General features: G+C 44.7%; 1 protein-coding gene across 1 annotated transcript; it reads right to left on the reverse strand.

Annotated features, from left to right (window-relative positions):
* Positions 1–49,054: 49,054 nt before the first annotated feature.
* On the reverse strand, positions 49,055–114,539 carry TCAIM (T cell activation inhibitor, mitochondrial). The gene is made up of 11 exons (XM_082259107.1): positions 114,431–114,539; positions 97,559–97,632; positions 93,793–93,928; positions 91,197–91,350; positions 88,801–89,051; positions 76,555–76,673; positions 74,001–74,098; positions 73,312–73,403; positions 53,717–53,949; positions 51,513–51,644; positions 49,055–49,615 (listed from the first exon to the last, which is right to left on the reverse strand). The coding sequence occupies exons 2-11, from the start codon at positions 97,585–97,587 to the stop codon at positions 49,384–49,386; spliced, it is 1,476 nt and encodes a 491-aa protein (XP_082115233.1). The 5' UTR covers positions 97,588–97,632; positions 114,431–114,539; the 3' UTR covers positions 49,055–49,383.
* Between the last annotated feature and the right edge of the window lie 20,700 nt (positions 114,540–135,239).

Consider the following 135,239-nt stretch of genomic DNA (forward strand, 5'->3'; position numbering starts at 1 on the left):
TGGTCAGGTTTCCTCCACTATCCAATGTTCCTCCCCATTGGATCAGTGGGGACACTCCCTCAGACCATGTGAATCACACACTGACCACATTGAGCAGACCTAACTCACAGATCCTGCTCTCTGTTAAGCAGAGTGCAATATAGAATTTACCTGCTGCTTCTCTGATAGGTAAAAGAAAAGGAATTGGCAGCACTCCAGGTTGAGTCAAAATCCAGATTTATTGACTGGACATCCAAATATGACAATCGTGACAAGGTAGACGTGTTTCAGACACTGACTGTGTGCTTAATCATTACCGTAATTACCGTATCGTAATGAATAAGCACACAGTCAGTGTGTGAAACGCGTCTACCTTGTCACGATTGTCATATTTGGATGTCCAGTCAATAAATCTGGATTTTGACTCAACCTGGAGTGCTGCCAATTCCTTTTCTTTTATCAAGTTTTCACGGAGGCGAGCCGGGGCATGCACCTGTGTGAGTCATCAGGCAATTACACCACCTTGAGCAGCGAGTCCTTGTCTGTTCTCTGATAGGTAGACAGAGCCAAAAACTATACTCACTCTCTAGCACCTACCTAGGGGGGTGCTATACATACATACATTTTAATATGTCAAGGGAATTTCAGAAGTTGTGTTTCATGTTTTGAAATCTACAGCTTTTATCACATATTACCTTGTGATCCTGCTATGAAGGTCCATGTTCAGGCAGTTTTTGTTTTAGGGTGACAACGTTCTGCCTCTGTCTCCCAGGTATGCCATTGTGTTATCACCCTGTTACATAGGTATCTAACAGACTACAAATGGCTATTTCAACAAATTATGCAGGTGTAGCACCCTCCTAGGTAGGTGATAGTGAGAAAGTATAGTTTTTAGCTCTGTCTGCTTATCAGAAGGGCTGCAAGTAAATCTATATTGTTCTCTGCCTACCAGAGAGCAGGATCTGTTAGTGAAGTCTGCTCATTGTGCTCAGGATGCAACTCATTCTGTCTGGAGAGTGTTTCACACTGGCCCAAAAGGGGGGGCATATTGGACAGTGGACGGAAACCAGACGAATGGGTGCACAGCCTTTTGAAACAGCCCTGGTGATTTGGCAGAGGAAAAGTGCCTTGGTGCATGCTGGGATACTGTATAAAAGCCAGGAGCACATGTGCTCAAGGTCTTTCATCTGCATAGCGGAGTCCCGGAGGGAGGGAGGCGGCTGCCTCCTCCTCTGTAGAGGTGTCATGTGGCCTCAGGGGGGTCATCCTGAGGGCCTGAAGAGTAGAAGTGAGGAACTGAACCCAGAGGTCCAGAGAAGCTGACTGAGAGGGGAGACACTGGAGGATCTGTCTCTGCGGTACAGTGAGTACAGTGGGGCCTGACCTGAGAAGGGCCACCCCTGCTCCTAGGATATTCAGGGGACGGGTGTCATTTGAAAGGGGATGCTATTGAGAGTGTCCTGAAGATAAGTTATCATCTACCAAGTCATCTTGTTAGGAAATAAAGAGCAAGAGACTTAACCCTTTCTACACTTGTGGCAGTGTGGATTAAGCAGCCTAGCTGTTTCCAATTAGCCTAGAAGACCTGAAGATAGAAGTCCTCAACTAATGTGAATAGTTCTACTGGAGTATCCCACTATTCCCTTCTCCTATCCCAGTTCCAAATAAACACCAAAAAACACACACCCCTAGATTGTTTATTTGTGTGACGAGCCATTAGGAGCAAGGAGGGATCCACGGACAACATTTCAGGGTAACCGTGTGCTGGTAATCAGAGGAGCATTGCTACACAGGCATGGTCCACATTTTTTCTTGCTGAAGTGCATGTAGAAAGGAAGTGGCTGCTTAGAGGCTGCAAGAGATGAGCAGTAGTGAAAAGCAGCAAAGCATGTAGAAAGGTAAAAAAAACAAGTTTTTTTTTTTTAATTTTTGTTAGTGATGGCAATTGTTTATGATAAACAGTGAGGTTGATTTCCAAAAACTTGAGAGTGCAAAATCTGGCGCAGCTCTGCATAGAAACAAATTAGCTTCCAGTTTTTTTTGTCAAAGCTCAATGTAGAACTATAGGCAAAACTTTTTTTTTTTTTTTCATTTTGGATAGAGTAAGGGAGTGGTTATAACCTCTGTCATGTTTTTTCCCCCCACCATCTGTGTCCCATTGCAGAGAGTTCTCTTCACTTCCTGTCCCAAGCCAAACAGTAAGTGACAGGAAATCCCTGCAAACTAAAGAGGAGCTCCACTCCACTCCTCTTGTTTGCTTCCCCCCCCCCACATTTGGCATCTTTCAAGGGAAAAGGGGGAGCGGGTACTTGTTTTTGAGGTGGCAAAGTCACTAGGTGCAGAGCGCTTTGCGCATTCACAGTAGGGAACCAGCTGTGAAGCACTTTGGGCAGTAGCACCCGAGAGACGATTAAAAAAGTATTTGTAGCTGCTGACTTTTACTTCTTTGATGGGCTGGAGCTCCGCTTTAGGGGAATTCCTTGGGGCCCCCAGGTCACTAGTGTTCCCATTGGAAGATTTCCCCCCTATTACTTTTCTGGGGACAACCCAAAAATGTGAGATTTTCTTTTAGGCCCCTTTCACACAGGCGGACCGCTCAGATCCGCCTGTCCGTTTTTTTGGCGGATCTGAACGGTCCCCCCATGCATCCCTATGGGGCATCGGATGTCAGTGGAGACATGTCCGCTGACATCCGATCCGTCAAATCTGGACGATTGGAAACCCTATTTTCCATCCGTCCAGCGGATCGGATCGAATGGGATCGGATGGGAACGGACCGACGGTCCGTTCCCATCCGATTCCCCCATAGAGATGTATGGGGAGCTGACAGCTGTGTCTCCGCACACAGTGCGGAGAACAGCTGTCATCCTCCTGCTCAGCGGGGGGATCGGCGGATCGATCCCCCGCTGAGATAAACGGACGGATAGTGTGAAAGAGCCCTTACTTTCAATGATAATATTAAACAGGATAATAGTAAACAGGACAATTAGAGAGGGGAAATTTCCTAACAGGGGGCACAGACAGCAATAAAAGCTAACAAGCTTTCTAATGCCTCTGCACTCTATCCAAAACTAAAAAAAAAAAAAAAAAAAAAGGTTCCTTTAGTTATACATTAATTGAACAAGCTGAAGTTAGAAGCTGATTGACTACCATGCACAGCTACACTAGATTTTGCACTCTCCAGTTTTAGTAAATGAACCCCAGTGCTTTAGCACACCAAATTTTATTGAGTTATGGTAACATCTACTTTAAAGCAGAAAAACCATCCACAAATTAGATACAAATTAGTAGTCCATTAGAAGATTAATTAGCATAACCAGCTTCTGCTGTATCCTTGACTTTCAAATCCAGGGGCCAAAACCAGATAAAAGAGCCCAAGATAATTTTATTTGTTGGTAAAAAAAAGTCATAAAATAAGCCAACATGTTTCGGGGGGGGGGGGGGGGCAGCACCAGTCCCCTTGATCAGAGCTCATCAAGGATAAAACTTGGATGGACTTCACAGATCTATATTAGAACAAGTATTGAACTGTCCACATAGATTGTAAGCTCTTCTGAGCAGGGCCCTCTTAATCCTCTTGTATCTTATTGTATTGTAACTGTATTGTCTCCCTCTAACATTGTAAAGCGCTGCGTAAACTGCTGGCGCTATAGAAATCCTGAATAATAATAATAATAATAACTTGAAAGCTGTTGCTGAGCAGCATTGGAGCTCCAGTTGTTGGGTGCTCATCGAGCGAAGTCTTGCGAGAGCTATTGAGCCTGTTTAAAGTTTTCCCTCATCTATCTGTACTAGCGAGTTTAAGGTTGAGTTCCCACTGAATTCAGAGTGACTCCCCACAGGGGGTCTGGTAAATCCGCGTGCACCGTTTCAAGTCCAAGTTAGGTTCGAATTGTTGACGGAATTTGGACCTGAAACGGACCAGAAGACGCACAGGACTTTTCACCAAGCCGTTCTGCAGCCAACACAGAGATGTGTGAACCAGCTCCATTGAGAGCCGGGCACAGTCTCCTGTCATGTGAATTGGATGCGGGGAACCCCGCATCCAATTCTCAATAGTGTGAACCACGCCTAAATGTTTCCAGCGCCTCTTTGACTATGTTGTTCTGAAATATCAAAGCAGCACAAGGGGGGACCGCATGGATCACCCGAGTAAGGAGTTGTATAAGGAGGACCAACCACGGTATACTAATATAGAAAAACTTTATTGAAAAACAAGCCAGAATTGGCAAAATGTATGGCCAGGGTGGCCATAAGAGCCGGTTCACACTACTCCGACTTGTCAGGTGACTGCAATGGAACCGTTCTAATCGGAGCGACTCAAGTCACTCCGACTTAGAAAAAGGCTCCTGCACTATTTTTCGGCGAAGTCGGAGCGACTTGCATTGACTTCTATTATGAGAAGTCGTTTGCAAGCCGCGATGAAGTCGCGCTGCATTGGCGACTTCAAAGTCGCCCAAAGTCGGGGTGACTTTGAGTCGGACTAGTGTGAACCGGCTCTTACCCCCCAAACACCCAAAATATTAAAAACAGTGATGACAATGTTGTTCTGAAATACCACTATGGCGTGCAGAGCTTATTATACACCATACAATCTGATAATACAATTTTCTTCAGATGTACCAAAACTATGTGATAAAAGGAACAATCTAAACAATCCATTCATGTGTATCCAATCAGGCAGGCCCTTCCACTACATAGTTGATGATAGATCTAAAGGAGATTGTATAATTAGATGGCCAGTATTAGTTATAAATAGCTTACTTGGAAAAATGTTATCAGAATCATATTCAATGTAGAAGACTGGGCTTTAGATAAAGCAGCCCTTTGTATGGTCAGAGGAAACATTAGCCAACAGCCAAGCTTTTTATTAATTAACATTGCTAAGAATTCCGTTTTCCGAATGATAATGTCCATAGAAAGCTCTTGGGGATGGATATTCACTAAAGGTTAATTGTAGGCTGTGAACAATTAATGTACACAAATGAATTACCCCCTGTGATTTTCCTGCCTACAGACAGGGAACAGGCAGTAGCAGCCTCTCAGTGTTGGCTTGTGGAGTGGTGTGCATTGCATGCTATACAGTCATTATAAAATTAAACTAATCTGTATCATTCCAATTTATTATATTAGTGGAAGAAACTCTGACATGAGACACAGCACAAGCCTTATACAGACAGACTGCATTCATGTTATCTAATCAATTCTTTAAAAAAAAAAATAATACGTTCATTAATTTTATACTTTTGTAACCTGTAAATCATTTTATCATTGGATTAAAAAAAAAATGTTATTATTAAATGGATTTAACCACTTTATGACCGCTTCACGTAGATTTACTGTGGCACTCTGCCGCTTACAGGCAAAGCGACGTAGATCTACTTCGCTCGCCCACGAGCCTGTAGGGGGCGAGTGCGCGCCGCCGGCGGCACGCTCCCTCCCCCGCTCATTCCCTAGGGAGCCAGCGCGTGTGACCAGCGGCTCCGATGGCCGCCGGCCACTCGAAATCTCCCGCATGAGAGGGAGAAAGACAGGAGGCTGATGTAAACACAGCCGTCTGTCATTCTCCCTGAAGTAAGCACAGAAGCTATGCGATCCTGCTATATAGGATTGCATGTCTCTGTGGTTCCTTCACTAGCCATGCCCCCTGACAGTTAGAATCACGCCCCTAGGGACACACTTAACCCCTTGATCACCAATAAAGTTAACCCCATTCCTTGCCAGTGTCATTTTTACAGTAACAGTGCATATGTATAGCACTGATTACTGTAGTAATATCACTGGTACCCCCAAAAGTGTCAAAAATGTCAGTCAGGGGTCTGATCTGTCCGCAGCAATGTCACAGTACCGCAAAAAAAATCGCAGATCGCCACCATTACTAGTTAAAAAAAACAATAAAAATGACATAAATCTTTCCCGTAGTTAGTAAACGCAATAACTTTTGCGGAAACCAATAAAAATACACTTATTGTGATTTTCTTTACCAAAAATATGCAGCAGAAAACAAATTGGCCTAAAATGGTAAAAAATTTTGATTTTTACATTTTTTTTGGAGAATTTCATATAAAAATAAATGAAAAAAATGGATTTTTGTAAGATCTTACCGTAAAATCCTTTTCTCTTAAGCTCATTGACAGACGTAGTCCTCCTTGATTAATATCAACTCGGGTTATACTGCCCTCTACAGGAGTAGGACTAGGCAGAAAAGAAAAACGTTCTGGCCACACCTTAGGGGCAGTCCCAGAGGGTATATCCTCCCTCTCTCTGCTACAGGAAGTCAGTTATGTCACAAAGCAGTGTTTAGAGAATTTAACCCAACCCAACTCAAAAACAGAGGGGCGGGTACTACGTCTGTCAATGAGCTTAAGAGAAAAGGATTTTACGGTAAGATCTTACAAAAATCCATTTTTCTCTGTCGCTCATTGACAGACGTAGTCCTCCTTGATTAATATCAACTCGGGACGTCCCAAAGCAGTGCCACAAATGAGGGGTGGGAAAATGGAAATCAAAATCCAATCTAGAAGGCCCAACCGGTGCCAACTAGAAGTTTTAAAGGCTCATCAAACAAAAGATGAGACTCAACTGAAATTCCAACAGAAAAAAACCCTTGAGGTAGACCACCGGTCTCCTCAAATTGCGGCCTGCAAAGCCTTGCGGCCAAATGAGGCATCCGCCGATGCCATCACATCAACTTTATAAAATTTTGTAAAGGCATGCACCAACGACCAGGTAGCCGCCTTGCACACCTGGACCACTGACGCCTGATGGCGGTAGGCCCAGGAAGTACTGAGCGCTCGAGTGGAGTGCGCCTTAACAGGGAACGGAGGATTCCGACCCTTAATAGAATAAGCCTGTACCACCGTCTGCCTAATCCATTTGGAGATAGTCGCGGCAGATGCAGGCAACCCCTTTCTGGGGCCATCCGTGATCACAAAAAGTGAATCCGTCTTACGGAACGATTCCGTAGTCTTTAGGTATACCCTGATTGCCCGCACCACATCCAAGGAATGCAACGCACATTCCCGAGGATGACTGGGCTTAGGACACAAGGAAGGTAGCACAAGATCTTCATTCAGATGAAAGTCTGAAACCACCTTAGGAAGAAAGGATGGCTTCGGATGAAGAACTACCTTATCCCTATGAATCACCAGATATGGGGAATGACACAATAATGCAGCCAGTTCTGACACCCTGCGTGCAGAAGTGATAGCCACCAAGAAGGCCACCTTCTGGGATAATGTAAGCAAGGGAATCTCCCTAATATTTTCAAAGGGAGGTTTCTGCAGAACCGACAACACTAAATTAAGATCCCAGGGCGGTAAGGGCGCGCGCACTGGCGGAGCCAAGTGCCGCACCCCCTGGATGAAATTCCGCACCAAGGAATGAGTAGCCAGAGGCTTCTGAAAGAAGATTGCTAACGCTGAAACCTGACCCTTGATAGTGCTCAAGGATAGTTTCTGCTCAACCCCCTTTTGCAGAAAAGCCAAGATTCGGGTCACCGAATAGTTACGTGGGGGAAATCCCAAAGATTCACACCACGCGATATAAGTCTTCCATGTGCGATAATAGACTTTGCTGGAAGTCGCTTTCCTTGCTTTAATTAGAGTAGGAATAACTGAAGCTGACAATCCCCTGTCCTTCAGTACCTGGGTCTCAATGGCCAGGCCGTTAAAGCCAGCGACTGTAAAGCACGATGGAAGATCGGTCCTTGAGACCGCAGATCCTCCCTGAGAGGAGGTCTCCAAGGAGCGTCCGCGACTAGTCTGCCCAAGTCGGCGTCCCCGGCTTGACGAGGCCAGCCCGGAATTACCAGGATTACTGGAGTTCCCTCCACCTCTATCCTGCGGAGAAATCTCAGCAGCAACTTGAGAGGGGGGAAGACATACAGTAGCTGATACTGCCCCTACGGGGCGCTCAGCGCGCCTGCTGCGTCCGCTAGAGGATCGCGGGCGCGAGCTACCAACCTCCGCGCCTTCCTGTTGAACCGACATGCCAACAGATCCACCTCCGGGATGCCCTATTGAAGACACAGCTGGTGAAATCCTTGGTGATCGAACTAAGTTACCACCATGGCATAGTCTGACTGGATCCGAACCGGGCTGCCCTAGAGCTGCTTGGTCCAGGCAATCAGACCAAGTCTGATCGCTCTCAGTTCCCACACATTTATCAGAAACTTGATTCCTATCGGAAGTGATAACTTTTCCTGGCTGAGCTTTAGAGACCGGAGTCACCGGACCAGAGACTCCCTGGTCCGCTCGCTCAACCGGATCCGATTCCTGGAGGGAACTGGGAATGATCTTTGGAAAAAGTAAAGAAAACATTCTACTCAAGGAACGGAAACTACCGCTCCCTGTAGCATATGAATGTTGGAAGGGAAGAATTGCACCGGTAGAAGTGATCGACACTCGATCTTGTATCCCGATCGTATGATCTCCTGAACCCCTTAGTCCGGGATTCAGGAAAGTCCTGGATCTGAACACCGGTGAAGACGTCCCCCCACCCCTGAGCTGGGTGGGGGGCGCACCTTCAGGCTGTATTAGTTTTATCTTCAGGTTTGGCTGAGTCGGCCTTTTGTTTACCCGACCAGCGCCCTTTGAAACCTCCTGAAGGGGCTTTGCCCTTCACGCTCGCCCCAGCGGAGCGAACGAACCTTTTATGAGCGGAAAAGGAAGGTCCTCGCCTGTTACGAGGTCCTTTAGCTTTAGCAGTCTGCGGCAAAAAAGTGCTCTTGCCCCCAGTGACATCCTTTATGATCTCATCTAGGGTGGCCCCAAATAGGCGATCCCCCTGAGAAAGGGAGATTAGCCAAAGCTTTCTTTGAACCTTGATCCACCGACCAACACTTTAACCACAGCACACATCTGAGGACTACAGCTGACATCGATGCATGCCCTAACAAGGGAGTGGCATCCAGGGCTGCGTCACAGACGAACTGTAGTCCTCGTATAATTTGCTCCATCAAATCAGACGCTGCCGGGGGGATACTTCTCCCCTTTAAGTCATGGCGTAGCAATTTTGCCCATTCTGTCAATGTTTGTGAAACTAAACCAATGGCAACCACTGGTCTAAAGGTTGACCCTATCAGGGAAAAAACAGTGCGGGATTCCGCTTCCATTTTTCGATCCACCGGATCCTTAAAGGACGGAGCGTCCTCCAATGGGATAACAGTGGCTTTATTTAGTCTGAAAATCGGTGGATCCACCACTGGTGGTACCGACCATTTTTTAATGAGGGATTCCTAAAACGGATAGCGTCTAGCAATGCGTTTGGAAATAGTAAGGATTCGTTTCGGATGATCCCATTCCTCTTTAATTTTATTACCAAAACATTTGGGTAAGGGAAAAACCTTCGCCGTCTTGGTAGGCTTACTAGTACCAAAAGGAATTTCCATCTCGGTTACTTCTGCCGGTGTAACCTCAAGTCTTAAGGTTTCCCGGACAGACACAACTAGTGCGTCCACCAACGCTTCTTCTTGTGCTATGGCGGAGGTAGAAACATCCTCCTCACTATCTGAGGAGACATTACCTGAGACAACAGCCCCAGCAGGGGGACCTGCAGCTGCAATGACCATCTCAGAATCTGAATCTGAAGTATCAGATGAAATAGGGGTAGGCGGGGGTCGCTTTCTTGACCCCCGTTCCTAACAGGCCATCTCCACCCGGGATACCAAAGACTCCAAAACTTCTGATAATGCATCAATACTCTGTGAGGAACTGGAGGGTCCTGCAGCCCCCTCAAGGGGATCAGGTGGGGATACATGTGTGGCAGGGTCCATGATTATACAAGACACTTGCCAAGAAATAAAAAAAAATGCAATTTTAAAACAAAAGGAAACTTTTTTTTTTTTCTTTTAGTCCCCCAGCGCAGCAGCGCCCCTCAGTGTTACCTGCTTTTGGACCCCACAGAGAGAGAGAGAGAGAGAGAGACCCCAAGGCTCACCACCTGATGCTCAGAAGTTTCTATTCAACCTGCTTCCAGCACTGTCTGTTACAGACAGGAAGTCTTTGGCTTGCTTTCCTGGGTAAAGGAGGCGGCTCCGCCCCTTTACACGCCTTCCGGCGCCTCCCAATTACTCCACGAGGTGTTTGGTCACCTCAAACATGGCCGCCCCCATGCTGGAGACACGAGGCTACGCCAATATGGCGGCCCCGTGCGATCTGTGGAAAAATGGCGGCGGCCTGTGGAGGATAGCGGCGGCTTGTGCAAGGTAGCAGCGGCCTGCGTGAGGTGTGCGCTCGGCCTGTGCGGCCTGCGAGAGGTAGTCCACGGCCTGTGCGGCCTGCGGGAGGCTGTGCGGCCTGCGCCGGCTTATTGAAGGATGGCGACCTGCGGATGTTGTATCCAGGCATAGGCATCGGCCTGTATAGTGTCAGGTAGGATACTATCACCTCTATACCTCAACATTAATGCCTTTTAGCAGTCTGCCACTGACTACAGTCACCCTTACAGTGTCATATAGTGACTATAGATAGTCAGCTCCCAAACCAAGCTTTTAAGAGGGGGATTAATGACACCTGTTAGGATCACGTCCATCCATCCCAGAGAGGGGCCCGCGTCCACCAACAAACCCGGCAGGGGGAGAGGGGGAACATTTTACTCACCATACCGGAACCAGGCGGGCGCCAACTCCTGACAGAACCCCTCTCCACCGGAGTGGGGGGGCTGTCGACCAATCTGGACGCCGTGACTCTGCTGGTCATCCAGGAGAGACGTTTAACTCGCAGGGTCAGTCCCCGTCCAGTGGGACTATGTCGCGGCCGACCCAGCGCGGAGCTATGGCCTACACGCGCTCGCAGGCTGAACTGGGGTGACCACTGGATCTCAACATCCAGCCCGTCGCCCAGTTTCAGCGTACTTGCTTGAAGATCTCACAGGAACACTGGAGAAGAAAAGCTGCCTAAAAAAGTATTTCTAAAAAATCTTGCCAGGACCAGAGATCCCAGCAAGGAACTTAGGTCCTTACTCCTAACTAGACAGAAAAAAACTGACTTCCTGTAGCAGAGAGAGGGAGGATATACCCTCTGGGACTGCCCCTAAGGTGTGGCCAGAACGTTTTTCTTTTCTGCCTAGTCCTACTCCTGTAGAGGGCAGTATAACCCGAGTTGATATTAATCAAGGAGGACTACGTCTGTCAATGAGCGACAGAGAAATATTGTTATTTTTTCAAAATTGTCGCTTTATTTTTGTTTATAGCGCAAAAAATAAAAATCGCACAGGTGATCAAATACCACCAAAAGAAAGCTCTGTTTGTGGGGGAAAAAAGGACGTCAAGTTCATTTGAGTGCAGCATCGCACGACCGTGCAATTATCCATTAAAGTCATGCAGTGCCGAATCGCAAAATAGGGCCTGGTCTTTGAGCAGCCAAATCCTCCGGGGCTTAAGTGGTTAAAAAAAGAGGACCTGTTCACTTAACATAACATGAAAATATTTTTCATTGTTGATTACATTCCTCCAAAACAATTTTGCTGAAAGGTTGAAATATTTGTACTTTTATTGATCACACTTTTTATTTTCTCTTAATTGATCAGCAACATAAAAACGATTAATAAAGACAAATTTTAAAATATCTACAAAGCAATTTCAAGTCTATTAGTTTCAATTCACAAAACTAACACACCAGGATTAGTTAAAGAAAAAAAAATGACAGTTATTTTTAGCAGAGTCAAATGATATGAGAAATTTATAGTCACATGGCTAAAATAAAGTTACTTATCCTTGTGTTAAATCTTTGTGTATTGAGCCTATGGGCTGTCTTTATTCACAACAGATACATTATGAGGATATGCTACAGGCATGAAATGCTAAAACGTTTCTAAACTCAAAAACAAAAATGTACAGTAATACTATTATAAAGGATTTATATAGTGCCAACAGATTGCGCAGTGTTTTATAATGTTAAGGGCAAATTTTATAGTTACAATACAATTTTTCGGTTTATCCATCATTCGATGAGGTGGTGCGTTAGTTTTCTTTTTTATTTTATTTTTTATTTTATTTTGACCTGGTGATCCAGCTAGTAAGTCTGGTATTTTTTAACTTCTTTTTACAGACTAAGTTGTCCACCAAAAGTGGCAGTTGGGAAAAACATTTCACACTGACAGGAGTGCTTACAATGTTCAGCTTTCATTCATTTATATTAAACCTTAATCACAAAAGAAAAAAAAAAAGACTGTTGCTGTAATTGCTTAAAAAGTGTTATGAAGAATTAAGTTTCAATTTGTTAGTCAAGTCCATTTAACCACTTTACCACTGGAGGATTTTCCTGCTGTACGTCCAGGCCACTTTTTGTGATTCGGCACTGTGCGACTTTAACTGACAATTGCGCGGTCATGCAACGCCGTACCCAAACAAAATTTACGTCCTTTTTTTCCCCACAAACAGAGCTTTTATTTGGTGGTATTTGATCACCTCTGCGCTTTTCATTTTTTGCAATATTAATAAAAAAATTGTCAATTTTGAAAAAATAACAATATTTTTCTACTTTGACAGTTAAAAAATATCCAATATATTAAATTTTTTTCATATATTTAGGCCAAAATGTATTTAGCTAAATGTCTTTGACAAAAAAATTCTCAATGAGCATATTTTTAACCGCTTTAAGACGAAGAAGAAGAAGATTTTACCCCATTCCTGACCAGGCCATATTTTGCGATTCGGCACTGCGTTACTTTAACAGACAATTACGCGGTCGTGCGATGCTGTACCCAAATTAAATGTATGTCCTTTTTTGCCCCACAAATAGAGCTTTCTTTTGGTGGTATTTTTTCACCTGTGCGACTTTTTGCGCTATATACAAAAAAAGAGTGACAATTTTGAAAAAATAACAATATTTTTCACATTTTTTTTATATGAAATTCCCCCCCCCAAAAAATCTAAAAATCAAAATCTTTTAACATTTTATGCCAATTTGTTTTCTGCTACATATTTTTGGTAAAAAAAAATCGCAATAAGCGTATTTTGATTGGTTTGTGCAAAAGTTATCGCAGCTACTAACTACGGGAAATTTATGTCATTTTTATTGTTTTTTTTTTAACTAGTAATGGCGACGATCTGCGTTTTTTTTTTTGCGGGACTGCGACATTGCGACGGACAGATCGGACCCTTGACTGACATTTTTGGGGGTACCAGTGACATTACTATAGTAATCAGTGCTATAAATATGCACTGTTACTGTAAAAATGACACTGGCAAGGAAGGGGTTAACTGTTATAGGTGATCAAGGGGCTAATGTATGCCTGGTGCTTACGGACGTGTGTGGGGGGAGGTGACTGAGTGACACAGGGACAGATCGCAGGTTCAGCAATGCTGAATCCTGCAATCTGTCCCTGCTTGTCACTTAGGAGATCCGCCAGCTTTGTTTACACAAGCGGGCGAATTTCCACACTCGATTCCCGACGATCGGGGAAGAGCGGCGGTGATGACCGCCGCTCTTCCCCTGGCCTGACTCCCGCTGTGACTGAATACAGCGGGGGTGTGCGCGCCGCCCACAAGGGGAGGGGTCCAGCGACGTAGGTCTAAGGTCGCTGGACGATAACGAACCACTTTGCCGCAGTACCAGCTCAGTGAGCGGTCGGCAAGAGGTTAAATCTGCTAGTGCACCTAAAGGCGTGTACACACGTTAAGAAAATCTGTAGGGAAAATTCGTCCGACGACCGATCTGCCGATTTTCAGATTGTTAGTATGGTGCTTTCGACAGCCGACTCCGACTTTTCGTCTGAAAAAATCTTGATGTGCAGGCTATATAATTTTTATCGTCCGTCAACACAACGTCCGATTTTCGTCTCATTAGTACAGATTTCAATGGGGAAAAATCTTAAGAGCAAGACTAGGCATGCTCAGAGACGAAAGAACACATACAAAGCAATCCAACACATGACATCACTTCGGAAGTAGAATTCTGTCATACGGGAAAATTCGTATGAAAATAACCTCCTCACTTTCCACATCAGACTAGCATGCCACAAAAAACGGACGACAGATCTTTCGATAATCTGATCGTGTGTACGGGGCTTAATACTACCTTCCCCCCAGATTGATGATGCTGCTGTCCAAAGGAGTCTCCTTTGCTCCTCCATGCAGAATGGAGCCACCCTAAACAGGAAACGTGTTACTGACCAAATCACCCGGTAAAAATCAAGGGAAAAAAAAGCCTAAAAAAGAAAACAAATTCAGTGACCAAATGTAAGAATTAGTAAGTTGGAATATATTACATTTTTGTTTTTGGGTTTAATAGCACTTTAAGTTCATGCTGTTGGTCTAGCACAGGTGTTAGTGACGGAAAGCATTTGCTTATCCTGTTAAAATTAGCAACTTCTTTTTTCGGGAACAGCGGTTATTAAAAATCAGCCTCTAAATTTTCTTTACTAATGAATAGTTGGACATCTGCATATAATGTAGCTCAGCAGTGCCATCATCTGGTCATTTTGTGTAAATAGAGCTAAATAACGGCCAGATCTGGATCATTAGTTTTTGTTGCTGCTGCTTCAGCTCTGGTATTTTATTTGATTAGGATTGCTCTCAGTACCAGTAAAGCAAGTACTGATTTCTCAATACTTCAATTTTTTGGGTTATGTTTGCAACAGCGAGTAGGTTAGGGGCTATTATAATTAGGCTTAAGGTCAAAAGGTTTTCTTTAAGGGATAATGTTAGAGAGAGGAATAGGGTTGGGAAGTGCTACTAAACCCACAACAGCAAATCAGTCTGTACATGCAATAAAGCAGGCTTGTTCTACTCAATCTGGGTTAATCCCCTGCATTGTGTAAAAAAGGCTGTTTGATCCTCCCCTTCTTACACTGTCCCCAATCTAGCTCCTGATAGAACAGAGCCGCGGGGGCACTCTCTAGCAATACACACCAAACTGAGCATGTGCATTTTTTTCCCCTGGGAGAGTGCATGTGATCAGTGCAGGGCCAATCAGCGCTGTTCAGACAGAGGGTCAGGGGTCCTGCAGCCTCATAGGACAGTCAGGGGAGAATTAAAACTCCTCCTGCAAGCTTTAACCAGTGCTCTGCTGGACACTGATAGAAGTCACAAGACTGCTTTATACTGCTCATGAGAAAAGGTATTTAGCAGTTTATATTTACCAAATCAGGGCTTGTTTTCAGCGGGAAAGTAGGGGAACACAGTTCCGCCACCTCCAGCACTGACTATATGCAATGGGAAGGGGTGCTGGGGTGTGCTGCAGGTTGTATTGATGCTTACTACTGGGGGATCTATTCTAGCTGTAGGGGGTCTATTTTTGCATGGAGGTTTATTGTTGCTGAGGTGGTCTATTGTTGTTAGTGGGGGACCTATTGTTGCTGGGGATGGGTCTTATATTCCTGGGGGGGGGGTCAGTTGTTGCAGGGAGAGATCTACTGTTGAGGGAGGGGTCTACTGTTGCTGGCTCCCGGATAGTTTATTAAACCTGGGTGTGGGGATATCTGTTGCTACTGCCCGGAGTCTATTGTTGCTGGGGGGGGGGGGGATTTTGTGGTGGGTGGTCCATTGTTAGGCAGATCTGTTGTAGCTGGTGAGGGGGGGGGGTCTATAGATACTGGCTGCAGGGGATCTATTTTACTGCTTTTTATGTTATAATTACCAATTTCCATAAAAATTACTTAACACCACAAAATAACACTTGGTTCTTTATTGCCTAAAAGGGCAGTAATGGGAGGTGGGTAGGGGATGGAGCCATGGAATGGTGCTTGGAGATGGCTAAGGGGTGGAGAAAGGGGTGACTTGGAAAGGGAGAGTTCCTGCACCTATTCTCTGGGGGGAAAAAAGCCCTGACCAAAATAATTGCATTTGCATGTTCTGTGTACTGTGGGAGACCAGATATAGTGAATGCAGGGTCCAGGGTTTAGTAACACTTTAATCAATACACTTTTTAAGAAGTTTTTTTTTTTTTTTTTTTTTTAAAGAGTGATGAGGGGTTGGAACTCCAGATAGGATTTTATCTCTGTGCCTCAGGTGGAGAGATTCACCTTCATTTGTCCTGATGACCATTCTTGCCAGTATTGATAGGGATGGGAAAATCAAAAATTTTGAGTTGTTACCAGTACATGAATAGATGAGAAATCTCCAGATTAAAGTGGACCTTCACCCTAGAAAAAGAAATTAAAAGTCAGCAGCTACAAATACTAGTTCACACCCACATTCTGTACCGGTTTCCTGCACTGCATTCTAATTACACTGCCCTTGCGATCTGCAGTGGGTGTCAGTGCAAAGTTAACGACACCCCAAGCGCAGGTTGCAAACGCAGTGCATTTGCCCAAGCCGGATTGCACATGGTGCAAAAGTACCATGTAATGAGGTTGCAGTGTATTTCAAAAAGTAGTGCATGCACTACTTTTGGTGTGGTGAAGTATATTTCAGCCTATTCAAAATCAATTGGGTTAACTTTGTACTGCACAGAATTGCATGTGAATCACACAGGAACCGCATAGCGTTCCTGTGCGGTTCACGTGCAGTTCCTAGTGAGACGAGGCCCTCAATGAAAGTACACCTGTCTGTCCATGGATCCAGCGCTGTCCTCCCCTGGGCCTGTTTTTTGCCAGTCTTTTGGTCCCAAGTGCCACCGTGTTTACTGCGGAAAGGCGGCTGTGACTTTGCAGCCTTCTGGGACCTGTTATGTGTCCGCTTTAAGTAATTAAAGTAGGTATGAACACAATTACTCAACTTTCATATAATCTTTAATATTATAATGTACAGTGAATCCGGAAAGTATTCACAGCGCTTCACTTTTTCTACATTTTCTACAATTTTTCTACATGTCCAGTCTACCACTGCAGCAGACAGACTTGTACACAAGAGTGGTTATCATCAGTCCATTGACATTTCCTCCAACTTTCTAACTGGAAGCCCATACCTTGGCAGAGACCTTGAGCTGAAGGATTGCACTGAACTGCACTGATTGCTGGTGCAAATATAAAAATAAATGTACATTTATGTCTGCAAATACTGTATATGTGCATTTATTACTTTTTTTTGCAAAAGGTGGACTTAACCTTTAAGAAGCAGACTGGAGTCTAATTCAGTTTATATTCTTGAATCTGGAGAGGGCTCCAAAGGAGGAGTAATAGGGCCAATAGTAATAGGCACTAGCCTATCCACTATCTACAAGTGACAGTGCATCTGAGCCAACCCAGTGGCTCTCCATAGCTCTCCCTGACCTTGCAGAGAGAAAGAATACATGGCCTTACATTGTTCATGCCACAGAGGTGTAACTAGGGTCTCCAGCGCCCTTGGCGAGGAGCTGTATCGGCGCCCCCCCCCCCCCCGAGAAAGAGAGAGCGTTTGACAGAGAGAGACAGAGGGGGAGGGTTTGACAGAGAGATGGGGTGACAGAGAGAGATGGGGTGACAGAGAGAGATGGGGTGACAGAGAGAGAGAGGGGGGGGTGACAGGGAGAGAGAGAAAGAGAGAGAGAGAGGGGGGTGACAGGGAGAGAGAGAAAGAGAGAGAGGGGGTGACAGGGAGAGAGAGAGAGGGGGGGGTGACGGGGGGAGAGAGAGAGGGGGGGTGACAGGGAGAGAGAGAGGTGACAGGGAGAGAGAGAGAGAGAGAGAGAGAGAGAGAGAGAGGGGGTGACAGGGAGAGAGGGGGGGACACAGAGAGAGAGGGGTGACAGGGAGAGAGAGGGGGTGCCACAGAGAGAGAGGGGTGACAGGGAGAGAGAGGGGGGGCACAGAGAGAGATAGGGGTGACAAGGAGAGAGAGGGGGTGGCACAGAGAGAGAGGGGTGACAGGGAGAGAAAGGGTGTGACACAGAGAGAGAAAGGGGTGACAGGGAGAGAAAGGGTGTGACACAGAGAGAGAGAGGGGTTACAGGGAGAGAGGGGTGACAGGGAGAGAGGGGGGGTGACACAGAGAGAGAGGGGTGACAGGGAGAGAGAGGGGGTGGCACAGAGAGAGAGGGGTGACCGGGAGAGAGAGGGGTGACAGGGAGAGAGAGGGGGGTGACACAGAGAGAGAGGGGTGACAGGGAGAGACAGAGGGGTGACAGAGAGAGGGGTGACAGGGAGAGAGAGGGGGTGGCACAGAGAGAGAGGGGTAAAAGGGAGAGAGAGGGTGTGGCACAGAGAAGGAGAGGGGTGACAGGGAGAGAGAGGGGGTGACACAGAGTGAGAGGGGGGTGACAGGGAGAGACAGAGGGGTGACAGAGAGAGAGAGGGGGTGACACAGAGAGAGAGAGGGGGTGGCACAGAGAGAGGGGGATGGCACACAGAGAGAGAGGGGTAAAAGGGAGAGAGAGGGTGTGGCACAGAGAGAGAGGGGTGACAGGGAGAGAGAGGGGGGTGGCACAGAGAGAGAGGGGTGACAGGGAGAGAGAAGGGGTGGTACAGAGAGAGAGGGGTGACAGGGAGAGAGAGAGGGGTGACAGGGAGAGAGAGAGGGGTGACACAGAGAGAGAGGGGTGACAGGGAGTGAGAGGGGGATGACACAGAGAGAGGGGGGTGACACAGAGAGAGAGAGGGGGTGACACAGAGTGAGGGGTGACAGGGAGAGAGAGGGGGTGACAGAGAGAGAGAGGGGTGACAGAGAGAGAGAGAGGGGTAACAGGGAGAGAGAGGGGGGTGGCAAAGAGAGAGAGGGGTGACAGAAAGAGAGGGGGGTGGCACAGAGAGAGAGGGGTGACAGAGAGAGAGAGGGGGTGGCACAGAGAGAGAGGGGTGACAGGGAGAGAGAGGGGGGTGAAACAGAGAGAGAGGGGTGACACAGAGAGAGAGGGGTGACAGGGAGAGAGAAGGGGGTGAAACAGAGAGAGAGGGGTGACAGGGAGTGAGAGGGGGACACGCAGCAGCTCTCTGTACCTGAGAGGCCAGCCAGGCCTTCCGTGACTGCAGAGTGCATTCAACCACTGCTGAACTGCCTAGAGCTGACTAGAGGAGCCGACTGATGGTCATGTGGGCGGAGCCCTGTGACGAGGGGAGCTGCCCATCCACGGAGCTTCGACACTGACTGACGCCTCCTGGCCCTTGACACAGGCAGAGAGCTGCTGCTTCCGGGATTACCGGGGGTAATTCACTGCGTCTGCTACACTACGCTTCCAGTGTTTTTGCGCCCCCCCTTGGCCTGTGCCCCTGGCGGGCGCCGTTCTGGCCAACCCCACGGTACGCCCCTGTCATGCCATTGAGTGATGCTCTCCTTTGAACTCCTTTGAACTGCAGTGGCTCAAAGGAGAGCAGTTGCAGCCTCAGCTCTAACAAGTTTCTTGATCTCTGCAACTTCCCTCTGAAGGGGGAGGGTGCAGTGTCTACACATGAGGCGCTGGCATTATTTGCCCTTCCTCCAGCTCATCAGCTAGTATGCTCTCCCGCCCTACTGCCCTCCCGCTTATCAGACAATAAGCCCCACAATTCTATTCTGGCTCTTCCTTCTTTTCGGTGTGTGGGCAGAGTAGAAACCGATGTCCTGCTCTAAATCTTGCCACAACAGGTGAGCAGAATAGCTGAGGGGTGAACTGGTGGGTGGGGGGGTTGAGAGCAATTGTGAAAGTTTAACTTTAGCATAAAAATAAATTCTTCTGTTGATGAGGTGTAGAGGGAGCTGTAGGCCAGGTACAGAAGTGAGCTGTGGGCAGGGTACAGAGGGAAGCTGCGGGCAGGGTACAGAGGGAAGTTGCGGGCAGGGTACATGGGAGAGCTGCGGGCAGGGTACATGGGAGAGCTGCGGGCAGGGGTAAATTGTGGGCAGGGGTATAGGGTAAATTGTGGGCAGGGGTACAGGGGTGAACTGCGGGCAGGGGTACAGGGGTGAACTGTGTACAGGGGTGAGCTGTGGGCAGGGTAAAGGGGTGAACTGTTGGCAGCGGTACAGAGGTGAGCTTTGGCGAAGGGTACAGAGTTGAGCTGTGGGCAAGGTACAGAGGTAAGTTTTGGAGAAGGGTACAGAGTTGAGCTATGGGCAAGGTACAGAGGTAAGGTTTGGAGAAGGGTAAAGAATTGAGCTGTGGGCAAGGTACAGAGGTAAGGTTTGGAGAAGGGTACAGGGGTGAGCTGTGGGCAAGGTACAGAGGTAAGGTTTGGAGAAGGGTACAGGGGTGAGCTGTGGGCAAGGTACAGAGGTAAGGTTTGGAGAAGGGTACAGGGGTGAGCTGTGGGCAAGGTACAGAGGTAAGGTTTGGAGAAGGGTACAGAGTTGAGCTGTGGGCAAGGTACAGAGGTAAGGTTTGGAGAAGGGTACAGGGGTGAGCTGTGGGCAAGGTACAGAGGTAAGGTTTGGAGAAGGGTACAGGGGTGAGCTGTGGGCAAGGTACAGAGGTAAGGTTTGGAGAAGGGTACAGAGTTGAGCTGTGGGCAAGGTACAGAGGTAAGGTTTGGAGAAGGGTACAGGGGTGAGTTGTGGACAAGGTTCATAAAGAAGCTGAATTGATTTTAAATTAGTTTCTGTTACCAGGGGAGCACTGTGGTGTACTACAGGTGGTTTTCTTGCCAGTTCCTGGACCCCGACAGCTTCTGCCATCTTTTCCTGCAACATTGGTATCTCCAGCAGCAGCCATCGCTTCGCCCCGGCCTGTTGCCAAGGCGGGAAGACAGACATCTCTTGCATAGACTTTACATCAGCTCCAGCATCCTGCTTCCCATTGCATCCCCCTCTCTCATTATTTTTGAGTGTAATATTTTACTGGTTTTCATTAATAAATCTTTTTCATGGTACTGCACTGTGAGATGTGTGCTCCTTTTTTTCTTTTGTCTTGTTCCACATAGATTGCAGAGCTCCCCCATGCAGCCTATCAGAAGCAGCACTCCCAATTTTCAGTTTCCAGGGGACTGTTTTTTTTTTTTTTTATTATTATGTACTCCACACTCTGATTTTATTATTTTTTGTTTTTGTAACTAACCGCACACTTTATTTTTGGAGGGTACACTTCTTCCCAGACTCCTTTATCCACTTTGGTCTATGACCAATTTTTGATTTTTATATGCTATTTTTTTTTTTTGTGCATGACAATCTATTCACACTGTGTTTTTAAAAACCCATTTTCCTCCCAGTGAAACACATGGTTAATCGATTGTAATCAACACACACCTTCTTTGGGAGAGCGCAGTTCAATCCTCAGTCATCCCCCGTGGTTTCTTTCATCTGCTTTTTTACAGGGGTGAACTGTGGGCAAGGTACAGGAATTAGCTTTTGCGCTATAAACAAAAAAAGAGCGACAATTTTGAAAAAATAACAATATTTTTCACATTTTTTTATATGAAATTCCCCCCCAAAAAATGTAAAAATCAATTTTTTTTTAACATTTTGGCCCAATTTGTTTTCTGCTACATATTTTTGGTAAAAAAAATCGCAATAAGCGTATTTTGATTGGTTTGCGCAAAAGTTATTGCGTTTACTAACTACGGGAAAGATTTATGTCATTTTTATTGTTTTTTTTAACTAGTAATGGCGGCGATCAGCGATTTTTTTTTTTGCGGGACTGCTAAATTGCAGCGGACAGATCGGACCCTTGACTGACATTTTTGACACTTTTGGGAGTACCAGTGACATTACTACAGTAATCAGTTCTATAAATATGCACTGTTACTGTCAAAATGGCACTGGCAGGGAAGGGGTTAACTTTATTGGTGATCAGTTGGTTAAATGTATCCCTAGGGGCATTTTTCTAACTGTGGGGGGGCATGGCTAGTGATGTAACCACAGAGACATACGATCCTACATAGCAGGATCGTATTGTGACGAGACCCTTGCTCGCTCTGTCCGCTCTCCCGACACTCCTCTGTTTCTAGTAAGTCAGCTTGCAGATCACAACGTCTGATGGTTCGGTCAACCAAGGATCCCGGATCCGAACTACAGCTATGTGCCGTCCGGAATCCATTAGAACAAACACCAAGCAAGCTGTATGTAAGTTCAAACAGGAAGAACATTTATTGGAAGAACACAGCACACTTTTATACAGAATTTGGAACATCCTGCCCCCAACAACCGCTTTCCTATTGGTCAATTGTAAAGTACCTGCAGTTCCCATTCAGGTCCTCTCCAGACATGCAAATGAGGGCTCAAAAAAGAGTCAGTAGTGATTGGTCAGATAGCTTGACCAGGAAATGCAAATGAGGACTTGAAAATGAGTCAGTAGTGATTGGTCAGATAGCTTGACCAGGAAATGCAAATGAGGACTTGAAAATGAGTCAACAGGGATTGGTCAGATAGCTTTGACCAATGCAAGGAGACAGAAGCCCCAGGGGGCAATCAATGTACACAATAGTCAGACACAGAAAAATGGTTCCCTAACAAGCCCTCAATACACATTACTCAGTGTCAATATCTCCCTTAGCAGACAACAGGTGAGGTCATTAGCACACCTTAGACAGTCCGTCTCCTCAGAACTTCCTGGGATGACCATATTTAGGAATGCACTTCCTGCTCAGAGACCTCATGAGAAAGGGAACAATTGACCTTGCTGACAAATATGAAGCAATTCAACCTATCACCCATCTGTCCTTAAATTCCAGTGATGGTGAACACCATCACACGTATAGTCTCTGCACTCACATCAGGGAGAATGACAGACGGCTTTGTTTACATCAGCCGTCTGCCTTTCTCCCTCTCCTGAGCGGGATCGCGAGTGGCCAGTGGACATCGGAGCCGCCGGTCACACGCGCGGTGATGCCCGTGAACGAGCGGGGCTGGGAGCTCGCCCCTACAGGCTCCTGGGCAAGCGACGTAGATCTACGTCGGTTTGCCCAGGAGAGGCTGACTGCCGCAGTAAATATACTGACTGCGGTCGGCAAGTGGCTAGGCACCTTCTCGGCTGATAGGCTGCTTTCATACGGAGTAGTATTTAAAGCACTTTTGCATTAAAAAAAAGCTAAAAAAGACACTGCATCCCTTTAAATTCTATTTATGTCTTCGCATTGGTTCTTTGCACTTCCGTTTGCGGTGTTAAAAATCCTGCTTGCTGCATTTTAGTCTACCTGTGTTGAATTTCTGCTGCGTTTTTTGAGTCACATGACCTATGAGAAAGGCACAATAAGCACGGTAAAATCTCCTGTTTTTTCTATTAGCAAAACACAGATAACCCTATTTTTGGCTGATAATTTTTCGGCGGGCATTAAATGAGTGCATCCCTAATCTGTACTCTTCACACTTATGGATTTCTGCACTAATTGGTCTTAAAATGGGATCTGATCATCATCTAAGTCACAACAATAGACAATCACAGTCTGCATAAACTAATAACATACAAAGAATGAAATGTTGCCATGTTTTTATTGAACACACCATGTAAACATTCACAGTGCAGGTGGAAAAAGTATGTGAACCCTTGGATTTAATAACTGCTTGAACCTCCTTTGGCAGCAATAACTTCAACCAAGCGTTTCCTGTAGTTGCAGATCCGACGTGCACAGCGGTCAGGAGTAATTCTTGACCATTCCTCTTTACAGAACTGTTTCAGTTCAGCAATATTCTTGGGCTGTCTGGTGTGAATCGCTTTCTTGAGGTCATGCCACAGCATCTCAATCGGGTTTAGGTCAGGACTCTGACTGGGCCACTTCAGAAGGCGTATTCTCTTCTGTTTAAGCCATTCTGTTGTTGATTTACTTCTATGCTTTGGGTCATTGTCCTGTTGCAACACCCATCTTCTGTTGAGCTTCAGCTGGTAGACAGATGGCCTTAAGTTCACCTGCAAAATGTCTTGATAAACTTGGGAATTCATTTTTTCTTCGATGATAGCAATCCGTGCAGGCCCTGACGCAGCAAAGCAGCCCCAAACCATGATGCCCCCACCACCATACTTCAAAGTTGGGATGAGGTTTTGATGTTGGTGTGCTGTGCCTCTTTTTCGCCACACATAGTGTTGTGTGTTTCTTCCAAACAACTCAACTTTGGTTTCATCTGTGCACAGAATATTTTGCCAGTACTGCTGTGGAACATCCAGGTGCTCTTGTGCAAACGTGCAGCAATGTTTGGTTTGGACAGCAGTGGCTTCCTCTGTGGTATCATGCCATGAAATCCATTCTTGTTTAGCGTTTTACATATTGTAGATTTGCTAACAGGGATTTTAGCATTTGCCAGTGACTTTTGTATGTCTTTAGCTGACACTCTAGGATTCTTCTTCACCTCATTGAGCAGTCTGCGCTGTGCTCTTGCAGTCATCTTTACAGGACGGCCACTCCTAGGAAGAGTAGCAGCAGTGCTGAACTTTCTCCACTTATAGACAATTTTGTCTTACCGTGGACTGATGAACAGCAAGGCTTTTGGAGATACTTTTATAACCCTTTCCAGCTTTATGCAAGTCAACAATTCTTAATCGTAGGTTTTCTGAGAGCTCTTTTGTGTGAGGTATCATTCACATCAGGCAATGCTTCTTGTGAAAAGCAAACCCAGAACTGGTGTGTTTTTTATAGGGCAGGGCCGCTGTAACCAACACCTCCAATCTCATCTCATTGATTGGACTCCAGTTGGCTGACATCTCACTCCATTTAGCTCTTGGAGATGTCATTAGTCTAGGGGTTCACATACTTTTTCCACCTGCACTGTGAATGTTTACATGGTGTGTTCAATAAAAACATGGCAACATTTCATTCTTTGTGTGTTATTAGTTTAAGCAGACTGATTGTCTAATGTTGTGACTTAGATGATGATCAGATCCCATTTTATGACCAATTTGTGCAGAAATCCATATCATTCCAAAGGGTTCACATACTTTTTCTTGCAGTTGTATTTAGAGTTTGTTCTCACGTGGGTAATACTCTGTGTTTATGCCTCAATTATTCAGTATTTTTAAAGCCTCATAACTACCCTTCAACACCTGCCATGAATATTACAATGGGCACCACACAGTGATGTTCACACAGGAGTGGTAGCGTTGTGTAGTGTTGTGTTAAAAATTAAGCAGCATGTCACTTTCATTCTTGTCAGCCGCCTCTATTAATTTCAATAGTAATGCTCTATAACTGCACCTAGAGCATTTATGGCGAGTTAGTAAAGCATTTATAAAGTGTTAACTGAGTAATGGGGGAGAGCCAGTGATGGTTCCTGTATCCCAGAGTGCACAGGGAAATATTAGAGAACTAGGACAGAGCAATTCCAGCCACTAAAGCCCCGTACACACGTACCGATCGTCCGCCGAACGATCGGCCATCTTTTGTCCAGGGCTGTCGTGTCTGTTGAAAACTGCAAACAAATTTTGTCGGCCAACAACAGCCGACTGCAGAAGTGATGTCATGTGATGGTTAACTTGCCCAGTCTTGCAAATCTGCTGATTGTCGGCCGAATTCTGTACTGACTGGCGAACAATCAGCCGTTCTGGTGTTGGCCAACAAAAATTTTAATGTCTACACAACAGATTCTTTTCGGCCGAAAGTGCGCTGTCGGAAGCATCATACTAACAAGCCTACAATCGGCGGATCGGTCGTCGGCCGAATATTTACGGCCGACAATCGGTACGTGTGTACGGGGCTTTACTCTTTGCTGTGTGCAGGGAAAAGCATCAAGCCAGCCAGAAACACTGTCGGTGCCAGACAGGATCCGAGGCATTGAGCATTCTTACCAGTGGCAAAGCTTTTTGTGTGGGTAAACATGAGCTAGACCAAGCCAAGTGTCACATAGAATAAAATATATAAATATATCTTGCAGAAAATTCACAAAAAATGTCTGCTATCACCCCACAATCTAATCACACATCAAAGTAGATAATTTCCTCTACTTTCATGGGCATTTATCAAGCATTCTTGTAGCTTTTCCGGTGCTTCATACACAAAACGAAAACATGTCATAAACATCATAAATGCTATAGGTGCGTTAGTGAGCATGACTCCATTCTTCATAATCAACATCCATATGAACGAGCCCTTAGTTAGGTTGAAAAAAAGACATAAATCCATCAAGTTCAACCAATAGAAAAAAAATAAAATAAATAGAAAACCTCCATATACATAATCCTCTACTCACAGTTGATCCAGAGGAAGGCAAAAATAAACCTTAATAATTATACACTATCAGGTCATTCACAGCCTTGCTATTTCCTGAACCTTTTCCCTCCAGAACAATGTTTTAAAATATGCTGCATACCGTACATTGACACACGTTGCATTGCTTTTTTATTTTTGCATGAAAATCTTTATTATGTTCACCAATGTATCACATAAAAATCGTACAGGCATACAAAAAAACATAAATCTAAAATCTTTCATTGCGTATTTTTAAATGCTTTGTTTAAATTAGGGGGGATCTCTGGGGGAATCAAGGACGGAGAAAGATCTGGGGGTCCTAGTGGAAGACAGACTAAGCAATAGCATGCAATATCAAGCTGCAGCTGCCAAGGCCGGCAGAATATAACATGCATAAAGAAGGGGATATATTCCAGAGATAAAACTATAATCCTGCCACTTTATAAAACCATGGTCTGGCCACATCTGGAGTATTCAGAAGGGACGTGCTGGAACTGGAGAGAGTCCAAACAAGGGCAACAAAACTAATTAGGGGATTGGAAGACCGAGGAGTCATAAGACGCGCTTAACTTATTCTCCCTGGAGAAAAGACGCCTGAGAGGGGACATGATAGCGATTTACAAATACCTCAATAGCGATCCCAGCAGTGGCGGCTGGTGAATTTTTTTTGGGGGGGGCGCAAACATAAAAAATCTAATAGGCATTGCTTTGCGGCAAAAAACGCAGCAAAACATTGCATGACTTTGAGGTAACAAAAGTGTGAAAGGGGCCTTCAGTAATCAAAGTATAGTGTGCCCCCATCAATGCAGAGTTACTACAGCGTGCCCCCATCAATGCAGAGTTACTATAGCATGCCCCCATTCAATGCAGAGTTACTACAGCGTGCCCCCATCAATGCAGAGTTACTAAGGCGTGCCCCCATTCAATGCAGAGTTACTAAGGCGTGCCCCCATTCAATGCAGAGTTACTACAGCGTGCCCCATTCACTGCAGTGACCAGCATGCCCCCCATCAATGCAGTGACCAGCGTGCCGAGCCCCCTTCAATGCAGTGACCAGCGTGCCGTGCCCCCTTCAATGCAGTGACCAGCGTGCCGTGCCCCCATCAATGCAGTGACCAGCGTGCCGTGCCCCCTTCAATGCAGTGACCAGCGTGCCGCGCCCCCTTCAATGCAATGACCAGCGTGCCGTGCCCCCATCAATGCAGTGACCAGCGTGCCGAGCCCCCTTCAATGCAGTGACCAGCGTGCCGTGCCCCCTTCAATGCAGTGACCAGCGTGCCGTGCATCAATGCAGAGAGACTTACCTATAGCGGTGGCTTCTCCTCAGTCCCCTGGCGTCTCCTCGAGTCCTCCCGCCTCCTCCTCGGCCAATGGCATGCATTCGCCTTTCGGCCAATCAGAAGCGGGTCTCTGACCCGCTTCCTGATTGGCCAGGAGGAGGATCCGTGTGACAATAGCGAATTTTCATTTGCTATTGTCACACAATGGGTGGGCTTGGGGCGCACTGCTCTGCGCCCCGGGTCCACCCTCTTCTGAAACCTATTAGAGCCTCTGGCTCTAATCAGGTTACTAAAAAAAAAAAAAAAACTGATTGAACTCCTTGCTTTTGGCACCCCGCATGCAGATTAGGGGACCGAACGCATGGATGGGGGGGGCGGCGCCCCTGCGCCCCAACACACCGGCCGCCACTGGATCCCAGCATTGGAAATAAACTATTTAGTCTAAGAGAGTGTAGGAGGACACATGGCCACACTATGAGATTAGAGGAGAAGCGGTTTAACCACTTTGCGTCTGCTCGCGGTAATACTACTGCGGCAGAGTGGTTCGTTATCGTCTGACGACGTAGTATTAACGTTGTCAGACACTCCCCCTTCTGGGCGGCGCTTGCGCGCCGCCGGAGGCTCTTGCGCGCCGCCGGAGGCTCGCTCCCGCCGTTTTCATTCACAGCGGGAGTCGGGCCAGGGGAGGAGCAGCGGCGATCGCCACTGCTCTGCCCCGATCGCCGGGGATCTAGTGTGGAGATCCGCCCGCCTGTGTAAACACAAGCGGACGGATCTCCATAGTGACAGGGAGTGACAGATCGGACTGTTCAGCATAGCTGGACATCCGATCTGTCCATGACTCACTCAGTCACCTCCCCCCACACACGTCAGTAAGCACCAGGCATACATTAACCCCTCCCTCTCCAATAAAATTAACCCCTTCCCTGCCAGTGTCATTTTTACAGTAACAGTGCATATATATAGCACTGATTACTGCAGTAATGTCACTGGTACCCCCAAAAGTGTCAAAAATGTCAGTCAAGGGTCCGATCTGTCCGCCGCAATGTCGCAGTCCCACAAAAAAAATCGCAGATCGCCGCCATTACGCGTTAAAAAAAAAAAACACCAAAAATGACAGAAATCTTTCCCTTTGTTAGTAAACGCAATAACTTTTGCGCAAACCAATCAAAATACGCTTATTGCGATTTTTTTTACCAAACATAGGTAGCAGAAAACAAATTGGCCAAAAATTTTTTAAAAAATTGGTTTTTACATCTTTTTTGGGGGGAATTTCATATAAAAAAATGTTAAAAATATTGTTATTTTTTCAAAATAAACGCTCTTTTTTTGTTTATAGCGCAAAAAGTAAAAATCGCACAGGTGATCAAATACCAAAAGAAAACTCTGTTTGTGGGAAAAAAAGGACGTAAATTTTGTTTGGGTACGGCGTCGCACGACCGCGCAATTGTCAGTTGAAGTCGCACAGCGCCGAATCGCAAAAAGTGGCCTGGACAGCAAAATCCTCCGGTGGTAAAGTGGTTAACCTTAACCACTTCCATACAGAGCAGTTACACCCCCTTCCTGCCCAGACCAATTTTCAGCTTTCGGCGCTCTCACACTTTGAATGATAATTTCTCAGTCATGCAACGCTGTACCCAATCAAATTTTTTATCATTTTTTCACACAAATAGAGCTTTTTTTTGGTAGTATTTAATCACCACTGGGTTTTTTTATTTTTTGCGATATAAGTGAAAAAAGAGCGAAAATTTTGAAAAAAACACATTTTGTTTTAGTTTCTATTATACAATTTTGCAAATAAGTAATTTTTTTTCATAAATTTGGGCCAAAATTTATACTTCTACATATCTTTGGTAAAAAATAACCCAAATTAGTGGATATTATTTAGTCTGTGTGAAAGTTATAGAGTCTACAAGCTATGGTGCCAATCATTGAAAATTGATCACACCTGATGTACCGACGGCCTATCTAATTTCTTGAGGCCCTGCAATGTCAGGACAGTACAAATACCCCCCAAATTACCCCTTTTTGGAAAGTAGATATTCCAGGGTATTTAGTAAGAGGCATGGTGAGTTTTTTGAAGTTGTAATTCTTGGGAAAATGAAGAAGTTTGTTTTTTTTTTTTTACACAAAATTGTCATAATTACAAGCTATTTCTCACAAACAGTATATGCATACTTGCAATTACACTCCAAAATACATTCTGCTACTCCTCCTGAGTATGGCAATACCACATGTGTGAGACTTTTACACAGCCTGGCCACATACAGAGGCCCAACATGCAGGGAGCACCGTCAGGTGTTCTAGGAGCATAAATTACACATATAATTTCCTAACGACCTATCACATTTTTGAAGGCCCTGGAGCACCAGGACAATGGAATTACCGACAAAATGACCCCATTTTGAAAAGCAAACACCCCAATGTATATTCTATGAGGCATAATGAGTCTTTTGAACATGTCATTTTTTTTCCACAAGTTTTTGGAAAATGTGGAAAGAAAATGAAAACGCATTTTTTTTTTTTACACAAAGTTGTCAATTTATAGGATATTTCTAACACATGGCATGTACATAGCAAAAATGACACCCCAAAATACATTCTACTATATAGAGTATAGCGATACCACATATGTGGGACTTTAGGCCCATACACACGTACCGATTGTCGGCCGAAAATGTTCGTTTGCCGAACGATCGGCCGATTTTCGGCTTGTTAGTATGATGCTTCCGACAGCGCACTTTCGGGCCGAAAAGAATCTGTCGTGCAAGCATTAAAATTTTTGTTGGCCAACACCAGAACGGCCGATTGTTCGCCAGTCAGTACAGAATTCGGCCGACAGACAGCAGATTTGCAAGACTGGGCATGCTCAGAAAATAAAAAACACACGGAAAGTTAACCATCACATGACATCACTTCTGCAGTCGGCTGTTGTTGGCCGACAAAATTCGTGTGCAGTCTTTTGCAGTTTTCAACAGACAAGACAGCCCTCGGACAAAAGATGGCCAATCGTTCGACCGACGATCGGTACGTGTGTACGGGGCTTTAGTCACAGCATAGCCACATACAGAGGCCCAACATGCAAGGAGCACCGTCAGGTGTTCTAGGAGCATAAATTACACATATAATTTTATTACAACCTATCACACTTTTGAAGGCCCTGGAACCCCAGGACAATGGAAACCCCTACAAAATGACCCCATTTTGGAAAGCAAACACCCCAACACATAATCTAGGAGGCATGGGCTGCAGATAGGTACTCAGGGACTCCGATGGGCTGCAGACAGGTACGCTGATCGGCTTCAGAAAGGTACTCGGGTACTCTGATGATCTTCAGAGAGGTACTCGGGTATTCTGATGGACTAGAGACAGGTACTCTGGTAATCTGAAGGGGTGCAGATAGGTACTCGGGCACTCTAGGCTGGAGACAGGTACTGGGGTACTCCGTTGACAGGTACTCGGGTACTCTGATGACAGGTACTCAAAGTACCTGTCATCAGAGTACCCGAGTACCTGTCTCCAGCCCATCAGAATACCCGAGTACCTGTCACCAGCCCATTACAGTACCCGAGTACCTGTCATCAGAGTACCCAAGTACCTGTCATCAGGGTATCCCTGATGGGCTGGTGACAGGTACTCGGGTTCTCTGATGACAGGTACTCGGGTACTTTGAGTACTTGTCATCGGAGTACCCGAGTACTTTTCATCAGAGTACCCGAGTACCTGCCACCAGCCCATCAGAGTACCCGAGTACCTGTCATCAGAGTACCTGATGGGCTGGTGACAGGTACTCGGGTACTCTGATGGGCTAGTGACAGGTACTTTGATGAGCTGGTGACAGGTACTTTGATGGGCTGGTGACATGTACTTTGATGGGCTAGTGACAGGTCCTCTTTATTGGGGGGGCAATCATTTTGTTTTGGGGTGCACTGTAATCGGTAAATAGCTGTTACCACAATCTCCTCCTCACACAGGATCAGTGTGTGAGGAGGACGACACAGTGACAGCTAGTTACCGTGTTCTCTGTTGACATTCTGTGACCGGCTGTGATTGACAGCTGGTTACGTGGTAAAAAGACAATTTCATTGGCTCTTTACCTAGATCGGGGATGGGCTCTGTCCGAGGGACAAGCCTCGTCCCTGATCGCCACGCTGCGCCCCCCGGGGGAGCGTATTGAGGAGAGAACGAGCGGCTCGCGCTGGAGCTGCTCATGTGATTGGCTGTGATTGACACAGCCGATCACGTGGTAAACAGCCAATTTCATTGGCTGTTTACCTTGATCAGGGATGAGCTCAGTCCGAGGGATGAGCCTCATGCCTGATCGCCGAGCTGCGCGCCCCCAGGGGCGCGCAATAGCGGCGACAGCGGGCTGCCGTCATATGACGTCGGCCCGGATCGACAAAGACTTCCTGCCGTCGTTATTTTACAATGACGCGGTATGGAAGTGGTTAAGCTACGTAGGGGGTTTTTCACTGTCAGGGCGGTAAGAATGTGGCACTCTCTTCCACAATTGGTGGTATCAGCGGGGAGTATCAATACTTTTAAAAGACTCTTGGACGTGCATCTCAAAGAACACAATATTCAGGGATATGGGAAATAAATATCGTCACTGACACACACATACCTACACAGGTTGAACTTGATGGACTGTTGTCTTTGTTCAACCTTAACTACTATGTAACTATATGTAACTATGAATTGTCTTAAATGGCAGACAACAAGTAAACGTGCCCAAATTGCAGCATGGAGGACTTCTTTCTGACACACTTTAAAATGCACGACAACTCATCTGTTGGAAACAATCCCCAAGGTAGCACAGGACATATCACAGCCATTCTTCTAATTTTATCAGCCACAGCTCCTGTCATGTAATACTACAATCGCTTCTTCACTGCCATCTCCAGAGATACCTTAGCCTAGGGCTGGAAGTGTGAATTTGCTTGTCAGCAAGAGATTCAACTCCTTGTTCACAACCTCCTTGTTGCTGTTTTAACATATTGTAAATTAAACTGTTGTTAACCAGGCATTCAATCTCCTACAAACAAGTGATTACAATCTGGTTCAGATGTCTTATCATTAGTTCCGTTTCAGCAGCTTGGCAAAATGTGTGAGGCTCCAGAAGATTTACTCCCTTCATAAACAGGCCATTTTTTCCTATACGGCATTGCATTACTTTAACTGACAATTGCACGGTCATACGACACTGTACGTAAATAAAATGTCATTTTTTTCCCACAAATAGAGCTTTCTTTTGGTGGTATTTGATTTCCTCTGCAGTTTTTTCTTTTTTTACGCTATAAACATAAAAACACCGACAAGTTTTGAAAACAAAAAGCAAGATTTTTTACTTTCTGCTATAAAACATATCCAATAAAAAAAAAAAAATGTCTTCATAAATTTAGGCCAATATGTATTCTGCTACATATTTTTGGAAAAAAAAATTCCAAAAAGCTTATATTGATTGATTTGCGCAAAAGTTATAGCAACTACAAACTATGGGATATATTTATGGAATTTTCATTTATTTATTACTAATAAAGTAATCGGTGCTAAAAATAAAAATTTATAAGAGGTTGCGGGGATGGCACTGCTCTTCTAGAGTGTGTATGGGTGTGTGTTTCCTTTGTTGCTGCAAAGGTGTCCAGTGTGTCTCCTCACCGATATTTACACCAGTAACAAAAAAATGGCCCCTGCCCCCATCGATACCTGGTCTTCATTTTTTTACATTACGGTTTAGCCACCCCAGTTTGGCCTTAGCTTTTCTAAATGTATTTCCCATAGGAATGCACTGTGAGATGCTTTTGATTAATATGTTCCTAAAGCATTCCCATTTTTCCACTGTGGTCAGTGTTCCTAGGGGTTGGTCCCAGTTTATTTTCTCAATCATTGAGCACAGTTTAGAAAGGTTTGCCTTTCTGAAATTTAGGGTTCTTATGTTCCCCTCTTGCCTTGCTATCTTGTGATTTATGCTAAATGTGACCATCCTGTGATTGCTAGAACCCAAGTTGTCCCGGACTCCTACATCTGAGATTAGCTCTGGGTCATCAGTAATTAATAGATCTAGCACTGCATTCTTTAGTAGGAGAATCCACCAATTGAGACATGTAGTTGTCCTGAAGACAGGCCTTCAGTGAGTGTGCAGTCCCCTCTTCCCAGTCAATGTCGGGATAATTGAAGTCCCCCAATATGATGACTGGCCCCAGCTTTGCCGCATTACTCAACAGTGATAGAAATTCCAGCTCTACCTCCTCTCTTTGGTTGGGTGGCCTATAACATAGCCCCCACTATTACTTTCCCCTTTACTTCTTCCCTATGGAGTTCTACCCACGCGGATTCTACCTCCGTACTCATCACTTCCGTAATGTCACTCCTCTCTACCACCCTTACATTATTTTTGACATAGAGACATACCCCTTTCCCTCTTTTTCCTTCCCTGTCCTTCCGATACACAGAATAACCTTGGATATTGGCCTGCCTGTCATGTGAGGGGTCGAACCAAGGTTCTGTTATTCCCACAACGTCTATGTCTTCCTCATGTACTAACAGTTCCAACTCATCCATTTTATTGGCTAGGCTCCTGGCATTTGCGTATATACCTCTTAGTTTTGTAGAAGTGGATAGAGAATTGTACTTAAGTTTAATCCTGTTTGGTCTAAGGTTTGTCGGCAAAGATCCCCCAGTGGTTGTCGCTACAATTATACTGTCGCTGCTGACCCCAATAAGATCTTCTGTCCTTTGCTCCCTACTAACCGACTCTACCTTTGGGCCCTTCCCCCCCAACACCTAGTTTAAAAGCCCCTCCAACTTTGTGGCCATCTTTCTCCCCAATAGAGCTGTACCATCCCCATTGAGGTGCAGCCCGTACTAAAGAGACGGTAGCCGACTGAGAAGTCAGCCCAGTTCTCCAGGAACCCGAACCCCTCCTTCCAACACCAGTACCTCAGCCACTTGTTCAGTTCCCTAAGCGCCTTCTGCCTCTCTGGTGTGGCTCGAGGTACAGACAGTATTTGAGAGAAAACCACCTTGGAGGTCCTATTCCTCAATCTATTCCCTAAGTCCCTGAAATCATTTTCTAGGATCTTCCACCTTCCTCTCACTTGGTCATTGGTGCCTACATGCACCATGACCGCTAGTCCTCCCCAGCCCCGCCCAATAATCTGTCCACCTGATCCGCGATGTGCCGAACTGGAGTGCCTCGTAAACAACATACTGTTCGGCTACAACAATCATTTTGACAGATTGCCCTCTCTGTCCTCTTGATTGAGTCCCCTACTACCACTACCTATCTAACCTTTCCTGAGTCTCGGCCCCCTTCCTTCCTGGAGCCGCCGCTCCCCTGGCAGCTGGGGGAGGGCGCCTGCTCCAGCACTGCCACCCCTGAGCTGATATCCCCATCATCATGCAACTTGGCATATTTGTTGGGGTGTACCAACTCAGGACTGGCCTCCCTAGCGCTCTTCCCTCTTCCCCTCCTGTCATATAACTGCCTACCTCTGCTGCCTGCGTATCCATGTCTCCACCCTCCTCTATGCTGGCCCCTGCCAGCACCTGCTGGGTAATGTCCAAGCTCCTTTCCAGGTTGTTGATACTACGCAGTATTGCCACCTTGTTTTCTAGATTCAGGATCTGAGCTTCCAGAGAAACAAGTCGCTCACATCTTGCACAGCAGTATTCGCCCCCAATTGGTTCATCAAGGAACGCATATATGCAGCAAGAAGTGCACTGAGTGGCATCCCCAATCCTGTCGGACATTATTACCCTCTATTCTATGGGGATAATTAGGATAATGACCTGCTATTCGTTACCTACACTACCTCAATCTCCCCTGGTACTAAACCTAGGGTACTCCTGGTCGCTAAGGTACTCCTGATTGCTAAGGTACTCACCAGTTACAATGTCACAAGGCATTCCCGGTCGCTAGGTCCTCCCGGTCACTAGGGTTGCACCCGGTCGAAAGGGTTACTCCCCGTCGCTAGGGTGCTCACCAATTGCTAGGTACTCCTGAGTCGCTAAGGTACTCCCAGGAGGACTGGGGTACCTTCAGGCCCACCTGCCCCTTATCTATCCATTAGAATACATTTGCTTCCACTGTGGAGACACTCATAAATTTAGAAGGGTTTTAGACAGTGGCAGCCGGTGTGTTGATGGCGCAGGGGCGCCGCCCCCTATCCATGCTTCCGGCCCCCTAATCTGCATACAGTTCAATGGGGCTTGTTTTTTTTTTTTTTTTGCATCACCTGATTAAAGCCAAAGGCTCTAATAGTGCAATGCAAAGGGTGGACCCGGGGTGCAGAGCAGTGCGCCCCGACTCCACCCATTGTGTGACAATAGCGAATGAAAATTCGCTATTGTCACACGGATTCTCCTCCCGGCCAATCAGGGAGCGGGTCTAATACCCGATTCCTGATTGGCCGCAAGGCAAACCCCATGCTATTGGCCGAGGAGGATGCGGGAGCGGGAGGACCCGAGGAGACGCGCCAGGGGACTGAGAAGCTGCGCTGCCGCTGCTGATGATCCAGGTAAGTGCACTGGTATGAAGGGGGCATGCATGCTGGTCTCTGCATTGAAGGGGGCATGCACGCTGGTCACTGCATTGAAGGGGGCACGCACGCTGGTCTCTGCATTGAAGGGGGCACGCACGCTGGTCACTGCATTGAAGGGGGCACGCACGCTGGTCGCTGCATTGAAGGGGGCACGCACGCTGGTCCCTGCATTGAAGGGGGCACGCACGCTGGTCTCTGCATTGAAGGGGGCACGCACGCTGGTCACTGCATTGAAGGGGGCACGCACGCTGGTCACTGCATTGAAGGGGCACGTACGCTGGTCAGTGCATTGAAGGGGGCATGTACGTTGGTCACTGCATTGAAGGGGGCATGTACGCTGGTCACTGCATTGAAGGGGGCATGTACGCTGGTCACTGCATTGAAGGGGGCACGCACGCTGGTCTCTGCATTGAAGGGGGCACGTACGCTGGTCACTGCATTGAAGGGGGCACGTGCGCTGGTCACTGCATTGAAGGGGGCACGTGCGCTGGTCACTGAATTGAAGGGGGCACGTACGCCGGTCACTGCATTGAAGGTGGCATGTACGCTGTTCTCTGCATTGAAGGGGGCATGCACGCTGGTCTCTCTGCATTGAAAGGGGGCACGCTGGTCTCTCTGCATTGAAAGGGGGCACGCTGGTCTCTCTGCATTGAAAGGGGGCACGCTGGTCACTCTGCATTGAAAGGGGGCACGCTGGTCACTCTGCATTGAAAGGGGGAATGCTGGTCTCTCTGCATTGAAAGGTGGCACACTATACCTTAATTACTGAAGGTCCCTTTCACACTTTTGCGACCTCAAAGTCACGCAATTTTTTACAGCGTTTTTTGCCGCAAAGCAATGCCTATTACATTTTTCTGTTTGCGCCCCCCCAAAAAAATTTTGAGCACCAGTCGCCACTGGTTTTAGACTGCAAGTAATACAGGGTGCTGTGAAGGGGCCTTGCAGCTGAAGCATGCGTTTACAATTGTGTGGTAACTAAACCCCTGTTTTTAACGCATACTGTTGGACAGGTTAATTCGGTTGGTAAGCAGACTGGTTGGTGAGTTGAGCTGGGAATTATCTCTGGTTTTGTCTTTCATGCGTTTGCCCTTCCATGTGCTTCTTGCTGTAAAGGCCAGGTAAATATGGGGGCAGGGGCCATTTTTTTTGTTCCTAGCGTTGACTATTTACATTGTTACTGGTGTAAATATTGGTGAGGGGACACACTGGACACCTTAGCTGCCATTGTGCTATGTGCTGGGTGTCCATGGTGCCCCTGCACCTTTAAGGAGGACTGGGCTACCTCCAGGCCTAACTGCCCCTTCTCTATCCTTTAGACTTCATGTGCTTCCACTGTGAAGAATCTCATGAATTTAGAAGGGTTAAGACTGCAAGTAATACAGGATGCTGTGAAGGACCTTTAGCTTACGCATGCATTTGCAAATGTGTGCTAGCTAAACCCGTTTTTAGCGCATTCTTTTTTTTTTTTTTTTTACTGCGTTTTTAATGCATACTGTTTTTAACAGGTTAATTCAGTTGGTGAGCAGACTGGTTGGTGAACTGGGCTGGGAATTTTCTCTGGTTTTGTCTTTCATGCGTTTGCCCTTTCATGTGCTCCTTGCTGTGAAGGCCAGTTATAGATGGGGGCAGGGGCCATTTCTTTGTTACTAGTGTTGATAAAGAGAGGCCTGTTCTGGACTCTAGCAACTGAATGCAGCAACAGGCCTGAAGGCAATGGCAGCATTGTATGGGTTAAGAACCCTCTCACCTGGTCTCATAGCGCATCAGGGGGAAAAAATGACCTTCCGTTTGGAGGGGGACCCCCTTTGTCAGTCCTCTTACTGCTGTGTAGATGGCGATAAGCGGGTCCATAACATACAAAAAATCCTGGCGCTGTGTTTCAGCATTCTCAGCATTTTTTAGCCTTCCAATAAATTCATCATTTTATTCAAGAACATTGACTTTGAGCTTATTGTCACAGCGTCAGGGAGCGCCAATACACCCATTTATCTGTTGTAACAATAACGGGGTCCACCTACCTGCAGGTTCTGCTAACCTGCCTCCCCGGGATTATTAGCTCTCTCTCTGGTGGCTCTGCAACCTTCCAGCTCAACCCGATTTGGCCTGGGCCCGCATGGATATTCTTTTCTCTCTCTTATGTCTGGCCTCCAACACAATTTCTCCCATCTACCCCTGTGTTCCTGGGCTTTCCTTTTTAAAATCTAATCTGGATGAAAGAATCCTGTTTAAAGCATACAAGTCTCAGCATCCCCAGCATTCCTGTATGGGTTGTGTGATAACTAAGTTGCAGGAAGACTTCCATCTTGTGGCCAAATACAGTTCTGCATAACAGTAACATTGCACAGTGTTAGAAAAAATTACTTATGCAGCACCCTCCTTGTTTAGGTGCTAGCAGTCAGGCAAATTTAGCTTTTTGACTCCGTTAGAAGTGGAGACATAATTGTGTTTTGACAACTTTGAGTTCTGCAGCTACAGACTTGCCTGTCTCCCTCTGGCTTTCCAGAATCCTCTGGAAATATAGTGCACAGAAGAGGGCAGAGTCTGAGATCACTCTGGATACAGCCTCAACCAATTCCTGGTTGGGAAAATAGCCAGTAGCGGGCTGAGAGTGGTATAGAAGGGTGAAAGCAGAAAGTAGCAGGGTCGTTTGCTTGCAGTAGAGTGACCCAGCCTGGAAATGCTGTTAAAGCTTACAAGCAGCTTTCACAAGTCCTAGAAGATTCTAGCTCACGAAGGAGTTGAAGGATCGCCCCTAAAGTTGCAGGAACATCAAAGGCAACACCTAGAGGGGGATCTTCCTGGGATACTTTATGCCAGCGTCAACTGATGCTGAAAGAAGGACTTTAGACTGCCTGGATCACAGTGAGTATCCCGCAGAGAAATCCTGAGAGCGAGAGACTGTTATCTGTACACCCCTTCTTGGTAGAGGGACCGTTGCAGTCCTGCTGCCAGGTCTGCGTCTTGGAGGAAGCCTCCCTGTGCTAAAAGCTGTTTCTACCTTTTGTACAGAAAACGGTTTTACTTTGTTTAACTGCTTCAGATAGTGTTCTCATTTAAGTTATTTAGTTCTGGGCATCCCAAAGCTTTTCCCAATCCCAGTTCTACAAAACAATTAAAACAAACAAAAAAAAATACAGTATCTGCCAGATTACTGTCTGAGGACTGAGTAAATTTTATGCAACTGGCTGAAAATACCCAGTGCCTGGCTGCTTGCTCCATTAAGGGATCAGAACCTGGGTTATCATCTGGAACATACAACGGATGCCTGTGCTACATGTGGGGGTTCATCAGTGGGATCCCTGGATGCAAGTGGACGTTACTACTAACAGTGTGAAGAAATCGCAGCCAGTTACATGTGCACATTTTGTGAACTGACCCATAGCAACTGGTGAGAGTGACTGGTAAGTGCTCTCACCAGTGTAAAAAGTGTTAAAAGTGACAAAATGCTTGAAAGACCATGGCTGTTGTCACTACACTGCAGAATTGTGCTGCCCAGTGAGCAGAGGGTTACCCTGCAGAACAGGAAAGGTGCAAGATATGCCGGTGGTGACCAGAGGAATGGGAGTAGCGGTGCAGTTACGAAACAAATGCAAGGAGGCAAATAGGGTGGTTGGGGAATGCTGGCACCCCTTTGGAGGAGATCTAAGCTACAGCTAGGTAAGCTGCCAGTGTGGGAGAGCTTCCTTGCGGCCATGCAGGAGTTAACATGTGGCATAGGAAAAATGGCGCCAAGGGAAACGGCTCAGAGGGTGGGAGTGCCACTCAACTGTTGTTCAATGAGAGGAGGTGGGCAGAGCAGATTCTGAGATTTGTCCAGTCGGAGGGAGGCCCACATGGTGGGCGCAGCAAGATGGTGGAGCATATCTGTGGGCTGCCAGAGAGCTCCTTCTATCCAGGTTCCAGTGTGGAAAGGCTAAACCAGACAGGTGAAGAAGGTGAGAGCATCACTGTGACAGGTGTGCAGTTTGTGCACCGGGACAGCTTAACGCCGGGCACTCTCTGGCGGGCCAAACTCCTGTGTACCGCTATGAGTAAAGTACTGCTCCAGGAAAAATCACCTCCCTTTCTGCTCAGCTGCCTCTGAATATAGATCGGTTGTCGGCCCTGTTTGCAACAGGAGTACACAGAAGAAATGGGGCTGGATGAACGCACTCTGACACCATCACCTTTATTCTTTTTAGTGAAAACAACTAATCATACAGCAAACGGTGGTGAAACAACAGAACACAAAGAATGCGTTTCACACCTGGACTGGTGCCTAATCACTTCTGGAGTGGAAGGTTTTACCCCCTTAATGACCAGGCCATTTTTGGCGATACGGCACTGCATTATTTTAACTGACAAATGCATGGTCGTGCAATGCTGTACCCACATAAAATTGATGTCCTTTTTTTCCCACAAAAAGAGCTTTCTTTTGGCGGTATTTGATCACCTATGCGATTTCTATTTTTTGCCATATAAACAAAAAAAAAACGACTCTGCTTGCTGATCCACATCGAATGCTTGACAGTTTCCTGTGCAATTCCCTGAACGATCCTGCCTTAAATCTTCTTTGTTTTAAACCTTGAACTATTCACTCCTCTCATAAACTTATTGATTTAAGCCATGTCTCTGCATTTCCTGTTTGCCAGATTATTGTGCCCTTTCCAGCCATTATCTCACTTCTGTCTCTCCTGCTGCCATCTGTATCTTTGCTACCATTAGTTACTGACCTTTGGCTTGTACCTCCACTACACTTCTGCTTAATCCCAATCTGCAACCATTGACAGGCGGCCTTCATGTTGCCTGGATCACAGTGTGTAGGCCACAGAAAAATCCTGAGAGACTATTGCCTGTATAACATGTTTCTTACCTACTGCCAGGGCTGCGCCTTAGGAGGAAGCCCCCCCTTGCTACTTTTTGTACAGAAAACGGTTTTACTTTGATTAACCACTTTAAGATAGTGTCCCAATTCCTTATTTAGTTCTGGGCATCCCAAAGCTTTTCCAAATCCCTTTCCCAGTTCTACAAAACAAATAAAACAACTAAAAAGACACTATCTGCCTGATTACTTTTGAGAAGTGAGTGAGATTGTATGCATCTGGTTGAAATTACCCTGTGCTTGGCTGTTTGCTCCATTAAGGAATTGGAGCCTGGGTTATCAGCAGGACCATACAAAGGAGGTCTGCACTGCACTTAAACATTTTGAATTCATTAATGGTAAACATGGTACAAGGTTTTACTACTGCATGTGCATTAGAATATGCAAATGTGATAGTACAGTCCCTGTTTGCCAAAAATAAAGTCCCAGGTATGAGCAGTGAATGTAACATTCTCCCATTATAAATAGGATGAATGTTACAGTAAGCAAGTTTCCTAATTGAAGAACAACTGCTGGCATAGGTTATATACCCTACAAACATGTTGGTGAAGGTGCCTTAAGAAAACAGTGATTGTTATTAGTATACACTAATAACTAATAACACAACTGATTCAAAAAGCAAAAAAGGAATGGCGAAAGAAAGAGAAGGGTGTGTAAATGTCTTGGAGCCAAGGCGAGCTATATCGTGATAGGCTTTCCTATAATTTTGTTTTGTTGCTGTCAAGACATGTGTCATACATTTCAGTTGATGTTTTTAGAGGCCATCCGAGTCTGTTGCCTTTTAGAAATCTAAATGAAAATACTCAACACATGTATAAAGAAACATTTCTCGGTCAAATATTACATTTTTATTTTATATACACACTTTAGTAATAGTATAGTAATAATATACATATTTAAGCAAAATACATTTTAATAAATTAAAAAAAAATAATGTAGCAAAACATCCATATTCATCATTTTAGTTTAAGTCTAAAAAGTATTTTTGTGATCACCCCCCTACTTTACAGGGCAGACCCGGCAGTGATATATCTTATCCTGGCAAGATTGCTGCCCATCAATTAATTATATCCTCTAGAAGCCTCTGATCAAATCTCCTTTTTATGGAATGATCTGTAGGCATGTTTAGGGAGTCTTTTGAGCAAGCTCATAAGACCTAAATTGGAGGGGCCAAAAGCCCTCACAAGGGAAGTGAAGGTGATCATTCTGGAGGAATTTGACTGGTCCCAACAAAAAGAAGCACCGTTGAGAATTGTTCAGGAGTGCTTTGTTGCTGACCCTAAAAGTAGCCTTTCAGATACAAGAGTACAAAACATTTCATATATAACTGGGGGTCAGTTTTGCAATACACTTTCTTGTTGGCCTTAGGTTTAATTTAAATACTTACAACTAGAAATTTCACATTCATTAAGGAGTCCCACAATTTCCTTCGGCTCAAGCAGGCCATCCAAAAGGTAAATACATACTTTTCAGGAGAGAAACCACCCATGACAGCAGGTATACAAATTCTTTATTTCCTTACATTTAGTATACATACATACATATATATACACACACACACATACAAACACACACACACACACACATTTATGCTACTCCAAAAGTAGCCAATACCAAATACACCTCCAGACCTAGTTTGTGTGGTCTTCAGGACTCCATGAATACATAGACTTCATGTGGCCCCTATGTTTTGAATAAGCGTGTTTTTGAAAGTGTGGTAATATTTTTATTGTTCCATAGTATGGTAACCACAATACTGCAAAAATGTTAATGTGTCTTAAAGAAACTTTTTTTTATATATGGCTAAGTGTTGGTTGTGCTTTCCCACAAAGAGTAGCACTTTTGTCTTGATCTCAGGCCATTACTGAAAATTATAACTCCAACTTTAGATCAATAAACAGGAAGTCTGCCTTATCAAAAAAAATGAAGACTTATTTTATTGGTAAGACGTAATTCCCCAAACGAATAGAACTGTACATTAATCTGTTGGCTAAGCCTAAGTAGTCTGGTGGAAACAACTGTAATGGTACATAAAGCCTCAAAGGACTAGAAACTGACTATAAGCGCTGAAAGGCACCATTTCAGTTTGTACTAACAAGTTAACCACCTTTCAGGGATGGAGGTCAGAATAAACACCCATCTCAAACAACTCTTCTGAAGAGCTAATAACTTGTGCTCAAACCTATACGGTACATAGCTGGCCTGTGCATTTGACCCAATATACAAAATAACCCCTCTTATTTTTAACTTGTGAGCAGTAGTCTTATCAAGGTTTTTTTTAACCATTTTCTATAGATATTTTTTTTACAGACAAGTTGATCATAATTGATTTACCAGACTCAGGCCAAATTGTTTTGCTGTGTACACCTGACAACTGAGGAGGTAGATTTTACAAAATTTTTAAGGAAAATTACAGTTTATACTATGTTTGAAAAGACCAAAAAGGTACCAAAGCTACCACTTTGTAAAAGACTGTATAAGTTGTTAAGCTAAAGAAGCTGTAGAGATTTTTTACATACAAGGAACCCCATTGTTTGTTATGGACATTGCCTTGCCCCATCTCGACACTCATTACAGAAATCCAAGTTATAAAACCACAAAAGTTACTTCTTTACTTCTTCTTGATTAACCACTTAAGCCCCGGAGGATTTGGCTGCTAAAGGACCAGGGGTTTTTTGCGATTTTTTACTGCGTGACTTTAACGGACAATTGCACGGTCGTGCGACGCTGTACCTAAACGAATTTGACGTCCTTTTTTTCCCACAAACAGAGCTTTCTTTTGGTGGTATTTGATCACCTGTGCGATTTTTTGATCACGCGCTATAAACAAAAAAAGAGCGTAAATTTTGCAAAAATAACAATATTTTTCACATTTTTTTATATGAAATTCCCCAAAAAAAAAAAAAGTAAAAATCAAAATTTTTTAACATTTTTCGGCCAATTTGTTTTATGCTACCTATGTTTGGTAAAAAAAATCGCAAAAAGCGTATTTTGATTGGTTTGCGCAAAAGTTATCGCGTTTACTAACAAAGGGAAAGATTTTTGTCATTTTTGGTGGTTTTTTTTAACGCGTAATGGCGGCGATCTGCGATTTTTTTTTCGGTACTGCGACATTGCGGCGGACAGATCGGACCCTTGACTGACATTTTTGACACTTTTGGGGTTACCAGTGACATTACTGCAGTAATCAGTGCTATACATATGCACTGTTACTGCAAAAATGACACTGGCAGGGAAGGGGTTAACTTTATTGGACAGGGAGGGGTTAAGTGTGTCCTAAGGGCGTGATTCTAACTGTGTAGGGACATTCCTATTGGTGTAAAAGCAAAGATCAACCGTTCTACATAGTAGAACGGACAGATCTTCACTTTTACACAGGGAGAACTGACAGGCAGCTTGTTTACACAAGCTGCTCTGTCTTTCTCCCTTCACAGGAGCGATCGCAGTGTGACTGGCGGACATCGAGTCCGCCGGTCACACGCACTGACTTGCCTGTGAACGAGCCGCGGCGGGCGCGCGCCTCGGCGGGCGCGCGCCCGCCCGCGATAGGCTCGCAAGTCAGTGACAGGCGAGTGACGTACCGATACGTCACTCTGCCTGGCCGGGGCTGACCGCCGCAGTATATAGTCGTGCGGCGGTCGGCAACCGGTTAATAAAATGTTTGTGAGAGACCATGAACCTGTAATTAGCAGCCATTGTAAGTGCTGCTTACAGTTTCTCTCTCCTTTCCACATTGGCGCATTGGTTTCTGCAATTGGCCTAACTCTTCTGAGCAGGCTGAAGAGATGTAGGCCCTGAATAGAGATATCACAGTCTGGGTATAAAAAATGGCAGGAGTGTGTGAACCACAAGAGAACTGCCCAATATTTTAGAAAGTGAAACCGTGCAAATTATATATATATATATAATTAGCAGTTGAAAAGAAAGCATAATCGTAGATAAAAGAAAAAAATCCTTTTCATCTGTAGTTCTGTTGGTGGGACAATGTGGAGGTAGTGGATTAAAAATTATGGACTTCTTTTAAAAAATTAACTTTTATTTTAGTAGGAGTGTTTTTTTAAAAATATATAGCCTCAAAAATAATGTCTACATACAAGACAAAGTACAATACACTGACCTCTATATACCTTGCCACACATGGAATTCAGTGGTCAAATGTAACTCCTATAGACCAATTCTGCAGGAACAAAAGATATACTCAAGACTCAATTGGGTCTGACACTAAACTGACGAAATTACAGCTCGGATTTAGGATAAATACTTAAATAAACAATCAAACAAAACACATCAATGGAAAATGTGATATTCTACTAATGAAACAGGATAGGCATTATGTATTTGAGGGAAGAAGACGTGTCCTTTAAAACACATGGATCAAACCATAGGCTCTCCATGTAAATACGCCCTCACATGGTTCAACAAAGCTGTGCTACAATTATTGGTACAGATTTCAAACATGTTCACACTTACAAATTGAGCTCCCTATAACATTATGGCAAAAAGGTACACCAACATTCAAAAAACATATATATAAATACCAACAATGAGCATTTTTACATCGTTTCTTGAGCATTTAAACAACCTCAGATGTTAGGAGGAGTTTACATTGGATTTTTATTTATTTTTAAAAATGTATTTAGGACTGCCCTGGACCACTCTGGTCACACATCTCCAATAATTTATGGAGGACCAGAAGCCATGTTTTCAAATTTTACCTGCAGGTAAGATACTGTAGGTCTTCTCCAATACACTATTAATGTATCATGTCTGAGGGTTTATGGGGTAAGGGAGGTCCATAATACTATAAAGAGACTGAATAATAAAAAAAAAAAAAAAAATGGACATTTAAAAATCAAACCATTTTGATGATGATTAGACACATTTAGAGATGTGTGTAGAAGTAAGCTTCTCCTTTGGATTTGGTGCTCTTCTACGTAAAGTGCTCTTCTGACCTTACCATTATTAAATAGATTAATCTATGTTTTGTGCAAAAATACATTTAAATCCAAATCCACAACAGTTTTTTTTAAGTATTCCAGTAACACTGATTACAGTTAAAAAAAACAACAAACGCCAAATACAATTCCCTAGAGATATTTTAACACTGGCTTAGAATAAAGTGTTCTTATAATATATATCATAGATTTGTTAGATGCTGTAATATCTGTGTAATTTCCAAGAGTTAAATCATAGTGCTCCACTGGAGTCAATGGGGTTTATTTATTAAAATTTCTGCACAGAAACCAATCAGCTTCTAACCTCAGCTTGTTCAAATAAGCTTTGACAATAAAACCTAGAAGCCGATTGGTTTCTATACATTAGTGAGACTAATACTGGCCATACAGTAGATGAGAAAATCGGTCAAAATTCAGTCATTTGGACAGTTCTTTCGTTTTTCGGCCAGTTAATGGGCACGAATCGGTAATCGGTGGTGACGTTTTTGAGCCGGAAAAAATGAAGGACAAGTTTGGAAATATTATGCCTAACGACCGATAAATTGAAAGGTTAATGTGTTTCTCGTCCAAACTGTTTGCACTAGGCATATGTGAAAAAACAAACAATAAATGGATTCATTTATGTCCATTGAATGATTTATTGGTCATTACATAATGGCACGATCGTCTGCTCTCACGGCTGAGTGTTAGTTTTTCGAAAATGAGGTCGAACAATTTTACAGATAGTGTATGGCCAGCATTATTTTGCACTCTCCAGCTTTAGTAAATAAACCCCACTGTCTTTAAAACGAAAGGTCTGATTTAGAAGAAAAACAGTGCATGACAGCGAAACATGAGACATTTAAAAAAGGTATGCTTTGTTGTGACACACAGGGGTTACTTTACTAAAGGCAAAAAGGCTGTCCACTTTGCATAGAAAAACCAATCACATGCAAGAAAAAAAACAAAAATAAAAAAAAAAAAGCAACAATTTTGCTTGCACATTGAATTATTAAAGTTAGCAAAGCTTCATCTCATTCACTAAACTCTGGAAAAAAAATCCTTTGCAAAGTGTCTAAACAGTCTATTGGCCCTTAGCAAATCAACCCCACCCTGTGCCTAAATATTTCTACCCCTGCATTTACGGCTCTTTGATACACCTAGCATTGATTGGAAGACATGTTACAGTTTAACAGTCCCTGAAAAAAAACATTGAATGACACATTTCCACTACAAAGGGAATACTTCAATCATGATTCATACTGGTATACTGGTGTGTCTAATTTCTGTATTAAAGCATATCTCAACCCTAAAACAAAAAATGTATATACTGCAGTTTACCAGTTCTTAGATTTGGGGGTGCATAAGTTTTCCATTTTCAGGCATTTTGTTTTCTTTTTTTGAACCCTGTAATCCTGCCAATGACACACTCCCTATCCTTGGGTGATTCACTCCTCCACTTTATTCATAGAGGGAGCCATGGTTGTCACCCATGCTGGACTTGTCTGCCTTTACTAAACAACCAGCCACTATGTAAAAGAAAGAAAAACTGTTTACAGATGAAAGAACATTCATTATGGTTTCAGTTCATCTCACATGAAGCGACAAGGACACTGTATTTCTAGCAAGATCAACAGTTCTTTTCCCTGTACTAGCTGAAAATGTTGTTGACCTGAAAAATCAAAACTAAAGGAGCCACCATATCGAAGGACTGATGATCCACATTAGACTACATATGGTTCTTCAAGTTAGTTATACTTAGCTATCCCTACAGACACGTACAAGTAATGTCTTCAAGCCACAGCAGGACAAAAGTAACATTGCCATAGCTACTCTGTTCCCTTTTTAACAAAAAAGCAGAGGAAAACCAGGGAACAGAGATGTACATGTAGGTTAGGTCAACAGGGCACTGACCGCTATTAATGCCTGGGAAACAATGGTGTTCTACCTTGACATGTTGTCTTTAAATTTATTTATTTATTTTTTTGTACAAAAAGTCATTTGTCTGGGATCCATTGTTTCATCTAAATTAGTGTATGCGTGATTCATTGGTAAAACAAAAGTGGAATGGCAAACAGTCATGTACACAACAAAACATAAAGCCCTGTACACACGTACCGATCGTCGGCCGAACGATAGGCCGTCTTTTGTCCAGGGCTGTCGTGTCTGTTGAAAACTGCAAAAGGCTGCACACGAATTTTGTCGGCCAACAACAGCCGACTGCAGAAGTGATGTCATGTGATGGTTAACTTTCCTTGTCTTTTTTCTTTTCTGAGCATGCCCAGTCTTGCAAATCTGCTGTCTGTCGGCCGAAATCTGTACTGACTGACGCACAATCGGCCGTTCTGTTGTCGGCGTACAAAAATTTTAATGCCTGCACGACAGATTCTGTTCGGGCCGAAAATGCGCTGTCGGCTGTCGGAAGCATCATACTAACAAGCCTACAATCGGCCGATCGGTCGGCGGCCGAATATTTGCGGCTGACAATCGGTACGTGTGTACGGGGCTTAAGGCTCTATTCACACCTGAGCATATCGTTTTCGGGCGTTTTTTCAGGTGTTTTTTGCAGGTGTTTGGAGGCAGACATTGACATCTAACAAAAATGCTTGTAATCTGCCAAAAAAGAAGCTCATGTACTTTTGTGAGCTTCAGGCGACAAAACGCTCATATGTGAACAGTGGCCATTGAAATGAATGGGATTTTGCTTGTTGGGAGTTTGAGACTTCAGAGATGAGCGTTTAGGAGCTCAGGTGTGAACAGGGCCAAAGACTTAAGCTAGACATACATGGATCCAAATTCAGCAGGTTTAGCAGGGACTGGCTGAATTTCCATCCATGCATGGGCTAGCTGGTTGCACACAAGTTGATCTATCTGTTGGTATTTTCCAGAATGGAAAGCTGGCACCACTGATCATTGTAATCTGCCAGCGGAGAAGGCTTCTCCCATCCACATTGAATGTGTGAATGGGGAAATTATTTTTTTTTTTTCGTTCAACCAGCTGGTTGAAAAAAAAAAAGAAAAAAAATGTCAAAATAGATCATGAACGGACAGTCTAAAGCCTAGTACATACGGGCCGAATGTCGGGTGGCATCGGCCTGTGTGTATTGCAGCCAGTCCGACAGAAGCCATTTGGAGCGAGGACCGGAATGTTCTGGTGGGGTTCATCACAATAGAACAGCGGTGGAGATCACTGTACGAACATTACAAATGTAGTACAGCGGCTAAGACCTGAGCAGTACGGGTTGAACGAAAAAAAAGAAAAAAAAAAGAAATAGTAGTGCGTATGAGGTTTTACCCAAGAGGAATACGCTTTAAAAACAGTGTGGCTCAATACATCAGCTACTTCTGTATTACTGGCTCTTTGACAAATATAGCATAGGATAGATCAAAAACAGTGTTGCTTATTTGGTTTCCCATAGCTTTCTGCAGCCAATTTGTTCATTCCCTCATGCAAAGAAATCCTATTATCAAATTAGGTCATAGTCATCCAAATCTTTGCTAAATCACTTGAACTGTGATTGATACAGTAAGGAGCAGGAATCCCCCCCTTTCTGAATGTGGAACATTCAGGGTCACAAACAAAAACAACCCAATCTGCTTAGCCTGTTATTTCTTCACCCAAACCATTAATTCCTAAATAAACTTCCACAGTACTGCCCAGCATTGTCTCCGTTATCATAGATAACAATTAGAATTCCAAAAGATCAGGGCTAACATTCTCTATGTTTTGTACATTAAGGTTGTAATGCAGCAATTCTCACTAATACAGTATTTGCAGTCCAGTAACACTTACTGGACGTCTGTACTGCTCTATTGCAGAAATGCATAGAAAATATATGTAGTTGGGTCTTGATAATAAAGATCTATATGTATGTATGTGTGATTGCTGTTGTTACTAAGGTAATGTACTATGATTTGCTTTTCCAGTTCCAGGGTATACACAAGTCTCCATCTTGCAGAATGGAGTAGTAATGAGAGACACAGAGGTGCATGCCATCCAGACTAGGCATTGGTTCCTCAATCAGTCGTCGACAACAGTCAATCATTTGTTTGCTGGATACACTGGGCTCCTTATACAGTCGGCTCAGAGATGCTCTGTACTTGCAAGCTTTGGTCAGCTCCCGTTCTACAATTTTTAACCTACATAAAAAAAAAAAAATATTTTTATTTCAGACACCTAGATCACATTATGGAAGAGTGGAAAAACAAACATTGATCTAGATTACACAAGGAAGCACATTTTCACCTGGAATATAAATCAGCAAATACAAGGCAATCAAGACAAATATCGAAATTAAATTAAATAAGGTCATGTGTTATTTTAAACTCTATTTTTGTCTGTGTTGTCCATAGCAGCCTTTTTCAACCAGGGTGCCTCCTGGGTTCTTCAGGGGTGCCTTGGTAAAATGCCTAAAAGTTGCAATGAATAGAAACAGGTTTTTACATTGCAGCATTACAATCCTGGGCACAATGCGGGTCAAGCCACTGGCATCCCGACAACCAATGACATCACTGGTTGATAAGGAGAATGACAGGTGCTTGCATAGAATCCTTGTTTACTCCTCCTCTTCCCCTATCCATCATCACCGGGCTCACATTAGCAAGTAGAAGAAGAGAAACTAAGGGGGAAAAGAAACGCTAGAATTCTAGTCAGTACCAGTTTGCAATAGTGGAGGAATAAATCACTTCTGACGTTGGATGAACCCATGTGTATGGATATTGCTGCTATATGTAAAACTATTAGTTTCGTTTTTTTTTTTACATTTTAGAATGGGGTGCCTGGAGATTGTGCAAAATTTTAAAGGGTGCCGCAACGGAGAAACACTGATCTATAGCAACATATCAGATTCCCCTGTACTATATACAGTAAGCTATTAATATCTAGGTTTTGTTTTCTAGCATAGTTTATGAGATTAACCACTTCCCGTTGGCGCACTGCCTATTTACGTCGGCAGTGTGGCTCTCCCAGGCAAAATCACGTTAATTAACGTCATCTGCCTGGGAGGCCACAAGGGGGAGAGTGCGCACCACCAGAGGCGCGCTCCCGCCCCCGATCGTCAGCAGGGAAGCCTGTGCGGGTGTCAGGTGGCTCCGATTGCCGCCTGACACCGGCGATCTCTCCTTGCTGACAGAGAAGGACGGACGGCTGATGAAAAAAAACAGCCATGTGTCCTTCTCCCTGGGATGATCACAGAGAACATGTGAGCCTGCTATATAGGATCGCATGTCTCTATGATCATTTCACAAGCCCAAACCCCCCACAGTTAGAATCACTCCCCTAGGCTTACATTTAACCCCTTGATCACCAATAGTATTAACCCCTTCCCTGCCAATGGCATTATTACAGTAACCGTGCATATTTTTAGCACTGATTACTGTAGTAATGTCACTGGTCCCCCCAAAAGTGTCAAAAATGTCAGTTAGAGGTACAATTTGTCCGCCGCAATGTCGCAGTCCCGAAAAAAAAAATCGCAGATCGCCGCCATTACCAGTTAAAAAAAAAAAAACAATGAAAATTAAATAAATCTTTCTCGTAGTTCGTAAACGCAATAACTTTTGCGCAGACCAATCAAAATACGCTTATTGCGATTTTTTTTACCAAAAATATGTAGCAGAAAACAAATTGGTCTAAAATGTTAAAAATTTTGATTTTTTAATTTTTTTTGAGAATGTTATATAGCAGAATGTGAAAAAATATTGTTTTTTTTTTTTTTTTTAAATTGTCGCTCTTTTTTTGTTTATAGCGCAAAAAATAAAAATTTCACAGGTGATCAAATACCACCAAAAGAAAGCTCTATTTCTGGGAAAAAAAGGATGTCAATTTAGTTTAGGTACAGTGTCGCACAACCGCGCAATTGTCCGTTAAATGTAACGCAGTGCCGAACCGCAAAATAGGGCCTGGTCATTAAGCAGGAAATCTTCCAGTCTTAAAGTGGTTTACCTTAGTAATATATTGTAATTAACTCTTTAGTTGTAAAAACTCTCAGTTGCTAAGACAAATACATCTAAGCTATCAATCTTCATAGGGAACACTTACTCCTCTTTCCTTTTCAAGTTGTCTCTGGCTTTCTGTGCATGCGTCAGAAGAAACCATTGCAGGGATGTAGGATCACATACAGATGGAATGCTGAAGTGTCCCATCTCATGTAACCGTGGCACAAAACGATCGCTGTAATTTGGGAAAATAATGCTGTATATTAGCAGCATACATCAAAGACAGAAAGAAAAAATATATGGAGGACAGATTGGAGTGCAGAATTGCTCCAGTCACTGGTCTGACAGTATTCACAAAGCTTTATGCAAACTTTGGCAGCTCCCATGAAGCTTTAAAAGCAATGTTGTTTAAAGTGACAGCATGCATTCCGAGGAAAGAGCTGAAGAGGGCATTAAAGTCTTCATGAAAGCTGTTCAGAGCAGGCTGAGAGCTTTGCAAATGCTTTGTAAAAGCATATTGTACACACTGCTGAAGCCCAAGTGAACAAGCACTAGCAGTAACCGCTTTTAATTGAAACAGATAAAACTGCACCTGCTAATATATACATTCCCATACCCACCATTAGAGGGTGCTCAATCTCCCAGTTTCTAGGTTTACATTTCTACAGTGAGCTAGCAGCAGTATATTTAATAAGTCACAAAGGTCTGAAAATTAGACCTAATAGCGAGCAATCACACAAATGCTACCTACAACCACATCCATATTTTTCATGGTCACCAAACACTGAATGGATGAGAAGTGGGTCAAACCAACCAAAAACATCTATGGTAGGAGCCACCGTAGAATACATGAGAGGAACGGCTATAGGCAATACTAAGAATTCTTCCTTTTTTCAGTTGGATGATGCAATATATCACCTTGTTTTGCCACCTGCTGAAAAGGGAATTTTTAACCCTTTGCACAGGACCTGCAGGAGTGAAACTGACTGTGTTGTCACAACAGCAGAGTATCTTCTGGTGGTCCTCACTAAGTATGTGGCTCAAAAATATTATTAAAAGTACCTAGCACAAGGTTGTCATTTCTACAGTCACTGCGGTCAATGAGCATTGTGCACAACAACTTCAGCAATGTTTTGAAATTTACCTATCCTTTTCCTTCCATTGTGACTGCATAGCTAGGCAGTTACATTCACAAGAAAGGATTGACTTTGGACCACTTGCTGACCTCCCCCTGATCAGCAACCAAAAAAAAAAAAAAAATAAAAACAGTATAAGAATGCACTGGGACCTGCTGGTGACCACATTGCTGAGCTGGTAGGCTCTGTGGGCCAGGCGTCCAGAAAGGGAGAGAAATGTGACATGGTAGTAGGCAGTAACTCCCTGTTCACACCGGAACCACCGAACCTGGAAGAGACGCCAAGGGAACATGACAGCTCCCACAGCGCTGTCCGGGAGACTGTCGGGGCTTCGTTTTTAAGGCAAGTATTTCATAATGAGCTAGTATGCAATGCATACTAGCTCATTATGCCTTTGTCCTGCAGGTTTTTTTTTTGTTGTGAGGATACAACCGCTTTAAGACTTTGTAAAAATAGTATAATTTACTTGGAAGACAGTTACGGACTTATGTATTGGTAATGCTGGGATTTGTGGCATTTGGGTGGCCATCTTCTTTAGTAAGTGACCCAGAAAAACTTAAAGTGACAACCTAAACTATATCCCGGGGCACAATCATAATAGTATAATTTATTTGGGGGTCAGTTACTCTCTTCTGGACTACGAGTTCTGGGATATACATCTGGGAATTTAAATTACTCATAGAAATCAAATTGATTACACTATATATCTGCAAGATGGTCGTTAAACAATCAAAGTATAAATTTTGTCACTTGTCAAATTGTGACATCAGAAATAAAGACAATGATGTTGGATTAGCACTGTAGTTGATTTGGGGTAAAAAAAAAAAAAAAAAAAACAACATCCGAAAGTTGGTCAGTTTGAGAGTCCCAGTCTGCCCCTACACTGGAGCTTATATGAGAAAAAAAACAATAGTTTCCTCTACATAATTGTGTAAGATTAACATCTGTGTAAGGTGCATGTTCTTATTCTTATATAAAAGGATTCATCCTGGACCACTTTGCATTTAACACTATCATTTTATAATGTGACAGGTTTTATTGCCCAAGGTAGTGTTCTGTTATTCCTGTTTTATACATGGAATGCCCAGATGGTGCTTCAATATGTTCTTGGGAGAGTCAACCCCCTGTCATGGCATCTGTATGCGCACCTAAGAAAGTGAAAAACACTTACTTTTCCAAAATCATCTGCAGGCCTCGTAGACTGCGAGGATGGATAGGGACTCTTCTTTTCAGCAGCTTGTTACAGAAGGCATCTAGGGCTGAGCAATATTCCTCCATGGATAGCAGTGGTTGTATCTCTTCAATGTGCACAAGTTCTATACCTCCTAATAGATGGCTGACTCGGTCCTGTAGCTGCAATACCTTTCTTTGAAGAAGGTAGTAGCTGGGTATACTTTCAAAGAGCTTATTGATAAAAGGGAGAAAAAAATGCAACAGGTTACTTTTTGCGCAAAGTACAAATCAGAGAGAATAGGCAACAAGTGTGCAAAAAGGTTTTCAAAAACACCAAAAATGTGTTAATTCCATTTTTACCTTGACGACTATGTAGAACTTACGGTGTCTGAAAATGGATGGCATTAACATGAACACTGATACACAGGCTGGATTCAAATGGATGGGCTGCCAATGCACCAAGTAGTCCAAACAAAAATGTAAATGCATATCATTTTACAGCACAGCGCACTACAATGTAATGCACTACTGTGTGTTGTACTGTTGTTTCTTTACTGCATTAGGGTGCTATTGAAAATTAATAACTGACAACAGTGTGAATGGACCCTGACAGTTGATGGTTCCAACTTTTAAACAAACTGGGACCTGTAGCCAATAAGCCCTGATTAAAAGGTATATATATCTCCCGCGCTGTCCTGGCTGTGGCTATGTGGTGAGTGTATTACCATATTTTCCAGCGTATAAGACGACTGGGCGTATAAGACGACCCCCCTAATTTTCAAGTTAAAACATAGGTTTTGGGCTATACTTGCCGTATAAGACTACCACCCTTCCTAAGCAAGGCAACACCATTGAAAAACATCAGATTTCTCATAGATCTCCAAGGTACCCCAAGTACTGTAATACATGTAATCTCTCATAATATCTCCAAGGTACCCTAAGTATAAGTATTACCAGTAGATGTAATCTCAAGACGCTAACTGTGTGGGAATCCTGTACCGGTATACCGTATGTACCGTAGCTTCGGCTACATACAGCATACCGCGCTGAACCAATCACACTGAGCGATGTATTCTATTATTGAATGCAAAGCCTGCTCGGATTGGCAGAGTACTTATACTTAGGTTACCTTGGAGATATTATACTCGGCATATAAGACGACCCCCCATTTTTGGGGGATTTTTTTGAGGTTCAAAAGTAGTCTTATACGCCAGAAAATACAGTACTTATTTATTGTCCATCACTTATTTTCTAGCACTTTAGATTAATATTTTATCATTATTATACCTTTTAAATATTTTTGATATGAACTTGTTTATGTCATTTGGTATCACACTGTATCATTAAGAGGCAGCGCAGCACTACAACACTGACCATCAATGAGCCCTGATGTCGCTTTAAAAATGGCACTGGTACAAATAGCAGCTATCCCAGTGCCATTTTAAAATGTCACCTGGGACTCAAGTGGTTAAAGAAACGTATGCATTTCAAAATGGACTGTAGATACAGGAAAGCAAATATAGGATTTTTGACTTACTGGTAAAATCCATTTCTTGGAGTACAGTACAGGATACAAGCATAGTTATGGACTGGGTTATATGCAGCTACCTTCAAGCAGAATTAAATTCTTCTAATCAACAATAACCATTTTTATTCCTTATGCTGCTAGCATCAATAGACAGGAATGTGTATTATATTTACTGGTTTTAAACTTTTTTTTTTTTTTTTCTTCATTTACTTCCTGGTGTCTGGCGTAGGCCAAAATTACGTCATACATTCCATGAGTCTTCAATAGCATTTTTTTTTCATCTGGGAAGAGGGGCTTTCTGAGCTAAGCACATCCTCCTCCCTGCATGCCTAAACTAAGGGCATGTGGATTCAATGAAGAAAATGCTACATGAATCATCTGCCCTTATTCAAGATGGCAGTGGCTAGAAATGCTAAGGGGGTATATTTCAAAATGATCCCTCAACAAAGCAAAGCATGGAGACATGGATGAATGGAGGAGTTTGTTTTAAATATTACCCTGTTTTCTCTGTCAAGATCGATGGCACCATCAACCCATTTCCCGCATGCCAAAGGTTCTAGGTGTAATCCTGGACTCTGAACTATCCTTTCCGCCCCACACCTAATCACTGTCCAAATCTTGCCGCCTCAACATATGCAACATCTCCAAGATACGCCCTTTCTAACCAATGACACCACAAAGCTTCCAATTCACTCCCTGGTCATCTCTCACCTTGATTACCTTTACATACCTTCAGTCCATCATGAAAAATGCTGCCAGGCTCATCCATCTTACAAACTGTTCAGTGTCTGTGTACCGTTGTGGTATAGTGGGAAACGCCGCAGCTGCGCCCTTATCCCCTGCAGTGGATGTAGCTGACAGCCTGACAGTCTCGCATTAGGATCAGCGAAGCGCTCCGTCCGTCCTTGCCCCTCCCCTACGCGTGACGACACAAGGGACCACGTGTCTTCCTCATTGAGATCCCCCTGAGTAGCCCAGCACATAGCAATCCTCTTTCTTTTATATAGCACTACTAGCACATTTTTTAGGATTATAAAAAGCACAAACACTTTACCTCTAAGTGACGGATTTTTTAAGCAAACTAAGCTGGGATCCGTAGCAAGAGGGCTGCACGTATTTATTTATACACCATATCACCGTTTTTTATTCATATAAATAGATTTTTATCTTGCGCAAAACTAATTTTATATTTATATAAATTATTAATTGCACTTTTTATGAGAAGTGAAGTGTCTGCGGCATTTTAAAGATCTATAGCAGAGAGGTTGCTCGCAGGAATCTTTGTCTTTTTTGTTCAGTGTCTGCTACTCCTCTCTGTGAATTTCCCCCCACTGGCTTTCGCTCACCCAACAAATTAAATTAAAAATACTAACAATTTACAAAGCCATCCACAACTCGGCTCCCAGCTACATCATTACCTAGTCTCAAAATACCAACCTAATCGCTCTCTTCATTCCTCCCAAGACCTACTACTCTCTAGCTCCCTTGTCACTTCCTCCCATGCTTGCCTCCAGGACTTTCCCCGAGCCTCTTCCATCACATGGAACTCCCTACCCTAATATGTCTGACTTTCTCCTACTCGGTTTGATTTTACACGATCCCTGAAAACCCCTCTCTTTAGATAAGCCTATTCTGCCCCCCACCCAACAACTGTACTTTTAATTTTCTCCGTTAGCTCATTCCCCACAGCTATTACCTTTTGCATCACTTGACCTTCCTTCCTAGATTGTAAGCTCCAAGAGCAGGACCCTCTGATTCCTCCTGTATTAAATTGTATTGTAAAGCTCTACGCAAACTGTTGGCGCTATATAAATCCTGTTTAATAACAATTTTATAACATGATATTAAAAAATAATTAGTGTTTTCAGTTTGTGGTGCTCAGATACAGTTGCGTTCCACTTTCAGGTAATTGTCAAATCAGAGTACCTACTCCCAGCTATCCTCGTTTTACGTTTTTGCTTTTGTCCTTAGGTAATGAATGTCTCTGAGGGAGATTACTGGTTTCTTCTTGAAGTATCAGAGTGGTTTCTTTCTTCCAGGACCAACTGTGCACCAGCCACACAGACTAATGTCACAGTTTCCAGATCGGTACCCTAGGCACGTCATTGGGACCATACCTGGACTCAGCCGGATATGGGATGCAGGGCTGGCGTGTAAAGCCAATTACAGCCGTATAAACTTCTTGCTCTGCAGAGGACCTGTGATTACCAACCTCTTATTTGAAAGGTCTCACTAGTATACAGTTACAGAGTATCCTATGGAGATCTTGGCTAGGTCACGGATGACCTATTTCCACCCATAACTGAAATACTGAAAACTGCGTTCTTTGTGTTTGTGTATTACTCTGATAAGTCTTGAAAGAGTTATTTTGCCAGGGTTTGGCCTCTAAATCCAAGTTTTTTTTTTGATAAAAAAAAAAAAAAAAAAAGAAGGATTATAAGAAAAGTTACTTTTACATGTTACAGCATGTACATCATAATTAAAGCAATGGTCTGTACTACTACATTTAGTATATTACGTGCAAAACAACATCTGATCATCAAGGATGTACAGTATATGCAGACCTACGCTAGGCCTGGGACATCTAGCGAGGGTTGCCATAGAGAGTAGATTTTTTAGATACATTTCGGTGTTGGTATGTTAACCATTCATGAATAAGCAAAGTGTTTACTTGTTTTACCCATTGTTTTCTGGTTGGAACTTGAGGGGAAATCCAATATCGAGTAATTCGTTTACGAGCAACATAAAGTAAACGCAATACCCCCACAAGAGCATTTGGAGTTAAAGTTTCTACTTCCAGAGCTCTCAAAAGACAAATAATGGGGTCTCTATAAAGCTAGAAATACCTGCGATATGGTACTTATCTCTGTCCAGTAGCGAATGATCTTGGGACATCTCCATATTAAATGAAGGAGTTCCCCATGTTCCATACGCATTTTGGACAAACGGAGTATCTCTACACCCCCCACTTACGCAACTGGATTGGCATTCTAGAAGCCCTGTGCAGTAAAAAAAAAAAGATGTGAAAGCTTCTGCGATGGTGAAACAGACTAGAGGTGCAGGTGACAGGCATAATTCCCAGGTGTCTCCATCAATGTCACTCACATCTTTTTCCCAGCCCCCGCTGCAAGGTAATGCAGATGCTTGCTGTATGGAATGAAGTATAATTAAGTAGACCCTTGAAATCATACCCCTCTTGTGAGTTGTCAATAAAGCATCACTCACAATGGGATGTACTGTCAACTTGAGACTAGATAAGCAAGATTGAGAGTTAAGAGCATGTCTCAGCTGCAAGTATCTATAGAATTGGCTCTTAGGAAGAGCAAATTCCATTTGTAGATCCATAAAGGATTTGAGTATATCACCTATATACAACTGAGACATATACCCGATCCTTCTCCCATGTCCCAAACCCTTCCAACTTAAGTAACTCTTTATACATAGTTACATAGTAGCTGAGGTTGAATAAGGATGATAGTCCATCCAGTTCAACCTGTGTGGACGTAAAAAAAAAAAAAAAAAAAAAAAACCCTGCGTAGCCTGAGGTTAAATCACTTCTCCTCTAATCGCATTGTATGGCCTCGTGTCCTCTTGCATTCGTTGCGACTGAAAAGCTTTTTTTCTATGCTGAGATCACCATTGAGGTATTTGTAAATCGCTATCATGTCCCCTCTCAGGCGTCTCTTTTCCAGGGAGAATAAATCAAGCGCTTGTAAGCGCTCTTCATAATTAAGGTCCTCCAATCCCCTAATTAGTTTAGTTGCCCTTCTCTGGACTCTCTCCAGCTCCAACACATCCCTTCTGAGGACTGGCGACCAGAACTGGACAGAATACTCCAGATGTGGTCAAACCAGTGTTTTATAAAGTGGTAGGATTATAGTTTTATTAATTTCTGGAATACATCCCCTTCATGCTAATATTCGGCCAGCTTGCCAGCTGCAACTTGACATTGCATGCTAGTGCTTAGTCTATCTTCTACTAAGACTCCCAGATCTTTCTCCATTTTTGATTCTCCCAGAGGTTCCCCCCCTAAAGCATATTGTGCGTTTATGTTTTTAGTTCCCAAGTGGAATACCTTACACTTCTTCACATTAAACCTCATTTGCCATGTAGTTGGCCACTCTGTTATTTTGTTCAGGTCATTCTGTAAGAGTTCAGCCTCATGATGTTAAGTTATTGCCCTACTTAATTTTGTGTAATCAGCAAAAACTGAGATTGAGCTAGTGATCCCTTCCTCAATGTTATTTATGAATTAATTGAACAAAATCGGCCCCAGGAGTGAGCCTTGGGGGACCCCACTTACCACCCCAGACCAGGGGTACGCGTTATTACCACCCTTTGGACACGCCTCTTTAACCAGTTTCGTATCCAAGAGCAAACCTTGTGGTCGATGCCTGCAGACCTTAGTTTGTAAATTAAGCGTTTGTGGGGAACTGTATCAAATGCCTTAGCAAAATCCAGGTACACCATATCCACAGGTCTCCCCCCTATCTAGCTCACATCTCACCTCCTTGTAGAATGTTAACAGATTGGTTTGACAAGAACGCCCTTTTGTAAACCCGTGCTGATTACTGCTGATGTTGTGGTTCTCTTTAGCAAATTCTTGGATATAGTCCCTTATCATCCCTTCCAGAAGTTTACATACTATTGACGTCAGGCTGACCGGCCTATCATTTCCCAGGATATGCCTCTGCCCTTTTTTGAATATTGGTAGCACGTTAGCTTTCCTCTAGTCACCTGGTACAGTTCCTGTCAAAATACTATCTGCAAAGATCAGGAACAGTGGTCAAGATATAACCTTACTTAGTTCTTTGAGTACTCTCGGATGCACACCATCCAGGCCTGGTGATTTATGTGTGTTAATTTTATCCAGCCTTTCCCTGATTTTACCCTCTGTTAGCCATAGAGTCCAGTGATGTCCGGCTAACCATACAGTCATGGTCAGTATACCCCTCCTTTTCCTGTGTAAAGACTGAGGTGAAGAAAGCATTAAGCACGGTTGCCTTCTCTGTGTCCTCTGTAACCATCCTCCCATCATTGTTAATTATGTGTGCAACATGCTCTGACCTAGTTTTTTTGCTGTTGATATATTTAAAGAATTTCTAAGGGTTCTTTTTACTTTCCTCTGCTATTTGTCTCTCGAAGTTGATTTTAGCCATTTTGATTTAGTATTTACATTTCTTATTTGATTCCTTGTATTGCTGGAAAGCCGATCATGTGCCCTCCGATTTATATTTTTCGAAGACCATTTTTTTTCCCCCTAATAAGTTTTGTTACCTTACGGTTTAGCCAGCCCGGTTTGGCTTTAGCTCTTCTAAATTTATTTTCCATAGGAATGCACCGTGCAATGCTTTTGTTTATTATGTTCCTAAAGCATTCCCTTTTTTCCTCCGTGGTCAGTGTTCCTAGGATTTGGTCCCAGTTTATTTTCTCTATCATTGAGCACAGTTTGGGTAATTTTGCCCTTCTGAAGTTTAGGGTTCTTATGTTCCCCTCTTGCCTTGCTATATTGTGATTTACGCTAAATGTGATCATCCTGTGATCGCTAGAACCCAAGTTGTTCCGGACTCCTACATCTGAGATTAGATCTGGGTCATTTGTAATTAATAGATCCAGCAATGCATTCTTTCTAGTAGGAGAATCCACCAACTGAGACATGTAGTTGTCCTTTAAGGTTTTCATGAAGAGACGGGCCTTTAGTGAGTGTGCAGTCCCCTCTTCCCAGTCAATGTCTTGATAATTGCAGTCCCCTAATATGATGACTGGTCTCAGCTTCCCGCATTACCCAACAGTGATAGAAATTCCAGCTCTACCTGCTCCCTTTGGTTGGGTTTATATTGAGAGTTACGCCAGATCGGAGTATTGGAAAGGAAGCCTTGGATGCCCAGGTGTTGATTAAACATACAGTATGTCCACAAAGATTTAAGGAGCGTGACAGTCGGTGCATTGTTATAGGGATGAACACCCGAAGCAGATTGCAAGGATAGGGCAATTTTAACGTGATGCGGAAAATGCGTTTCACACACTGTATAAGCATGAAGCCAGGTTACTTCTCTTTGTTTTTTTCTGTCCTGCTCTGAAACATCCAAAGGAAATTTCTCCCCACCAGTTGGGACATGATTCATGGTTTAAAGGTTTACCCTGTTTCTATAGCTTTTTTTTGGCAATCTTGCCTCTTATTCTTCTGCAGGTTCTCACAGGGGGTGTTCCTGCTTCTCATTTCACTGGTGTCAGGTGAATTAAGCAACTTATTGTTCAGACCTATTCACTGAGGATTAGGGTACTTCCCTTTCTTTTTAAGGCACTCTCCACCACCTCTGTAGGTGCCTCTTGGGCTTTTCAGCATCAGACATCTGTTTTACAAAATTGCTAGGCTGCCACTTGGTCCTCTGTTCACACATTTGCAAGCTTGCCAGGTGGATGCTCAGGGCTATACTGATTCTTCAGTTGCAAGGTGCTACTGGCTGTGGTTAGAGCTAGGGTTCTTCAACTTTGGTTGTGGGGGCCTGTTTTTCTTTTTGAGTTGCCCACTCTTCAATTTGTATAGCTTTCAGACTTCCCTGTTGCTGATGACTCTGCCTATGTCTTGTACAGTATGAGAAAGAAAAATGGGATTTTGACTTACCGTAAAAATACCAAAAATGTTGCGCAAAAATATATAGTGAGCAGTATATATGATCTTAAAACAATACATAACCTTCAATACGTAAAAAGTATATATAATAATAAATAATATCCTAATATAAGCATAGCAGGTCCATCAAAACAGTCTCAATATAAATAAATACTATAAAGTGCCCAATGTGAAGAAATGCTCATGTGTAGAAATATCCACTCATGCAATGTCGACAGAAATGTCGGTATGGTAATTGACCTCTATGAAAGTGCCAAAAGTGCTACATAAATAAATGTGGAAAAATCAGAGTCTCTAATAGAAAACATATGTGAAGTCCATATCGTGCAAAATAATCCTATTGAACCAGTGCGAACTTGAGTGGGAATAGCTTCTTCCAAAAAGTGCCGCTAGTGCTAAGTAGTGCTGATGAAAAGGTCACATAAAGTGACCAGTGCTTCCAAGGTGACCAAGTGCCAGAGTATCACAGCAAACTGTGTACCCCCTTGTGAGTGGGCGCTCACCTTAAGATATGAGACTATGCGATTAAGCTATAGTCAGATTGCGTTTTAGTAGGGTCTGGTCGGTACACCCAGGAAGGATCCTTTCCCATAAAGCAGCTCTTACATAAGTCATCAGATGTATGCCATACAAGAAAGAAAACTCAAGATAGTGCTGACATCCTTTTAAAACTAATGAATTTATTAAGGGAATAATATGCACTCACATTTAAAAAGGTGCTTGAGTGCACCAATCTGTAGCCGTTTTAAAACAGTTTCCCCTTCGGGGATCAATCGTGGTGGTGTGGTGAGAAGACGCCGCTCTAATCACTCAGCCAGCAGCCGACAGCCTCACTGAATGTAGTGTAGTGTTCCGTCCGTCCTTGCCCCTCCCCTACGCGTGACGACACAAGGGACCACGTGTCTTCATCAGGGGGATGAAGGCGCCAACAGATCCACCTCGGGGGTGCCACACTGCAGACACAGCTGATGAAATACCTCTGGATGAAGGGACCACTCCTCGTGGTCCAACGCATGCCGACAGAGGCAATCTGGGTGCCAATCCCCCCCCCCAGGAATGTGTATGGCGGAGAAGGCTGGAACGAACTGTTCTGCCCACCTTAGAATGCTGGATACCTCCAGAGCCACCAGGACACTTCTTGTGCCCAATTGGTGATTGACATAAGCAATGGCCGTAGCATTGTCCGATTACGTTTGCACTGGACAACCATGAAAACAATCCGTCCAATGATCCAGACATAGTCTCCAGTGTCCAGATCCCCTAAGCAGAATGCTTGCCGAGGATGCCTCCCCAGCTGGACAGGCTAGCATCCATGGTGACCACTTTCCAATACAAGGGGAAGGAAGGAATTTCCCAGCCGAAGCGCAGAGAACGAAGCCACCAAATCAGGGACTCCTTTGTGCCCCGATTCAGCCAGATCTGATTGTCCAGAGACTGCAGAGTCTTGTCCCATTTGGTCAGAATTTTCCTTTGCAGGGACCTCATAAGGAACTGTGCAAACAGAACCGCCTTGAAGACACCATCAGGCCCAGCACCCGCATGCAAGTCCGGAGGGATTACCATTTGTTGGACAGCAGCAGGCGAATTGCAGCCTGCAATTTCTGGAGTTTGTCCAGAGGGAGGAGCACTCTGGCTAAGGCCGAGTCCAGAGTCAGGCCCAGATAGTACAGCTTTGTAGACCGAACTAGAGCAGACTTCTGAAAATTCAGAATCTAGCCGAACTCCTGCAGTGTTCGTATTGTGATCTCCATGTTCTCCACCAGAGCAGAGGGAGACTCTGCTCGCAGAAAGAGATCATCCAAGTAGCCCAACGTCCCCATTGGCGTAGTAAAGCTAGCACCGGGGCTAACACTTTTGTGAAGACCAGAGGAGCAGATGCCGAGACCAAGGGGAATGCCACAAACTGATAATGCTCCTCTCCCACAGCAAAGCCGAGAAAACGCTGGTGACTGGCACATATTGGAATGTGAAGGTAGGCATTCTTAATATCAATAGAGGCGAGGAAATCCGTGACGCAGGGATGCCAAAACCATTAGAATGGACTCCATTCTGAACTTCTGTACCCGCACAAAGCAGTTTATCACCTTGAGGTCCAAGATTGGACGTACTTTGCCTTCCTTCCTGGGAACAGGTTTGAGTAAAAACCCTAAAATCGTTCTGAGGTCGGAACAGGGACAATCACTCCTTGAAGGAACAGGTCTTGTACTACCCAAACAGGCCCTGTAAGCGGTCTGGGGACAAGCGCAAGTTGAAGGGAAAAAACCTTGCCGGGGACAAGGTCGAACCTCGATCTTGTAGCCAGAACAAATGACATGGTGGACCCACTTGTCTTACACCCGGAAAGTCCACGGGTCTGGACACCAGCAAAGACGTCCCCCCACCCCCGATACGGGTGAGGGCACACCTTCATGCAGAAGCAGCCTTCTACCCGGGTCTGGAGAAGCCCGATCTTGGCTTTCCAGACTAGGTTCGTTTGAATCCACCAGAAGAGGCCCTGAAAGGGTTTGAGCCCTTGTCAGTCGACCCTGAGCAATGAAAAAAACTTCTTATGAGCTGAGAAGGAAGACCCACGTCTATGACGAGGTTCCTTGCCCTTAGTAGCCCGCGGAAGAAAAGTACTTTTCCCCCTGTGAGATCTTTAATGATGTCATCCAGGGTAGCTCCAAACAGGCCATCTCCTTGAAAAGGAAGATCAGTCAAGGCCTTTTTTGAAGTCTGATCCGCAGACCAGCACTTGAGCCAAATAACACGATGAAGGACCACTGCCAAAACAGAGAGGCGAGCCATCAGGGTAGCCACATCCAATAAGGCATCACCAATAAACTGCAGCCCCTGGACCAGCTGGTCTGCCAGCTCTGCAAAGGCAGGGTGAGCTATTCCCCCTCTAGGTCACGGTGTAGGAGCTTAGCCCACTCGGTCAGAGTTTGCGACACTAGGCAATGGTGAGTACCGGCCTCATTGCCAAACCAGCCAAAGTGAAAGGGTCCTGAAAGGAAGGGGGCGGCTGCCTCTCCTCTGTATATGCTGCCAAGTGGCCTCAGGTGGTCAACCTGAGGGACTGAGAGTCAGAGAGGAGCTGAACTCAGATGTCCTGCAGAGCTGACTGGAAGGGAGACACTGGAAAAGATCTGATTCTGCCTACAGTGAGTACAGATCTGTGTTGTGGGGCCTGTCCTGGGAGGGCCACCCCTTCTGCTAGAAGATTCAGTGGATAGGTGTCAGTCAAGGGGATACTAGAGAGTGTCCTGAAGATAATGTAGTTGCATCAAGTATATTGCTATAGAGAGCAAGAGGACTTAATTCTTCCATACAAGTGGCAGTATGATCAAAGCAGTGTGTCTGCTTCCACAAATAACCTGGTGAGGCCAAGGGAGAGTTGTCCTTATCTACTGTGAATAGCTCAAGTTGGAGTATCCCACTATTCCCTTCTCCCATCCAAGTTCTACAATAAATATAAAACCAAATCCCCTGGACTTTTTAATGAGTAATGAGCAACCGGGAGTAAGGATGGATGTGTGAAGAATCCCCTAGTGACTGTCTGCAGGTAATCAGAGGGAGACCCAAGAAGTCATCAAACAGCAAGCCCTACGGGGACAGTGCTACATATCTAGGACATATTTATCATTGCACTTGCCATAGTTCTTTGCTTCTAAAACTTGACCCCAACCACTGTGTGCATGTTTTAGTAGTGCAGTGCTTTTTTTGAGGAGCAAAAGGAAGAATGTATAAATCAACCTTTAGTACATCTAGCACTTGGTCTGGCTCATTCATCCTGTTTTGCATTGCTTTGCTGTGTAGCAGAGTTGATACGTTTCCTCTCTATATGTTAAAAACCATCTGAATAAACCAACAAAAACAAAGACATCGATTTATTTGATAAATATCCTCATGGACAAAACAGATTATTTTACCTAGACCCTAGGGAATTGAAAACATATTGAGCATTCTTTGAAGAGAAGCACAGACAGAACATTATTACTAAAGTCTCCTGTATGCCATAAAACTAAACCTTTTTCAACAATATGGTTATAAATCAAACACTAAAACATTTCAGCAGCACATTGCAAGCATCCGGCATCTAGCATGCTAGCTTTTCTTGCTCTAGAGCTACTTAATGCAGTTTCTCTTTCATCCTGGTCAGGAAGGCCAGGTCATTAGGATTATTTGGTGACTAAATCAGAACACACAGAAGAAATGCAGCATCAAATCAAGGATAGTAAAGGCTGGGTAGGCAAGCAATAAAGGACATTGTGTAAATTAAAGACTTAGAATTTTTTATATGCTTTTGTATGTCTTTATTAACGGAGTACCCAAGGATCACAAGACCTTCATTACCAAATATAGATGCTATAGAGTTCATTGTATCCCAAAGAGTGACTACACTAGACTCAGAGGGCCAAAAGCATTACAATCTATACAGAATACACAGTACGTACCAGTGGCGGCTGGTGCTCTATGGGCCGGGGGGAGGCAGACCGACCTCATCATACCCCCCCCAGGCCGCACACCATACCCCCCCCCTCCGGACCACAGCGAGACAGGACAGGACAACCCGCTCACTCACCCTGCCTGGATATCTGCAGCAGCAGGCGGTGGCGGCTTCGGCTTCTTCCCCCTGTCTTCTGAGTTTCCTCCTCCATGCTTCTCTTTTTTGGCCAATCGGTAAACGGGTCTCAAGACCCGCTTCCTGATTGGTCAGGAGGAGGATCCGTGTGACAATAGCGAATTTTCATTCGCTATTGTCACACAACTGGGTGCGCTCACTGCGCCCCGAGCCCACCCTTTTTTTTAGCCTGTGAGAGCCTCTGGCTCTAGTCACATGGTTAGAAAAAAAAAAAAGGCCCATTGAACTCCATGCGTCCAGCGCCCAGCATGTAGATTAGGGGGCCAGACGCATGAAAAGGGGGGCGGCACCCCTGCGCCCCATATGCGCCAGCCGCCACTGGTACGTACACTTCCCTTTCCTTCACATCCATTTTTTATTCTCCTAGTTGCTTTTTGAGTTTATGGCAGGCTTATGTTTGAAAAGCAGCTTAAATTCAACACCAGGGCCTTTTGGCTTTTGGAAGGTGGTCCACACATTACCCTAAGATTACAAGTGATGCAACACATTTGAGCATCTGTATACAAGAATAGTGTATGTTTTCCGCAAGGAGGATAAAAAAGGTTTGTTCATGTAAGGATGTTTTAAAGGGGTTCTAAAGGTAAATGGTTTCACCTAAAACATTCTCTGCATTAGGGTAAAAAAAAAAAACCTTCTGTTGTTGGAATTGCCTCCAGCCCCCCATTTTACTTACTTGAGTCCAATCTCAATTTAGTGTTGTGCCCTAGAGCTGTGGCTTTCTCTGCTCTCTCTCTTCCCTCAAAGGACAGAGAGGCAGCAGCAGGAACCATTGACTTCCTCTGCTGTCGAGCATCGGTACGGGACCCCAGAAGGGGAGGATTGGGGCTGCTCTGCGCAAAACCATTGCACAGAGTAAGAATGTATGACTTTTTTTCTAAAAGAAAAAAAAAAATGGAATTTTTGTAAAATCTTACCATAAAATTCCTTTCTCTGAGTCCTCCGACAGTCGCCGCCCCCTTCCAAGTCCTCACCAATGGGTATTGACCTTTGCTCCGTAGGAGTAGCTAGGCAACAAGAATTGTTAATACAAAAGCTTTTAGCATAGACACACCCCTAGGGGCTATCCCCTCAGTCAATACCTCCCTGCACCAGCATTCCCAACTCAGTTTGGTAGCATAGCAGTAAGAGTACACAAAAACCCCAAAAGAGGGGCGGGAGGCGGCAACTGTGGGAGGACTCAGAGAAAGGAATTTTACGGTAAGATTTTACAAAAATTCCGTTTTCTCTTACGTCCTCCGACAGTCGCCACCCCCTTCCAAGTCCTCACCAATGGGATGTCCCAAAGCAGTGTAGACATGAGGGGTGGGAGACGCAACCGTAGAAAGGCAACGCAGTACCCACATCAGAGAAAGGAACCTTACCACAGTAAGAGAACCAACTGGGCAACAGGAAAGCGTGCTCAACAGGAGCAACAACCCAGGAAAACAAGTAACCCAGGGGTAAAACACCCCAATAACCAAGGGCCCACAAAAACAAGGGTCCCTAAGAAACTGCGGCACTGAGAACTTTACGGCCAAAGGAGGCATCAGCCGATGCCTGAACATCCACCTTATAGAACTTTGAGAAGGTGTGAACGGACGACCAAGTCGCCGCCTTACACACCTGGGCCACAGAAGCCTGATGACGGTAAGCCCAAGACGTACTCAAAGACCTGGTAGAGTGCCCTTCACAGGGAAGGGAGGAACCTTCCCCTTCAAGGCATAGGCTTGTTCAATGATTTGTCTGATCCATTTGGCGATGGTCGCAGCCGACGCCGCCATGTCGGAAAAAAAGATGGGTTAGGCCGCAGGACCACCTTATCCTTGTGGACCACCAGGTAGGGAGAGTTGCAGGACAAAGCCGCCAGCTCCGACACCCTGCGAGCCGAAGTGATCGCCACCAAGAAGGCAACCTTCTTGGACAACAGAGACAACGAGATCTCCCTGATCTTTTCAAAGGGAGCCTGTTGCAACACGGACAGAACCAAGTTCAAGTCCCATGGAGGTAAAGGTTCCCTCCTAGGAGGGGCCAAATGTCGCACCCCCTGAACAAAGGTGCTGACCAATGAATTAGACGCCACAGGGCGTCGAAAGAGAACGGCCAGCGCAGAAGTCTGACCCTTAATCGTGGCCAACGCCAAACGCTGGTCCACTCCCGTTTGAAGGAAAGCCAACACTCTCGACACCGAGTATGAGTGAGGGGGAATACCCCCTGGACTCACACCAGGCAAAATACACCTTCCAAGTACGGTAGTAAATCCTCCCCGAAGAGGCTTTTCTAGCCTTGATCAAAGTGGGAATGACCTCAGGGGAGAGACCCCTATCCTTCAGGACCTGGCTTTCAACAGCCAGGCCGTTAAAGCCAGCGACTGTAAAGCAGGATGGAATATCGGCCCTTGAGACAGGAGGTCTTCTCGAAGTGGCAGACGCCACGGAGCGTCGACTGCCAGATTTAAGAGGTCTGCGTACCAAGACCGGCGAGGCCAGTCCGGCGCCACCAGAATCACCGTGTGCGGTTCCGAGGCTAACCTGCGAAGAAGCCTGGACAGCAGTTGAATCGGTGGAAAGGCATACATCAGATGATACTGATGCCAGGGCGCCACTAACGCGTCTGAGGCGTCTGCCCGAGGATCGCACGTCCTTGCCACGAACCTTTCCACCTTGTTGTTCAGACGAGACACGAACAGGTCCACATCCGGGGAACCCCACTTCGCGCACAACATCTGGAAGACATCCGGGTGAAGGGACCATTCTCCCTGGTCCAGGGTCTGGCGACTCAGATAATCCGCCTGCCAGTTATCCACCCCCGGAATGTGAACTGCCGATATCGCCGGGACATGCGTCTCGGCCCAAGACAGAATGTCGGCTACTTCCCGAGTCGCTCGGGCACTCCTGGTGCCCCCTTGGTGGTTGATGTAGGCCACCGCGGTGGCATTGTCCGTCTGAACCCGAACTGGACGGCCCCGAAGCCGGCCCGTCCATCTCAGAAGGCAAAGCTTTATCGCACTCAATTCCAGAATGTTGATTGGAAGGGAGGACTCCTCCTCCGACCAAGTTCCCTGGGCAGACAGAACGCCCAGAACACCACCCCAACCCGACAGGCTGGCATCCGTGGTGAGCACCGTCCACGATAATGGGGACTGGAGCCACCACAGAAGATCCCTCCTGGTGTCGCGGCTCAGGAGATCCGCAGATCCAGGGATTGCGGCCGCCCGTCCCACTCGGCCAGAATCTCCGCTTGGAGACTCCGCGTGTGAAACTGGGCAAAGGGGATCGCCTAGAAAGACGAGACCATTAAACCTAGACATCTCATGCATGTCCAGAGAGACGAGTGCCGGTTGTCCCTGAGGGACCCGACCAAGAGTTCGAAGCTTGTCCTCCGGCAGGAAGACCTTCGCTTGGACAGAGTCCAGAATCATTCCCAGGTAGGGAAGACGAACCAAAGGACACAGAGTTGACTTTGGAATGTTTATAGTCCAACCGAACTCCTGCAGTGTCCGCATCGTGGCGGATAGGTCGGTCACCAGGCTCTGACTGGCGTTTGACCTTATCAGGATATCGTGCAGATACCCCAAGACAGCAATGCCCTGTGCTCGCAACAGGGCCAGAACCGGCGCCAGCACTTTGGTAAAAACCCACGGAGCAGAAGCGAGAACGAAAGGCAACGCCACGAATTGGTAGTGATCCTCCGCAATGGCGAATCGAAGGTACCTCTGGTGACCCTCGAAAATGGGGATGTGTAGGTACGCATCCTTCAGATCGATGGAGGCCATGAATTCCCCCGGACTCAGGGCAGCCACCACTGATCGCAGAGATTCCATGCGGAACTTGCGTACCCGCACAAAGCGGTTCAGAGCTTTCAGGTCCAGAATCGGACGCATTTTGCCCTCCTTTCTGGGCACAGTGAACAGATTGGAGTAAAACCCCCAAAATCTTTCCCGATGAGGCACCAGAACCACCACCCCCTGGGCCCGCAGGTCCCGCACCGCCAGGTGCAGATCCTGCAAGCGCTCCGGAGACAGCTGAAGATTTGAGGGAAAAAATCTGCCCGCCGGCCGAGAGAGAAATTCGATCTTGTAACCAGATCGAACGATTTCCTGAACCCATCTGTCCCAAATGCGGGTCAGCCAAGGTTGTAGGAAACCGCGCAGACGTCCCCCCACCCCAGAAACGGGTGAGGGCGCCCCTTCAGGCGGAAGTGGTATGGGAAGTGGAACCGGACTGGCCGGACTTCTGCTTCCCCGCCCACGGCTTCTTCTGGGAGCCTTGGCCTTTGAAGGGCTTGCCCTTGGATTGTGACCGAAAGGCACGAAAGGACCCCTGAGAGGGCCTAGACGAGGAATTCCGTTTACCACGGAAGGACTTATGCTTGTGGGACTGGGGCAGGAGAGTACTCTTGCCCCCCGTAACCCCTTTTATCAGGGTATCCAAAGCCTCGCCAAAAAGGCGAGACCCCGAGTAGGGAAAATCCGCCGGCATTTTGCGAGAAGATTGGTCGACCGACCAATTCTTCAGCCAAATCAGACGACGATTCAGTATCGCCACGCTGGACAGGCGCGCAGCCAAGGGAGCTAAATTCAAGTCCGCATCGCACAAGTACATGATACCCTGATGGATCTGGTCCACCATAGCCAACGTGGTAGGTGAAGCTGAATCAGCCACCAAGGTGCGCCTGAGCATCTTAGTCCAATCAGCAACAGCCTGTGCCACCATAATGGAAGCAAAAATAGGCTTCAGCATAGAACCAGCCACCATATAGGCATGACGGGCAAGAGACTCCATTCTCCTGTCCGTAGGGTCCCGGAAAACCGGGGTATCCTCAGAAGGCACCGCAGTAGCTTTGTTCAAAACGCCCACCGCGTGATCCACCGGAGGCGCCACACACCAACGCTCGTCGGTGGCAGGCGCAAACGGATAAAGCAGTTTAAACTTATTTGGCACAGTAAAGGGCTTCTTTAAATTGCGCCACTGTTCATTAACCGTATGGTGAAATTCAGCAGGGCAGGGAAAAACCTGCGCTGATTTGCGAGTCCTCTGTGTTCCAAAAGAAGACACCCTAGCAGGAGGAGTAGGCTCATCCTCCAGGTGCAAGGTATCCTTTATGGAAGCAATCAGCTCATTCATGAGTGCAAGCTCTTCAGGCGAGCCAGGGGGAGAAACATCAACCCCCTCCACTTCTGCCTCCCCCTCGGACCCCACAAGGTCCAGAGATGAGCGGGACCCCGAGAAGGGTACGCCAGCCACAGCAGCCACATCGCCCTCTGAATCAGAGGAAATGGATAACCTGGCCCTTTTTGCGGATCGTTCAGCCATCAGCATCTGCACCTGAGACACTAAGGAAGCCACTACAGTGGTCAGATCGGCCCCCTCGGGGGTGCAGCAGCCCCCTGGTCCCCCACCAGGGTGGGGGGAAACTTGCTATCCTGAGAATCCATGCCCCAGTACAGAAAAGTAATAAAGGTACTGGCCCTTTAATACCACGGCGAGCGCAGCCCACCGCACACTGCTGTATGCACTGACCCCGCAGGGATAGACAATACAGAGCAAGGAATGACAGGACAAGAAGGTAAAAACCTGGAGAAAGCACACCAGACTGCTGCCACCGATCGCTGTTCCCAGAGAAGAGGAAGTGATGCAATGCTGGCAGACTGATATAGCCTATTGAAGGCTCTGGCAAAATGGCCGCTCGGCCGGGGGAGAAGGCTACAATAAAATGGCGCCGCCATGTGCATGGATGAGCACCGCCCGCCAAAATGGCGGCGAATGGCGCCAAAACACGGCGCTGCATAGGGACAGGGCCGGTCACAGTAGTTAGGCAAAGAAAAAAATGGCGGATCGCCGCAGCGACCGCCGCACACACACATGTCTGCACACAAAAACTGCACCCAGAGCATAATAAACAGCAGAGCAGGATGGCCCCCCCTCGCAGCCCACAGGCAGTGCAGCCACACAGGGATCTGACAGGGAGCCCGCAGTTACACAGACATGAAGGGTACTACACAGCCACAGACTTACACCCATACAGAAGGTCCCCACACAGAAGGTGCTTACCGTACCAGATGGCGTGGGGAACCGTCTCCAGCGACAAACCGCTATCAAGGCAGACAGGGAGTGCCGCAGCCAGGACGCTTGTGGACCGCAGTCATGGCGTCCAGTGAGGTAGCCACCTCACAGGCAGCATCCCTGCAGCGAACAGGGATGGGTCGTTCAATGTGCCAGGGTAAAACCTAAGCTGAACGCTCGATGGCAGGCTGGGGATCCATCTGGCTCTCAGCCCTGGGATCCAGGGCGGCCAGTCCGAGACCCAGCTCCGCATGACGATTCTTCATCAGAAGATCCCTAAACTAAGGCTGACAAAATAATAGCTAGCCAGGAAAAGAGAAAAATACTTGAAATAAAATCAAATAAAGGGTAGAAGGCTGAGACTGAGCCCCAGCACAGGAAAGCCAGCTACCCCTAAGCTAGGCAAGATCAAACTGAGTTGGGAATGCTGGTGCAGGGAGGTATTGACTGAGGGGACAGCCCCTAGGGGTGTGTCTATGCTAAAAGCTTTTGTATTAACAATTCTTGTTGCCTAGCTACTCCTACGGAGCAAAGGTCAATAACCATTGGTGAGGACTTGGAAGGGGGCGGCGACTGTCGGAGGACGTAAGAGAAATTGTTTTTTAAAGAAAAAAAATGTGTTTTTTAATTTCGCTTTAACCTTCATTGTTTTCTCCAATAATTGTTGCATGCATTTATGAGACAATTGTTTACAGAAGAGTTTCACAAGGAATAATCCATTACTTGTTCATGGGCAGGTGCTGAATACAGACGGATTGTTGCTTACCCTGGTCCAGTGGTGATGAACATCTGTGGTCCCTAGCATTACATGTCCTGCTGCACTCATGCCTGTTCGATCTGTGAATATCACTACGCGTCCTAAGCAGAAAAATATGATCATGCAATACCTACAGCAAGACAATTTAAAAAAGTCACAAACATTATTTTGCAAGATGAAGAGGCACACAACTGAAAAAACACAAGCTAATGGTGCATATTCAATGGATGCTTGCCTACCAGTTTGGTCTGAATTAATTTGCCTGTAATGTTCCATTAAGTCTCCAAGTGATCAATTAGTAGCTTACATAAAGAACAATTAGGAATGAATATCCTGTGATAAGTTGACTATATCTATTATTGCACTGTACGTGTCGACCACAGGATTCCTGTGGAAATACAAATATGTCAGCGATCAAACTGCTAAAATGTGAGACAAATGACCTTATTGTGAGGAAAGCTTATTGCTATACTCAATTTCTGGGAAAGAAATCAGGAAAATGCAGTCATACGAAAAGGTATACATGTTCTACCCATGCCAATTTCCTGTTTATCTCCTACGAAAAGCAGCATACACGTATTATATTCCCCACACTTCTCTCAAAAAACAATAACCAGATTAGAGGTCAAACAAAGCTGCAAGAGAATGTAAAGCTTTAGCGATAGCACAGCAAGATGTGTTGTAGATGGAATATTTACCCTTTGCCATCTTTAAAGACTCACTGCTTTGTTGAGTTAGTCGGCTTAGACTATGAAGTTGTCCACAACGGTGAGCAATAGTCCAACTTCTCTGCCACCTGTGAAGGGGAGAAACACAATTTATATCCACATAATCAACTTCTATTAATACCAAATAAAAAATAAATAAAAAAAGATTATTTTAAAGAATAAATAATTGCAAAACTAAACCTCAAAATATAATAAAATATAATTTGATATTCAACAGACATTTATAAACATAATATACATAAGATCTTATTAGCAGTAGCAAGATTTGGCCTCTGAGCTCTGTTTGTACGCATTCCCCTGTCTTGTGGCGATTAGCAGCAGTTTGCAGTTAAGCGTACACTATCTACACATGCACAAATTCTAATGTACCAAAGCACTTTGAGATTGAAAACTTTTTTGAATCCAAGCTTCCTGAGTTCAAGGCATTGATTTGTCCTAAGTTCTGGCGTAATATTGTAAGATGTAATACCTATGCAAACTTTTTTTTTTTTATTCTTTTTTAATAAAAAATAAATAAAATAAAATTATCTTACAAAAACATTTTAGTCACATTCAGAAAAACAGAGGTCTTCATGAACATTACAAATATTTGATGTGAACATTAATTTCCTTGACCTCAATATAGAGGTCAGGGATGGCACTATTGTAACAAGCACCTTTTTTAAGACCACTGACCGCAATGGCTTTATTGAACAAGGGAGTTATCATCCCTCTTGGCTGAGCTCTGTTCCCAAGAGCCAGTTTTTGCGGTTGAGTCGTAATTGTTCTGAGAGAAGTGATTATTTCAGACAAGCATTGATGCTTAAAAATAGGTTTGTTGATAAGGGGTATAATGAGGCGCTATTGGACTCCATCATTTGAGAGGTGGGGGAACGGGATAGATCAGCTCTGCTGGGTGAAAGATCTAGGACCCCTGCGGACCCGACTGCTTTAGTTTCTCTTTTTTGACTACTTACTCCAAGCAATTTTGGGATGTGAAGCGCATTTTTAACAAGCATTGGGGAGTTCTCAGGAATGACGGGGTGTTGGGCCCCCGAATACCTGAGACTCCTCCAGTGGTGTTTAGGGGAGTCCAACCTTTACGCTTACAGATCGCCCCGAATGTCTTGGGATAAGCCCAACCGGGTGTCTTTTTTTCACACCCTCACTGTTTTTTTTACTTGTAGGAAATGTGTGGTCTGTCAAGTAGATGCTTTGGTTGGTAGGAGATTTTGTGAGGTTCGATCCACCACCACCTCTAAGGAATACGCAATAAAACCTTTTATCAGCTGTTCTTCTACCAATGTGGTATACCTCCTTCAATGTCCATGCGGCCTTCAATATATAGGCCGCACTATTAGGACTTTGACTGTGAGAGTTAATGAGCACCTTGGTAACATCAGAAGAGGTTTCCCCAATCATAGTGTGTCCAAGCATTATGCTAGGTGTCATAATAAGAACCCTGCAGGCACCAAAATTTGGGCCATTGACAGATTCCTGCCCAACTGGAGAGGGAGTCATGTCTGGCGGGAAACCTCCAAATTGGAAACCCGCTGGATTTTTGACCTGAAGACCTACTCTCCGTGGGGTATGAACATAGAGTGGGATGTTAACTGTCACATTAATAACAGTTGATTTGATGTTGTGGCTTTGGTTTCATATATCCCATTTTATGTCTGCGTTCTGCTAAATATTATTTATATGCTCTATTTTTGCACTATTGAGGCCCTGTCCCACTGATGTAGTGGCCTTATTATTAACCAATTGTCCATATTCGGCCCCCTTCTTTTTTTTTCCTTTCTTTCTTTTTTGAGTCAGGCCGTGTGCAGAATTTATGCAGATTAATGTATTTTATTTTATATGTTTTATGTCACAATTTTGTCCTGTGCGTTTTCAAAGATCTTTGAAAACGCCCAATAGGTGGGTGAAACGCGTTGACGCACTTCCGGTATGGCTCTGACGCATCGTCATTTCCGGTTACACTTCCTGGATCAGCCGTGGAACGCACGCGAACAGCGGCATCCACAAGATTCTGTCACATATACACTGCTTGTTTCTCATGCGCGTTTGCGAGTATGTTTTCTCCACTTGGAGCATTCTAATAAATTGTTTTAAAACGTACTTCACCATATGCGCCCCTTTTTTTCAATTTGGGGTTTGTGGAGATGACTAGGACCAGTTCCATACAAGAAAATACCTGGTACCATACGGCATCCTACAGAAGAACTCCTTGTGCAATATCTCATTCATCTCAGGCGTTCTATATCTGCAGTTCTGGTGAGTGGGGAACCAAGAGGGGTCACCGTCACCTGGAGAACCTTATATATTATAATTTCTGCACTGGAGCACTTTTGGATTTTACTGTTAACTTCAATGAAAGGACTTTATTTATGAAAATGATTCACACCACTTGCATATATTTATAGCACTATTTGCACATTATTACTATTAATGTTTTAAGTTTTTATATATGCTAGCGCTGTTTTAATTTTGATTCTACTATTACATAAATATTGTCAACAATTCTTGGTGCACAAAATCTTACCTGACATCAGACAGCTGAAGATGGTCAGACAACTCTTTCTTTAAACGTTCTAGTTCTTCCCTTAGAGGAATACTGTCTTGCAGCTTCTTTAGGGCTACTTTTTGGTTACTTTCTAACCATGGACTAAGGAAAAAAAAAATTAACTTGAGAGCCAGTAAAACTGAAAAAAAAATTAACTTGAGTTAATAAATTCATGAAGAACATTAGGAACAAACTATAAATGAAACTGCTAACTGTGCTAGCTTAACCACTTCCCGCCCGCCCTATAGGCGATTGACAGCGGGAAGGTGGTTGCATTATCCTGACCGGACGTCATATGACTCTGCGCATCCCCCCCCCCCCCCCAGGGACACACCGTATCTCTGATCTTGGTAAAGAGCCTCTTACCATGTGACCAGCTGTGTCCATTTACAGCTGGTCACATAGTACACAGGAAGAGCCTTGGTTTTCCTTGGTTTGTGTAGAGAGCCGATCTGCGGCTCTCCTGACAGGGGGGGGTCTGCACTGGTAATCAGATCATTGATTACCAGTGCAGACCCTTGAGGGAGGGTGCCACTAGAACCACCAGGGATGCCCACCCGTGACCCCAGAGATGCCCACCCATGACCCCAGGGATGCCCACCAGGGATGGCAATCAGGGCTCATGGAGCCTGTCAGTACCCTCCCCATCAGTGCTGCCCGCCAGTGCCCTCCCCATCAGTGCTGCCCACCAGTGCCTATCATTGCTATCTATCAGTGCCATCCACCAGTGCCCATTATTGCCCATCAGTGCCGATCAGTGCCGCCTACCAGTGCTACCTATCGGTGCCACATATCAGTGCCACCCCATCAGTGCCTCCTCATCAGTGCCTGTCAGTGCAGCCTCATCAGTGCAGGAAAAATCTTATCTATTTACAAAATTGTATAACAAACAAAAAAACTTTTTTTTTTTTTTTCAAACTTTGTCATTTTTAATTTGTTTAGCAAAAAAGAAAAAATCTTGCGGTGATCAAATACCACCAAAAGAAAGCTCTATTTGTGGGGAAAAAATTGCATAAATTTGGTTTAGGTACAGTGTTGCATGACCGTGCAATTGTCATTCAAAATGCAACAGCGCTAAAAGCTGAAAATTGGCCTGGGCAGGAATGGGGTGAAAGTGCCCTGTATTGAAGTGGTTAAAATAAGCAGACACAATAGAGTAAAATAGGTCGAGCTTTAAACAGAGAAATTCTACACTGTAGGAAGAACCTACACATGTATTATTACTACAACAGGGAAAAAGGGGAGAAATGATTGCTTACAAACAATACGTCACTAAATGTTTTCATTTGAAGGCAACCGTTTTAAAGAAGAAATTCCATAACAGAATTACAGCTGCATCTCATAAAATTAGAATATCATCAAAAAGTTAATTTGAAGTGAAGTGAAACTCATATTTTATATAGATGTGTTACACACAGAGTGATATATTTCAAGCATTTCTTTCTTTTAATATTGATGACTATAGCTCACAGCTAGTGAAATATCTAAGATTCAGTATCTCAAAAAATTTGAATAATAAATAAGACCAATATAAATGTAGTGCTACCCCTTGATGGTTGCTGGTTAAAAGGGTGTTCTTCAGCACTACTGTGACCCTGTGAACCGTCCAGCCCACCTGACACTCTAGGTTCAGACATAGTGTATACACCTTTACGGAACACTCCGACACAATATAAATGAGATTTAAAGTTTACTCAATGAATAAGCAAGTGAAATTAGGTCAGTCAGCTAAACCCAGCATAAACTATCAGGGTTCAGCAAGACTGGCACAGAAAACAGCAGATAAATAAAATATTATATCAGGGAACAGTATTCAACACAATATTCTATATTCTTTAAGTATTTAGATATTCTCTACTGTAGTAAAGCAATACTCAAGTTAAAGAAGAACTCTGAAAAATTCTATACCATTAGTATTCTAATTAAAGATTTGGCAATATAACTAGAACATGTCCCCTTTAAGAGCAACTATGCAACAATGTCCCTCCCCTTAACAAGGCCTTGCTATGTTCTTCACCGGCAGTTGGTGCTCACACAAGACAAATTCCATTGTAGTTTAATATAGCAAGGTGGTAAATTGTAATCCTAAGGGGTCTGATATCTGCTTCAATGTTTGTATTCAATTTAAAGGTGGAATGTATACTTGCAGTCTGGATCAGAGAAAGGCACCCTCTCACCAACTCTGATGTCAGTCTGTGAGGGCCCTGTGGAACAGGCGATGTGGTCTCCCACATTCCGGCGTCTGGAAAACTTGCTGCGCTCTGCTGCCACAGGATATTGCGCCGACCTCCACTTCTCTCTCAGCGTTACTGCAAAGACATCCGCGGTGTAGTGACAGACATCCACTCCGCCGAGGCTGAGTTCTGTAAGCGGGTCAGGGCTTGTGCAGTAGGCCGCAATCTGCTTTCTCACACACACTCAGCAGGCTGATGTGCACGCTATGGATCCCCAGAGCAAGAGAATTCAAATCTGTGTAGCAGATAGTTTTATAACTCCTCCCATGATTCTCCACTCTCCCTTTGCTTCCTGGGAAGGTAGTTTCCTGAGCAATCCAAGCTCTTGATCAGTACTCTGCAAAAGACTACAGCTCCCACAATGCCAATCTCCCAGCTCCTGCAAAAGGACTATCCCATCGGAGTCCAGCATTAAATGGGAAACAGGAACGATTCCAACCAACAAAACATAAGTCTGTACACAAACATGGTAGTCCGGGCCCCGCTACATAAAGGATTTTTAATACAGAAATGTTGGCTTACTGAAAACTATGTCGATATACTGTATAGTATGCACTCAATACTTGGTCGGGGCTCCTTTTGCATGAATTATTGCATCAGTGCGACGTGGCGTGAGACGATCAGCCTGTGGCACTGCTAAGGTATTATGGAAGACCAGGTTGCTTTGATAGTGGCTTTCTGCATTTTTGGTTCTGAAGTCTCATCTTCCTTTTCACAATACCCCAAAGATTCTCTACGGGATTTAGGTCAGGTGAGTTTGCTTGCCAATCAAGCACAGTTATACCATGATCAATAAACCAGGTACTGGTACTTTTTTCCTGCTGGAAAATGAAATCCGCATCACCAGAAAGCTGGTCAGCAGAGGGAAGCATGAAGTGTTTTAGAATTTCCTGGTAGAGGGCTGCGCTGACTTTGGACTTGATAAAACACAGTGGACCAACAACAGCAGATGGCATGGCTCCCCAAATCATCACGGACTGTGTAAAATTTTGCATTTCATTTGGAAATCAAGGTCCCAGAGTCTGGAGGAAGAATGGAGAGGCACAGAATCCAAGTTGCATGAGGTCGAGTGTGAAGTTTCCACAGTCAGTGATGATTTGGGAAGCCATGTCATCTGCTGGTGTTGGTCCACTGTGTTTTTTCAAGTCCAAAGTGCAGTCCTCTAGCAGGAAATTCTAGAGCACTCCATGCTTCCCTCTGCTGACCAGCTTTATTGAGATGCTGAGTCAGTTTCCAGCAGGACTTTGCACCTGCCCACACTGCCAAAAGAACCAATACCTGGTTTAATGATCATGGGATCACTGTGCTTAATTGGCCAGCAAATTCACCTGACCTAAACCAGTAGAGATTTTTTGGGGTATTGTCAACAGGAAGATGAGAGACACCAGACTTAACAATGCAGACGAGCTGTAGGCTGCTATCAAAGTAACCTAGGCTTCTATAACACCTCAGCAGCGGTTGAACGCAGTATTTGCAGATGCTAGGACATCCACCTTGAAAAACTTGTAGAATGTATGCACAGACGACCATGTCGCCGCCTTGCACACCTGAACCACTGACTCCTGATGACAGAAGGCCCAGGAGGCACTGAGCGCCCTTGTAGAATGCGCCCTAACAGGGAAAGCAAGGAACGACTGACAGGGATGTAGCACCACTTAGTCCCTGTGAACCCCCAGGTAAGGTTACCGACAGGACAAAGCACATCCTGCGTGCAGAAGTAATAGCCACCAAAAAAGCTACCTTCTGTGACAGTGTAAGCAGAGGAAGATCACAAATATTTTCAAAAGGCGGTCTTTGAAGAAGAGACAGAACCAAATTGAGATCCCACGGAGGTACCAGAGACCTTACTGGAGGAGCTACGTGGCGAACCCCCCTTAACGAAAATGTGAACCAAAGAATTTGTAGCCAAAGTCCGTAGCAGGAAAGGGGAACATCTTAGTCAGCTTGGCTGGCCTACAGGTGCCAAATTGCACCGGCAGAACCGACGCAGCTTCAGCTGTGTCCTAAAATGTAAAGTTTCCCGCACTGACACAATCAGTGCCTCCACAAGCGCCCTTTAATGTGTGGCTGTAGAGGAAGAGGAACCATCCTCACTGTTGGAGCACTCAGGGTGCGTGGACGCAGACCCGTTGGGTTGACTCACATCCAAATCCATCTCAGGAGGCAGAGGATACAGATGAGGGCGGTGGGCGCTTCTTGCTAGACCACTTTTGAAAAGCCATATCAACCTTTGATACAAGTGACTGTAGGACCGCCGTCATGGCCGCTATGGGCAGACTGAGACCCAAAGGGTCCCGAAGCTTCTGAGAGTGGGTCAGGTGGCGATACCTGCTCCAGGGACTCCATGGTTAAATCAGAGGCCGCCCTTTATATGCAAAGAAAACATTTTTTATTTATTTTTTTTACAAAAAAAAAAACACACTGCTACTGCTGTGGAACTGCAAGACCCAGGGCTTCCATGAGGGAAGGAAGGGCACAAAAGGGGCCTACCAACCCAAGGAAGGGCCCGCGTCCACCCCAATATTTCCCCAGAGGAGAGGGGACACTACTCACCACACCTGGGAAACCGAGTGGGCACCCCTCCTGACAGTCCACCGCGCCATCTTGGAATGTGGTTGCTGCGGGCCAGAGATACGCTGCGACTCTGGCCCTGACCACTTTCACGACCAGGGCTATGCATCCTCACGATGTCTTTTACTCGCCAGCCAGCCCGTCTAGTGGGGCTATGTCGTGGCTAACCTAGCACGGAGGTAATAGTTGCGTGCAGCTCGATGGCCAGACTGGGAAGGCCGTAAGGATCTAGGATATCCAGTGCGTCGCCCAGTCCAGCAGTTGATTGTAGTTCTCACAGGAACAGAAAATATTAAAGGAAGAAAAAAATTACATTTAAAAAGGGAAAAATGCCAGGACCGTAGATCCCAGCAGGGAGCCAGGTCCTTACTCCTGACTAGGCAGAAAAAACTGAAGTCCTATAGCAGGAAGCGGGAAGTATACCCCCTAGGATGGCCCTAGGGGCGTAGTAAAGTTTTATTTCCACCTTTCCTTCTCCTATGGAGAGCAGAATAACCCAGAGTCAAAGAAGATATGGAGCTGTGTCCCTCAATGAACGAAAGAGAAAGATAACGGAATTTTTGTAAAATCTTACCGTAAAATTCCTTTCTCTGAGTCCTCCGACAGTCGCCGCCCCTTCATAATCTCCACCAATGGGTAATTGAGGGGTGGGAAAAAAACACAGCCGCGCATAAAGCAACGCAGTACCCACATCAGAGAAAGGAACCTTACCAAAGTAAGAGAACCAACCTGGCAACAGGAAAACGTGCTCAACAGGAGCAACAACCCAGGAAGAACAAGTAACCCAGGGTTAAAAACACCCCAACAGCCAAGGGCCCAAACAAGGGACCCTAAGGCACTGCCGCACTAAGAACATTACGGCCAAAGGAAGCATCTGCCGATGCCTGAACATCCACTTTGTAAAATTTGGAGAAGGTGTGAACGGACGACCAAGTCGCCGCCTTACACACCTGGTACTCAGAGATCTGGTAGAGTGCGCCTTCACAGGGAAAGGAGGAACCTTCCCCCTCAAAGCATAGGCTTGCACAATTGTCTGTCTGATCCATTTGGCGATGGTAGCAGCTGACGCCGCCATGCCCTTCCGAGGTCCCTCTGGAAGGACGAATAGGGAATCCGACTTGCGAAAGGACTTAGTCGATGACAGGTAAACACTGATCGCCCGAACAACATTCAAGGCATGCAAAGCCACCTCCTTCGGAAGCTTAGGCTTCGCGCAAAGCGAAGGCAAGACAATGTCCTCATTCAGGTGAAATTCCGAGATCCTCTTCGGAAGAAAGGAAGGGTTAGGTCGCAAGACCACCTTATCCAAGTGAATCACCAAGTAGGGAGAGCTGCAGGACAAAGCCGCCAGCTCCGACACCCTACGAGCCGAAGTTATAGCCACCAAAAAGGCAACCTTTTTGGACAACAGAGACAACGAGATCTCCCTGATCTTTTCAAAAGGAGCCTGTTGCAACACGGACAGAACAAGGTTCAAATCCCATGGAGGCAAAGGCTCCCTCCTAGGAGGGGCCAAGTGTCGCACCCCCTGAACAAAAGTGCGAATCAACGAATTAGACGCCACTGGGCGCTGAAAAAGAACGGCCAGCGCAGAAATCTGACCCTTAATCGTGGCCAGCGCCAAACGCTGGTCCACTCCAGTTTGGAGGAAAGCCAACACTCTCGACACCGAGTATGAGTGCGGAGAAAACCCCCTGGACTCACACCAAGCGAAGTACGCTTTCCAAGTACGGTAGTATATCTTACCGGAAGAAGCTTTTCTAGCCTTAATCAAAGTAGGGACGACCTCAGGGGAGAGACCCCTATCCCTCAGGACCTGGCTCTCAACAGCCATGCCGTCAAAGCCAGCGACTGTAAAGCAGGATTGAATATCGGTCCCTGCGACAGAAGATCTTCCCGAAGCGGCAGACGCCACGGATCGTCGACTGCCAGATTTAGGAGGTCTGCGTACCAAGACCGGCGAGGCCAGTCCGGTGCCACCAGAATCACCGTATGCGGTTCCATGGTTAACCTGCGAAGGAACCTGGACAACAGTTGAATCGGAGGGAAGGCATACATCAGGCGATACTGATGCCAGGGCCCCACCAACGCGTCCGGGGCGTCCGCCCGCGGATCGCGCGTCCTTGCCACGAACCTTTCCACCTTGTAGTTCAGACGAGACGTTAACAGGTCCACATCCGGAAGACCACCACTTCGCGCACAACTTCTGGAAGACATCCGGGTGAAGGGACCACTCCCTGGTCCAGGGTCTGGCGACTCAGATAGTCCGCCTGCCAGTTATCCACCCCCGGAATGTGCACAGCCGTTATCGCTGGGACGTGCGTCTCGGCCCACGACAGAATGACGTTTACTTCCCGAGCCGCACGGGCACTCCTGGTGCCCCCTTGATGGTTGATGTAGGCCACCGCTGTGGCATTGTCCGTCTGAACCCGAACCGGACGGCCCTGAAGCCGTTCCGACCAATGCAGAAGGCAAAGTTTTATCGCTCGCAATTCCAGAACGTTGATCGGAAGGGAGGATTCCTCCTCCGACCAAGTTCCCTGGGCGGACAGAACGCCCAGAACACCACCCCAGCCCGACAGGCTCCCATCCGTGGTGATCACCGTCCACGACAAAGAACGAAAAGACTTGCCCCCCGACACCGCCGGGGACTGGAGCCACCACAAAAGACCCCTTCGGGTGTGGCGGCTCAACGAAATCCGCAGATCCAGAGATTGCGGACGCCCGTCCCACTTGGCCAGGATCTCCGCCTGAAGACCCCGCGTGTGAAACTGGGCGAAGGGAATCGCCTCGAAAGCCGAGACCATCAATCCCAGACACCTCATATATGTCCGGAGGGACGAGCACTGAGTGTCCCTGAGGGACCTGACCTCGTCCTGAAGTGTCCAGAGCTTGTCTTCCGGCAGGAAGACCTTCGCTTGAACAGAGTCCAGGATCATCCCCAGGTAGGGAAGACGAACCGACGGACAACGTTGATTTTGGAAAATTTATCGTCCAACCGAACTCCTGCAGAGTCTGCATCGTGGTGGACAGGTCGTTCACCAGGCCCTGACTGGTCGCAGACCGAAGCAAGATATCGTCCAGATACCCCAAGACAGAGATGTCCTGGGCTCTCAAAGCCAGGACCGGCGCAAGCACCTTGGTGAAAACCCGCGGAGCCGAAGCGAGACCGAAGGGTAACGTCACGAATTGGTAATGATCCTCCGCAATGGCGAATTGAAGGTACCTCTGGTGACCCTCGAAAATGGGGATGTGAAGGTACGCATCCTTCAAGTCGATGGAGGCCATGAATTCCCCCGGAACCAAGGCAGCCACCACCGAGCGCAGGGAATCCATGCGGAACTTGCGAACCCGCACAAAGCGGTTCAGAGCTTTCAAGTCCAGAATTGGACGTACCTTGCCCTCCTTTCTGGGCACAGTGAACAGATCGGAGTAGAACCCCCGAAATCTGTCCCGATGAGGCACCAGAACCACCACTCCCTGGGCCCGCAGGTCCCGCACCGCCAGGTGCAGATTCTGCAAACGCTCCGGAGACAGCTGAAGATTTGAGGGGAAAAATCTGCTTGCCGGCCGAGAGAGAAACTCGATCTTGTATCCAGATCGAACGATTTCCTGAACCCACCTGTCCCGAATGCGGGCCAGCCAGGGTTGAAGAAAACCGAGCAAACGTCCCCCCACCCCAGAACCGGGTGAGGGCGCCCCTTCAGGCCGAATTGGTATGGGCAGCGGACCCGGACTTCTGCTTACCTGCCCACGGCTTCTTCTGGGAGCCTTGGCCCTTGAAGGACTTGCCCTTGTATTGTGACCGAAAGGACCCCTGAGAGGGTCTAAACGAGGTATTCTTCTTACCGCGAACCGACTTATTCTTGTGAGTGTGGGGTAAGGGAGTGCTCTTACCCCCGGAAATTCCCTTTATCAGAGTATCCAAAGACTCGCCAAAAAGGCGAGATCCCGCGAAGGGAAGATTAGCTAGAGTCTTGCGAGAGGATTGGTCAACCGACCAACATTTCAGCCATATCAGGCGACGGTTCAACACCGCTACACTGGAGAGGCGTGCAGCCAAAAGGGACCAAATCCAAGTCTGCATCGCACAAATACATGACACCCTGATGAATTTGATCTACCATAGCCAATGTTGTCGGCGGAGCAGAGTCAGCCACCAGGGTGCGCCCGAGCACCTGCGTCCAATCCGCAATAGCTTGGGCTGCCAAATGGAAGCAAAAATAGGCTTCAGCATAGAACCAGCAACCGTATAAGCATGATGGGCCAGAGACTCCAATCTCCTCCGTAGGGTCCTGGAACACCGGGGTATCCTCAGCAGGAATCGCAGTAGATTTATTCAAAACTGCCACCGCGTGATCCACCTGAGGCGGCACACACCAACGCTCATCAGTGGTGGGTGTAAATGGATAACGCAGCTTGAACTTATTTGGCACAGTAAAGGGCTTCTTTAAATTGCGCCATTGCTCATCAACAGCGCTCTGAAATTCCGCAGGGCAGGGAAAAGCCTGCGCTGTTTTGCGTTTTCTTTGCGTCCCATAAGAGGACATCAAAGCAGGAGGACTTGGTTCATCCTGCAGACACAGTGTTTCCTTGATAGAAGTAATCAACTCATCCATGAGTGCAAGCTCTTCAGGCGAGCCAGGGGGAGAAGTATCAACTCCTTCTACCTCAGCCTCCCCCTCAGACCCCACAAGGTCCAGAGATGAACGAGACCCTGAGAAGGGCACTCCAGCCATAGCAGCCCCATCGCCCTCTGAATCAGAGGAAATAGATAACCTGGGCCGTTTTGCGGATCGATCAGCCATTAGCATCTGCACCTGAGAAGCCAAATTCACTACAACAGCAGCCAGATCAGCCCCTTCGGGGGATGCAGCAACCCCTTGGCCCCCCACCAGGGTGGGAGGAAACTTGCAATCCTGAGAATCCATGCCCCAGTATCAACTGAAATAAAGGACTGCCCCTTTAAGACCGCGGCGAGCGCAGCCCACCGCACACTACTGGATGTACCGACCCCCGCAGGGATAAGGAGCACTGAGCAAGAAAATACAGGATAAGGAAGGTAAAAACCTGGAGAGACCACACAGCTGCTGCCACCGATCGCTGTTCCAGTGAAAAAGGAAGTGATGCAATGACTGACCGCCCTATATAGCCTATGAAGGCTTCACAAACATGGCCACTCGGCTGAGGGAATTTAGGCAATAAGAAAATGGCGCCGACATGTGCTTGTATGAGCGATCGCCGCCAAAACACCGCGCTGTACCACACAGGGCCGGTCACCACAGTTTGCCGAAAAAAATGGCGGGCCGCATCAGCGGTCGCCGCACAGCATGTCTGAGCCCAGTCTGCCCCATACATTCACACAGCAGAGCGGGAGAGCCCCCCCCCCCCCCCCCCGCAGCCCACAGAAAGGCAGCTATCACAGGAATCTGACAGGGAGCTCAGCACTTACACAGACATGCGGGTCACACAGTCACAGACTGACACCCAAACAGACAGGTCCCCACAAAAAAAACACTTACCATTCTGGATGGCGTGGGGAGCCTTCTCTAGCGACCAAACCGCTGTACTGAGGACAGGGAGTGTCGCAGCCAGGACGCAGTGGACTGCGGTGCGAAACCGCAAATGGCGTCTGGTGAGGTAGCCACCTCACAGGCAGCATCCCTGCAGCGAACAGGGATGGGTCGTTCAATATGCCAGGGAAACCTGAGCTGAACGCTCGATGGCAGGCTGGGGAAACCCCTGGCTCTCAGCCCTGGGATCCAGGGTGGCCAGTCCGAGACCCAGCTCCGCATGATCATCTTCATCCGAAGAAAACTAAACTAATGCTGAGAAAAAAACAGCTAAGTAAAAGAAAGAGAAAAATACTTGAAATAAAATCAAAAAGAGGATAGAAGGCTGAGACTGAAAGCCCCAGCACAGGAACAGCCAGCTACTCCTAAGCTAGGCAATTGAAAACTGAGTTGAGAATGCTGGAAGCAGGGAGGTATTGACTGAGGGGACCGCCCCCTAGGGGTGTGATATGCTAAAAGCTTTGATATTAACAAATCTTGTTGCCTAGCTACTCCTACGGAGTAAAGGTCAATTACCCATTGGTGAAGATTATGAAGGGGCGGCGACTGTCGGAGGACGTAAGAGAAAATTATTATTTTTTTTTTTTGTGGTTACCCTTAAATCACAGCACCACTTGAGAAAATAAAAAGGTAAAAAACATTCTTTATAAAAAGGTGAGGGGGATTTTTTGAAAAGTACAGCAAAAAAACTAAGAAATGATTCTTTATCTATAAAGTCCTAACACAGGTTGAACAATCTCTGAAGGGTGAATTTGCATGTAAAACATGAAAACAATTCAGGTTGTGTCAAGTCATTTTCTAACCACGGCTAATCGACATATCAGATATAATCAACTAATTTTGTGCCATACACGTTTTGGTAAAGTGCTGCAAAAAGTAAATCTAGTATCAGATACATTTGTTCATAAGAACGGAATGCATGTATGTCGTAATGAAGTCAATGCAACCAATGTATATGTGTAACATTAGCAGGTATTTTTTACCTCTGGCAAAGAGAACACTACTCCTTCTGACAATGTCTAATGCGGCTTTTCCCTCCAGTTGGACAATACCACTTAGACAGGATTATGGGTCAGTTCTTTCTTTATGAATTGAGATTCTGGCTTAGAGATGAAACAGAATAAAAATATTCTGGTTTATGTGCAGTTCTTGACTGCTATAGCCTTTCACCTTGTGGCGGGATATAAAACGTTGCCGTTTGATTATCAGAGTAGGGAAGACTAAAGTAGTATTTCCTCCTGCCTGCAGCAGGCCAATGAAATCTCCTAAAGCTAGTCATAGAGTAAACAAAATTCATCTGGTTCAGGAGGGACTGGCTGAATTTCAATCAATGTGTAGCTGTTCCTGGTCAACAGAAGTCGATTGATAGGTCAACTTCTGTTGAATGGGAAGGTTGGCATATGGTTGTCAACTAGTGGCTGCAGCCTCTGATCGGTGTATTCTGACAGCAGAGAGCCTGCTGTCAGAATACAACGTCCTAGCAATGGGGGAATTCCTCCATCCATCTCACTTGTGTGGATAAAGGAATCTTAATTTTTTTTTTTTGTCCTGCCTGCTGGCTGAACAAAAAAAAAAACAAAATCATGTATGGCCAGCCTAAGTCTAAGTAAGGTTACTTGATTGGAGCTCAAGGACTGATTGTTACAGATAAAAGAGTACAGCTTTATTATAATTATATTGCTATATAGTGTGACAGGTCAGTAGTTTATTCATGCTGAAAGGTCAATTAATAATGGTAAGTGAATCGTTAGCAACACAAGGTACAAAAAAACTTGTCCCCTTTGATAAATAAAGGGAAACAGCTCCAAGAGGCAAAGAAACATTACTAATAATGCTTTGAGTGTTACTTGCATAATAGTGATTTCCGTTTTCTGTGCTTGTTCCAGGTCTTCCTCTGGGTCCTTGAATCCAGTGAAGGCATAATAGCTCTTGTTCCACTTGATGGATCTGTAAAATGTGGTTGCTCCTTTCCTTGGAGATGCTGTACCTTCAACCGAACACTGGACATGGTCTGTGGACAAGCTGCAGGAATTGAGAATACCCAACACCGTGCTGAGCAAGTCTCTGCTATCTAAAGTGAAGCTGACTGTTCGGAATCCTGACAAAACCAACAAAAAGAAAATGCTGAGTTTTTTATTCATACAAGAACATTTATACTAAGGATGCAAACATGAACCTAATGAGAATTATGCTGGTGTGTTCTCATCCTACAAATACTTACCATTGATATCTATATTTTTGTACAGAACATTTGCAGTAACATACTCAAAGCATAATTCCTTCTGATTGTGTTTAAAAAAAAAAAAAAATGAAAATTTGCAGTTAGGTCACTGTTTAAGTCTGTAAAATTTGAGGAACGCAAATGTGGAGTGTTGTCCACTGCACACCAACATTGTACTTCAACTTCTGTCAATTTGTAGAATATATGTATATACATACATACATACATACATACATACATACAGTACTGTGCAAAGATTTTAGGCAGGTGTGAAAAATGCTGTAAATTAAGAATGTTTTCAGAAATAGAAGTGGGAAAAGTTTATTTTTATCCATTAACACCTTCCCAACCACCCGCCGGCCGCAGTTAAACTGCGGCAGGGCGGCCCTCCTGCACGAACTGACGTAGGTATACGTCGGTTGTGCGCCTGCAGCTAGGGGGCGAGCTTGCGCAGACGGCGTCGTGCTCCTGCCCCCACTCGGCAGCGAGGGTGCCAATGCACGGGGCAGGCGGCTCTGACTGCCGCCTAACACCCTGCTGAGAGAGAAGAACGGTCAGCTGTTGTAAACACAGCTGACTGTTCTTCTCTCTGCAATGATCACAGAGCCCCTGTGATCCTGCTATATAGTAAAACAGGTCTCTGTCTTCATTTCACAAGCCACACCCCCCCAGGTACCCATTTAACCCCTTGATCACTTACTGTGTTAACCCCTTCCCTACCAGTGTCATTATTACAGTAACAGTGCATATTTTTTAGCATTGATTACCGTAGTAACCTCACTGGTCCCCCTAAAAAAGTGTCAAAAATGTCAGTCTGGGGTTCGATCTGTCAGCCGCAATCCCGCAGAAAAAAAAAAAAAATCACAGATCGCTGCCATTACTAGTAAAAAAAATAAATAAATAAATAAAAATTACATAAATCTTTCCCATAGTTAGTAGACACGATAACTTTTGCGCAAACCAATCAATATATGCTTATTGCGATTTTTTTTACCAAAATTATGTAGCAGAAAACAAATGGGCCTACAATGTTAAAAAATTTTGATTTTTAAATTTTTTGGGGGGGAATGTTAAATAGTAGAATTTGAAAAAAAAGTCAGTCAATGTCATTAGGTACTATCTTCAGCGTAAAGTCCTGGAAGTGATGGTTTGGCCCACACAGAGCCCTGATCTCAACATAGAGTCGGTCTGGGATTACATGAAGAGACAGAAGGATTTGAGAGAGCCTACATCCACAGAAGATCACACAGAAGATCAGTAGTAAGTTCTTTAAGATAAAAAAGGGGGGTGTGATCACCATTGTTTCAAGCACCTCCTCAAGAATAATTTGGTACTAGCATTTTTAGACACAGAGGCCAGCAATGGCAGCCTACATCATTACAAGATTCCATTGATGATTTGCGACAGGGAATACTTTACTCTTACCAAAAATGAAAAATTACATAGATGGACAGAAATCGACAAGGGCAGACTGACGGATACACCTGGATGAATGGTTACATCAGGCCCTGCCTGCCTGCCTAAGAAGGTTATGCCCATGTTAGAAACATCCACGCATTTTCAGGCTAACTATCAACTAAAAATGGTGGTGTTATCAGCAGAAAGGGTAAGCATACCATGAAAGTGGGCAGAGCCTAATCTGATGGTTTGACAGTTGTCAATCTGTGCTTAGACAGTATAAGCAGAACATTCCAACATCAGATAACATTTACAGGAAGTGCGACATGCACTTATGAATGGGGGGAGTATTATTATGATTTTAGTTACCGTATATATTTATTTATTGCATTTTTAGATAGCTTTTTTATGTATTGTTATGAACAACATACTGTATGGTTTTCTGTGAACTACTGTTCAATGGCAGGAAGAATCCTGGTGTCAGCACCAAAATCTAAATTGATGGCTCAGGCAAAATGTTGTTTGAAAAATACATCATTGCATTTGGGTGAACACATACTAAGCTATATTTTAACTGGTGCAGCTTAAGCGTTTGTTACAGACATAAATATGAGATGAATTTACCTGGTATTTTGGAGGATTCTTGGTCATTCTCAGAAGTCTGCTCAGTTTCTCGAACATAAAATGTGAGCTGGGCTGGCTTGTGTGACTGATGTCCAGGCTTCTGAAGATTCTCCAGGTATCCATTTAACCTTTTTAGGGAGTTTTCATTGACCTCCTTGAAAAAATAAAGACAATGATTAAAAAACCTCTTTAATATTTACACTTATATCTATCCTTACTACAATGTTATTTTGTCTCACTCATGCGATGCCCCTATGCCTAATATCTTGTGTTCATTGTTTTAAAGTTCACAGTTTCTGGCAGAATTTCACTTTTCATATTCATAATGGATAGAAGCGTTTTCCAATGCCATTCTGGCTCAGCCATCCCAATGTTCTTTTCTTTAGCTTACCTTCTCCACAGGAGGTTTAAAATCTAGTCAGTTTATTTGTACTTTTAAAATGATTTTCAGATTCCATCACTTCCTGTAGATCATTTCTCAGCATTCATATTCTGTGGGTCATTTCCCAGAAGCCTTCACTTCCTTGTTGCCTCACAAGAGAGGGCGTGATAGGCTGTGTTCACCACTCTGGACCACATCTCTCTCATTACAATACCACCTTACACCCACTTTCCATACAATATGGATTTTATAATCTCCTTTAGATCTCCCATCAGCTACGTAGTACAAGGGCCTGTCTGATTTGATACAAATTTAATGGATTGGTTAGGTGTGTGCTCCTATTCCATAGTTCTGGTAAATCTAAAGGAAAATGTACAGAGATTGTGCAAATAGATTGTAAAGTGTATGGCCATCTTTATACAAGTACAAAACAAGGGAGTGGACAGAGACACTTTGTCAGGCCTCGTTCACATATCCACGTAGTGAAAACTTACATTCCCGCATGCGTCACACATAGGCATGGCTGCTGATATAAATCACAGGGCCCCGTACAGCCTACTTGACAGGGCCCCCCTTCTCTGAAAATATCAAATTATATTTTTGCTAAAATGCAATGGGCGTGATGCTATGCTTTTCAGCTATGGAAGAAATTATACTCCACCGAACCAGACCCATTCAAGTGAATAGTGGCACGTAGGGCAATATCTGCCCCCCCCCCCCCGTACAGTGTGCGATCTGTACTGACCCACTAACTCTGTATCCAATCACTACTCTGCACTACATCAGGGGTGTCCCTTTGGCTGAATGCAGCCCCAGGGAGTTTAGAATGCAGCCTAAGCCTGTCTGGAGGGACCCTGGGGAAACAAAGCAAATGCACGTGTGGAGAGATTCCAGGGATGATGAGCAAACATAATTGATGGGTGAAGTGTCAGCTGGTAAACTCCTTCCTGTGTCTTACTGGTTTCTCTGTCCCAATATACATGCCAGCAAGTGATGAAACTTTCTAATAAATATAAGAGCAAAGGTAAGGCATTGTTCTCAAAATCAAAGAAAGCTTGTATTTTTCTGCAACCAAGGTACATATGGTATATGGTACATAGGTAACCTAGATTTTAGAGGAAAAACAAAAAAGGTGAACTTAGCCTTTAAGGGTTTTACTTTATAAGGGCTCATTCAGAAGAGTTATTAATGGCACTAGTCCGATACAAAAGGCGTGGAGTCTCCAGTTTGCATGCTTAGACACCACATCTTATCTTAGCGCTAAACCAAACCAATCAATATAGAAGATTTTCTAGGTGTGAGCATGTTATTATTCTAATTGATGAACAAGATATGTAGAGAGATAAATATATATCTATATATGTATATATCTATCTCTCTAGCTATCTATCTATATACATTTTTTTATCTCTATCTATATATGCCATTAACAATCTTTCTGGTGGTGCTAAACACTCTGTGATGCACATCGGAAGGGTTATCTACTGCAGACTTCCATATTCCACAGTTTAATCATTTTAATGTGTAGAATTACACTTACTAATATGAATGTATATAATTCTAGATTATGATTTCCATTTTTTGTCTGAAGAAACAAAATGTATCTGTGAAATATGTAATAGCTTTAGCCACCATCTGTCTGCAAGGGATGTTAGTGTAGTCTGCTGTAGATATTCATCCCATTCACAAACCCTGCTTTAATCAACAGCACACTTGCTCCCTGAGAATCAAGCCCCTTGTTAGATTAGAAGTCACATATCTATTAGATTTGTATTGGTGAGCAGAAATCACATGCAGTGCACTTGTGTTAGGCTGAATATGAAAAACACAGAGCAAACAGGAGCCATTGCATTGTCCTATCTGGTAAGGTTTATTGGGTAAGGGCATTTGTAGTGAATATCTACAGATGCAACAGCTTGTTAATTGTCACATACACATAGGACACAGGTCACATCAATGAGCATCTGATAACACAGAGCTTCTTCTGGTATATTCAAATAACCTGTTTGGTCTATGCCCCATATGCATAACAGCTTAGGTTTACCAAGGAAGCAAAGATAGGTGGCACAGCTGCACTAACAAGCAGCCAAGTCAAACAATTAAACCATGTGGTATGATGCACCTGCAGATACACATCCAATAGCTTGTGTTTAAGAGTCCTTAATCTTGGTACAATATGCAAAGTGTGGGGAGAGTCGATGTCCGTGTACTTACTCTTTCTCTTGGATGCTGACCAAAGAAATCAGGATGCACAGCAAAATAGAAAGGTCTTAGAGCATTGACTGCATCTGCACCTGAGAGGTTCCTGGTTTGGAGTAGATTTGTAAAAAGCACCTTACCCCAACACAGCCTGAAAGAAAGCGACAGGCATCAAACACACAAGTATATTGACAGTGTTAAGATTCATAGCTACTGTCAGATTTTGGATCTAAAACCAACAGACATAACCATTATCATAAAATAACCATACCAGAACTTAATATCATTACCCAAAAATAATGGAGATGAGATCTTGGTTACCTGAGATGTAAATAGTTTATATACATCCCTACCCCAGAGGGATGGGATTGCAGTGGCCATGAAATTAATTAAGATCAGCCAATTATTTAACCAGCCCAGATTTTGTTTTTTGAAAAATAGTTTGATTTGGTTTTGATAAACAATTATTATCTTTTCAAAAAGGACAACTGTGCTTATAAATGCAGGATGTTTAGAACAAATACACCTTTTTGGAGGATACAGTTAAGAAGTATTGTGTCACATGGTTGCGCTACATAGATGATGTTTCGCGATTTGGCTGGGCGATGTTGGAACCCTTCATCTTTTTGATGAGGGATTAAATAGTTTCAGTGAGGATATACAGTTTAAGTCCAAGTTCAGGTCCAGGGCTGCATTCCTGGACACAGTGATTTACATTGAAGGAGGGCAGGTTGAATCCAATCTCTATGTGAAACCCACTGACAGGAATCAGCTACTGTTTGACAGCTTTCATTCTCCGCATTATGTCCATCATTAGAAGTCAGTTGTGCAGAGTGATGAGGACTGCGAGTAATAAATTACAATGTGCTAAGTAGTTGGATGACATGTGTAAAAAAATTCAGAGATCGGTATTATCCAGAAAAAATTATATAACAGGAATTAAAGAGAATTGGTCAGTGTAATGATTGGGGAGTATCAAGCAAAGACAGACAGAGGAAACATTTATCCTTCCCTACAGTGTTAATTTTGGCAACAAATTTCAATTTAGTTTTAGTCTTAGTCTTAGGACTAAAATGGCATTTTAGTTTTAGTCCCATTTTAGTCTTCTGCAAGTGTTTTAGTCGTATTTAGTCGACTAAAACTCCAGTACATTTTAGTCGACTAAAACATCTGACATTTTAGTCGACTAAAACGTCCTACATTTTAGTCGACTAAAACTCATTTTAGTCATCTAAATGGTCATGGTCAGGTCAGAGAGGAGGCCTGTAATGCTGCTGCCTGCAGTCAGTGCAGTGAATGCACACAGTGCTGCTCAGAGTGCTGGATGGGGGTCTCAGGTTTAAGGGTGGTCTCTGGTCTGACTCTGAACTGAAGTTGTTGAACAGGATGGGCCGGGCGGGCCTCAGCGGCCTATATGCACGCACACAGTCCTGGATAGATGGCGGAATCGGATGCCAGTGGTGATTGGTGAGTGGTCTGAGGGGACTCAGGGAGGCAATAATAGCTGGCCTGGCTGTTAACTCACAGTGGGTGCTCTGCTCTGGATGTGGTGGTGGCCGGGTGCCAGTGCCGTGTGATGAGTCGGGCCTGGCGCGTCTGGCTGTAGTGCTGCGGCTGCAGTGCTCTGGTGAGGTCAGGTGACTGGTCTCGAGTCGACTCTCTTGTAGACGTCAGACGTCCCGAGGCACGCCACGCCAGATGCAACACAGGCGGAGCTCCGTGAAAACCAGAAGTTGGGTAAATGTCCCTGCCTCACATTCTCGTTTAGTTTTCGTTCGTTAACGAAAACGGATTTGATTTTCGTCATAGTTGTCGTCATTTGACGAAAATGTGCTATACTTTGCGTCTCGTGTTCGTCAGTTGAAAAATGCCAGTGACGAAAGCGGTGACGAAAACGTTTTCGTTGACGAAATTAACACTGCTGTAAACTCCATTGGCTTTAATGTCATTGCACATATTACCTGAATATATTACCAACATTAAATATTAGGGAAAAATATAAGAAAAGCCTTTTTCTTAATTGTTTAGTTTTCAGCAGCTTAGTAGATGCCCCCTTACTTATGCGTATCCGGTGGTGCAATACATGTTTAAACTTTATTGTGCTATTATTACATGCTCTGGATGGAATTGTGTTGCCGATATAGAAATGGCCAGCAGAGGAGTGTTAATTTTGATGTCAATTTTTTATTTAGTTTTAGTTATAGTCCTATAGTTGTATTTTAGTCTTAAGTCTAAAATGCCATTTTAGTTTTAGTCGTATTTTAGTCATCTGAATTGTTTTAGTTTTAGTCGTATTTTAGTCGACTAAAATTGTGTTAATTTAGTCGACGAAAACGTTTTAGTCGACAAAATTAACACTGCTTCCCTATGCAGTATCATATGGGTACAGTGAGGAGATCTTTTGAAACATACATTGGCTCTTGCTGCAGTGATCTTATCCAAAGATTGGGGACTTTCAAGTAGTGCCCTTTAAAAACTTACCATAGAAATTAAAAACGTTACCTGACAGGCTAGTGCATATGGATTTTCAGGGTCACAAGAGTGAGGTAAAGAGAACCTTTTTAGGTAGCAGAAAAAATGGGTGCTTTTCATGTCTCAACGGCAACAAAGTCGTTTAATGAAAACAGGAGAATTTTTTATACACCCAATTCATTTGGATACACATTTCCTTAGTTGCTTCATTTGTAATTATTGATGTTTGGTTTATATAATTAGTCAAATGGGATACACCTGTCAAGTCGTTTTTCTTGTATCTATTTCACTGGTTTTTAATCAAGAGTGGTTCACACTGGCTTGAGGAAGAGCATAGTATTGCTTGAAACTGTACAGATGTGTGAACTTTTTTGTATATATTCACATGGATGTTTGAAGTAAATGATGCATTATGTGAATATCTTATTCCATCCCTTTTTGGTACAATATTGGCGGAATAATAGGAGCCCGCCATTTATGAGATTATCCATTTGGATATTTCAAGATTTAGAATTCTACAGGAGTGAAATTTCATTTATAACTTTTTACCATAACCATTACCCTAACCAGAACATACCCATTACCATAGCCAGAACATACCATTACCATAACATACCTAGACCATAACCATTACCATAAACATAACATAACCATTACCACAGCCATAACCATTATTTTCTCTACTGCTGCCAAGTAGTAATGCAACCAGGTCTTGTCCCTCCCCAGCTTGTGATTGAGCAGTGAAGGAAAAGGTGCAGACTGATGAGGCAATATTTCTATCACTCTACTTTTTCCTCCTGTCAGCATGTTACTTGTTAGCACATGGGCACTGCAGCACATCTGATTGGCTCCTATTGCTGATTTTCTGTCTCTCAGTCTGAGTTCTACAATACAGACGACTGCAAGAGGCGTACACCAAGTCAAACTGGGGTTCTTCCACAAGCTGCTTTTAAAAATACAATACATTTTTTTTTAATTAACCTACAGCTGCAGAAATTAGTGTTATTTTATCTGCCTGGAGTTTAGCTTTTAGCAACAGTGACATGGATCCATTGAAAAGCAGCAGGAGATGGGAAACACTCCTTTTTATTTCCCAGGCCAAGAATTTCTATTTTTTCTTGAGAATTCCCTCTAAAATGAAGCGACAAGATAATGTAATCGTATATTTAGAGAAAACCATTCTCTCACTGTATTCTGAACACTGTTTATTTCTTTAGTCACCTTCAGGTCAGCAATGTGTCACTCTATGTGATTTTCAAGACAGGTCTGTATGAAATATGAATGATTGAGGTCAGCTTTGAGTTCTTACCTCTTTGTGGCTTTGCAACCACCAAACATGTCAGTTTCACAGTGTAACTCAGCATGCAGAAATCAAAGAAGAACCTTAAACAAAAGAAAACAGAAAATGTGAGCAAGCATTTGAAGACGCAGGAGCTTTTTGTACACAGTAGCTCTATACATTTCGCTGCAGTGGGTGGCAATTCTTAAACACAGCTGAAACTATTGCAGAAAGCCTAGCATAAAATAACTTTCCTGGGGATAAAGGATAACTGCACATAGAATATCTCCTTACTCAGGCTGAATTTTTAGCATGGCAACCTGAAAAACCAAATATATACTATATTACCAAAAGTATTGGGACCCCTGCCTTTACATGCACATGAATTTTAATGGCATCCCAGTCTTAGTCTGTAGGGTTCAATATTGAATTGGCCCATGCTTTGCAGCTATAACTGCTTCAACTCTTCTGGGAAGACTGTCCACAAGGTTTAGAAGTGTCTCTACGGGAATGACTATTCTTCTAGAAACGCATTAGTGAGGTCAGGCACTGATGTTGAGGAGAAGGCCTGGCTCGCAGTCTGCACTCTACTTCATCCCAAAGGTGTTCTATCGGGTTAAGGTCAGGACTCCGCGCAGGCTATTCAAGTTCCTCCACCCCAAACTTGCTTATCATCCATGTCTTTATGGACCTTGCTTTGTGCACTGGTCCAAATCATTTGATGGAGGGGGAATTATGGTGTGGGGTTCTTTTTTTAGGGGTTGGGCTTAGACCCTTAGTTCCAGTTAAGGGAACTCTTAAGGCGTCAGCATACCAAGACATTTTGGACAATTTTATGCTTCTAACCTTGTGGGAACAGTTTGGGGATGGCCCCTTCCTGTTCCAACATGACTGCACATCAATGCACAAAGCAAGGTCCATAAAGACATGGATGAGCGAGTTTGGGGAGGAGGAACTTGACTGACCTGCACACAGTCCTGACCCCAACCTGACAGAATACCTTTGGGATGAATTAGAGCAGAGGCTGCGAGCCAGGCCTGCTCATCCACATTAGTGCCTGACCTCACAAATGCGCTTCTGGAAGATTGGTCAAACATTTCCATAGACACACTCCTAAACATTGTGGACAGCCTTCCCAGAAGAGTTGAAGCGGTTATAGCTGCAAAGGGTGGGCCAACTAAATACTGAACCCTACGGACTAAGACTGGGATTCCATTAAAGTTCATGTGCATGTAAAGGATGCCGGGTCCCACATCATGTGCTGTGGTTAAAGTGTTTGTTACCCAACATTTTATTTTTTTGATATGTGTCTATGGTACCATGGAGTTGTATGAAAAAATGATCCTGTTCTCTTTGTATTGCTTCCTTTGTGTGAAATCCCTGGTGAACCTGCCATTCCCTCTGCTTTCCTATTAAAATGGTTGTAAACTCCCCTGCCTAACTTTATGCCATATAAAGCATTCTAAAATCACTTACATGTAGGTGGCTTTAACCATTTCCATACTGCTGGATGTCATATGACGTTCTGGGCTTTGAGTGGAGATATCTGAATGCCTGCAGCTGCAGGCATCATTCAGATATCATTTTTTTTAGCCGTCTTGCCGAGATCTCCAATGACATTATTTCTGGTGAGTGTACACCAGGAATAATAATTGGAGATTTTGACCCCTTGGTGTTTTCACACAACACCGGCAGCCTTTACACTCCGGTAGATGCTATAATTTGTGGAGATTGTTATTCCGCATGCTAGTTGTCGCCGCCTTGGAGGCGTCCATGTTTTTGGATACTAGCGGGTGGACAAACAATCTCCACTAATTATAGCATCTACCTCGACTGCTAGTGTGAACGAGCCCTAAGAAATTTTAAACAATTTTGGGTTGTGATAGGTCACTAGAACACACTTTTTACATACAGAGTCTAAGACACATATTCTCTGTTACTATGCAGATGGTGCCCCTTTACCCTCTTCAATTATATTTACTGCCACCTGCTGTATTAACTTCTGTCCTTATATATCCATATTAAACTTTACTGCAGAAGTCTGAACACCAGAAAAATACAATACAGCATTTTAATTTAATAAAAACTACTAATCTAAAACACGGAACACCTATTGGTGGGTGGAATGGGGAAAGATTGGGGAGAGCTATGGCAGAGGATAGGAAGCTTCCCATTTTACAAAAAAAAATTGGAAATGGTACTATTTGTACCAAAAAAAACAAACAAAATATGCAAAATGTATGACTGGAGTAATGGCACTGCTGGAACAGTTAAAGGGCAAAAATGTATAAATCTATTGCAAGACAATTTTCTAGTATAGTTTATTGAGGCCCCGACTAGAATTGATGCTCTGTTGTATCTGGTAATCTCAAACCATGCAGAGCTTATTACTAATGTTCATATAAAATAGCATTTGGGTAACAGTGACCATAATATGATTTAATTTAATGTTAGCTGTAAGCAACAAACGCATACAGGAAATATAAAAACACTTAACTTAAAGAGAGCAAATTTTCTAAGTATGAGGGCTGCTCTCCAGGATTTAGACTGGGAGGGAATATTGGCATAGATGAACACAGAACAGAAATGGGAATTCTTCAAAAAGACTGTATGCAAACTCACTGCAAAGTATATTCCCATGGGCAATAAGTTTAAAAAGGCTAAAAAAAAAAAAAAAAAAAAAAAAAAAAAAAAAAAAAAACTTTGTGGCTCACGACAGACTGCAAAAGATAGTAGGACAAACCCCAAAAAATTCTTCAAATATATTAATAGTAAAAGGTCAGGTCTGAGCATGTAGGCCCTTAAAATAATCTGGAGTGAGTGACTGGGGACAAAGAGGAGGCACATTTTTTAAATACTTTCTTCAGCTCTGTGTACACAAAGGGGCATGGGGGGTCATCATGGGCATAATGAGGATGGTATTGACACAAAATGATCCACAATGGCTCAAAAGTGAAATGGTTCAGAAATATTGATCAAAATAAAGGTGGATAAAGCACATGGACCAGATGGCATCCACCCACGGATCCTAAAATAATTTAGCTCTGTCATTTCAAAGCCTTTGTTTCTAATTTTTAGGGACTCGTTAAGGACTGGAATAGTACCACTGGATTGGCGTAGGGCCGATGCGGTGCCTATATTTAAAAAGGGATCAAAGTCTTTGCCAAGTAACTATAGACCTGTTAGTTTAACTTCTATAGTCGAGAAGATACTGGAGAGTTTAAAAAAACATCACATAGAGGGATTCTTGCTGGGAAAAAAATATTTTAAGCAACAGACACAGCATGGATTAATGAAAGACAGAAGTTGTCAAACAAACCTGATTTCTTTTTATGAGGTGGTAAGTAAAACCTTGGACAGAGGGTCGGCTGTGGACGTAGTATACTTGGATTTTGCAAAAGCGTTTGACACAGTTCCCCACACACGGCTAATGTGTGTAAGGTAAAGTCTACAGGCTTGGAAAGATCAGTTTGTAAATGGATAGGAAACTGGCTAAAAGATAAAATTTAGAGGAGTAATGGTTAATGATGCTTGCTCTGAATGGTCTAAGGTTATCAGTGGTGAACCTCAAGGTTCAGTGTTGGAACCCTTACTTTTTAATATCTTTATAAATGATATATGGTCTGAGATTAAAAGTATCATTTCACTATTTGCAGAGGACACTTTGCAGTGGAATTACTTCCTTTCAGGAGGTCTCCGACTTACAAGCTGACCTCAATGCACAGTTTCATTGGGCAATTATGTGGCAAATGAGGTTTAATGTTGATAAATGTAAAGTTATGCACTTGGGGGCTAAGAATATGCATGCATCATACATACTAGGGGGAGTAGAACTGGGGGAATCCATAGCGGAGAAGGATCTGGGTGTTCTGGTAGATCATAAGCCTAATAATAGCATGCAATGCCAAGCTGCTGTTTCCAAAGCAAGCAAAGTCCTTTCTTGTATTAACAGAGGCATAGACTCCAGAGAGATATTATTTTGCCTCTGTACAAATCATTAGTAAGACCTCATCTGGAATATGCAGTTTGGTTTTGGGCACCAGTTCTCAAAAAAGATATCGGGGAACTGGAGAAAGTGCAGAGAAGGGCAACAAGACTAATAAGAGGCATGGAAGAGCTCAACTATGAGGAAAGATTAGAGGAACTGAATTTATTCTCTCTTGAGAAGAGGAGATGAAGGGGGGGATATGATCAACAAGTATAAATACATAATGGGTCCATATAGTGAACTTGGTTTTGAGTTATTCAATTTAAAGGTCATCACAGAGGACAAGGGGGCACTCTTTACATCTAGATGAAAAGAGATTTCGTTTTCAAAAACTGAAAGGTTTCTTCACAGTAAGAGCAGTGAAAATGTGGAATAGACTCCCTCCAGAGGTGGTTCTGGCCAGCTTACTTGATTGCGTTAAAAAAAAACTTGGATTCTTTCTAGGTGTAAATAATATAACTGGGTACTAATATTTATAGGTAAAGTTGATCCAGTGAATATCCGATTGCCTCTTGGGGGGGGGGGGGGGGGGATCAGGAAGGAATTTTTCCCCTGCTGTAGCAAATTGGATCATGCTTCGCTGGGGTTTATCGCCTCTGGATCAACTGCAGGTATAGACTTTTGTATATGGGATTGTTTGGTTGTGTTTTCTTTTCTGTTTTTTTGGTTTTTAATGGTTAAGCCAGATGGACTTGTGCCTTTTTTCAACCTAACTATATAACTATGGAACAAGGAAACCACCAATAAAATGGGATTTTTGACCTACTGTAAAATCCATTTCTCTGATGTTCATTGACGGACACAGCTCCTGATCTTCTTAACCATTGGTTTATACTGCCCCCTACAGGAGTAGGACACTAGGCAGAAAAAAAGTCTGGCCTTTGGGCAGTCTCAGGGGGTATAATCCCTCTCTCTGCTATAGGTACTCAGTTTTGTTAAAAGTAGTGTCAGAAGAATTACAACTCCACAGAGGGGTGGGTGCTGTGTCCATCAAAGAACATCAGAGAAATGGATTTTAGGGTAAGTAAAAAATCAAATTTTCTCCTTTTGTTCACTGACAGACACAGCTCCTGATCTTCTTAACCATTGGGACATCCCAAAGCAGTGTTAAACATGAGGGGTGGAAACAGCGAAAAAGAAACTCCCAAGGCTAACTATAGCTAACCAGTTAAACAGGCGCTCAACCAAAACAACTGGAGCTCACCTGAATACACCTTTAAAGAGGACCAGGTCCTCAAAACAGCAGCCTGCAAGAACCTTGAGGCCAAAGGAAGCATCCACAGATGCCAACACATCCACTTTATAGAACTTTGAAAGTGTGGACCGACGACCAGGTGGCCATCTTGCAAACCTGCGCCACTGATGTCTGACAACGGAAGGCCCAGGAGGCACTGAGCGCCCGAGTAGAACGCACCTTGACAGGGAAAGGAGGAACCTGACCCTTGATGGGATAGACCTGAACTACCGTCTGTCTGATCCATCTGCAAAATGGTCGCAGAGGAAGCGGACTACCCTTTCCGAAGCCCATTCGTGAGCACAAATAGCGAGTCTGACTTCCAAAAAGACTCAGTAGCTGCCAGGTACATCCTAATTGCCCGGACCACATCCAAGGCATGCAAAGCAATTTCTTTTGGATGTTTTGACCAGGGACACAACACAATGTCTTCATTCAGATGAAAATCAGAGACAACCATAGGAAGGAACGATGGACAAAGGCAAAGAACCAACTTATCTCTGTGAACCACCAAGTAAGGTGAACTACAGGACAACGCCGCCAATTCCGACAACCTGCACACAGAGGTGAAAGCCACCAAAAAGGCCACCTTCTAGGACAGCGTAAGAAGTGGAAATCTCCTGAAGATTCTCAAAAGGAGGCTTCTGGAACACAGAGCATCAAATTGAGGTCCCAAGGCGGAAACTGGAGGGGTCAAGTGCCTAACTCCCTGAAGAAAAGTACATACCAGGGAGTATGTGGCCAAGGGCCATTGAAAGAAGACCGCTAAGGCTGACACCTGACCCTTGATAGTACTCAAGGCCAGTTTCTGCTCAACCCCCCCGGTTGAAGGAAGGTCAAGATCAGAGCCACCGAAAAAGAGCGAGGATGAACCCCAAGAGACTCACACCACGCGAAGTATGTCTTCCACGTACAATGGCAGATCTTCCTAGAAGTAGATTTCCTAGCTTTTAACAGCATTGGAATCACAGACTCGGACAAAACCTCTATCCATCAGCACCTGGCGTTCAACAGCCAAGCCATCAAAGCTAGCGACTGTAAAGTGGACAGAAGATTGGTCCATGGGACAGCAGATCCTCCCTGAGAGGAAGCTTCCAAGGAACATTGGCGACCAGCCACACCAGATCGGCATACCAAGCCCGGCGAGGTCAATCCGGGGCCACTAAGATGACCGGAATCCCTTCTGCCTCGATCCTGTGAAGAAGTCTTGGCAGAAGCTTGTGAGGAGGGAAGGCATAAATCCGACGATACTGACCCCACGGGGTCACCAGCGCATGTGTGACTGAGATCACAACAGAAGATCCCGTGACTGAGCCACAAACCTCTGCACCTTTCCGTTGAGCCAAGATGCCAACAGATCCACCTTGGGGATGCCCCATCTGAGACAACTGATGAAACCTCTCCGGATGAAGGGACCACTCCCTTTGGTCCAACGCCTGCTGACTGAGGTAATCCGCCTGCCAAATTTCCACCCCTGGAATGTGTACAGCGGACAGGGCTGGAACGAACCATTCTGCCCACCTTAGAAAGCCGGCTACCTCCAGAGCCGCTAGGACACGATTGAATATGCACTGGACATCCCTGAAAACGATCCGTCCAATGTTCCAGGCACAGTCTGATCGCTCGGAGTTCTAAGACATTGATCGGTAGTCTGGACTCTTCCAGTGTCCAGATCCCCTGAGCAGAATTTTTGCCGAGGACGCCTTCCCAGTTGGACAGGCTGGCATTCTTGGTGACCACCACCCAATACAAGGGGAGGAAGGATTGGCCCAGCCGAAACGCCAGAGAACGAAGCCACCATATCAGGGACTCTTTCGTTCTCTAGCTCAGCCAGATCTGATTGTCCAGACACTGCGGATTCTTGTTCCATTTGGCCAGAATCTCCCTTGCAAGGACCTTGTATGGAACTGTGCCAATGGAACCACCTCAAAGGTAGACACCATCAGGCCCAGCACCCGCATGCAAGTCGAGAGGGATAACCATCTGCTGAATAGCAGGAGACAAATTGCAGTTTGCAGTTTCTGGAGTTTGTCCAGAGGAAGAAGCAGACTTCTGAAAATTTAGAATCCAGCCGATCTCGCTCAGAGTTCGTACGGTGATCTTCAGGTCTTCCACCAGAGCAGTAGTAGACTCCGCTCGCAGAAGCAGGTCGTCCAAGTAGCCCAGTACCGCGATACCCCATTGGCGTAACAATCCTAGCACTGGGGCCAACACTTTCGTGAAGACCCGAGGAGCAGAGGCTAGACCAAGGGGTAAAGCCTCAAACTAATAATGCTCCTCTTCCACAGCAAAGCGGAGGAAGCGCTGCTGACCGACAATGGACTCTATTCTGAACTTCTTCACCTGCACAAAGCAGTTTAATGCCTTGAGGTCCAGAATTGGACGCACATTGCCTTTCTTCCTGGGAACTGTTAACAGGTTTGAGTAAAAACCCCTGAAAACGTTCCGAAGTCGGAACCGAGACAATGACCCTTTGAAGTAAAAGGTCTTGCACTGCCCCAAAAAGAGCCTGTAAGCGAACCGGGGACAGTGGTACGTTGGAAGGAAGAACCTTACCGGAGGGTAAGAACAAAAGTCGATCTTGTAGCTGGACCGTATGTCCTCGTGGACCCCACTTGCTTTGTATCAGGGAGGTCCACGGGTCCGGCAACCACAGAAGACATCCCCCCAACCCATATACGGGTGAGGGCACACCTTCCTGCTGAAGGGGCCTTGTCTGCGGGTCTGGAGAAGCCCACGCTTGACTTGCTGCTTGGATCCACCAGAGGTCAGTCGACCCTGAAAAACAAAAAAACTACGAGGGTCCTTGCCCTTAGTAGCCTGCGGAAGAAAGGTACTCTCCCCCCCATGAGACCTTTAATGATGTCATAATCCGAGTCACTAGGGGAGCTGCATCCAAAGAGGCATCACAGAAAAAACTGCAGCCCCTGGACTAGCTGGCCTGTCAGCTCAGCAAAGGCAGGGAGGAGCTACTCCCCCTTGAGGTCGCGGCGCAAAAGCTTAGCCCATTCTGTCAGAGTCTGCGACACCAGGGCAATGGTGAATATTGGCCTCAGTGCTGAACCTGCCCAGGTGTATTAATTGTGGGCCACAGCCTCTGCCTTACTGTCAGCCGGGCCCTTAAGGCAGGGGACTCCTCAACCGGAATCATGGTTGCCTTGTTTAATCTGGAAACCGGAGGGTCCATCCCCGGTGGAACAGTCCACTTCTTAAGAAGGGACTTCTCATAGGGGTATCGCCTAGCAACTCGCTTAGGGACCCCAAGGGGACGCTTTGGTCGTCCCCACTCTTTAGTGATAATTCTGTCAAAATAAGAGGGGAAAGGGAAGGATGGCTTGCGAGTGTAAAAGGGAACCTGCGCCTCAGTCGCAGCCGCGTCCTCCAACTTTAAGTTTCAAGTACAGGTACTACCAGTGCGTCCACCAGGGCCTTTTCGTGCGCAGTTGCATAAGTGGAGGATTTCTCCTCACTATCGGAGGATTCAGGGCGCGTGGTCGCAGACCCAGCCGGGTGACCCACGTCCGCGGGGGCTGAATCAGATTCAGGATCTGATGAGATATGAGGCAGGGGTAGGCGAGGGGTGCTTTATGCCATCCCTTCGCCCAAAAGCCACCTCCACCCGGGACACAAAAGGACTCCAGGACCGCCGTCAGTGCATCGATGGATGGATGGATGGGACCCGGAGGGCCCCGCATTCCCAGTGAGTGGGATCAGGTGGGGAGATGTGCTCCAAAGACTCAATGAGTCACCAGGTGGATCCCACGAAAAAAGTGTAAAACACTGATAAGGGACAACCCCAATTGCTCTGGCAGCACCACCCGGTCGCCAGTCACAGAGCACCTTTTTCTGCAGGAAACGCAGGTATGGCAGCGCAATTAAATGAACAGCCTGCCGTGGCCCGCAGAAACGCACAGATGTGAACCTAGGGTCAAGTGTATCTAATGCACAGCCACATGTTGTGGATACAAGAATTGTGGCTTATGCGTGGTGTAAAAAAAAAAAAAAAAAAAAAAGCAACGGCTTGCATCATGGTGAAAATTAAAGTGATTGTAAACTATCGCCTTATAAAACAATCCCATTAGTTTAAAAAATGGAAACGAAAGGCAAAACATTTGTGTAGAGATATAAAAAACAAAATAAATTTTTCCCTTTTTAGAAGTGATCACATTCCCTGTTTTCAGCTGCATAAGAGCCGGGGGAGGAGAAACAGCAGAACACTGATCTTCCCAGTGAAAGGTTGTGGAGGGGCGGGTTTGGTCAAGTCTAAAAATTGGAGGAGAGCAGCAAAGCTAGAGAACTGACCACGATGTGTTCTCCTGCTTAGTGTGGTCAGTTTTTAATTGGGAAGCAAAGGGACTGGCAGGAACACCAGGGATGTCACATAAATTACACAATACTTTTTCATACAAGTACATGATACAGCAGGCACATATCAGGAGTATTAAATGTTAGGGTTACAAATGCCTAAAAAAACCCCAAACAGAACTGGTTCTAAATAAAGCTATAACCACAGTTTAACCCCCTCCCCCAACTAACTTCTGATTATGCCCTTGGCTCAGACAGACTGGAAAAAGTAATCATAGCTGCTTTGCACAAGAGATTCGGATAGACATAATGTAACCTAATAATGTAATGGAGTGAATAGGAAACCACAACATTTCCACACAGTATTACAGGAACACTCAGTTAGAAATCTTTTATTTATCAGTTATATGTGTGAGAATTTAAAGTAGAACTATAGGCAAAACCTTTATTTTTTTTTTGTTTCATTTTGGATATAGTAAGGGAGGGTTATAACCCCTGTAAGGCTGATTTTCACCATCTGTGTCCCATTTGGGAGATTTCCCTTCACTTTGGGGTTTACTAACGCTAGAGAAGGAAAAATTAGTCACAATTCTGCAGAGAAACCAATCAGCTTCTAACCTCAGCTTGTTTAATTAAGCTTTATCAATAAACCTGGAAGCTGATTGGTTTCTCAGCAGAATTTTGACTACATTTTACCCCTTTGTGTCCCACAGCCAAAACAGGAAGTGAGATAAAATTCCTTTAACCACTTAAGTCCCGGAGGATTTTCCTGCTCAAAGACCAGGGCCTATTTTGCGATTCGGCACTGCGTGACTTTAACGGACAATTGCGCGGTCGTGCAACGCTGTACCCAAATAAAATAGACGTCCTTTTTTCCCCACAAACAGAGCTTTCTTTTGGTGGCATTTGATCACCTGTGCGATTTTTATTTTTTGCGCTATAAACAAAAAAAAAAAAAAAAATCAAAAAAAAAAATCGCAATAAGTGTATTTTGATTGGTTTGCGCAAAAGTTATTGCGTTTACTAACCAAGGGAAAGATTTGTCATTTTTATTGTTTTTTTTTAACTAGTAATGGCGGCGATCTGCGATTTTTTTTGCGGGACTGCGACATTGTGGCGGACAGATCGGACCCCTGACTAACATTTTTGACACTTTTGGGGGTACCAGTGACATTACTACAGTAATCAGTGCTATACATATGCACTGTTACTGTAAAAATTACACTGGCAGGGAAGGGGCTAACTTTATTAGTGATCAAGGGGTTAATTGTGTCCCTAGGGGCGTGATTCTAACTGTAAAGGGGCGTGGCTTGTGATGTAACAACAGAGACATCCGATCCTACATAACAGGATTGTGTAGTCTCTGAAGTTACACCAGGGAGAATGACAGGCGGCTTTGTTTACATCAGCCGCCTGCCTTTCTCCCTCTTCAGCGGGCGATCACGAGTGACCGGCGGACATCGCTGCCGGTCACTCACGCGGGGATGAGCGGGAGCGCGCCTCCAGCGGCGCGCGCTCGCCCCCTGGAGGCTCCTGGGCGAGCGACGTAGCCCTACGTCGGTTTGCCCAGGAGAGCCAGACTGCCGCAGTAAATAGTCGTGCGGCAGTCGGCAAGTGGTTAAAACGAGGGAATCCTGGTGTGTTACTAGAACTAGTGTCCCCATTGGAAGATTTTCCCTCTATTACTGTTCAGAGGACAAACCAAAATTTGGGGTGTTTTTTCACTTTCGGTTATAACAGTAAACAGAACTAAGAGGGAGAATCTGCACAAACAGCAGTAAAAACCAGCAGGGGTTCTAATTAGGGATCGACCGATTATCAGCAAAGCCGATATATCGAGGGCCGATAGGCACTTTCCCCGATATATCGGAATCGGCCCCTGAGGTTACCGATATTTCGGAAAGTGCTTGTACCGGAGTGATGCCTGCAGCTAGAGGCAACATGAGTCCATAGATGACAGTCGGCTGTTTTGTAATGACAACCGATGCAGCTGAGAAGCCACTCAGCTGTCATTACAAGGAGCGGAAGGGGACGTCCCCCGCCCCCTTCCGCGGCTCGCCCGGATCTCCCGTCCCACCGAGAGACTCGGGCAACCAGCCTGCATGGCTGCCGAAGACCCGATCAAAGCTGCATTCGGCTCTGATCGGGTCTCCATGCAAAAACCCGGAAGTCAGATTAAAATAAATGACAGCATTCAAAACAGCTAAACTTGGCGTTTTGAATTCTTTTAAGTGCAGAGGAGGGGTTTGGGGTCTTTTAGACCCCCAGATCCCTCCACAAGAGTACCTGTAAAGTAAAAAAAAAAAATTTTTTAAATGTACGAAAATATCGGCCAATACTGATACGCGATGACCAAAATATTGGTATCGGCAATGAAAAAAAGATATTGGTCGATCACTAGTTCTAATCCCTCTCCACTTTATCCTACAGTAAAAGAGGTATTGCCTTTAATTATACTTTAACTTGAACATGCAACAAATACATAAAGCTGACCCAGCCTGCTTTTCAGATCACAAATTCATCACTCTCATTATGTACTGGATAACTCCCCTCTAGTACACCCGATGACACAAGATATGTGAGAGTATAGCCAGAGTCACTAGAAGGAGAGAAGCCATGCACACTTCAGCTGCAGTTCTGCTCCTTGCTGTCACATTTGTTTGCTTCACACAGAGCATATGCCACGGCCAAGGATACTGCAATGTTTAACAGAGCAACACGTCCTACTCAGAAATGAAGGACAAAGGGATTTAATCACTAACAGCACTCGCATCTAAACATAAAAACAGTTGAAAGGTCTTATTTTTTAAAATAACAAACAAGTTTATACTTATCTGCTCTGCGCAATAGAATTGCACAGAGTGACCCTGAACAGCCAATCAGCACTGTCCAGAGGGCCAGGGGTCCCGTAGCCTCATAGGACAATCAGGGGAGAATGAAAACTCCTCTTACAAGCTTTAACCAGACACTGATAGAAGTCACAAGACTTATTTATACTGCTGATGAGAAAAGGTATTTAGCAGTTTATATTTACTAAAACTATTGGATTTCCATGTTCTGTGTACTGTGGGAGACCAGATATAGTGAATGCAGGGTCCTGGGTTTAGTAACACTAAGTGCAAGGAGCTGTAGAGGTGAGAGAGCTCCAGGTGGTGGCATACACCCTGATGCACCTAAAAGAGATATATGTCCCCCCCCAATTATACTTACCTAGGTGGATGCAGCATCAGCCCCAAGCTGCCTCTGTCCCCCGGTACCTCTACACTGAGAGACAAACGGTCGAGCACCGCCTCTCGTTTGGTTCTGACAGCTCCCCAAGCAGACAGCTGCTGACTGTCAGTACCAGCTCTCCGATCTGCCTCCTCCTCGCTGTGGAGGAGCGGGAAGCGGCCGGCTCAGGCTCTCACCGGTTCGCTGAGAGGCAGAGCCAGGTGTCAGTCCAGGCACCTGGCGGATCCCAACTTTCACTGTCCTGATGAAGGACCGACTTCTGTGACGTCAGCAGAGAGCGGACTTCAGTCCGCTCTCTGCTGAAAACAGGTCAAAGGAGTGCAAAATGAATTGCACTCCTGTGATCCATAGGAAATGTACAGCCAAAAGAGCTTTGGCTGTACATCTCCTTTAGAGCTAATTCCTAAATATGATGACTGTATTCATTTTCTTTTTTAGGGTTTCTTTTTTATTATTTTCACCAGGTGATCCTGCCTTTATGTCTGTTGTTTTTTTCAACCGAACAAGCTGTCCTGCAGATATAGTAGTTCGAATGTTAAAGTGTTACTAAAGTTCGATTTTTTTTTTTAAATTAAAAACAACAAACATGTAAGTGCCGGTTCACATAGGTGCAACCCGACTTTGCCGGGCGACCTGTGAAGTCGCGGTGCTCAGCTCGCACCGCGACCATGGAGCGGCATGTACGGACTTCATATCATTGAAGTCAATGCAGGTCGCCCCAAAGTAGCTCAGGACCCTTTTTCTAAGTCGGAGCGACTTATGTCGCTCCGATTAGAACGGGTCCTGTGCTAATCTATGGCAGGCGACCCACGGCGACTTGTCAGGCGACCAGGTCGCCTGACAAGTCGCCCCAGTGCGAACCGGCTCTTATACTCACCTGCTCCGTACAGTGGTATTGCACAGAGTGGCCCCGATCCTCCTCTTCTTGGGTCCCTGGCGGCGATCTTGGCTCCTCCTCTTCTTTTGTGTGTCCCCATGCAAGCAATGCATTAAGGTAAAAAACATTTTTAGGTTTAGTTAACTGTAAGACAAACCACTGGCAGGGGGGGTTACATTGATCAGCTTTTAATTCCAATCGTTTTTTATTGAATATTTCAAAATAAAACAAAGAACATATACAACGGATATAGCATATACAACATACGATATTCATTTCGGGGTAAGGAGCAGTACAAGTCACATTGCAGCATTGTATCGATTCTAAGAGCTAAAAGGGGGGAGGAGGAGGACCCAACACGATCAGCGCCAACCCCGGTCCCCATGCGGATCCCTCATCAATGGTTCGGGGGCGACCGCAGGCCCGCGCCAACCCGAGAAGGGCCCCCATCCCCGGGGTCCTGCCCCAGGTTCCCCCGCCCTTGTTCATAACAGTGCAACAATACCAGGTGATGAACATCAACAACAGGAAAAAGGTCAAGAAGACATACTTTGCAGCTTATTGGTATAACAGCTATAAATAAAGATCTAGCATAGTCAGCAAAATTGTTGGCCCTTTTGAGAGTACCATTGCATCCATGGGCTCCACAGTTTGTGAGCTCGGTCAGCCTTATTCGCTGAGGATGCGAACACATTGATCAGCTTTTATACATTTATGTAAAGCCTTTATCCCAAAAGAAAAAAAAACTATTGCTGTAACTGCTTAAAAAAAGTGAGCTGGAGTTTGGCTTTAATTTGTTAGTGTATCTAAATCTGCTAGTGCATCTAACACTCCCCCACGACTGACAATGCTGCTGTCCAAAGGCATTCCCTGTGCTCCTTCATCCAGAGTGGTGGCACTCTAATAACAGGAGGTGTGTTACTGGCCAGATCACCAGGTGAAAACAGATGGAAAACGAATGCAGCCACCACATCCAATGACTGGTAAGCTGAAATATATTACGTTTTGGGTTTAATACCACTTTAAAGCCTAACTCTAGGTTTGCTTCAATTTTAAATAGTTTATTCGGACCAAGCTGGCCCAAACAAATGATTTGTTTTACTTCAGAGGAACACCTGTTCTCTCATCTACTCTGTTGCTAATGAAGGTGGAAGTGACAATGCTTTTGCCACTTTTGGCTTTAGAGCTGTCATCCCATTGCTGTAACAGCTATGGAAGCAGCTAATAAAGCACAATCAGTGCTTGACTGTTAACTTTAAAGAGCAGGGGGGAGACATGGGGGGGGGGGGGGGGGTTATGAGACCAAGGATGTCTTCATAAAGAGTACCGGTCACCTGCCCGAAGCTTTTACATACAGTGCCTTGCGAAAGTATTCAGCCCCCTTGAACTTTTTGACCTTTTGCCACATTTCAGGCTTCAAACATAAAGATATAAAACTAATTTTTTGTGAAGAATCAACAACAAGTGGGACACAATCATGAAGTGGAATGAAATTTATTGGATATTTCAAACTTTTTTAACAAATAAAAAACTGAAAAATATGGCGTGCAAAAGACCTGAGACTGGGACAGAGATTTGTCTTCCAACAAGACAATGATCCAAAACATAAAGCAAAATCTACCATGGAATGGATCACAAATAAACATATCCAGGTGTTAGAATGGCCAAGTCAAAGTCCAGACCTGAATCCAATCAAGAATCTGTGGAAAGAACTGAAAACTGCTGTTCACAAACGCTCTCCATCCAACCTCACTGAGCTCAAGCTGTTTTGCAAGGAGGAATGGGCAAAAATTTCAGTCTCTCGATGTGCAAAACTGATAGAGACATACCCCAAGCGACTTACAGCTGTAATCGCAGCAAAAGGTGGCGCTACAAAGTATTAACTTAAGGGGGCTGAATAATTTTGCACGCCCAATTTTTTAGTTTTTTATTTGTTAAAAAAGTTTGAAATATCCAATAAATTTCGTTCCACTTCATGATTGTGTCCCACTTGTTGATTCTTCACAAAAATTTACAGTTTTATATCTTTATGTTTGAAGCCTGAAATGTGGCAAAAGGTCGAAAAGTTCAAGGGGGCCGAATACTTTCGCAAGGCACTGTAGGTGGCCTGTTAATCTTCTTGCAATAGTAAGGCCCCTTTCACACATACGATCCGTTCGGTTTGTCAGTTCAGTCATGTCAAAATGTATCCGTTTTCCATCCGTTCTTTTTTACATCCACTACCAATGCAAAAAACAGATGAAAAATGGACCGTTTGTCCGTTTACATCCGTTTCTCGTCCGATTCGTTTTTTGACGGATGAAAAATAGGACATTCATCCGTTCCAAAAAACAGACATTGATGGAAGCGGAAAAAAATGGATGTTAACGGATGATCATTCGTTTTTAAATAGAGCTGCATTGATGTCCGTTTTTCATCTGTCAACGTATGCGTGAAAGGGGCCTAACTGAGTTAAAGTGTTACTAAACCCTGGACCCTGCATTCACTATATCTGGTCTCCCACAGTACACAGAACGTGGAAATGCCATTATTTTAGTAAATATAAACTGCTAAATATCTTTTCTCATCAGCAGTATATAGCAGTCTTGTGGCTTCCATCAGTATCCGGTTAAAGCTTGTAGGAGGCGTTTTCATTTTACTCTGACTATCCTATGAGGCTGCAGGACCCCCGACCTTCTGTCTGGACAGTGCTGATTGGCCCTGTGCCGATCACATGCACTCTCCCAAGAAAAAAAAAAACTCTTTAGCAATACACACCAAACTGAGCATGTGCAGAGTGCCCCCAAGGCTCTGTTCTATCAGGAGATAGATTGGGGACAGTGGAAGAAGGGGAGGATAAGAGAAGACAGGATCAAACAACCACAGTGAGTATAACCAGCATGCTTTACTGCATATAAAGACTGAAAATCAAAAAAAAAAAAAAAAAAAGAGAGCGTAGCCCCCATCTCTCTCTGCCTGTGTGTGGCGCTCATAGTGGGCGCATGCACGTAGAGGTGACTCCTATGGGTATAAAAAGGTCCTGGTGGCACAGATGGAAAATATAGAATGGGATCAGTGCGGCCGGGGGACCATTCAAAAAGAAAGCACAGAGGAATTTTTTTTAGAAAAACAGTGATGTTATATTATCTGTTTTATGAAAAATACTTTTATTTACAATTTTGCAGTTAAATTTGAGACCCCCACAGTTTGTGTTCCCCTTTACACCTCATACCAAACCATAACAGTATGTGATCAGTTATGTACGGTCAGTCCTGTGTAGCACATTACCTTCCGTCCCCCCCTTGCGGCCGGTCACCATTGTGTGACATCCATGACAGTCCTGGCTCTTCTCCCCGACTCCTCCGTGAGTCTCTGATCTCCCACACACTGCTTCCTGCTGCTCTGACAGCCCGCCCACGTGACCCGGTTCTCCTCCAATCCCGGAGCGCAAAGCGGCACGCCTCCTTGTATACATGTTTCGATAAAACTTTATTTAGATAAAAGCAATCACTGCACTTACAATGCATCCATATGTAGGGAAGACACAGACTGTGAATGATGACAGCTCCCCTCACTGATCCAACACATTTCATACAAGTTATTGTGAGGATCCTACATACCTCACCATGTACTAATAACCTCATTATATAATTTGAGGCACATCCGTTTAAACCAGGACACATATTAATTATAATTACACAGGTTCTGTGGCTGATTAAGGTGTTAATTAAAGCGGAGCTCCAGCCTAACCGCACACTCACCTGTCCCACGGTCCAGCGCCGTCTTCTCCCTCTCTGCTCCATGGCGCCAGCATCACTGATGTGGGCACCCGGCTGTGACAGTTTGCGGCTTCACAGCCGGGTACACACTGCGCATGCGCTATGCGTCGTGATTGGCCGGCAATCTTCTGGGACCTCTGACATGTCCCAGAAGATTGCAGGGAGGGAGAGAGGAGAACTTCCGCTCAGGGCGCCGCGGCGCTCCGAGCGGAAGTGGGAGCGGGTACCTGTCAAAACTAGGTACCCGCTTCCCCCCAAAAATGACATGCCAAATGTGGCATGTCAGGGGGTTAGGACTATTTAACCAGGTCACATCCGCGCTACAGCCTATATATGGCTGCAGCGCGGACTTGAATTTTCGGGAGGCCGTCTTTATACGGCCTCCCATAAACACGCCCTCCGCGCGCTCCCGCGAGCGCGCATCGGGCAAAAGCTGTGTTGGCCGTGTCCCTTGGACACAGCCAATCACAGATCGAGACGAATGGCCAATCACAGCGGCCATTCGTCACGATCGAGGCATCCAATGAGAGATGATCTCAAATGTAAACATTTGAGATCATCACTCATTGCCAGCTCTCCCTCCTCACACACAGACTGCAGTGTGAGGAGAGGAGAGATCGTAAGTGTGTAAAAAGTGCCACCAGTGATCACCAGTGCCCACCAGTGTGCCATCAGTGTGCCCATCAGTAGTGCCAGTGTGCCCATAAGTGATCAGTGTGCCCAGTCTCATCAGTGCCCACCAGTGCCCACCAGTGTGCCCACCAGTGCCCATCAGTGCCGCCCAGTGCTCATCAGTGCCGCCCAGTGCCCACCAGTGCCCGCCCAGTGCTCATCAGTGCCGTCCAGTGCTCATCAGTGCCGCCCAGTGCTCATCAGTGCCGTCCAGTGCTCATCAGTGCCGCCCAGTGCTCATCAGTGCCGCCCAGTGCCCGCCCAGTGCTCATCAGTGCCGTCCAGTGCTCATCAGTGCCGCCCAGTGCTCATCAGTGCCGCCCAGTGCTCATCAGTGCTGCCCAGTGCTCATCAGTGCTGCCCAGTGCCCACCAGTGTGCCCATCAGTGCCCGCCCAGTGCTCATCCGTGCCGCCCAGTGCTCATCAGTGTGCCCAGTGCTCAGTGTGCCCACAGCGCTCATCAGTGCTCATAAGTGTGCTCATCAGTGTGCCCACAGAGCCCATCAGTGTGCCCATCACAGTGCCCATCAGTGAGCCAGTTTAACCGTGCCCATCAGTGTCACCGTGCCCATCAGTGTCACCAACGATGGCAAAAAAAATTTTCTCAGCCGAAGAGGCCTTCAATATAATCAGTGAGGACATGGACAGGGAGCTTTCTGCTTCGGAATCTTCGGAGTCAGAGTCTGACTCCGAAGTAAATTACGAGCCGGTCATTAGCAGCGGGACGCAGACCGACTCCGACGAGGAGGAATACTGCCCGCCTGCCAAACGAAGGCGTTCTGGTGAGGAGGAGGCAGTGCCATCCACCAGCTCTGCGGTGCCATCCACCAGCTTCGCAGTGCCATCCACCAGCTCCGCAGTGCCATCCACCAGCACCACAGTGCCTCGGCAAGAAAGGCCAAGCTCAAGTGGGGTGTCACCTCGCCCCCAAAGGGTTAGGACCAACGCCAGCCTTCCCTATGCCCTTCTGAACCCCCTGTGGCTTCCTCCCAACTCAGGAGAAGCCATCATCCCCCCTTTCACTGCCCAGCCAGGAGTCCAGGTCAACACGGAGAACTTTGCCCCAATTGACTACTTCCGTTTAATTTTTACGGAGGACCTGCTGACGTCCATTGTGGCCCAGTGCAACCTGTATGCACATCAATTTATCGAGAGTAACCCCACATCATTTTATTCCCGTCCCTTTGAGTGGAGAGACCTAACGGTGCAGGAGTTCAAGATATTTTTAGGCCTCACCTTCAACATGGGACTCAATAAAAAAAACGAACTGCAAGCATATTGGTCAACCAAACCAATCTACCATATGCCCATCTACTCTGCAGTAATGCCCAGGGCCAGGTATCTGATGATCATGAGGTTCCTCCATTTCAACGACAATACCCAGTGCCCTCCCCGAAATTCCCCAGCATTTGACAAGCTGTTCAAAATTCGGCCACTTCTAAATTATTTTTCAGAAATATTCCCTCAATTATTTACCCCAGACCAAAATATATGTGTGGATGAGTCCCTTGTTAAATTTACCGGCAGGCTGGGCATCAAACAATTCATTCCCAGCAAACAGGCCCGCTATGGGGTGAAGCTGTACAAATTATGTGACCGAGCCACAGGGTACACCTATGCCTTCAGGGTGTACGAAGGGAAGGACACCCAGCTGCATCCCCCTGAATGTCCAGACTACATGGGATCAAGCGGGAAAGTTGTTTGGGACCTCATTTACCCCCTCCTTGAAAAAGGCTACCACCTGTACGTAGACAATTTCTACACCAGTTTGCCCCTGTTCCGAAACCTTCACAGAAAGAAGACTCCTGCATGTGGCACGGTCCGAAAAAAACGGAAAGGCTTTCCTCAAAGGCTAGTAAACACCAAGCTGAGAAGAGGGGAGACGGCGAGTCTGAGAAATGAGGAAGTTCTGGCTGTGAAGTGGAGGGACAGAAGAGACGTCTACATGTTGTCTTCGATCCACAATGACAACTATGTGGAATCCCGACGAAGGAATGGCCCAGTCCGAAAGCCAACATGTGTACATGAGTACAACTTATTCATGGGGGGAGTGGATTTCAACGACCAAATGATGGAACCCTATCTACCCACAAGACGTACCTATCATTGGTACAAAAAAGTAGCAATTTATATTTTTCATTTGGCCATATACAATTCTTACATTTTATACCGCAAATCCACGAAAGCCCCCAACCCTTCCTTTATTACCTGGAGGAAATCTTCACAACCCTCATATTTCCAAACGGCCCACCAGAAAACATTAGATCTGACGTAATAAGCAGACTGTCTGAACGCCATTTTCCCAGTAAAATCCCTCCCACACAAAGAGACCAAAAACGGCAGAAAAAATGTAGGGTGTGTACCAAGGCAGGAATTCGAAAAGACACCCGCTATTATTGTCCCCAGTGTCCTTCCCAACCAGGCCTCTGTGTAGACGACTGTTTCCGCCGTTACCATACTTGTCTAAATTATTAGTATGGTAAACGTAGTCCTCCGCTTTCACCCCTTATGCCACTGTATGGTCCTGAAATGACCCTGGACTGTTATACAAGGACGCCTTTGCCTGCTGATTTTAAATCTATGTCTGCCTGCTCCGGAACTGACCCTGGCCTGTTTTTTGACCATGCTTCTGCCTGCTGATTCTGTTCATACCTCTGCCTGATCTGGAACTGACCCTGGACTGTTATTTGACCACGCCTTTGCCTGCCGATTTTGTACCTACCTCTGCCTGCTCTGGAACTGACCCTGGACTGTTTGACCACGATTTTTGCCTGCCTCTGGAAGTAGTGGGATTCATACCACAGGGGTCTCGCATATGTGAGGGGACCAGAAATGTTTTTCTGGATGAAGAAAACAATTTTTTTTGTTTTTCTTCTTCTCAGATTAGGGTCTGGATCCCGGAGGCTTCAAAGCGATTTGGGTGGGAGAAGCCTCTACCCCTGTCCCCATTCTATCCCGACAGAGGCCCTACTTCTGCCTGCAGGACTTACTGCCATCATGCCTCTGCCTGCCGCATGCACTGACACTGGACTGGTATCCTTGCCTGGAGAATTGCATGCACTGTTGCTGACCAAGTCCCTGCCTGCTGCCTGGACTCAACTCCTGTGGACAACTGCGCTTCTAAAACTACAGGTAAGGTTTGCTCAGCAGAATGTATTGTGGGGTGTAATTCATGGTAATTCATGGTATGTGCATGCTATGTGTCTTTGCATGTTGGGCCTCTGTATGTGACCTGACTGCGTAAAAGTCTCACACATGTGGTATCGCCATACTCAGGAGGAGTAGCAGAATGTATTTTGGGGTGTCATTTTTGCTATGTACATGCTATGTGTTGGAAATATCTTATAAATGGACAACTTTGTGTAAAAAAAATGCGTTTTCATTTTTTTTCCACATTTTCCGAAAGATTCTGGAAAAAAATGACATGTTCAAAAGACTCATTATGCCTCATAGATTATACGTTGGGGTGTTTGCTTTCCAAAATGGGGTCATTTAGTGGGCTTTTTCATTGTGCTGGTGCTCCAGGGCCTTCAAAAGTGTAATAGGTGGTTGAGAAATGAAAAGTGTATTTTATGCTCCGAGAACGCCTGGAGGTGCTACTTCAATGTTGGACTTCTGTATGTGGCCTGGCTGTAAAAAAGTCTCACACATGTGGTATCGCCATACTCAGGAGGAGTAGCAGAATGTATTTTGGGGTGTCATTTTTGCTATGTACATGCTATGTGTTGGAAATATCTTATAAATTGACAACTTTGTGTAAAAAAAATGCGTTTTCATTTTTTTTCCCACATTTTCCGAAAGATTCTGGAAAAAAATGACATGTTCAAAAGACTCATTATGCCTCATAGATTATACGTTGGGGTGTTTGCTTTCCAAAATGGGGTCATTTAGTGGGCTTTTTCATTGTGCTGGTGCTCCAGGGCCTTCAAAAGTGTAATAGGTGGTTGAGAAATGAAAAGTGTATTTTATGCTCCGAGAACGCCTGGAGGTGCTACTTCAATGTTGGACCTCTGTATGTGGCCAGGCTGTAAAAAAGTCTCACACATGTGGTATCGCCATACTCAGGAGGAGTAGCAGAATGTGTTTTGGGGTGTAGTTGTAAGTATGCATATGCCATGTGAGAGAAATAACCTGTTGAATATGACAATTTTGTAAAAAAACAAAAAAAAAACAAACAAAATTAATTTTGCAAAGAATTGTGGGAAAAAATGACAACTTCAAAAAACTCACCATGCCTCTTATTAAATACCTTGGAATGTCTACTTTCCAAAAAGGGGTCATTTGGGGGTCATTTGTACTTTGTGGCTTGTTAGGGTCTCAAGAAGTGAGATAGGCTGTCAGTACATTAGGCGTGATCAATTTTCAATGATTAGCACCATAACTTGTAGACTCTCTAACTTTCACGCAGACCAAATAATGTACACTTATTTGGGTTATTTTTACCAAAGATATGTAGAAGTATACATTTTGGCCAAAATTTATGAAGAAAAATTACTAATTTGCAAAATTTTATAACAGAAACTAAAAAAAAAAAGTTTTTTTTTTAAAATTTGCGGTCTTTTTTCATTTATAGCGCACAAAATAAAAAGCCCAGCGGTGAATAAATACCATCAAAAGAAAGCTCTATTTCTATGAAAAAAAGGACGAAAAATTTATATGGGTTGAGTGTTGCATGACCGCAATTCAAAGTGTGAGAGCACTGAAAGCTAAAAATTGGTCTGGATGGGAAGGGGGTTTAAGTGCAAAGTAGGCAAGTGGTTAAAGCGGAAAGTTTTGGGTGGAACTCCGCTTTAACCACTTCTGGACCAAAAGATTTTCCCCCTTAATGACCAGGCCATTTTTTGCGATTCGGCACTGCTTTACTTTAACTGACAACTGCGCTGTCATTCGACGCTGTACCCTAATAAAATTGATGTCCTGTTTTCCCCACAAATAGAACTTTCTTTTGGTGGTATTTGATCACCTCTGCGATTTTTCTTTTTTGCGCTATAAACAAAAAAGCAACAATTCTGAAAATAAATATGTTTTTTTTTTTTTTTTTTCACTTTCTGCTATATAACATTCCCAATAAAAAAAAAAAATGTAAAAATCTAAATGTTTCATCATTTTAGGCCAATTTGTATTCTGCTACATATTTTTGGTAAAAAAAAAATGCCAATAAGTGTATTTTGATTGGTTTGCCCAAAATTTATCGCGTCTACAAACTAGGGGAAAGATTTATGTCATTTCCATTTATTTTTACTAGTAATATCAGCGATTTTTAGCGGCACTGCAACATTGCGGCGGACAGATCGGACCCCTAACTGACATTTTTGGGGGGACCAGTGACATTACTACAGTAATCAGTGCTAAAAATATGCACTGTTACTGTGCTGACACTGGCAGGGAAGGGGTTAACTCAGGGGCGATCAAAGGGTTAAATGTATGCCTAGGGGTGTTTTCTAACTGTGAGGGGGATGGGCTTGTGGAATCAACGCAGAGATTTGTGATCTGAAATAGGAGGAATACAGGCGCTCTGTATTGATTCCAGAGAGAACAAAGGTCTGCCGTGTTTACAACAGCAGACCGCTGTTCTCCCTCCACGGGGAGTGATCACGGGTGCCTGCCGGCATTCGCAGCCACCGGCCCTGTGAATCAGCTTCCCCGCTTGCCAAGGAGGGCACGCGCCCCCAGGATTGCTCCCACGGATCGTTGTACAGGTACAGCGATTTGCACAGCCGAGCCAGCCTGCCTCAGTATACGTGCGGTGGGCGGTCGGCAAGTGGTTAAACTCACTTAGTGCATTAAGTGTATTTTATCAGCCTCAGAACCTGTGTAATTAATATGTGTCCTGGATTAAAGAAATGAGGTGGCAACCCTAGGCAAATACCAATAAAAAGAAAAAAATCAAAGTGGAATTTCAGTCATTTATAAAAAGAAAATTAGTAGTCGGTAGCTATAAATACTGCGTAGCTCCCAACTGTCCCTGATTTCGAGGGACTGTCCCTGATTTGGAACAGTCTCTCTGTCCCTCTTTCCCCCTCATTTTGGTCTGATCTTTACAGTTGCATTTTATAGCTTTCAAAAAGTGTTTTCCAGGACTAAATCTTTCATCCAATTTGTAAATTTTAAAAGCCAATATAAACAAATAGTAGTGGTAAAAAAGAGCACTTGTGGGTTTAAGTAATAATTTTTTGCAAATTTCTCCTTTAAGGGGGGTGTGTCCTATGCCTACATACTTTTCCTAATAGGTGTCCCTCGTTCCCATCTCAAAAGGTTGGGCGATATGGTACCATAGCTGCTAGCTACTCGTACACACTATAAGAAAATCGGGCGAGAATTTGCGTCCAAGAACCCGTACGATTTTCGTATAGTGCGTACACAACTTTCTACAGCCATTTCCAACCTTCTGAATGAAAATTTCCGAAGGGACAAATTTCAAACTTTTTGTATAGAAACAGAACGAATGATTCTCTCTTAATGTATATCGTTTTTGTATGATTTTCGTACCAGAAAAATCAGAAACAAATGACTGCGCATGATTAGAAATAATAAACAACAACAAAAAACGAAGCCTTTGGCGTACGAGAATTTTTGTACGAATTTTCTTTCAACAGTTCCGAGTTGCTGTGAAACAACGAGGAAAATCGGACGATCATTCGTCCAATTTTCTTATAGTGTGTACCCCCACTTTAGCAGTGCAGGGATTCAGCACTGTCTTTACCTAGGCTGCTTCTTCACTGGTCTTCGGGTCTCTAGCGCCACCATCTTGGCTGTAGGAAGCTGCCTGTGACTTCTGGGCGTTTCACAGTTGACTCTCCCCTGCGCATGTGCATGACACGATGCAGTTTTGGGCAGGTCTTGCAGTCTTCTGGGTATCTGCCAGGGTAACTTCGAGTTGTAGGTGAAGTTCTGCTTTAGGGCAGTTCCCCCCACATGCAGTGTAGTGCTTTTTTTTTTTTTTTTCTGCATCAAAAAAGCATGGAAATAGGTCATATAGGTTCCAATGGCATCGTTCACACCAACAGGTACAACATGCTGCTTTTTTCCTGCACAGAACTTTACTGGAATGCAGTAAAAAGCATAAAAAAATTGTTAAAAACGCACGTGCAGAAATGCATCTGGAGGATATATTTGTGGTGTGCACTGGTACTTAACCAGTTCCCACCTGCGCTATAGCCGAAAGACGGTTACAGCACAGGCTTGCATTGCCGTAAGGGCATCTATGGATGTCCTTCCATGATCATGCTGCCCATGTGCCCCCTGTATCCTTATCGCAAACGCAATATTCCCCACGCACAATTTCATGAGAACGGCTATAATAATGCTGGGTGCTGTAATGACCACCAGCTGGAAACCACAGACAATCTGAATGGAGAAATGTCGTCAGCACACCAAGGGTTCCTCAGAAGGGTCCAACGCTTTATTCACATGGTCACACGGTACACATAAGGCAATGTTTCGGAGCCATGATGGGGCCCTGCTGGCTCCAAAACGTTGCCGTATGTGTACTGTGTGACCATGTGAATAAAGCTTTGGACCCTTCTGAGGAATCCTTGGTGTGCTGATGACATTTCTCCATTCACCCTGTGTCCTTAGGACACAGCTGATCACAGATCGGGGTAAAGGGCAAATCAGAGCAGCCCTTTATCACGTGATCAGCTGTGTCTAATACCAGCTGATCATGACGTTAACACAAGCGGGTTATCAGCATTCCTTTCTTCAAGCTGACAGCATGAGGAGAGGAGAGCCGATAACCAGCTTGTGTGAAAGGGATATCTACACTGATAATCAGGGCACTGATTATCAGTGCGGCCCCAACTGTGCTGCCAATTTCTTTTTCAAAGTTTTCAGTCTTTTTTCGTTTGTTTAGCAAAAAAAGAAAAAAAAACCCAGTGGTGAGTCAATACCACCAAAAGAAAACTCTATTTGTGTGATAAAAATTTCATATGGGTACAGTGTAGCATGGCCACTCAGTTGTCATTCAAAGTGTGACAGTGCTGAAAGCTGAAAATTGGCCTGGGCAGGAAGGGGGTAGTAATGCCCAGTAGGCAAGTGGCTAAAGTAGAACCCAAGTTTTAATTTTAAAGCTCATCCCTCCTCATGTCTCCATATTTACCCTCTAGGTCAGGGATATGCAAACTGTGGCCCTCCAGCTGTTGCAAAACTACAGGTCCCATCATGCCTCTGCCTTTGGGTGTCATGGTTGTGGCTGTCAGTCTTGCTATGCCTCATGGGACTTGTAGTTCTGAAACATCTGGAGGGCCACCGTTTCCATATCCCTGCTCTAGGTGATTGAAAAATATTGAAGATATTTAATATTTTAGAATCTTTAGGTGTTTCCGGATGATTACTATTGATAGCCAGACTGACCTAAAAACAATGTGTGAATTTATTGTCACACAGTTGGGATCATAAATACAATGTAAAAAGTATAACAGTTCAGTGTAGGTAAAAATATAAGCAATAAAAGCAATTCTTATGAAAAATGTGTGAAGTTAAATCATGGCTGTATAGGCATGTGTGTCCTTTTACTTCTAGCAGCATGTTCAAGAAGAAGTAAGAAATGATGTCTTTACGTTTCTGACAGCAAGCACCTGTTTAGCGTTGTCAAAACGCTCAAAATCTTGTATGGCATACATAATTTCTGCTAACTCCAGCTATTTCTATACAAGAGGAGGTACTAAATTCATAAAGTCATATATGGACTTTGATTGACGAGCCCACATGTAACATGTCTAATGTCATGTTATGTCATATAACCAAAGATCTATTTAAGTACCACATATTACCATGTTATGCAACATTAAGTAAATACATACAAATACGATTAACCACTAAGGCCCCGTTCACATAGGGGCGACGCTATTTTGCACCGCGACCTCGGAGCGGCCGCCACGGACTTCATAACATTGAAGTCTATGGCGGTCGCCCCAAAGAAGCTCCGGACCCTTTTTCTAAGTCGGAGCGACTTGTGTCGCTCCTATTAGAACGGGTCCGCTGCTTCCCCATGGGAGGCGACCTACGGCAACCTGTGAGGCGACCAGGTCGCCTCAGTGTGAACCAGGACTTAAGCCCCAGCCCTATTTCGGACACTTTTTGTTTACAAGTTAAAATCAGTATTTTAAATCTGCCGCCTTTTGCAGCAGAGTAACCCGGAAGTGACGTCATGGACGCCGCCTCCGGGTTACGTCATCGGAGACCCGATCGAAGCCGCTTCCGGCTTAAATCGGGACTCCATCCAGCCCGCGGACGCGCCGGCTGGGTTCTCGGGTCTCCCGGTGGGACGGGAGGCGCGGGCAAAGTCACGGAATGTGGCGGGAGGGGGGGATGCCCCCTCCCGCTCACTCGGGTAACGATCGAGTGGCTCCCGAGCCACATCAGTCGTTACCGATGGAAAGCCGACCGTCGGCTCTAAACCACAGTACTGGGATGGTGCCTCAAGCTAGAGGCATCACCCCAGTATAACACCGCAAAGTTTGTCGACGTACTGCCTCAGCTGAAGAACTTTATCACTAATCACCTGATCAAGGCCATTCACACATATTAATATTATGATTAATCCTAAAACCAAATATTTTTTGCAAGCTTGCCGTGAGTGAATATAATATAATTCTATTAGGTACAGAATTATGAATTTGTAAAAATGATCTAACAGTGATCCAGAGGTGTTCCTGGCTTTCTCCTTGAGCCAGAGGTCCTTGGCGTTAGAGGTCCTCTTCATGGCAAAACAATGCTCTGTCATCCTACCCATTTCCTGTGAGCCCATCCTGTCATTTATACACCCCACAAGGGGGTACATCATCACACAGGCTGGGATTACAGAACATCATGACTGAACGCTGCTCACAAATCATTAGTATTAACGTTAGTTAGTCCTTGAAGAATGCCCAACCCCACACCACCACCAGAAGCAGAAGAATCTGCTGTGACATCATCAGAACAGCAAGAAGACCACAGGGAAAGAGGTGTGTATAGGGGTTAAAGAAATAAACGGGGGGGGGGGCAGGAAGCAGGTGGCTGGTGAACTGGTTGGTTTTGGCCATTTTTTTTTTTGTGTGTTGAGGGTGCCTAGTTTTGGTAGGTACCCGCTCCTACTTCCAGTCAGATTGCCTAGGTGATAACACTGGAAGTTCAGTCCCCCCCCCTCTCACAAACCTTTTAGTACAGCACAGCTCACACATGCGCAGTTGGAAACCGACTGTTAAGCCGCAATGGAGTCACAGCCAGCTTCCCAAACTAAACATGCCAGTGCCGGGGACCCGAATACCAGCGAAGGACCGGACCAGGTGAGGATGGCTCTGGATCTTGGACAGTATAACTGCTGACTTTTAATTTTTTGCAAACAGGCTGAAGATCCTCTTTAGAGTTCAGGAATAGCGGAGGGAGCTACGTTTTCAGGGACCCCAATGAATCTCAGGTTGCTCCTTCTAGCCCTGTTCTCCAAATCTTCCAGTTTGTCCATAATTAAACGATTCAACTTGTCCTGGGACTGTTCTGTATGCTGGGATTGGTACAATTCTTCTTCCACACTGGAAAGGCGGCTTTCCACCTCCACCAATCTGCGGGAATGGGCCTCAAATTCCTTCTTTATGCCGGCCATCCCAGCAGCGACCGCTTTCTCCACAGAGACTGAAATTGTGGGGTTTAATAATGTGACCACTGCCAGTGCTATCCTTTCTGTGGATGGGTCATCCAGGGAGGGGACACTAGCAGGGACCTTCTGAGCGATCGCTGCTTGCTGCTGGGAAGTGTCCATGGCCGCCGCATCTGCAGGACCGGGTGTGCAGGCCGAGACCACGGCCTCGATTTAGGAGGCACCCGGCAGAACACGCGGAGCGGCCTTTTCCAGGAACCGCTCCATGCAGAGAGGGGGGAATCGGCTTGTCCGGGCACCGGGTTGATACCGAGCCGGCGGGGACTGAATGCGGCCGTCCAGGAAGGCAGGGCAGGAGTTTTTAGGCAGTTTTAGGAGTCCGGCCGCGGGAGCATTTAGAAGGCACAGCTAGTGCATACGGCGCCGGAACCGGAAGTGATCCTCTTTAATCCCTTCTCAACCAGCCCAGGTGTCGTTTTAACAAGGCCTTTTTCGTGGGGGAGCACAAAAGACCAGCTGATTACATGACGACTGTCACAGTGCTCTTGTGATCAGGAGTCAGTCCCACTGGCTCCTAATTATTAGTAGACACAGAGAGGTCCTTGACAGCTCACTCACTGTGCTGGGAGCATGCAGTTAGCGTGCTCTCAGTACCGAAAGTTCTGCTGCCCATGGATGCATATATGGATCAGTCACAACACTTTGACCACCCACCATAACCCGTTGGGGCATGGATGCCACTACACCTGAAAAGGTATGCTGTGGTATCTGGCACCAAGCCATCAGTAGCAGATCCTTTCAGTCCTGTACTGTATAGGGGGAGGTGGGGCTTCAATAGATTGGATATGCTTTTTCTGGACATCCCAACGATACTCGATTGGATTGAGATCTGGAGAATTCGGAGGCAAAGTCAACACCTTGAACTTTTTGTTGCATTCCTCAAACCATTCTTTTTTTTGTAAAATCTATTTTATTTATATTTTAAATTTGCATATACAGAAACATACAGACCAGACAAGTAGGAAATGGTCACCTGTGACTTATGCAGCATACTCCTCATCCTAAGTGAGAATTTGTATACCAAGTACAAAAAGTTACTAAAAACAAAAATAGCTTTGTAAATTAAGTCCAAATGCCATCTCGAGTGAGTGAAGAGCAAATAAAATTCTGTAGAAGGGCACATCCAGTGCACTAAAGCTTATAAATACAATTAGGTCCATTATAAAAATACAGCGAAAAGGACAGAATACAGGGTTATTGTTCAGAGGTAGTAAGAGCGGAGTAAATCCCCAACCTCAAATCTTGTCAGATGTGAAAGATATTTGAATATGTGGCTTGTAGAAGGGGAGAGCTCTATTCACCAAGGCTTTCCTGGCTGCTAGGATAGGCATCAGATCCCTCTTCCATTTTTTTTTTTTTTAGCTGTAGCATTCCCCCTCTTCATTCTTGTCTAGGTAGGAATGATGTATCCCTCACACCAAGTGAAGTCTGCCTTCCATGAGACTTTGGAGAAACCAGTTCCTAGTATTCTGTATTGTGGGAATTACCCATTCAGAGATGCTCCTGTCTCTCAGAATTTGGCCATCAACTATTAAAGCTAGTAACCGTGAAGCAGAGTGGTAAACTGGTTCTTAGGACAGAAGATCAGGACCATCTGGAAGAGCTCACAGAGTGCCTGTCAGTAGTCTATTTATGTAAATGGGAAAAGGGTGTGCTGATCTGTGAAAAAGCTGCTACTGATAAAGTGGGTAAAATGAATGAATAGTGTGAAAGTGCGCTATTTCTAAAAAAAATATATAAGAAATTATATATACAAACTAGGATTGATAAAATATTCAAAGATATTAAATAAGGCAAGATACAGATGCTTTGTGCCCAAAACACAATCAAAAAGTACACTCAAAAAGTGATGCAATAGTCCAAAATAAAAAGTCTTTCTTCAAGTGATGAAAACTGTGATGCAAATTACAAATGTGAAAGGAATCCAGCTAAATCAATAGTGACTGTGATATCCCTCCACTTGGTGAATTTCCTCCTTACCCGGCGGAAAAAAGGTAAGAGCAATAAGTGAATCCAATTATTTCCCAAATAAACTTCTCATGTGATATCCACCTCCAATCTTGTGATAAAACACCGATGTATGTAAAGGTAATGGCCTCTTACCAAAATAAAGAACCATATGCATTTAGACGAACACTAGTGTAGGAAGGGCGCTGATCCCTTCTCCTCTGGATAGGGTGAACGGCTTTCCCAAGTAATCCAACCGGGATGATTTATTCCGCAGCAGGAACATGTAAATGAATGGAGGCTGATAGTGCATTACCCTTTATAAAATGTATTAATAGAGAAATTGCACTTACATGAATTGTTAATAAACAGGCGTTGTAATCGGTCTTAAAACTGAGGAGATGTTGTTATGGTACTCGCATCCGGCTGCAGCGTGGACCGCGAGTGACGTAGTGACGGCACGCCTCCTTGCTGACGCGTTTCCTCCAATAGGACTTCGACAGAGATAGGATATCTATTTATGTAAGAGTACCACATCCACCTGGGCCAGTCTGGAAGTTTGAGGATCACTGGAATGCCCTCCATCTCAATCCTGTGAAGCAGATGGGGAAGGTGTTCCAGGGAAGGAAAGGTTTTGAGCAAGGTGTACTGATCCCAGAGTCACCAGATCATTCACTGCTTCCACTAGAAGCTTCCTGGACCTGGAGACAAACGTGCAGTTTGTTCAGTCTGATGGTTCATATCCAGTATCCCTCACCTGTAACACACTTGCAGGTGTAGGAACCATTCCCCAGACCCAGGCACTGCTGGCTTGAATGTGGAGTTCTGCAATGAACAGGATTTTTCTGCTTTGAAGTAGGCTACCATCAGCCCCAGGGCTCTCAAGCAGAAGTGACAAGTCAGAAAACTCCTGGACTGAAAAGCTGGAGTTTGAAACTTCTCTTACGAAAGAAAAACTCTGGTTGAGCTATGCCTAGAATCAGGCTACGTTTGCATCGGCGTTTAGCCATGCGAAACCCAGCAGCAAGAATCTACTTATTCTTGTGGCTGGGATTGGTAACTGCTATTTATGACATTACATTTTGCACAGCCAGCAATTTCGTGTGGTGATTGTGGCTGGACACACTTTGTGTCAGCTACAAGGCTGTCAATACCAGCCACAAGAATCTGGCTAAATGCCTGTACGAATGTAGCCTTAGACCCAGATATTCCAAGTCATTGATCAGTTCCAGCACTGACATATGAAGGTTCAGGACCAAGCCAAACCTCTGTAGAGTCTGAATGGTCAGGGCTGTGTTGTCTATCATAAACTGTGCAGACTGATCCTCTCAGGACACTAGCAAACAAAATTAGCCACGAGGAGGGGTTATGCTGGGTTGGTCCACAGTGAACATTGCTTTGCCTGTGTCCTTTAAAAAAATGATGGTAGTTCCCAAACTATTTCATGTAGGTGGAGATCTAGACGCACAGAAAAGCATGCTGTAAGCAAATGTATGCCCAACACAAAGGGCTTTGCTAGGGTACTACAAGTGATTTATGATTCTTTTGTTTCATCCCTAATAATGCACTACCCTATTTAGTCTTCCACACATTTAATCATAATCTACTAAAATACCACTTGAAGTGGATATCTTTGCAGGCTTAGCTCTTACTAACATGGAGATTACACCTGTGATAGTAACAAGATATGGTTGTCATGGTTACATTTGACAGAATGTACAGGCGAAAACCGTGTAATTACCATTAATTGCCAACCGTAACACCATGTCATACAGCAGTAATGGCGAACCTCGGCACCCCAGATGTTTTGAAACTACATTTCCCATGATGTTCATGCACTCTGTAGGGTAGTTGAGCATCATGGGAAATGTATTTCCAAAACATCTGGGGTGCCAGGGTTCACCATCACTGTCATACAGCCTTTACCTGTCTACACAAGTTCACAAGCATCTTTTACACAAAAAACACTGACATTATACCGCTCCCCTTCCAATATGAATAATGTTGCAACATCTCTCCCACCCATGAAACCAGGTTCCTAATAGGAGAGAACTGTCAACTTATGAACATGGTTTTAGCTTTTTGTGCCTTTCAGATGCTTGTAAAAAACAGATATAATGCAGTTGTTTTTTTCCCCACACAATCTGTCTGTTACCCTAAATAGAGAACCTTCGGTCCCAGGCTAATGGAGAGCTGCAATTCACCTGTTTTCAAAAAGATGGCTTAAAATAAAGGGTTAACAAAAAGTAGAACTTATAAATTATGTCTATTGAGTTATATATAAGAAATGTTTCAGGGAATACATGTTTTCATTTAATATAACCATATGACGTTATTCACACTAGGATGCATACAATGCATAAAGAGAATTAACCCACTAATTATTTGTACCGAGCAGGAATAATATAGTACACCCTGCATTTTACATTTCTTCCTTTCTATTGTTTCTAAATTTTAAAAATGCACTACCCAGAAGTGCAACTTGCTATAGCTTTTTAAATACATTGTGTACTTTGCAAACCTGCAGCCAATTTATTTTTATTTTTTTAAGATTAGGACACAAAGAAGGGTTAGGACCTATTTTAGATTTTATATTGTGAGATTTCACACCACTTAATGTGAATTGACCCGTAAACAATGCCCCTTCCAACACTTACAGTTGTGCTCAAACATTCGCATAAATTTAGAGAATTGATACAGTATGTACCATTTTTAAAGAAAACATAAGTGAGCAAGCAAACATTTATTTTATTTACTAATCTTAATTCTTACTTATTGGATTCATAATAAAGTGTAGGTCATACCAGTGTAGCACTACCCCCTTGAGGGCTGCTGGATTTCACACTCTCAGGTCCCCCTGGGTTACCATTAGCAACATTGGCATTCACAGTCTATCACTTTACTTCTTGGCTCAGTCAATAATGAATCCAAGGGTATGTTGTTGTTTTGTTTTTATTTTATAAATTAGGGATGGAAGAAGGGAAAAGTGGGATACTCCAGATTAACTATGCACAAAGTTTGGAGGACATCTATCTGTTGATACAGCCAGGCTGTTGATCCACCTTGCCACGTGGGTTTAGGATTAAGTCTCTTTCCAGATGACTTGATGAACTAAAGACATCTTCAGGACACTCTCCTAGTATCCTCTTTCTTGACCACCGACACCTGTCCACTGACTATACTACTCTGGGGTGGCCCTCCTCAGGTCAGGCCCCTTGACAGGATCCCCTGTACTCACAAAACTGTTTTTCTAGGGTCTCCAGTGTCTTCCCCTCAGTTAGCTTTCCTGGACCTCTGGGTTCAGCTCCATTCTTCTGGCCCTCAGGAAGATCTCCTGATGCCACTTGCCACTGCTACAGAGAAGGAGGCAGCCGCCACCATTCCTCCAAAACTCTGCTCACCAGCCAAAGACCCCGCTGCAAATGTGCTCCTGGCTTTTTACAGTATCCCAGAATGCACCGAGACTGCCTGTCTTTGCCAATCAACAGGACTGTATCAATTGGACCAGTGTGAAACACTCTCTAGACTCAATGAATCACATACTGAGCAGACCTCACTCACAGATCCTGCTCTCTGGCAGGCAGAAAGCAATATAGATTTGCCTGCTGCTCCTCTGATAGGCAGACAGAGACAAAACTATACTCTCTCACTAGCACCTACCTAAGAGGGTGCTCTTCCCCCCCCCCCCCGGCAAACCAAGCCATGTCCTAACTGGCTCTGGGCAAACGTCCCTACAAAAACTCTTTACAAAAATTTCCAGGGAGAATCCCACAAACTTGGATAAGGGAAGTAACAAATGTACAAGGCCATGGGGCATACCCCATATGTGGCCAGTAGATACAATAAGTGAAGCAAAAAAATATTCAAACTGCGCTAACATGTACAAATACAAAAACATGGTGCAATTGCAGTTTACATATGACACCAGACCGATGCTTGCATTCGACGAGGGTGCTTGAATTTGTTTTTTTTTTTCTTTTTTTAAATTTTATTTTGACACCTTCCCTTTCCTTTAATTTTATCATTTTTAAATGATAAATTTAAATATCCCCTATAAGTAGTGACAGATATTCTTTATTCAAAAAAATTGGGTCTCTTGGACTGTAGATCTCTCCTCTGCCCTTCAAGCATCTGACCACACAAGATTGGTGTGATAAGATGCTTTCCCAATGGCGCGGTTTACAGTGCCTTGCAAAAGTATTCGGCCCCCTTGAACTATGCCACCTTTTGCCACATTTCAGGCTTCAAACAAAGATATAAAACTGTAATTTTTTGTGAAGAATCAACAACAAGTGGGACACAATCATGAAGTGGAATGAAATTTATTGGATATTTCAAACTTTGTTAACAAATAAAAAATTGAAAAATTGGGCGTGCAAAATTATTCAGCCCCTTTACTTTCAGTGAAGCAAACTCTCTCCAGAAGTTCAGTGAGGATCTCTGAATGATCCAATGTTGACCTAACTGACTAATGATGATAAATAGAATCCACCTGTGTGTAATCAAGTCTCCGTATAAATGCACCTGCACTGTGATAGTCTCAGAGGTCAGTTTAAATCGCAGAGAGCATCATGAAGAACAAGGAACATACCAGGCAGGTCCGAGATACTGTTGTGGAGAAGTTTAAAGCCGGATTTGGATACAAAAAGATTTCCAGCTTTAAACATCCCAAGGAGCACTGTGCAAGCGATAATATTGAAATGGAAGGAGTATCAGACCACTGCAAATCTACAAAGACCTGGCCGTCCCTCTAAACTTTCAGCTTATACAAGGAGAAGACTGATCAGAGATGCAGCCAAGAGGCCCATGATCACTCTGGACGGACTGCAGAGATCTACAGCTGAGGTGGGAGACTCTGTCCATAGGACAACAATCAGTCGTATACTGCACAAATCTGGCCTTTATGGAAGAGTGGCAAGAAGAAAGCCATTTCTTAAAGATATCCATAAAAAGTGTTGTTTAAAGTTTGCCACAAGCCATCTGGGAGACACACCAAACATGTGGAAGAAGGTGCTCTGGTCAGATGAAACCAAAATCAAACTTTTTGGCAACAATGCAAAACCTTATGTTTGGCGTAAAAGCAACACAGCTCATCACCCTGAACACACCATCCCCACTGTCAAACATGGTGGTGGCAGCATCATGGATTGGGCCTTGCTTTCTTCAGCAGGGACAGGGAAGATGGTTAAAATTGATGGGAAGATGGATGGAGCCAAATACAGGACCATTCTACCATAGAAGAAAACCTGATGGAGTCTGCAAAAGACCTGAGACTGGGACAGAGATTTGTCTTCCAACAAGACAATGATCGAAAACATAAAGCAAAATCCACAATGGAATGGTTCACAAATAAACATATCCAGGTGTTAGAATGGCCAAGTCAAAGTCCAGACCTTAATCCAATCGAGAATCTGTTGAAAGAACTGAAAACTGCTGTTCACAAACGCTCTCCATCCAACCTCACTGAGCTTGAGCTGTTTTCCAAGGAGGAATGGGCAAAAATTTCAGTCTCTCGATGTGCAAAACTGATAGAGACATACCCCAAGCGACTTACAGCTGTAATCGCAGCAAAAGGTGGCGCTACAAAGTATTAACTTAAGGGGGCTGAATCATTTTGCACGCCCAATTTTTAAGTTTTTATTTGTTAAAAAAGTTTGAAATATCCAATAAATTTTGTTCCACTTCATGATTGTGTCCCACTTGTTGTTGATTCTTCACAAAAAATTACAGTTTTATATCTTTATGTTTGAAGCCTGAAATGTGGCAAAAGGTTGCAAAGTTCAAGGGGGCCGAATACTTTCGCAAGGCACTGTATATCTGGTGAAACCAAAGTGAATGAAATGCTCGTAGCTTCCAGTATCTTAGGCCATAGAGATGATTGGAGCCATTCTGGTCTCCAATCAGCTCTATGGTCAGCTGACGGAACCACCGGCTGCAGTCTCGGGTTACCTGGTGGGACAGGAGAGCCTGAGAAAACCGTGGAAGGCGGCGGGAGGGGGGTGTCCCCTCCCATTCATTGTAAAAGGAGTCTAGTGGCTAATTATCTGCTAAGATTGCTTTTACATAGTTAGTCAGGTTAAACAAAGACACAAGTCCATCTAGCTCAACCAATAAAAAAAAAAAAAAAAGAAAATACAGTAATGAAAAACCAACCATACAAACCAATATACACATCCTATACCCGCAGTTGATCCAGAGGAAGGCGAAAAAACCCCAGAAAAGCACGATCCAATTTGCTACAGCAGGGGAAAAAAATTCCTTCCTGATCCACCGAGAGGCAATCTGATATTCCCTGGACCAACTTTACCTATAAATATTAGTACCCACATTTATTAAGTCCAACCAGGAAAGAATCCAGGCCTTTTTAAAGCAATCTAGTGAGCTAGCCATAACCACCTATATTCCACATTTTCACAGCTCTTACTGTGAGGAAACCTTTCCGTATTTGGAGACAAAATCAGTTTTCCTCTAGACGTAAAGAGTGCCTCCTTGTCCTCTGTTTTGACCTTAAAGTGAATAATTCAACACCAAGTTCACTATATGGACCCCTTATGTATTTATACATGTTGATCATATCCCCCCTTAATCTCCTCTTCTCAAGAGAAAATAAATTCAGTTCCTCCAATATTTTCTTATAGCTAAGCTCCTCCATGTCTCTTATCAGTTTGGTTGCCCTTCTCTGCACTTTGTCCAATTCCCAGATATCCTTTTTAAGAACTAGTGCCCAAAACTGAACTGCATATTCCAAGTGATGTCTTACTAATGATTTGTACAGGGGCAAAAATTAGATCTCTCTCTCTGGAGTCCATGCCTCTGTTAATACAAGAAAGAACTTTGCTTGCTTTGGAAACCGCAGCTTGGCATTGCATGCTATTATTACGCTTATGATCTACCAGAACACCCAGATCCTTCTCTGCTATGGATTCCCCCAGTTCTACGCCGCCTAGTATGTATGATGCATGCATATTCATAGCCAGCAAGTGCATAACTTTACATTTATCAACATTAAACCTCATTTGCCACATAGTTGCCCAATGAAACAGTGCATTGAATTCAGCTTGT

This window comes from Pelophylax lessonae (assembly GCF_965119305.1).
Source record: "Pelophylax lessonae genome assembly, chromosome: 5".
Lineage (NCBI taxonomy): Eukaryota > Metazoa > Chordata > Amphibia > Anura > Ranidae > Pelophylax > Pelophylax lessonae.

Coding starts and splice junctions, on each gene's coding strand:
- TCAIM (XM_082259107.1), bottom strand. CDS start 97,587: ATGTTTGGTGGTTGCAAAGCCACAAAGAG. Junction 76,674..88,800: donor CGGAAATCACTATTATGCAA/GTAACACTCAAA, acceptor TTCCTTAGTCCA/TGGTTAGAAAGTAACCAAAA. Junction 49,616..51,512: donor AACTTGAAAAGGAAAGAGGA/GTAAGTGTTCCC, acceptor TTTTTTATGTAG/GTTAAAAATTGTAGAACGGG.